The 139,933-nt window shown below is 53.1% G+C and overlaps 5 protein-coding genes and 4 pseudogenes across 5 annotated transcripts; 2 read left to right on the top strand and 7 right to left on the bottom strand.

Annotated features, from left to right (window-relative positions):
- Window positions 1–13,792: 13,792 nt before the first annotated feature.
- On the bottom strand, window positions 13,793–16,787 carry LY6K (lymphocyte antigen 6 family member K). The gene is made up of 3 exons (XM_075550521.1): window positions 16,679–16,787; window positions 15,726–15,824; window positions 13,793–14,088 (listed from the first exon to the last, which is right to left on the bottom strand). The coding sequence occupies exons 1-3, from the start codon at window positions 16,785–16,787 to the stop codon at window positions 13,793–13,795; spliced, it is 504 nt and encodes a 167-aa protein (XP_075406636.1).
- A 16,062-nt stretch (window positions 16,788–32,849) lies between these two features.
- LOC142448629 (glycosyl-phosphatidylinositol-anchored molecule-like protein) lies at window positions 32,850–37,911 on the top strand. The gene is made up of 3 exons (XM_075550562.1): window positions 32,850–33,171; window positions 33,587–33,694; window positions 37,486–37,911. Exons 1-3 carry the CDS (start codon window positions 32,865–32,867, stop codon window positions 37,779–37,781), a joined length of 711 nt encoding a protein of 236 aa, XP_075406677.1. The 5' UTR covers window positions 32,850–32,864; the 3' UTR covers window positions 37,782–37,911.
- A 3,160-nt stretch (window positions 37,912–41,071) lies between these two features.
- LOC142448628 (mitotic spindle assembly checkpoint protein MAD2A pseudogene) lies at window positions 41,072–41,641 on the bottom strand (annotated as a pseudogene).
- Window positions 41,642–54,976: 13,335 nt separating this feature from the next.
- LOC142448565 (cytochrome P450 11B2, mitochondrial-like) lies at window positions 54,977–59,636 on the bottom strand. The gene is made up of 9 exons (XM_075550520.1): window positions 59,308–59,636; window positions 58,857–59,012; window positions 57,406–57,605; window positions 57,116–57,319; window positions 56,850–57,004; window positions 55,799–55,965; window positions 55,493–55,571; window positions 55,201–55,395; window positions 54,977–55,105 (listed from the first exon to the last, which is right to left on the bottom strand). Exons 1-9 carry the CDS (start codon window positions 59,634–59,636, stop codon window positions 54,977–54,979), a joined length of 1,614 nt encoding a protein of 537 aa, XP_075406635.1.
- Window positions 59,637–65,817: 6,181 nt separating this feature from the next.
- Window positions 65,818–70,827, bottom strand: LOC142448627 (glycosyl-phosphatidylinositol-anchored molecule-like protein). The gene is made up of 3 exons (XM_075550561.1): window positions 70,506–70,827; window positions 69,982–70,089; window positions 65,818–66,215 (listed from the first exon to the last, which is right to left on the bottom strand). Exons 1-3 carry the CDS (start codon window positions 70,810–70,812, stop codon window positions 65,920–65,922), a joined length of 711 nt encoding a protein of 236 aa, XP_075406676.1. The 5' UTR covers window positions 70,813–70,827; the 3' UTR covers window positions 65,818–65,919.
- Window positions 70,828–116,650: 45,823 nt separating this feature from the next.
- LOC142448564 (cyclin-dependent kinases regulatory subunit 1 pseudogene) lies at window positions 116,651–118,007 on the bottom strand (annotated as a pseudogene).
- Window positions 118,008–122,197: 4,190 nt separating this feature from the next.
- Window positions 122,198–122,980, bottom strand: LOC142448563 (eukaryotic translation initiation factor 4 gamma 2 pseudogene; annotated as a pseudogene).
- Window positions 122,981–122,989: 9 nt separating this feature from the next.
- Window positions 122,990–123,624, bottom strand: LOC142448562 (eukaryotic translation initiation factor 4 gamma 2-like; annotated as a pseudogene).
- A 6,573-nt stretch (window positions 123,625–130,197) lies between these two features.
- Window positions 130,198–131,100, top strand: LOC142448561 (interferon-induced transmembrane protein 3-like). The gene is made up of 3 exons (XM_075550519.1): window positions 130,198–130,248; window positions 130,769–130,900; window positions 130,957–131,100. Exons 1-3 carry the CDS (start codon window positions 130,198–130,200, stop codon window positions 131,098–131,100), a joined length of 327 nt encoding a protein of 108 aa, XP_075406634.1.
- The last annotated feature ends 8,833 nt before the right edge of the window (window positions 131,101–139,933 follow it).

Below are 139,933 nucleotides of genomic sequence, written 5' to 3'. Positions count from 1 at the left end.
GTGGATGGATAGATAGGGGGATGGCTATATAGATGAGTGGATAGATAGAGGGATGGAAGATGAAGGAGTACAGGGGTGGAGGGGTGGGAGGGTAGAGGGGTAAGTGAGTGAGTAAATGGATGAATGAACAGGTGGATAGATGAGTGGATGAATGGGTGGTGTGACTGAGTGAATGGGCTGATGGACTGATGGATGGGTGGGTGGAAGATGGAGGATGGAGGCAGGGGTGGAGAGAGAAATGTGTGGGTGGGTGGAAGATGGAGGATGGAGGCAGGGGTGGAGAGGGAAATGGGTAGGTGGGTGGGTGGGTGGAAGATGGAGGATGGAGGCAGGGGTGAAGAGGGAAATGGGTGGGTGGGTGGGTGGAAGATGGAGGATGGAGGCAGGGGTGAAGAGGGAAATGGGTGGGTGGGTGGAAGATGGAGGATGGAGGCAGGGGTGGAGAGGGAAATGGGTGCCGGAGAAGAGAGGACTGTGCATCATGGGAGACCATGGACTGCAAGTCTCACCCTCCTGCCAGCTGGCAGCCCTGTCCTTCTCTGAGCTGCAGTGGGTGCTCTGGGCCTTGTGGCAGGGTGGAGGGATGTACTGGATAAAGTGCCTGAGCCTCACCTATTCCTGCAGGAGGCCCAGAGCCAGCCTGTTTCCTAGAGAGCAATGACAGCCAGCTCCTGCCCCAGGATGGGCAGGCTGAGGGCAGGGATGGAGGGGATGGGGGAGAAGTGGGGTGGGGCTGGCCCAGTGAGGAGGTTGGGCTGTTTAGGGAAAGGGAAGGAGCAGCCTGGGGAGCTCTCCCGTAGGCCTGTGAGGGGCTGCAGGTGAGGGCTCTATGCCAGGGGGAGCAGGGATCTGGCCCAAGACGGCCTTGCTGCCTCTCTCTGGCTCAGGTTCCAACATCTGGGAGGACTTGGTGAGGTTCTGTCCAGAGGGGAATGGACCCACCACAGTGACCCTGAGCAGAGGAGTGGCAGCACCTGGCCACAGTGGGACAGGGGGCAATCTTGGAAGGCTTCCTGGAGTGAGTGACCCTGGAGCTGAGGCTGACAGGTTCCTATTTGCAGTTTGGGCAGAAGGGGTTGGAGGAACAGAAGCCAGGCCCAAGGGCACAGAGTGTCAGGGCCCAGAGAGTGTGGGGACACACAGGGTGGGGGGAAACCGGAGGCCCCAGGCCTGGGTGGGGGTCCAGAGGCTCTCTCTGTGTAGTGCAGGGCTGGGCTACTGGGCAGGGGCAACTGTATAAGGGGGGCACAGCACTCTGAACACGTGGACCACGTGGACATCCTCAAACACCGCTCCACAACCTATCCCCTACCCGTGAGCTGACCCAGAGTCAGTTGGGGGTGGCTCAGAACCTCCTCATGGCCCACCCCTCTGGCTCAGGGGTCATGCTTCCTGGTAGGCACCTCAGTTTGGGGGTTCCACAGCTAGGCTTGGCTGTGGCTGAGCCAAGCCCCTTGGAACAAGGGGTGGGGGCAGAGGCAGGGAAACCCACCCAGGCACCCCAAATGAGCACCCCAAATCACCCCCTCCCTGGTCCTTGGGTTGCGTGGAGAATTAGTAGGTGATGCTCTGGGGTTCTTTGGGGCAGGGCGGCCCTTGGTGGGTGTGGTAAGTGTTGGCGGTACACAGTTCACCTCAGGGATGCTAGGTATAAGGGGCAAAGATGGGGTGCCACCTCTCAACCCCACCCTGGCCAGGCCCTGCTCCTCACACAGGGCTGGAGAGGTGGAGAAGGTGCCTTTGCCTGGGGCCCCCAGCACTGGACTCCTCTTGCTGCTCTGTCTCCAAGTGGCAGCCCCAGACCCAGCCTCCCATCTGACCCATCTCCTGCACCAGCCCTGACTCTGGGTCCCCTGGGGTGGCGGTGGGGTGTCCAGCAGCTCCCTCCCTGAGACCCAGGAAGTGCCCGTCCTGAGACTCCCCAGATGGCAGAGGCTCCAAACTCGCTCCACCCGACGCTCAGGGCAAGCTAACGGGCTAATTACTGGGGTGGCCGTGACCCCGCTGATAATCATGGGCTGCAGCACCCACTGACCCAGTTTCCAGCCCCAAGAGCAGAGTCACTGAGTCTGAGGTGTGGGGCTGGGGCTGGCAAGAGGGGACTGACGTGTCCTGGGTTAGCACTGACTGTCCCTCACCCTGGCACGGCCTCTGGCCTCAGGAGAGAGGTCAGGTTAACTGGACTGCGGATGCACTGCCAAGCCCAGAGGCACTGAGGGCTCCAGAGAGGCAGACCTCCCAGAAACGGAGTCACAGGGCTTAGGCTCCTTGTCTGACCCCAGGGAGGAGCAACAAGAGGTGTCCTCTGAACTTGCGGCCAAGTCCGCACATCCTGGGCCCTGGGGCCCTGTCCCCTCTATCCCCAGCTAGGTATCCTCACCCAGGTCAGTACCCAGTGCAGCCAGGTGCCAGCTGACCCCTGACCTGTCCTCGCAGTCCACGCAGGTTCCAGGCAGGTCAGCGCACAGAGCCTCCAGGCACAGTCTGGCCCCTGTGACCCTTCCCCCAGTCCCTGCCCAGCACCTTCACCCAGGTGAGTGCGCCCACAGTGGCCTGATCCCCGACCTGTCCCCTGAGACCCCACCAACACCTTACCCAGGTCAGCACACAGGGCGGCCAGGAGCAGCAGCAGGATGGGCCTCATTGTGGGGTGCCGTGCTGGGGGACTGGGGTGCTTCCAGCTCTGTGGCCTTTATAGGGTCGCTGCCACCTCCATCAGGGTAGACCCATAATTTAGCTTGGACAGCAGGGCTACCCTATTAACCCCCTGGCCTCAGCTCTGCCCCGCCCACAAGGGGCTCTCAGAGTTGGGGCGTGCATCTGCCCCCACTCTTTCCTGTCTCTCCTCCCACACCCCACCCCCACACCCTGACCTGTCCTGGTACCTGGAGCTCCCCCTGACCCGGGTTTTGTCTAAAAGCCTCCCAGACCTGGTCCCTGATGACCCTCTGACCCTGCTCTGGGAGCTATCCCCAGCCTGTGGGGATGAGGAGCGGGGTGCAAAAGCTGGGAGCGCAGAGGGCTCTTGGGTGCAGCCAGAGCAGGCTTCCGCCCAGCCTGACCAGGGCCAGGTCTGAGGACCCTGCGCTGACCTGCCTCGTGTGCCAGACGTGCCAACAAGCATTTACTGTGACTGGCCTTTGCTTATTGTAGAACTCCCCCGTTTCAGACACACGATGTGTTGGATCCACGGGACACGACTTTGACCCCTGAGACGACAGAAGCGGGGCCCCCGTTCTCCTTCCAGAACCTCTTGCGGGGCTCCATCCTGGGCAGCAATGAGCGCCGAGTTCCCCTCTTTCACTTGTGGTGGATGCATTTACTTTCCCCAAATTTTGTGTCCACTAGGCTGGGGCGTGATTCTCAGTAGTAGGTCATTACCCTCCATGCCGTGGTCTGATGTGATTTCCTGTGGTTGTAAATCCTCACCTCTATGAGTTAATGAGGCAGGATACAATTTACAGAATTAAGCTACATCTGGGGTTAATGTCTTTTGTGATATAAAATAGATTACGCAATTGAGCAGATGTCAAAGGGACCTTGTACCACCAAGAAAGAGGATTTGAGAGTGCAGCATGTCCTTTGGACCCAGCGTCTGTGTGTCACATTCCCCCACCCACACCACACCTCCACACCCCCACACCCAGGGTAAGACGGATGCCAAGACTTGGAATGTCAGGCTCAGACGTTGACAGGACACAAGGACCTTCCTCCCGAGCCGACAGCGAGAGAAAGCTTCCCATTGGAGCTAGCGCCCTGCATTGGGTTCCGCACAGGCCCCCACATGCAAGGGAAGGAATTTGTTTGTCAAACCATCCACTTGTGGTGTTTCTGTAAAGAGCGCTTCCACTCTGTGTGGTATGTCGTCTCCTCCCTCCACTGTGTCCGCTCCATCAGCCCCTTCCTCTGAACCCACCCCACTCTAGTTCTTCTACTCCACCCATGCACCCCACCCACTTCACTCCAGTTCCTGACCCCTGGCTTGAACAAGGCTGGTTTGGGACCACTCACTCATTCACTCACTCACTCCCTCACTCTTCACCCTGACTCCCTCTCCTGGAGCCAGTTCAGTGTAGGACTCTAGATGGGGTCCCACAGAGGATCAGAGACACATTCTGCTCCTGCAAGGAGATCAACTCCAGTGGGCGCTGGGTCCTGCCTGCAAGGTTCACTCACCTGCCAGCCCAGGTTTCCCTAGTAGCCACTGGGTGGTCCCAGTGGGTGGTCTCTGGGAACTGTGACCCGCCAGAGGGCCCCTGGGCACGACCTGGGGCTAGTGCCCCCTGCCAACATGGCCTTGTACACTTGCCCTTGCTCCCAGTTTGCCTGTCAGTGAGGTGGCAGGCTCTGCTTACTTCCCAGGATGAGGTGGGGGGGCAGGGGGACAGCTTCTGGGAGGTCTAGTCCACACCCAGCCCACCCTTGGCAGGAAGCCCTGACCATCCTCTTTCCCAAGGCCACTGCTGGGTGAGGACTGTACACCCTCCATGTGGGACAACTGCCTGTGTGCCATGGGCCCTCAAAGCCGCTCATCTCCAGTCTCCTAGCATGACCCTGCACTTCCAGAAACTGTCCCACCCTGCCCTGCCCCTGGCCATGGGCGCTCAGGCTGTGGGAGGAGAGACTGGGGGTACGTCCGTACCTATATGTATCTGAAGTGTTCGTGCCTGTGTGTGCACATGTGTGTAAAACGTGAGTGCACCTGTGTGTAAATGTGTGTGTGCATGCGTGCTCAAATAGTGGCTACACTAGCTGCTAACTACACTCAGCAGCTGCTCCATGAGACAAAGATGAGGCTTTCTCCTCCAGTCAAGAGGGACAGTCTGGTCACTTCCTCTCAAGGTCAGCATTGGGTCCACATGCGTATAGGGAGGTGTTTTCTGTGTCCCGGTGCACGAAGGCTGCCAGGTGTTCCGAGTGTGTACATGCAAACGGCATAAAACGCTACAAAGACGCTCAGTCCTCGCCAGGTCAGGCAGAACAGGGCATTCAGAAAAGCAGCTGGTCCAGAGCTCACCGTGGATAATTCATTTGGATTCAAAACACGTAGACATGGATCCGGCAAGTACCAGCTAGAGCGACGAGTAAAGCTATCGATGCAGCCAAGAAAGCAGACAAGATCGACCAGAAACGTCAAGCCACGTTCCTAATGGACAGGTCGGAGACACAGGAAGCGCTGCAGATGGGTCCGGCCATCATCTAAGTAGACCCAACACCCGCCTCATCTGGGCACGTCTTGCGGGCAACGGAACGCTGCTGGAGTGCACATGACATGGACATTATACTAGATGTGGACGTGCAAGAGGCTTCTTGCACCCTGCTGCCTGGAACCCATGCGCGGGCGCTCTCTCTGTACCTCCGACAACCTGGGAGACTTGGACCTGCTCCATGACTGCTTTATTTTTCACATAAGGCTGCTCAGATGAAGGTGATTAAATGACATCTCTCCTGCATTGCTCTCTGTAAATCATCAGCTATCATGGATGGTCAAGGGCGTCTTAGGGTTGCCTTCACTTATGTAATCACGAAAATTCTCTGTGTTACTCGGGAGGTAAATGCCGGATAGAAACGGTCCGTGTTTGGATAACGGCACGAAGCAGCATTCTTTTGATGACAAAAGTCAAGGCTGGTGGTAGATACAATAAAATCTCCTTTGCAGTGAAAAAACAAAAAGTTAGGGTCTGGGAAAACCAAGGGGCAGTTCTACCCTGCCCTACAGGCAAGACTGACATCCACCCCCACCTCCTGCGGGCGGCGCTGAGCACCGGTGCAGACACAGGCGGCTTCCCAGCAGTTGAGGGTCTGAGGAACCCCACGCTGGGGGTCCTCGGGCAGAGGCCCCCTCAAGAGGCCGGGGAACAGGAGCTGCAGAGTGCTGATGGACTCACAACTTGGCTTGGCAGCAGTGGGCGGAGGAATGCTGTTGACTAGGTGAGTCCCAGGCCACCACACCCCACCCCACCACCGGGTGGCTAATCAAGCATCTCACAGTTTTATGAGAGGATGCCCCCCAATTACTGCCCTGGCCCCCTCCCGGGGCCTCAATTACACACGGCTGGATCTGGGCTTTCCTATGACCTGAGCCCTTCGGAAGGGAACCCGCAGGGCACCCGAAATTCCAGGTGCAGGTCAGCTGCTGTGGAGGGGGCTACCAGAAGCGCTGGGCGGGATTTGGATTAAGTGCACTCCCCCCACCGTAAGATATCCAAGAGAAGGGATCTTAATCCAGGCCCTGTCCCCACCCCCCTGCACTCCCGGCAGCCCCCATCTCACCCTCTGCTGCTTTAGGGCTTATGACCAAGGCCATACTGGGGGCTCCCTGCCACCCTACCCCCAGCAGCTCAGGGGCATCCACCCTGGATTGGTCGACAGGCAGGGGACATGGCTCTCACCACACAGAGGAGCAGAAAGGAACCCCCACAGCAGACCCCGCCCGCTGGCCTGGATCCCTCTCATTGCCCCTCTCCGGGATAGAGTAGATGGCCTCCCAAAGCGCCAGGAGCCTCCTGGCTTCCCCCACAGGGGTTTGTGGATGGGTCTGAATGGCCCACCTTTCCTGCACCACTTCACTCCTTCCATAGAACCACAGCTGAGGGGGCTGCTGCCTGCTGTCCACTCAGCCCACCTGGGAGCCCTGCTCTCCACTGTATTAGGGGTGACCTTGGGTCCCCTCCCAGTCTTGGACCTAGAGTTGAGGACACTGGGCGCCCAGCAGTAACCAGGGCAACTCCCCTCCCTGAGTCCCTCAGGGGAAGTGAGCCTGAGGGCTGGAGAGAGCAGAAATCCAGCACAGGCTGCTCGGCTGGCCATCAGGTGCTGGCGAAGGTCTACACTTGACCTTAGAGCTGGACTTGGGTCCCTCCTCGGTCTCCAGAGACCCATGGAGAAAACACCTGTCGCAGGTGTGCGTTGGCTAGCCACAGAGTTCAGAGCCTGACTTGGGGGTCACTGAGAGGCCAGGTGATTCTCAGCTCCTCCTGAGGAAGGTATGTGACAGAGTTCTACACATGAGCCCTCCCCAGAGCACCCACACTCACCTTCACGGGCTGCTGGGCCCTGAGAAAGTCCCCCAAGTCCTCCAGTCACCCTGTGATCACTGAGGGGCAACAAGGACCCCAGTCTGGACCTCAGCCAGAGGGAGGGGCGGTGGGCAGGACCACCATGGACTGCCTTCGTCCGTGAAAGACTGCACTGAGCATGATTGGAAGGGCCAGCCAATGTCCACGCCGTGGCTTCCCATACTAAAGCCTCTGACTTGCAGTGGGTTCTGCCCCAGGGTGACCTTCTGGACCTGAGCCGAGCGGCTGCTTCCGGCTCCTGAGCCTGTGCATCTTGCCAGGAGCAGACGACCCCATGTTCCCCTTCTGAGCGACTGGACTCAAATCTGAAGCTGGACTGTGTCGTTAGCGGCCCAGTGCTCCACCCGCTGTCCCCAGCTCGTCTCCCTGGGCTGGTCTTCGTAAAGAGAGCCAGGGACTTGAGGAGGCCCGAAAGAACAAGCTGAGCCAGGAGCATTTTTCAAGTCTCTTCATTCAGACTGGCTCACATACTGTAAACCCCCCATATAAAGCACAGCCCAGTCCAGGCCAGTCTCAGAGATGTGGATGCCTAGCCCCAGTCTAGTTGCTGTTCTTGGGGGCCGCTGAGTCGCTCGGGGCTCATAGCGACCCTTTGGCCAGCAGAACCAAACGCTGCCCGGTGCTGCGCTGTGCTCACCGTTGCTCCCGTGCCTGAGGACCTTATTGACACCACCGTGTCCATCTGTCCTGTTGGGGTCTTCCTCATTGTCGCTGCCCCTCCACTTTACCAAATACGGTGTCCTTCTCCAGGGACTGGCCTCTCCTGACAACGTGCCCAGTGTATGGGAGACGGAGTCTTCTGCCTGTCTCTGAGGAGCGTTCCAAGTGTACTTCTCTCAACTCAGATCTGGTTGCTCTTTTCCACCTTCCCGCTCCCTGCAGTCCCCGAACCTACGTCCTGCCTTGTCTGGACGGTCCTGACCAGTGGAATCAGAGGAGGTGTGGCCCCTGTGTCTGCCTTAGCCCACTCAGTGTGGGCTCCCCAGGGCTCCCCAGGCTCCAGCACTCAGCAGACACCAGTCCTTTAGTGGCTGAATCAGACCGCCGTCCACTGAATGCCCTTTTCTTTATCTGTTCCTCAGGGGCTGGACACTGGGGCGTGTGAGGTGTCTTGGCGTGACAGGAAATAATAAGGGGCTCAAAGGCAAAATCAAACCCACCCACCCAACCAACTGAACCCAAACCCCTGGCAGAAGTGTTGGGGCAATGCCCAAGGAAGCCAGGAGCCCCTGGCAGGAGCCCCGAAGCCAGAGTGAGGCCAGTTGGAGCAGGAAACAGAGAGAGACTGCTGCATGGAATGCCAACCCAGGCAAGGTCTGTGACACATAAGCTCCCAGCGCCATCACACAGTCAACAAGTCTGAACAAATAAACAGGACGCCGGGACTAAGGCACAAACGCTCTGCCGAGAACAATTCCAAATAATCCACGGAGAGGCCCCACCCTTCTGGAAGTGGGGCATCACACTCCCCTTCCTAATTGTGGCCTATGCTTACTAACTTCCTGCCAGAGAGGACAGGAAGTGGTGGGGAGATACAGGGGACACTGAGGGGGGAGAAATTGGCAAACACTCCACCAGCTAGGTGGGCAAGGTCAGCACCCGCAGCCATAAGTCATGGGGACAGACACTTGGTGGGACCTGAGGAGGGAGGTGCCCCTCTGTGGGCTTCTTCCCAGAGGCCGTCCACCCAGTCTGGGGATGAAAACACTAGACTAGCGGTCCTCAACCTTCCTAATGCCACGACTCTTTAACACAGTTCCTCCTGTGGTGACCCCAACAATCAAAGGATTTTCGTGGCTACTTCATCACTGTGATTTGCTGCTGTTCTGAATCAGGCGACCCCTGGGAAAGGGTCGAGACCCACAGGTTGGGAACGGCTGCACTAGACGAACCCAAACCAAAGGACCTTCTCCAATAGCCCATCTGGTACTCCTGGACAATGTCGGAAACAATCCGACCCAAATTCACTGCCATGGACTCAATTCCAGCTCAGGGGCCCCTGCAGGACAGGGCAGGCTGGCCCTTGGGGGGTCTCTGGGCTGCCACTCTGATAGGGGCAGACAGTCCCTGGTCTTGCCCCCACAGTGGCTGGCAGTGATGAAGTGCTAATCAGCCCAGTGGGGCTCACTGGGTCACCTAAGGCACTTTCCCAACCACGAGGGGCCTGGGGAGAGGGGGTTACTGAGTGCCACGTGATGACCTAGGTGGGATCCTGCATGAGGGAAAATCCCATGAAACCTGAGTCGAGTATGGAGTTCCGTTCAAGTCTGTGAGTCGATTATGGTTCTGGGGCAGAGAATGAAGACCTGTGTCAGGTAAGCAGCCAACACAGCATGCAGAGGGCGCCGGGTAGAAGTGCCCGGAGAAGGCCGGATAGTTCAGGAGCTCAGCAAGGCCTGCAAACATGGCTGATGGCCACAGGGTGCTCAGGTGAGTTGGCAGAGCTTTGTCCCTGCACCATCTCTAGCCTCCCAACCCCCAGGGCCAACAGAGCCAGCCTTACTTGGCACTCCGGGCTGGGGGTGGGAGGGACGGGCATCCTGATCCTGTGCCCACAGACATTAGCTCTGCGCAGTTTGAAGCAGGGCTGGAAGCAGGCTGATCTCTGAGGATAAAATGCCAAAATCATGAGTCTGGAGCCACAGCCGCTGTCCACCCACATCCATCATCACTGCAGAAGAGAAGTTGTGCTCGTAGTACTTGGGACCTGGTCACACATTCTGACCCAGGTCCCGTGTCATCGAGGGTCCCCGAGTCCATTCTGACTCCTGGCACCCCTGTATTTCAGCGGGAGATGCCGCCCCGTCAGAGACGCCCTCATGGCTGACCCATTGGGGCAGTTCCTTGCCCAGGGTCTTCCTTCTTTCACTGACCCAAGCATGGTGTCCACCTCCGGCCCGGCTCCTTCTGACAACAGGGCCAAATGCACGCGATGAGCTCGGGCAGTCTCACCTCTAACATGCTTCCCGCCGTGTGCCTGCAACATGGGTGTGCTTTCTTGGTACGTTTCTCCTTCGCCAGCTTGATCATGCAGAGCATGAGGTCCTCTGCCGGCCTCCTCACTCCCTGTCCATCCCGAGTCCACGCAGGAGGCCACGGAGCCCTGGCCCTTGTCCTGGGAATGGGGGGTGACGGCACCCTACTCTTAGGACCCGGGACCAAAGTCTCAGGGAGGTGACAGAATGCCACCTTGCACCTCCTCCTGTGGAGGGAGTCTCACAGGATCCGCAGGGTCCAGGGCAGGAGCATGAGGAGGGAAAGCAGGACCTTCCTGGAGCCTGGCTCCTGCCCTGCACCGCTGCCTCTCTCCTCCACAGAGCAGAGGCTGCCCCTCTGGGCAGGTCATAGGAGCTGGACCGAGCCCATCATGGGCAGGAGTGGTGTGACCCTGAGCCCAGTGCTAGAGCCCCGCACCCCACCCCCCGCCCCGTCTAGATGTATGTGGGACGGAAATCTTGGTTTGCCATACTAGTCCCCAGAGGTGCCCTTCACCACTTGGAATGAGGGTTCGAATTGGAGGAGGAGAGGATGGGTGGCTGGAGATGGGGATCTGCCTGCCTTGCCCAGGAAAATCTTCCTGATCCCTACGCAGATACCTTGTTCCCAGGACCCTGGTTCTCCTGGCATGCGTGGGCACAGTACCTGAGTTAGAATAGCTGTTACTGGCTACCACTCAGCGGGTTCATGCATGTCTTCCACTGTGTACCCCGGCCCAAGCCCGGGGGCCGGCTCCCAGGACCCCCTGTCCAAGGGGAGGTGCTAGGGACATGGGGACAGGGAGCAGGAGCAGCTGGCAAGGGCTCCCACGAAGCTCCTGGGGCTAGAAAATCCTCTCCCTCCTCAGTGGGGTGCTGGGGAAGGCCATGCTGACACGTCCCCTAAGGGCACCGGAGGGTCCTGAGTGGTGCCAGATCCTGCCCTATCCTTCTATAGCCTCACACCTGGCCTCCACCCTAGTGCCACGTAGGGAAAAGATTGGGCCCTAATGGCCCAGTGTGGGCAGGGAAGGAGCAGGCCCTTGTCCTGCCAACAGGGTGCTGTGGAGAGGGACTCACGCCCGTCTTCCGTGCCCACAGCTCCGTCCCAGTCTAGGTGCCTGTAGCCCAGCTACTCCCAAATCAAGGTGGATGGAGGCATAAGAGCCTCTACAGAGAACCCTCTGCCCCCCCCCGTGCCCCCTTCCCCCGCAGATAGCCTGGTGCTGCTGCTCTTCAGAGGGGAGCACACATCCAGCGGGTGCCTCAAGTGGGTCGGCCAGGGAGGCCCAGTGTGGGTGGGGACGTGCTGTTGGGCGGGGACTAGAAGGCCACTGGGTTCCCACCTGCTGAAGTCGTTGATTTATAAATAGATGTTTGTTGCCTCCTGAGCAGGCAAAGACAGGTCTTGTGCTCTCTCTCTCTCTCTCTCTCTCTCTCTCTCTCTCTCTCTCTCTCTCTCTCTCTCTCTCTCTCTCTCTCTCACACACACACTTGCTCGCTCTCAAGACATGTGACACCCGAGAGGACTGAACTTCAGTCTCATGGTGGCAGCAGGGAAGGCTGCTCTGGTTTTCAATGGAAATATTTTTAGTGTGTCACCAAGAAGTATGTGCTGCTTTAGGTTTCTGCTTGAGAACTTGGATGAAATTCCAGCATTTCCATCTATTCCTAGCTATCCTTCTCAAAAAAAGGGCCGAGTTCGCTGGCGGTGATGTGTGTGGACTGCTGGCCGCATGGTCGGCAGTTGGAACCCAGCAGCCGCTCCGAAAGAGAAAGATGAGGTTTCGACTCCCAAAAGAGGCAGCTCGACTCCGTCCTCCGGGGTCACTGCTCACACCTGGCTGAACACGCTGCCAGCAATTCCTTCCACGCGGCCAGCATCTGCCTGCTCATTCTCAGGGTGGGTGTCCCCACATTCTGCCCCCAGAAGAGGGGCCACTGCTGGGGAGCCGTTCACCCAGACCCTGGCCCCTGCCCACGGCCATCTCTCAGCAACTCCTGTCAGAAGGCCCACCCCAGGCCTGGGCGCCCCCTCCACTGGAAGGAGGTCTTTGTCACTGCAAGCCCTAACTCTTGGTCACTCCTGGTGCACTCCCACGCACACACACGCACACACCCACACCACACCCAGGAACAGTGCCAACACTGCCCCTTCCACGAACCCCGCGTGCTTTCTCAGGACTGCCGGCACCTGCCACCTGCCAGCCAGCTGGGCTGATGCTCCTCAGAAAACCATCCGAGCCCACGCTGAGGAAGCAATGTGTCCACGTTCACGGTCTGGGCTCACTGGTGTTCTTTACCCTCTGGCCATGACCTCTTTGGGAAAAGCCAGGGCACCGTGCTTCCCTGCAAACTCCCACTCCTGGGACTGACCTCTGCCCTCCCACTGCCCAGTGACAGGTGACGGCCAACAGGAGTGGCTTGAACCTCAGGAAAAGGAACACCTGTAGACACAGGAACACACTGGGGGCGCAGGAGCCCCTGGGGACCGAGAACATCTGGGGGCAGGAACACTGGGGACGCAGGATCCCTGGGGTTACGGGAACACCTGGGGTCACAGGAGCTAAAGGATACCAGGAGGGGCCTTGCCCTGTCCCCTTCTCAGCCCCTGACTCTGGCCTCCAAAAGGGCCCATCTTGACAGCCAGCCCTCAGTGCAAGCCTGAGCACCAGGGTCTGAGCAGGGCCACCGAGCACAGGCTCAGAAAACAACAGGTCCCCACAACCTTCTGTGAGGAACTTCCAGGGGGCAGTCTCACCCACCCCACCCCCACCCCCACTCCAAGGAGCAGCACTGAGCACATGCTAGTCCCAGATGGGCCCCTCTCCCTCCAACAACGCCACCCTCTGAGGGGGCAGTGACTGCTAGCTGCCAGTGGGGGCCCATCTCATGGAAGCCCCAAGCCCTGCCCCCTCCCACAATCCATCCCTGATCTCACGACAGGGTCCTTAGTTGGGCCCGGCTTTTCCTCCCAGTGTGTCTCAGGCCAGGAGCTCTGCTGAATCCTTAGCACATTGGGCGCACTCGAGCGCCAGGGCCACACAGGGGTAGCTGTGCATGCAGTGCCCTGGCCAGGAACTGAACCGGGGCCTCCTGTAGGGAAGGCAGGAAGCTCCTGCTGCCTCCTCCAGAGACAGAGCAGGGTTGCCTGCAGTCCCTCTGTGGCTCCAGAGTCTGAGACCCTCCCCTCCCTTGGCCTCCCAGCAGAAGGGACTGCCCATGTCCCTCATGCCCAAGAGCTCCCCCACACCCACCCCACCCGCCTGGAGAAAGCCAGGCTCCCGCAGCTGTGGGCGCCCCTCTGAGCTCTCTTTCTGTGAGGACTTCTCTGAAACCTTTATGCTGACCCGAGAGATTTCCATCCGCAGAGCCAGCAGACCCCACTCTCTGGCCACAGGCAGGCTTCCACCACTCGGGCCTCTGGCCTCGGGCCTCTGGCCTCAGGCTGCTGTTTAAGGCCCCTGCATTAGGGTGTGTAGGCCTAGCTGAGTCACCCCCCCTACACACTCCTTTGGCTCCATCTGGAGGACAGTGATGCCCAGCTCCACAGCACCCTCAGGCAGGCCCTGTAGGGCTAGGAGGACATGGGAATCTCTGCAGATGAGGGCACAGCTGAGTCTCTGGGATTGACCCCTTGTTCTCGGCCCCTACAAGGTCAGACCGAACACTGGGCTGTGGAAGCAACTTTATTGAATCCCGTCTGCAGGCCAAACTCCCGGCGGCTGCGAGGACATGTCACACAAGGCTCGGGCCCAGGACAACGAAGGCCAGCGTCAGGGGCCTGGTGAACCAGGCCAGACTGGCTGGCGCCTCACTGATGCTCTCCTCTATTTCCCGGAAGGTGCTCTCGTTGACCTTATGTGCATCGTCGTTGCACAAGGAGTGGTCGCAGCAGCGGATGTAGGGGAAGGGTGTGGGCTTCTCCAAGATGAAGGTCTTGGGGGGCGGGGGCGGGGGTGGAGGCGGCAGAGGGATCACTGGGCAATACTGGGAACACTGCTTTGACACTATGTAGAACCGTGGGAAGATTTCTAAAGACAAAGAGAGCGGGGAGCCGTGAGCGCGGCCCGTTCCTGCTTGCCCTGCCCTCTCTGCCCCACTCTCCAAGGCACTGCTTCATAGGTGCACGCAGCGGCCGTGGGCACGCGTGGGCAGTGAGGGTGTCCCCGCTGTCCAGGCTGCTCTGGGCCTGGGGGGTTAGTTGGCAAAGACAGGGGACTTCCTGAGAATCAATGACCCACAGACAGACCCCCGGGCAGAAACCGAATTTGCAGCCAGAGACGCTCTGGTTGATGCTGCTGGGACCAGAGGCCAAGCCACTCGGGCAAGTGCGTGGGCTGCTGGCTGCTGCCCCGGGGGATGATGTGCTCCACCCCACCCCCACCAAGGCAGGTTGGCATCTTAACTCTTCTATGTGCAGATGCAAGCTCATTTGGGAAGACTGTCTTTGCTATGTTCTTGAGACCCTGTCGGTGTGGGGTGTGTCTTGAACCCAAGGTAAGCAGACACAGCGACTTGGGAAACCTCCAGGCTCCCTGCCGCCTGGCCGCTGCCAGTGCACAGGGAGCGTGCAGGTCAGGGGCGAGCTGTCTCTGTGGGCTGCCCAAACCACGCTCCCTGCGTCCCTATCAGTGGATGCTGCCAGGACAGGGATAGCTGTCCCTGTGGGTTCCCAGACCATCTCTCTCTACGGGAGTAGAAAGCCTTGTCTTTCTCCCTCTAAGTACTGCGTGGTTTCAAACTGCCGACCTTGGGTCAGCAGCCCATCTCTAGCCGACGACACCACCAGGGCTCCTTCAGACACGGAGAAAGAGGGACAAAGAGGAAGGAAGACAGACTCCAGCCAAGGACCTCCACGTCAGGAGGGCAGCCTGGGCCAGCAGGGTGGAGAGAAAGCACTCAAAGGGGATGGGAAGAATTCTTTATCTTGTTTGCAGTAAACCAACTGCCGCCCCGGCTCCCCCTGCAGGTCAGAGTAGAACTGCACGCCACAGGGGTTTCTGGAGTTGGTTTATTTTGGAAGGCCTTGCTTTGCAGGTGGTACTTGACCTTCCAACCTACCTGTCAGCACCTGAGTGTGTGCCCACCCCCAGAGACTCCCTTTTCTCCCACACCCACTGTGCCTTCCCGAGCCGCTGGGGTGAGCCACTGCTGCCAGGCAGGTTCTCTGCAGGGGCAGCCGGGCTGGCTTTCCAGGGCAAGGCCCCCATTGGTGGGAAGAGGTCCTGTGGTGGTGGCCTGAGGCTAGCAGTCTTCAGGTAGAGCTCTCTCCACTGGCCTCCTGGGCCAGGTGGTGCCCAGGACAGGGACCTCCCTGGGTGCAAGGGGGAGAGCCCCTCCCAGCTCTGCATTCCAGGTGGCAGCAGATCGCTCTCGTCACTGCCATCTTGGTAACTTCCTGGTTATGTTTCAAAAGAGACCGACTCACGCTGCAGGTGAACGCTGCCTGCCTCCTTCACCCCTGCCTCTCACAGAGACAAGCGTGCGCACAACACCTGAGTTAGTCCACGCGGCCACAACCCGGAGGACGATTGTGCCAAACTCAGACTCAGGCCGACATGTAATGTGACCCATCAACATGTGGCTTTCCTTGGGTGGGGCCACCTACACAGACTCAGGCTCCTGATTGATCCGCCCAGGAGACGGGAACAAGGTGTGACCGACTTACTGGTGACAGCGATGACACAGAACTTCTCCTTCACGGTACAGGTCACTGAGGTTTTACAGCCGAAGCTATTCTCTGCCTCACAGGAGTAGCACTGCAGAGCTGAAGGGGGGGCAAGGACCAAAGTAGGTTGATGGCTGCCTCCCCTCTGCCGCCACCTGCCTGCCAGCCCCAGGAAGCTCCGAGGCCTCCCAGCATTCCCTCTCCCCACCTGACAGAAAGAGCTCCTCGTCCACTCCGGGGGCTCACCTCCTTCATTCAGTGTCTAATCAGGAGCCTGTGCCACCTCCACTGGCCACACTCACACCACGACACCCAGCCCCACAATCCACACCGATACACCCTAACTATGCAAACCACACCCAGATACCCACCCAGATATACTCTCACAGCTACGGCCATATCTGCACCCACACACACAGTACACCCCCCACCCCAGCCCACACACATACAGCCCTCGCCTGGATATGCCCATCCCCTCCCGTCCTACATCCAGACACATGTGCAGATGCACACGTGCACACACAACCCACACTGCATACACCACCCCAAGCCCACGCACATACAGCCTGCAACAGAGACTGGCACACGCTTCCAGGCACTCCTACGCTCAGACACACACGCAGGCACGCAACCAACTCGGAACTGGTTCAGACCCGTAAGTCACACGGAGGGACATGCTCACCGAGCCAAATACACACACGCAGCAGCCACACCTAGACACCCACGCAGACACAGGGCACCATGAAGCTCAACCCGGTCACACTCGGCCCTGGCTTCTGCCCTTTGTCACCCTCGGAAGGAACGGTCAGCGTTGAACCCACGGCTCATGTCTGGTGGCCGCACACCCCGCACCAGCTGTGCAGATGGAGGACCTGCTTGAGGGGTGTGGTGGTGCGCGCCCAGCAGACCGGGAGCAGGCTCTCCTGGCGGGCCGTCGGGAGGGAGGCACTGACCTTTCACGCCTTGCCGCTCAGAGATGTTGACCTTGCCCTCCGCCTCTGCCTCCACCTCCGCTTCGGCCAGAACCAGGCCCAGGCTCAGCAGCAGCAGGAGGAGTGCCATGTCCTCAGGGTGCCGACCTGACCGTCAGGAGGGGGTGTCAGCTCAGTGCCCGGCCTGGCCCCTGCCCGCAGGACAGCGCCCCTAGCCCCAACCCGCTGCGGCCCGCGCACCCAGGGCCCTTGTACCAGCGGTCTCCACGCGCCCACTCGCGCCCCACCCCCCACTCCCCCATCGACGAGGCCTAGAGGACCCCAGCAGGTCCCGCGGACAGGGGTGGGGGCACAGACCCAGGGCTTTGTCACGCGCTGCTCCTCCACGCGGCCTTCTGGAACCTTCTCCGTGCGAGCGGGTGCGCATGCGGGTTGGCGGGGGAGGTCACGTGGTGCATTTCCTCCCACAGGCTCACATGGGCTTAGGTCCAGACGCTCCGCCCCTGTCCCTTGACCCTGAGTCCCTTCCCCAGCCCCGCCCTGCACCCCACCTCCTCCCGCAGCCCCTCTCCCCTTTCCCCACTCCCAGCCATTTACCTGCCCCTTTCCCAAACCAAGACTGCAGCCCCCCACCGTGTCTCCCCGCCCCTGACCCTTTCCTCCTGCCAACATGGTCCACGGGAGAGGGATGGTAGCATCCAGTCCAGGGGTGCATGTTACCCGCTTCCTGGGAGCGCTAGTGTAGATTTTGTTTGCAGACCCCGGTTTAGCCTGATCATCCTGTGAGAGCGCTTCAGCAGCTGAGACACCATCCCGCACTGCCCATTCTTAGACTCCGTGATGTCTGAGCCCTTCCACGCAGCCACCGTGTCACTCCATCCTGCTGAGTGTCAGAGAAGCATCCTGCTTTCTTCAGCAGGGCAGGCCTTCCTGAGGGGCCCCTGCTGCGCCACCCCACACAGCCCTCTCCAGCACACTCACGCCAGGCTCCGCGGCTGGCCAACAACCAGCTGGCCCAGGCTGCAAGTGACCGGTTGGTTGTGCGTGTTTTACCAATGGTGTAGCAGTCCATTAAGGGATTCTGGTGACATCGTTGGTTATGTGCCCCACTGCTAAGCCTGGGTTGTCAAGTTTGAACCCGCCAACTGTCCGCCGTAGGATCCACAGGGTTTCAGCTAACCAGCACGCCCCCTTCCCCCAAGGGACAGGAAGAGCCTGTGGGACAGGCCAGCCGGCTATATACACTTGGCCCTGCTTAAAGGCTGAGCCTGTGCTGGGCTGTGCGGGGTGGGACTAGTGCACCGGCTGGCACGCCCACTCCCTGTCAGGACACCTACATGTACTTCCCAATGGAGACAGTCATGCATCGCCTGGTGCCATAGTCACAAGCAGAGGTGTTCCCTGCTGGACATTCGGCCTGCCATATCAAACGCGCCTGAGGGAGTGAGCAGCGGGGTGAGGACGTCTCCAGAACGCAGCCCTGCATGCCCTGACTCTGTGAGGGGGGCCCCAGAGCCCTGGGCAGGCTGGGATGGTGGGCCCCCCCCTCACAGCACTTGTGGGACCCTGCCAGAGCACATTCCCGTGGGCTTTGGGGCTGACCAGCTTCCTAGCAAATGCTGGTGGCACCACCCTGACTCTGAGGCTCCCACAATGGCGTTCGTCGGAGATTTTGCTCATCCGTGTTCAGCAAAGGCAAATAACCTGGGGACCCAGCTGCGCTGACCATGGTCCCTGAGAACTCCAGGTGACCTTGACTAAGACTGAGACTTAAATCCCCGAGAGCTGGTCTGCAGGGTGTTCTTGCCAGTGGGAAAAGGTGCCAGAGTGGGTAAGATGTGAAGAAGGGGGACTGGGTGTTCGCTGCATGGGGATGTGCGCCGTCCCTGAAGCTTTTCTACAAACCGAAATGTGTCCCCAAAGGAAATGCACACATGTGGACGCCCCGTCACCCCCGGGGGAGGGAATCACAGAAGTGTCGGGGTGTCTTAGGAGTTCAAGTGCACCCGATTATCCTCCACGTTGACAGAGAAAGGAAGAGAGAGCACAGGGATGTGGTCACACACTGAAAGCTCTCTGATGAGATTCACACCCGTTCCCAATTGGGGGGCTCCGTAAGTCAGTGGGAGCAGACGGGTACCACCCCACGAGCTATGGCAATTCTGAAGGACGGTTCTTTGTTTGTTCTTTCGCATCTGCAAACCTTGCGTACCTTTCTTATTTGTCTGCCTGTTTTTACCTCATTCCCCTCCTGTGTGTGTAGGATTGGGGAGATAGGCCAGCTGGCCCGCCTCCCCTCTCCTTCCTTGTTCTTGATGACTGAAGCCCACGTGTAGGTCACAGGGCATCCAAGTCTGTTCCCATGTTACTTTTTCTGTGTGGACAACCACTCGGGCCAATGCTTCCTTAGCTCTCAGGGGAAAGGACTCTGTGGGGTTTTGACACTGGGACGCTTTCTCTGTCTTTGGAGGAGGTTTTTAATCGTTTTATTAGGGGCTGATATAGCTCTTATTACAATCCATAAAAACATCAGTTGTGGAAAGCGCATTTGTACCTTCATTTCCCTCACCATTCTCAAAACATTTGCCTCCACTTACGCCCCTGGCATCAGGTCATTTTCCCCTTCCCTCCCTGCTCCCCCTTCCCCCATGAACCCTTGATAATTTATAAATTATTATTTTGTCATATCTTGCCGTGTTCGGCGTCTCCCTTCACCTACTTTTCTTTTGTCCGTCCTTCAGGGAGGAGGTCACATGTAGATCCTTGTAATTGGTTCCCCCTTTCCAACCCACCCTCTCTCTACCCTCCCAGTATCGCCACTCTCACCACTGGTCCTGAAAGGATCACCTGCCCTGGATTCCCTGTGTTTCCGGTTCCTATCAGTACCAGTGTACATCCTCTGGTCTAGCCAGCCTTTCAAGGAAGAATTGAGATCATGATAGTGGGAGGCGGGGGGTGGGGGTGGGGGGAGGAGGAGGAAGCAACTAGAGGAAAGTTGTGTTTCATCTGTGCTACACTGCACTCTGACTGGTTCATCTCCTCTCTGACACCCTTGTGTAAAGAGATGTCCAGTGACCTACAAACAGACTTTGGGTGTCCACTCTGCACTCCCCACCCCTCATTCACTATGGTTAAGATTTTTATTCTGATGATACCTGATCCCTTTGACACCTCATGATCACACGGACTGGTGTGCTTCTTCCATGTGGGCTTTGTTGCTTCTGAGCTAGATGACTGCTTGTTTATCTTCAAGCCTTCAAGACCCCAGACACTGTATCTTTTGACAGCCGGGCACCATCAGCTTTCTTCTCCACAATTGCTTATTCACCCGCTTTTTCATCAGCGGTTGTGACTGGAAGGTGAGCATCATAGAATGTCGGGAAGAGGAAGAGGTGGGGGGAAAGGTAGTGGTGTTAACAAACCCAGGGACAAGGGCACAAGTGATGCAAATCAGTGGTGAGCAGGGTGTGGGAGGCCTGGTAGGGCATGATCAAGAGTAATGTAACCAAGAGGAATTGCTGAAAACCTGGTGGGGACTGAGCATGAGAGTGGGACAGGAGGAAAGTCAAAGGAAATAGAGGAAAGAGCTGGGAGGCAAAGGGCATTTATAGAGGTCTAGATAAAGACATGCACATATGTAAATAGAATGAGGCTGGGGAAACAGATCTATGTACATATATTTATAGGTTTAGTATTAAGGTAGCAGAAGGACATTGGGCCTCCCCTCAAGGATTCGCTCAATGCAAGAATACTTTCTTCTTTTGAAGTTCTATCTTTGTCCATTTCATGTTATTCTTCTTCTCATTTTGTTGTGGAAGATCTCACGTATAAAGAACATACGTCCCGTGTATTTGCACAGTTCTTCTTTCAAATCACTCACCGTGTCCCATTAGAGCAGAGAAGGCTCCTTTTGGGGGGATCCACCCTCCCTCCTTCCGTACCTTCTGTTCCTTCCCGGCCCCGCCCAACCCCCTCCTGGCCTGCGCGCACCCTTTGATGTGGAAACCATTCTCCAGTCTTTCCTCTATGACACTGGTGCTGTACAACATTCCTCCTCCTCGGGGACTGCATGATGTCTACTTGGTCCACGTCAAGGGTGGGGCACACTCATGAGGGATGTTTAAGGACGCATGCCATTCCAGAGACGAATGTTCCAGAGTGCGTGCGGTCCTCCAAAGCACGGTAGTTCCTGTGCGCATCTTTCTGCTGTTGGAGAAATTGCTGCAACAAACACAGGGTGGCTCATGTCCGCTCGCTCGAGCTTTGCTCCTCACTGATGTGGGCTCGCGCCGCGGCCGGACCACGAGGGATTCCGTCTGCATGTGTCCCAGGAAGCCAGCCTGACTTCCATGCGCCGCACCACCTGCAGCCCACGGGCGCCGTCCGCGTGGCCACGTCGCGTCCAGCGCCGCCTTCCGTTGAATGAAAGGAAGCACCATCGTGGGAGGCGGTCTCTCGGCGCTCGGATTGGCCGGCCGCGCCTCGCCGCGGTGGACGCTTCCAGCGAGGGGCCGGGGTGCGCGCGGCGCGGGACCGCGAGGGGGCGGGGGAGTGGGGGGTCAAGCCTCAGGGACTGCTTCCGGAGCAGGGGTCAGCCTGTGCGCACGGCACGCCGGGCAGCCGCTCCCCGACCAACGGCCTTCGCCAGCGCGGCCTCCACTGCGGCTGCGCACAGGCGCTTCTAGAACCTTCCCGGGCGACCACGCGAGCACTCAGGCAAGGAGGGGCGGGCGGGAGCCCCTGAAGGTTCCAGAAGGAGCGCGAGGGGGAGCGGCGGGCGATGGGGGTGGGGGCAGGCTCCGCTCCAAGCCCGCGGTCCTGAGGGCCCCCCCCCACCGTCCCAGCCCTGCTACACCCCGTTTTTCTTGTGGGGTGCCCAGCACCGTCCTCCCCTCCCATCCCCCCCTGCTGCCCTCGGGGTCCCAGCAAATGCCTCTGCGGGGGCCCCACGCCGCCGGCGCTAGTTGACTAAACGCCCCCACCTCGTGGCTCAGACGGCCCGCCCAGAGGTGGCCTCCGGTGACCACGGCGGTCATGGGGACGAGAAGGAGGAGACGGACAGACGCACGGTCGTGCTACACTTAGAGCACCCTGTGCAGTGCGAACTTTTGAAAAGGAATCTTGTTAAACGTGAGGGGTGATTTGCAGGTGCGGACGGTTGGTGCCCAGGAGAGACTAGCTTTGGGACTGGGGAGTGAGGTATGGCGGGAACGAAGCCAGTACATGAGCAGGAGACAGTCGTCCGCGCGGAAGCACTGATGGTGAAACAGGTGACGTTGGGTGGCCCTGACGGCAATAAGACGTGAAGGTGATAAGAGTCTGCTCCTTGCTTTCATTTGGAGTTGCACCGATTTTTTTTGGCCCGACGCCCAAAGGATTCCCACTTTGCCCTAAAAGTCAGAAAGCCTTTTCAGAAGTTTGGGGATGAAGAATGAGCACTTCTTGTGTCTTCCTTGACAAACAAGGAGCGATCTTCTATCACTAAATTCACACTCTGTTTTTAAAACTATATTTGCAGCATGTAAATCCGATCATGATTTGGTGGCCGATGAATAGAAGGGGGTGGAATAAATGTATTGCTGTTAGATTGGTTTCTGCAGTAAATGAGGGGGAAATTGTATTAATATGCTATGCAAAATTACTTCGCTGGGTGAGGATAAGTGCATATAAAGAAAAGAGCAGCGATGAAGATGTTTAAAATATAAGTAGTATGGTGAAAAGACATCGTGGAAATGAAGATAAGCGTGCAAATAGTCCCCAATCAATTGGTTGTGGGGCGTGGCATGCACGAAGGAAGGCGAGCGAGAATTCTTCCGGCTGCCCTGCAAGGTGGAAGGCTCTGTGGCCCTCTGCCAGAATGCTAGTTGGGCTGTGGGTACGTTTCTGGTTGGTCTTCATTAGCCAGGCCAAGCCGCGTGGAGGCAGTTCATCTGGGGCAATGACAGGATCCGTAGTTCCTCTGATACTTGGTGTGGTTTGCATCACAGTAGCTGTAAGTACTGGAGCTCCACGACCATCAGGTGGACGTGCCTGGAGGAAACCTGGGGTCTGGCACAAGCAGACAGTGCTAGTTCCAGTGATTCCTCGCAGGGCGGGCGCTGTGACAGGGCGCGGGGTAAACGTGTCCCGGGCAGAGGGAGCAAAGTGATGGGGTATTCAGGAGCCCCCTCATTGTAGGAGAACAGCAGCAAGGGCCATGGGGCCTGTGACAGAGGTGAAGTCCACCTCGTGGGGTTTTGACCCACCTATGCGAGCCTTCCAGCTGGTCACAGAATTCAAGGGTCAGAGTATGGTCCCAGGTGAGCTACTACTAGATTGAGTGAGCCAAGCGAGCTTCGATGTGCATCGTTGCCACCAAGAAGGGGGGAGAGGCTACATGTGTGTCAAAGAACAAGCATGTAAACCGGTATTGAATCGCCCACTTCGTTTCCTCGAAGAGCAATAATGGTTGATGTTGGAATTCTGTCTGCTTCCAATAACATGTGAACTAAGGGAATTCGGTGGCTGAAAGTGTTAAGGGTAAAAGATGGTCGGGGAACTAGCACAGAAATGCATGTTTTGCTTTGTTGTTCATGTGAAGGATGCTTCCAGAAGGTGAAATTGCCTAGTGATAACTGTGAGTGGGAGGAGTCACGGTGAGAATTGCCTAGTGATAACTATCAGTGGGAGGAGTCACGTGGTGAGAATTACCAAGGATGCCCATAGAGGTTCAGAGAAAAAGAAGATAGATACATCTAAATTTGGATCAAAGGAGTAAATGCAAATAAGCTGATTAAACTGTACTATTGATTCATGTTATATTATGTTCAAAATATCATGTTAGATGAAGAAGTCTAATTATGGGAAACATAACTAAGCACTAAAAAAGCTTTAAGTGTTGTCCATAATCTAACCTATATGAGTTAGCTTCTATCGCTAGAAGAGAGGATTCGTGCAGCGTAACATGCAGCTAAAGCGTAGAGGAGAGTTGGCCTAGTGAGAGATGTCGGTTTAGAGCTGAGTGGTGCTGCAGAGCGTGGTGAGTATATGACACCTTGAAGACATAAAAGGGGTGGCATGAAGTGTGCGTGGCAGATTCAAAGACCTAACAAAGATATAAGGTATGTTCAAATTACATCACTATCAGTGGGGGACATATTGGTAATTAGGGTCTATTCATAATCTGATGAGTGTGTCATTTTTTATGAAACTAATTACCATATTCAATACATTCTAGAACTTTGGAATATATTCACATGTAAAGGCTAGAGCTAAATGTGAAATTGGGAAAGAAGTAACAATTAGGACACTGTCGGTGAGAGGGGAGTTGAGCTGAACCCATAGCAACACACACATGTGTGTGGGGGGGTGACTGTCTCTGTCCCAATGTTTAGTTGGAGTCAAACTGCAGCCAGCTGCCAATAAGGAATTAATACAAAGTAATTGTTAGATGAAGTTTTTGATTCTTGGCGAAATCTAGAGCTAGCTGATTGGAATTCAGTTGTACTGGTTATCCTACAAGAATGCGACCTTCATCCCTAAATCGGGACATAAGGGAATAATCTGTCTCCATATGGGAAGCGACCGTAGGAGACAGCAGCTTCAAAGCCACAGTGTAGTTAGAAGTAGACACAGCAGTTGCCGTGAAACAAATAAAGCATTTGGGCAGTAATTACACGAGGCCTGGCACCCCTGGTGCTATAAAGAAAGTTGAACTGCAAGCTCATCAGAGATTGGAAATGAGGCTTCAGAGTCACAGGAGGCTTGGAGAAGAGAGGAGACAGACCTAGAAAAATAGGACTCGGTAGTGCGTGAATGAGTCACTTGTAACTTCCTTCTCTGAGTTCGTGATGAAGTCAAGGACGAAGTATTGAATGTTGGAGGTCAGCAGTCGATGGGCCGGGGCTAAGCCAGCGTGACCATGTGCTCCGAAAAAGCCCGGGGTGGGGAGCCTTCTGAAGTGACGCAGAAGGTGGTGCCACAGTGTAAACAGACGCTTTTGGACAAGAGGTGCGTTACCTTCTCATATAATATCACCTTGTCACTGGGATGTAGTGAAGGTCTCAGAAGTTACTCCTACTTAGCAGAAGTGTTAAGAAGCTAGAGGCGTAGTACTAGGCCCGAACCCGTAAAGAGTCGGTGATTGTGGGGAAGGGTCGATGGGGCATGCCCCTGAGGTGAGAGTTACACTCTAATTCTAGAAGGCTGCTGCTAGCTTAGTTTCTCGTGGCTTTAGAGTATAGAGGCCAAACAGGTTTCAGAGTGTTTGAGTGGTACTGTTTGCAGTACAAGTCGTATACGGCAGTGGTTTGACCCCCACGTGGTGGAGCATTGACACACAGTCAGTAAGCCTGGTCGCGTCGAGGAGCAGCGCCTCCATGCAGGGGACCAGGGAGAGAGTCGGTTTTAAACCCTGTGATGCGATGGCTCATGAGCATCGAGCACCTTCTGGTGACATTCCTGTAGATCTCTGCTTCTCAGAGGTGACGATCTTCAGGTTTGAGAAGCTCACTTGATGGACTTCTATGAGTGGAACTTTAGGCTAGGAAATTCGGGATAGTGGTAATTCCCCTATCACGGAAGGCTCCTTCAGCTCAGTATATAAAGAGTGCGCAGTGACGGAAGGAGAACGAGAGCCATCGTGTTCAGTAAGCTCGTTCAGTGTTTCCGTGTCTTGGGCATCTATTGTGCTAGTGTAAGTGAGTGAGCTGTAAGTATAAGTGAAGTAATATCTCCAACTAGAGAGCTCAGAAAACACTACTAAAGAAGTGCCATCATTGAAGACAAGACATTCTAGGGGGATGAGGTCTTTTGTAATCCCCATCGAAAGGCTAGTCCCGTGGATAGGAAGGATTTTAGCCTGTACTTCAACTCTGACAATGTTGAGCAGTGATTCTACTAATGTCTCAGGTCAAGAAAGTCCTGGTGCTTATGGGGTGGATGGAAACTAACTTGAGGGGGATCCGTACACCCTTTCTTGGGGCTTAAGCTTTGACTAAATCGATTCCTCAGATGTTTGATACAGTCGAGGGCGGCATTTGGTTCCTGCACTGTTAATTACAGTTCATTCTACTGTTGTGACTTCACATTGCAAGCAAAAGCTGCTCAGTTGGTAAGGTCATTCAGATGACTGCTGTGTGAGAGAGAAAGGAGCCTATGGGAGATCAGGTGTTTCCCCCAGTCGGCGTGCAGAGTCTGAAGAACCGTGTGGCCTCCCTGGACGCCCAGGACACGGTGCAGGCAAAAGTGTCCGTGCCTGCAGATGTAACAGGGCCGTGGGTTTGGGCTCAGGTGGAGCTTCATAGAGAACCTGCGACTAGCGGAGCTGTAATCAGCGATGAGGCCTCTGTCATAGTGAGGACAGCCGCTCTTGCTAAAACGTAGTCTCATAGAAATCGACGTCTAAGGATGAGTCAGCTCATGTAATGCCCCAGAGTCCCAGAGTGAAACCTAAAGCCCGTCATATAGCAGGTGCTCATTTACTATTTGCTGTATGCAAGGCAGTGAATCTGCTCACCATGGTGACTCCCGTGGGAATGGCAGTCGTTGGTGCGGCAGATGTGAAATGGTCGAGGGTCTCCATCCCCTCCGCCTGTAAAGACGTGAGGGCTGGTAGGAGTAAGCCAAGGAACCCGACTGATGTTGCATGCCATTGAGGTCACTGGGACCCCAGCGAACAGGCCCTTGCCCGGTCCTGTGCCATCTGGACAAGCATTCCTGAGCTGGAGCGCGTGGCTGCAGCCACGGGGCCAGTCCAGCTCAGACAGGGCCTTCCTCTACGACGCTGGCCCTCCGCCTTCCTAAACAAGATGTCCTTCCCCAGGGACTGGACCCTCCTGACCCCATGCCCAAGGGTGAAGTCTTCCCACCCTTACCTCTCAGGAGCACTCTGGCCTCACTTAAAAAAAAAAATCATTTTATTAGGGCTCATACAACTCCTATCACCATCCATCCATCCATCCATTGTGTAAAGCACATTTGTACATTCGTTGGCCTCATCATCCTCAAAACGTTTGCTCTCCACTTATGCCCCTGGCATCACCTCCTCTTTTTCTCCCTCCCTCCCCACTCCCCCCTCCTCATGAACCCTTGATAATTTATAAATTATTAGTTTGTCATACCTTACACTGTCCGATGTCTCCCTTCACCCACTTTTCTGTTGTCCGTCCACCAGGCAGGAGGTCCATGTAGATCCTTGTCATTGGTTCCCCCTTTCTAACCCGCCCTCTCTCCACCCTCCCAGCATCGCCACTCACACCACTGGTCCTGAAGGGACCATCCGTCCGGGATTCCCTGTGTTTCCAGTTCTGATCTGTACCAGTGTACATCCTCTAGTCTAGCCAGATTTGTAAGGTAGAATTGGGATCATGATTGTGGGGGTGGGGGTATGGAGGGCAGAGGAAGCATTTAGGAACTAGAGGAAAACTTTTATGTTTCATCGTTGCTACACTGTACCCTGACTGGCTCGTCTTCACCCCGCGACCCTTCTGTGACGGGATGTCCAATTCAGCTCTCACTTTTTTTTATTATAATCATTTTATTGGGGCCTTGTACAATTTTTGTCACAATCCATACATCCATCCATTGTGTCAGGAACATACGTACACTTGTTGCCATCATCATTCTGAAAACATTTGCCTTCTGCTTGAGCCCTTAATACCTGCTGCTCATGTTCCCCTTCCCTCCACACTCCCCCTACCTCATGAACCCTTCATCATTCATAAATTATTATTATTTTCTCATAGATTACTCTGCCCGACGTCTCCCTCCGCCGCCTTCTCTGCTGTCCCTCCCCCAGGGAGGAGGCTATACATAGATTCTTGTAATCAGTTCCCCATTTCTGCCCCCACATTCGCTCCACCCTCCAGGCATCGCCACTCTCACCACTGGTCCTGGAAGAGTCATCTGTCCTGGATTCCCTGTGTTTCCAGTTGCTATCTGTACCTATGTATATCCTCTGGTCTAGCCAGATTTGTAAGGTAGAAGTGGGATCACGATAGTGGGAGGAGGAAGCATTTCAGAACTAGAGGAAAGTTATATGTTTCATGGTTACTACCCTGCACCCTAACTGGCTCATCTCCTCCCCTCAAACTTTCAGTAAGGGGTGTCTGGTTGGCTACCCATGGGCTTTGAGTCTCCACTCTGCACTCACTCCCATTTTCAATGATAGTATTTTTTTGTTCCTTGATGCTTGATACCTTATCCCTCCGACAGTTCGTGGTCACACAGGCTGGTGTGTATCTTCCATGTTGGCTTTGTTACTTCTGAGCTAGATGGCCACTTTTTTATCTGTGAGCCTTTGAGACCCCAGATGCTATATCTTTTCATAGTTGGGTACCATCAGCTTTCTTCTCGACATTTGCTTGTGCAGACATTTGTCTTCATTGGTCATATCAGGGAGGTGGGCATCCACTGATATGATTTTCGGTTCTTTGATGTCTGATAACTGGTCCCTTCTACACCTCATGGTCAGCCAAGCTGGTGGCCTTGTTCCACGTGGGCTTTGATACTTCTCAGCTAGATTGCAGCATGGGGTCTTCAAGCCTTTAAGACCCCCAGACCTATATCTTTTGATAGCCTGGCACCGTCAGTTTTCTTCACCACATTTGCTTATGCACACATTTTTCTTCAGCAATGCTGTCGGGAAGGTGTGCATCCTGGAATGCCAATTTAATAGAACAACGTATTCTTGCATTGAGTAAGTGCTTGAGTGGAGGCCCAATGTCCATCTGCTGCCTTAATACTAAACCTATGAATATATGCACATAGATCTGTTTCCTCACACTCATACATATTTACATGTGCATTCCAGTCTTTAGGCCTCTACCTAGTTCTTTCCTCTATTTCCTTTCACTTTCCTCTTGTCCACTATCATGCTCAGCCTTCATTTGGGTTTCAGTAATTTCTCTCGGTTACCTTGCCCTTGCTGAATCCCTACCAGGCCACTCACACCTTCCTTGCTACTGATTTTGGATCACATATTGCTCCCCTGTCCCTGGGTTGGTCGGCACCACCTCCTTGCCCCCTCCTCCCTCTCTCCTGTGTCCACCCGGAACCATTGGTCCCATTGGTTTCTCCTCCAGACTATTCATCCAGTCTGTCTTATCTAGATAGATCTGTAGAGAGAATAATATGCACCAAAAAGCAAGTCATAGCTAGATAGGCAATGAGTGAGAACACAGCTATGACAATAAAAAAGGAAACCAATTACCCATAGAAGAATAAATTCATTAAAAGAAAAAAAATTTTTAAAGAAAGAAAAACCTGTAAATAGATCAAGATCTGATTTAATCTCTAGGTGTGTCATTCAGTCAGGTCCAGTAAGAGTATGTTCAGATCTAGCCGTAGAAACGATGAAGAGGAGGAGGGAATGGAGTAACATATTCAAAAAATTGAAGGAAAACAACACAAACACAAGAATACTTTACCCAGCCTAATTATCTGTTAAGATAGATGGAGAAGTAAGAGTCTTCCCAGACAGGGACAACCTCAAAGAATACATAAAACGAACCCCAGCCCTACAAAAGATTCTTGCGGATCCAGTATGGGAAGACGATCAACACTCACCGAGGGCAAATAAGAGACCATCACACAGAACAACTCCACCCATAGGGAGACAAAGAGGAAACAGCCCCCAGGATAGCATCAGCTCAGTAGTGGAATGAAGGCAAACATAAACCACACACAATACAAGCAGAGAAGATAGGTAGACAGGAAAATATCAAACACAAAAGGTACAAGATGACATCACAGTGTCTACAGATAGATATAATAACACTGAACATCAATGGCCTGAACTCAGGCATTAAAAGGAAGAGGCTAACAGACTGGCTCAGGAAACATAACCCATCGATCTGCTGCCTCCAGGAGACTCATCTCAAGCTCTCAGACAAAAACAGGTTGATAATTAAAGACTGGAGAAAAAGATACCAAGCAAACAGTAATGCAAAAAAGGCAGGGGTAGCGATCTTAATATCTGACCAAACTGGCCTCAAGATACAGGCCATACCAAGAGACAAGGAGGGGCACTCGAGAATGCCCAAGGGAACAATAGACCAAGAACCAGTGAGTATAATAAACATACATGCACCTAAGGAGAGACCTGCGAAACTCGTAAATCAAATAGATACTCCAAAAAATGAAAAAATAGATCACAGGCTCAACAATTATAGTTGGTGACTTTAATAAACCACTCTCTGATAAAGACAGATCATTGGGAAAGAAACTCAACAAGGAGGCTCCAGATCTAAATAGCACAATTAGACAACTTGACTTGATAGGTATTTTCAGAGCTTTCCACCCACATGCAAATTAATTCACATTATTTTCAAACCCACATAGGACATATTCAAAAAATAGACCACCTGCTGGGACACAAGTTGAACTTGAGTAAATTCAAGCACATAGAGATCATACAGATCTCTCTCTCTGATCATTGTGTGTCATAAAGCTGGAAATCAACAGAAGGACGGTGAAGAAAACAATGGTCAACAACTGCAGGAGGAACAGTCTCCTATTACTAAAGGAGTGGGTATTGACCCAGATCAGAGAAGAACTCAGGAAGTTTCTAGAAACCAGTGAGAACGAAAATACGAAGTACCAAAACCTGTGGGATGCAGCAAAGGCATTTATCAGAGGAAGGCTGCTAGCGAGAAACGCACACATGAAAAAGAAGAGACTCATAGATGATATGCTGACACAAAACTTACATCAATTAGAGCAGAGTCAACAGCTCTCCCTTTTTCCAGAAGGATTGGTCCGCCCTTTTAGCAGTGTGTGGTCCTTTCCGTCGCCGTCTCCAGTACCACAATCCAAATGCATCCATGTTGTTCGGGCTTCTTTATTCAGGGTTCAACTTTCACAGGCAAAAGAGGCCTTTGAAAATGTCATGACTTAGGTCCTGTGTACCGTAGCCCGCCACGTCACATCTTTGCTTCAAGACGTCTGGTGCGGCAGAGTGACCCAATGCCTTTGGATTCCCTGACTGCTGCTTCCGTGAGACCTGATTGTGGATGCAAGCCAGATGAAATCCTTGAGAACCTGAGCTTTGACTCCATTTGGCTTGGTGTTCCTGATGGGGCCGGTGGGAGGACTTGGGTCTTGTTGACAGCACATTCAGGTGCACACTGAGGGCGGCGGCGCTGCTGCTACCAGCAAGTGCTTCATGGCCCCGCACTCGCAGCGAGCTTGGCCGTGTCATGTGCCTAGCGCACGTTAGGAGTCAGCCTTCCTCCAATCCTGAGGACACACTCTTCTCCACATAAGCCGCTCCGCTGATGGTTTGCTCCGCACACAGATGAAGGACGTGCGGGAGGACACAGCCGGGTGGCACCTTTCCCTGATGTCAAAGCATGCAGCAGTCCCCTTTTCTCTCTGGACACCTGTCTCTGGATCCGTGTACAACATCCACATGAGCACAATGGAATGTTAGGATGGTGTTCCTGTTCCTCTCAAGGCTATCCATACTTTGTGATGATCCACACCTCCAAGTTCCTTGGCATAGTCAACGAAACGCAAGTAAGTACTCTTTGGCATCCTCTGCTCAGAGCCAAGACCCACGTGACAGCTGCAGTGGTCTGACTTGTCCCATGTCGTCTTCGGTGCCAGCAGGAGCCTCTGGCTGTTCCCCGTCAGGGGGCTGCTGCAGCCCTTGTTGGATGCTCTGTAGCTGACTTTGCCGTGGACTTCAGGCCAGTGATCTTGTCCCGTACCTTGAGCCTTCCGTTGAGTCACCTTTCTTGGGAACTGCTGACGAACCTGGGTCTCTTTCAGTCTTAGCTGTCTTCCACATGTTCCGGCAGAGAGAGTCAGTGCTGCCTTCCAGTGCGTCCTCAGCCTCTTGAGAGACTCCCCTGGTGCTCCATCAGTTCCCGGAGCTGTGTTGTGGCTAAGGATGTCAGTGCCCGTGAACTTCTTCCTTGAGGCCCATTGCTTCTTGCTCATGTTCTAACTCCGGACATGGCAGAATATGGACTAGCACGTTTGCTGAGGAGACACTGTAGTCTTTCCATCTTCTCTTGGTATTGCCCGTACCAGTCAGTGTTTTGGCCACAGCATCTTGCCATCAAGTCATGGATTTGTTGTTGTTGTTCGGCGTACAATATGCTGCAGACGTGTTTCCATTTTGGTTTTCTAACTCTGGGTCATTAGAAGAGATCCCTTTGTCTTCCAGCTCTGCCTTTGAAAGGTTCTCATAAAGGCTCATGAGGGAGGGGGGAGCAGGGAGGGAGGGGGCAAAAAAAGAGGAACTGATGCGGAGGGCTTGAGTGGAGAGAAAATGCTTTGAGAGTGATTAGGACAAAGAATGTACGGATGTGCTTTATACAATTGATGTATGTATATGTGTGGATTGTGATAAGAGTTGTATGAGCCCCTAATAAAATGTAAAAAAAGTAAAGTAAAAAAAATGATTAGGGCAGGGAATGTACAGATGTGCTTTGTACAATTGATGTGTATATATATGTATATATATATATACATATAAATGTATGGATTGTGATAAGAGTTGTATGAGCCCCTAATAAAACGTTTTAAAAAAAAAAAGAAATGTTCACGGCTGCTCTCTGCCTTCATCCGTTCTTCTGAGAGTATGAGCGGGAACTGTGCAGTGCGGGGGTCCACTGTTAGACCGGAGGGTTCCATGACTGGCACAGCTACAGAGTCTGAGGAGCCCCAGAGTTTCAGCAGGATCCCAGGCAGTAGGCTGCACGAGGTGGGACTCTGAGGTCAGCCTGCCACCGTGTCTGTGGTCAGCCTGCCTCTCTGCTGGCTCCTGGCTGAAGCGTTTCTCCCAGAAGGTTGTGGCCCAGCGACCCGAGACCCCTGAGGAGGAGTACTGGCTTTGCCCCTACTGGCCCTGCCTGAGCGGCGCCCTTCACCTGGGAGGATACGCCTTTGCTGCACAGACACCTGGGGCTGGGAGGTTGAGTTGCTATGCTGGAAGCAGCTCTGGGAGACTGCAGAGGGGCACCCATGGGCCTGTAAGGAAGGTGATACAGGCCCTTCCAGCACGCTGGCATGAGCGTGGAGAAGGGTCACAGGTGCTGGCAACACAGCCAACGCCACCCCTGGCCCTGAAAGTGTCCTGGATCAGGGAAGGACTGTTGGAAGGGGAGACATGTGGCGTGGCTGGGCTGCCAGAGAAGGCATCTGACTGACCCCAGGAGGCAGGCCCCCACTAATGGGACACTGGTTTCCTCTCTTGCAGCAGAAGCTCCATCTGGACACGATGACCCTCTTGGTCTTGCTTATGGTCGTGGGACTTCCTCTGGGAGAGTCCAGTCTTACCAGGTCCACGGTTGAAGCCAACGTCACAGAGCCACCAGTGGAGACCAACTTCAGCCAGGCACTGATGAAGACCATCCTCGCCCAGCCCCTGGTGGAGAACAAGCTCACGCTGTCCCTGATGGAGACCAGCGTCAACCAGTCCCCAGTGGAGACCAGCGTCAACCAGTCCCTGGTGGAGACCAGCCTGAACCAGTCCTTGGTGGAGCCTAGGCTCCTGGTGACGTTTACCCCAGGCGGTCCCTCTCGTTGTAAGTCTCAGCCTCGGGCTGCCCAGACAGGGAGGAGAATGTTCCCGGAATTCTCATAGATTGTGGCCATGATCATGGGATTCTCCTGTCCGTGCAGTCGGGCTTTCCAGGCCATGTTTGGGGGGTTTTGCTGAGCAGAGAGTCCCCACAAAATGCCAGGCCAGGAGGTCAGAGCCAAGGTACACTGAGCAGGGCCCGGGCCTGTCAGGAGCAGCCCCACTCCCCTTGGTGAGCAGATCAGAACAGATCTGGACCAGGTGGTGGCATTGTGCCCTGAGACTGCCCCAGCAGCAGGGTGAGGGGGGTGTCCATTCACCTAGCCTGCCATCGGCATACGGGGGACGCCTCCCTGAGGGGAGCTCTCCAGGGGCTGGTTTCCCGAGACTTGACCACATTGCTCCTCTCTCCCCCCTAGGGTCCTTCAATGTGTCCTGCCATGCGTGTACCAGTATGAACAACTTTGCTTGCCCACGAATCATTGAATGCCCGTATCACACACGGCGATGCATGATTGTCTCCATTCGTAAGTACCTATAGGTAGGGCTCTGTAGGGAGTGTGGTGGCCCAGGCCTGTTTACCCAGCACAGGCTCCGTCTTTACACAGCCAGGCGTACTGCCGGCAGTACATGTCGCACAGGGTCTGACCTGTGTCCTGGCAGAGCCGGAAGCCTGGGCATGGCTCCTCAGGCTGTCTGTCCCTGTCGGGGGGTCACGCCGGTTCCACCAAAGGACTCCATCCTGACCTTTCCAGAGAGCTCCACGGAGGCAGGCCAAGGACAGGGCCCAGCACCAGCCCCGAGAGATCCTAGCCCCGGCCGGGCGTGGCGGGGTCAGGACACAGCCTGACCTTGCTTCTCTGAGGGCTCTTCCTCTGTGAGAAGGAAGTCATGGGACCGGAGATTGTGTGCCACGGGACCAGGGGGCACGGTGGCCAGGCCCAGGGCAGTTGTTGCAGATAACCTAGACAGGGGCTCTTGGGGCCTGTGCTCTAGTGTCTGTGACCGTTTACTGGTCATCTGTGCCCTGTTCTGAAGTGACAGGTGCTGCGCACAGGGCCCTGGGTGGGAACCATCCTCTGATGGGGCCTCGTCAGGGCACCAGCTGCGTTTTGGACCCTGGCACTTGTGTGGGTTTGGGGGAGCGGCAGGAGGGCTTGCAGGCCAGGGTCTGATGCTGGCCCAGGGGGTGCGGTGTGGTTCCATTTAGGGCTGCTTGAGATCAATCCTGGAACTGTGTCCCCGAGACTCCCCGGCCTAGAGTCCTCTGGGATGTGGTTGACAGAGGTAGTGCTGAGTGAGATCTACACAGTTGGCATACATCAATGACCCTCATCTGGACGGACAGGGAGGCCACGTGGGGGTCACTGGAAGTCCTGGCCTCCCCCAGGCTCAGCACTCTGCTCCATGCCTATCTTTCCTCCCCACTGCCCACCACCCTTCCTAGACCTCCTAGAGAGTCACAGAGGCCTGGTGGAGAAGCTGAAACACATCTGTACAAGAGGTCCCTTCCCAGAGTCCAAGCCAGACAGGCCTCCTGTACGTGACATTCCTGCAGATTGGACGTCTGCCCCCAGTGGACCGCACTGGAGTTCCTCTCTGACCTCAGAGATGGCTCTCCTGCTCAGTGGCCCCTGTATGGATGAGGCCCCTCCTGCCACGGTGTCTGGCCTGAGTGTGCCTGGAGGGACCCCAACAGCACCGGGTTCATTCGGAACCGCAGGCTCTCAGACCCGGGAACCTATGCTTTGTGTTGACTCCTGGGCTCCTGCAGGATGGGTCCCTAAAAGCTCTATGGAAACAGTGAGAAACCGGGGACCAGTGGCTGTGCCACCCAAGCTCCGCTTCCTCTGACCTTGCTCTCATGAGCAAGGTGACAGCCAGGACAAATGAAATTGCCTTCTACCCACCATCAAGGTGGCTTCTGGGAAGCTGACCTTCCTCATTCTCAGCGCCCTCCTCCACACGGGCGCTGCCGTGTGTGCGAACACAAGCCCCAGAGACCCAAAGCACGCATACCCACAGTGTCCAGCATGCAGCACATGAGCAATGGTCACTCTCCAACCCGAGCCTGTCCGCATGGACAAAGGAGAGACTAGCAGAAGCCAATGCTGAGCTAAAGCGCGTTTTGTCGTCCTCTGGGAACTGTTGTCAACAGGGCATTACAAAGAAGCTGTAGGAGCAGATACGGAAGAACTGGACACTCGTAAAGGGCCACAAAGGACCACTCGGAAAGTGTGCCGTGAAAGCTGACCCAGCATGTGGACTCGCTGTCAGAGCCACGTGAAGGCACGAGGAGCTCAATGAAGTCAGAGCTCCAATGAGATGTCGCCCTCGGCAAGCAGAGGCACGAGGGAGGCTTCGGGGGTAAAGGGAGTAGGTGAGAGCCCGTGTCCACTGTGCCGACTGCTCCACCTCCCACGGTTTCTGACGTGAAACTCTCTGGTGGAGGTAAGCTGTCGCCGCGTTGGCTGGGCCGGGCCTTTCAGTGGATGAGCATGCAGAGACCGACTGCTCAGGTGGCAGCTCTGGGCCGGAATGCAAGTGCTCGTTCTGCCTGGCTGGGCAGTGCGGTCAGATGCCAGTACCCCGGACGGGGTGAAGAGACTGCAGTACCTAGCGCAGCAGCAGCAGCGCAGCTGGCAAAGGGCAGCGGCAGTCAATGCAGAAGTCATGATGGAGGCCATGATCGTGTTCACGAGACTCGGGAGAAGGCCCGGAGGTAGAGGAGGAAGAGCAATTGGCCAGAAAAGGAGGCATCCCCCCGCGGGCTTCAGTTCTAGAAGAGGCCACACTGGCCCCTTTGCGCAGCCTTCCTGTGGTGGCACGCCAGGAACACCACTCTCCGCGTGCTGTCCAGGAAGCTTCCCCCGGAGTGGACTGCCGAGCCTGCCTCTGTGGGTGACGGGTCTGGGGAAGCGTCCACCACGTGTGCCGGGAGGCTTCTTGGATCAGGGGCTCAGCCTGCTTTGTGATTGTTGGCAGCTTGCAGGCTCTGGTCAACAGACTCGGCAGATGACCCATTGCTGTGGCTCAGTGTTGACCCATAAGTGCCCCACGGGGGTGCCCAGGCCGTCAGCCTTTACAGAAGCAGAACTGCCTTATTTCTCCTGCAGAGAGGCTGCGGGGCTGGCTCCATGCCTGCTGCCTGGCCACCGCACCATGGGGGCGGGCTCTCTGCAGTGAGTCTAGCCTGTGCCAGTGAAGTGTCTGCAGCCCGCAGTGCAAGTGAAGGCTGTGTCCTCCTGAGAGGGGACCGGCTGCTTTGTGACCCCTCTGGAGGGACTGCACCTTGGAATCGACAAGGCAGGGAACCCTCTGCCCCCAGCCCTGCAGAATCAGGGAGAGCAGCAGAGGGAGGCCACAGCCTGAGGAGAGCTGTGGCCCTGGCCAGTGGCTGAAAGCCCAAGACACGGAGAGGCTACGTCTGGGGCCTGTGAGCAGCCAGACAGAGCCCATCCCGGGGGTGCGAGGGGTGGTAGGTGGTGGTGGGGGGGGTGGAGTCCATCATGGTGGGAAGGGGCTGAGAGCAGAAGGGAGACTTGTCCACATGTGTCTGGATCCTTATTTGTACGTGTCCCCTACTGATTCCCACCCCGGGATGTGCCCTGATACTTGCTAAGCCACTGAATTGCCAGTCTGGGGGGTTGCTGGTGTGAGCCCTGGTTTGAAGGTTTAGTACAGGGGCCAGGTCTGACCTCTACCTCACAGGAACCAGCCTGATCTCCCCTGACAAGAGACAGGTTCCAATCCTGCCCTTTGACACTAGGGCTTCCTCAGAACACTCCAAGAATGGACACTGGAAGGAAGAGCGATTGATCTCCCACCAGGTGTCTGGGCTCAACGTGTTGGGAAGACTGAACTCAATCGAAGGCCCAAGGGGAGGACCCATCCCAAGCCCCTCTCTCAGCACCGAGTGACTTCCCGCACGCCTCATCCTTCCCCCACTGGGAGGCACATCACGCCCACCCGAGCCTGTGTTTTCTCGTCCCCTGATTCTCCGTGGCTCCTACGAGACCCACGTGGGTCTGGCTGGAGCCCATCCTACCCGGACACTTTTCAGGGTTCTGAGGTGGAGGTAAATGTGGCGGGCTGGATGGGACATATGTCCAGCAGAGGCTGTGCTTGGAGCAGGCAGACCCCCCAGTGGGCTTCACCATGATCTCTAAGTCAAGAATCGCGGGCAATGTTGTCCATTTGGGACTCGCATGTGTGTGCAGCTGGGCCCTGGCTGGCTGGGCGGGGTGTACTAGGGGGTTGGTGGGGGGCGCGGCACATTGCCAAATCCAGGCATGACCATCTCTCGTCTCTTCTGTAGGTTTGAACCGTCGTCAGCTCCTCGTCTGGAAGAACTGTGCTTTCAACTGCTCGTTTGTATACCCAAGTGAACAGCCCCCTGAGACACCAAGAAAAATCGCCACAGACACCAGCCTGTATTTTGTGCAGTGCTGCCAAGGTTCACAGTGCAACCACGGAGGACCTACTAATTTTGAGCGGGACATGATTCCCTATGAACCAATTGAGGAGGAGCTTCCTGAAGGCGCCGTGTGTTTGGGGCCATCTGCCTTTGCCCTGAGCCTGGTCTCCATCATCATCAGCGACACACTGACTTGAGGACCTGTTCCTCTTCAGCACTGCCTCAGACTCTGGTCTTGTGTGACCAGAGGCACACCTCTGAGCCTGGCCCTGCTGTGCCACTTCCCCTATCATGGTTCAAGTCTAACCAGGGAATAAAGACGGGCCTGTGAACCACTTGTGTGAGCATTGTCTGCCTGCTCAGACCTGGTCTCTCTGGGCTTACCTTGAGCTTCAGTGTGGGCCTGCTGCTCCTCCTTCCTTCAGAGATGCCGAGCCTTTGTTTTACAAATGGCCCTTCAGCTAAATGCATGCAGTCAGCCCTGCAGGGGTGCTCTCTGTGGGCTGGAGGGGAGCTCAGGGTCACTCTGGTGTCCCAGCTCTGCTCTCCAGTCTCCTGGGTCAGGCCGGGTGCTCAGGGACACCCGGAGCAATAGGGCCTGTCCTGTAGCCAGGTCCTGTGGCCCCGTGGGGTCAGTCTGGGTCTGCAGGAGGAGTTTCTCCCACCCCCCACCCCACCCTGAATGCCTGGCTGCACACACAGCTGAGGGTGAAGGGTCCTGACTCACCTGGTGCTGCAATGGTGTTGCAGGGGGAGTGGGTGGGAGTTGCTGCTGCTGCTCTGCTTGCAGCCTTGCTCAGGACTGCAGCCTGGGCAGGGGGGTTGGGGGGGGGGGCTGAGACTTCAGACCCTCCTGTTTCCTGTTGCTACTGCAGCAATCCCACTCCTGACCGTTCCTCTATGGAGACGAAATGCCTACTCTTTTAACTAGTTTAAAGACTAATCATTTGGAGGGAGGGATTGGTAGGTTCTCTTTCAGTGGTTTCATGATTTCAGAGTGTCACCACTGGCTTAGCAAGAACATTGACACCTTATGCACAGAAACCTTTGCCTGACACAGTCCCACACCACCACTCACCCTCCCAGCTCCCCCTGGCCACCGCTCACTGCCATTGGTCTTCATTAATGGTCCATGTCCACAGGTCCTTGGACATAGGATTGAAGTTTTTTCACATTGCTCCTGACTTCTTTTTTCATGTTTTCAAAGTTTGTCCATATTGTATTATGCATCAGTACTTTAATTCTTTGTGTGTGTGTGTGTGTGTGTGTGTGTGTGTGTGTGTGTGTGTGTGTAGAAAGAAGGAAGTAGTCTCCTCCCCATCATCAGTACTTTAATTCTTTGTGTGTGTGTGTGTGTGTGTGTGTGTATGTAGAAAGAAGGAAGTAGTCTCCTCCCCAAAGATAATATCTCATAAACTCAGAGGGAATATTCACACTGTCCTAGAGGGTCACTATGGATTAGAAATAGCTCAATGGCATTGAGTGTCTGTGTTTATATAGGCACATTTTTTGAAATATAATTTGAATACCATGATTCACTCTACTGAAGTGTGTATTATAATAATATACCCTCAGATGTGGTGGAATAGACAAGTTCACAGGAAATGGATTTAAGGATAAAATATGCTGTCATTTTCACAGTCCATTTTTTGAGTTTTCTAATCCAGTAAATAATCATGTACACCTATATTACCTGAGCTTTTAAAATTGTAGCCATTCTATCAAGTGTGAACTGATATTTCTTTGTACTTTGTACTTGAATTTTTTCATGACTAAAGAGATGTGTCATCTTTTATGCCCTTGATGGCCATTTATCTGTCTTCTTTCCGATGACATCTTTTCAAGTCCTTTGACCATTTTAAAATTGTGTTGTCCCTATTGTCTTTGTTTTTGAGTCATGAGAATTTTTTCTTTCTTTTTTAGCCATGAGAATTCTTTCTCTTGGATGTTAAACTCATCAGAGCGGCGGCTGGTGAATAGTGTGTCCAGTTCTTAGATGGTTTCCACATGGTCGGTGATGCCCGTGGTTTTGACAATGCTTCCTATCTCTCTCAGACACAAGTTTACTTCTATCTCACTGTCGCTTGTAGTGCGATTTTAGCAAACATGGAAACATTTTTAAAGAGTTTTCTCACCACAGATAATTAAAGAGAAACCTCCCTAATTTCATACGTTATACAAATTAAGATCAAATAATTGGAAAATGCTTCGACATAGGAAGTACACATCCAAATAAGTGGCAGAAGGAAATGAAAATGTTTGATCACTCATGGATTATATTAGTTATTTTCAGAATCTAAACAAAGATTCTGAATATTCATACTTTTTTGCTGTAATTTTAACTAAACATCATCCTACTTATATTCTGACTCAAAATGTCTGTTGCAGGAAGTGTTTTTTTTTTTAGCTTTATTGAAAATGTTTTCCCCACTACAGTTGATAACGTTAAAGGAATTCACATTACAGTGCTGATGAAATCTGCTAGCTCCCTTAACACAGCGGTTCTCAATCTATGGGTCGCGACCCCTTTGGGGGTTGAATGACGCTCTCACAGGGGTCGCCTAAGGCCATTGGAAAACGTGCCCCGACCCGCAGGACTCAGTTATTCGAGGGGTTTCCGAGGGGGACTCAGCCTGAAAGAAATGGGCGAGAGAGAGAGAGAGAGAGAGAGGAGCGAGACCAAGCAGATTCTTGTCAAGGTCTCAGTTTATTGCTACACAAGCCTCTTTTTAAAGGGTGAGGCAAACAAAGGAATTCCAAGGGAAGGTTAAAAAAAAGGAAGGGTGGGGGTGTAGAGCACACAGGGCAGGCAGACACAAATCTACAGTTGGAATGTCTGGTGCTGGAGCAGACAAGGGTGGGCCATCTGGTGTTTGTCAGGATAAGATAAGGTTGAGGTGACGTGGCTTTAGCCCTGCCGGGCAGACAGTATGGAGTCGGTTTTGTCAGGCTGATTATGTCCGGTTCCCAACAAAAACGCATGAATATTTCACAATATATAATTACATATTGTTTCGTGATTAATCACTATACTTTATGTTTAATTATGTTCAATATGTAACAATGAAAATACATTGTGCATATAAGATATTTGAATTATGATTCATAACAGCAGGAAAATGACAGCGATGAAGTAGCAACGAAAATAATTTGATGGTTGGGGGGGGGGTCACCACAACATGAGGAAATGTCTGAAAGGGTTGAGGAATTAGGGAGGTTAAGAGCCACTGCTCTGGAATAATGTGCAATGTTCTTTTGTGCTAACCTATTTCACCAAATACACTAACGAGGGACTAGCATACTCAGCATCAATTCAACATGTCAATCTCATGTAATGGTTAACTGTTAAAAATGATTATGTAATTCAGTATAGTTTTTCCACCTTAAAAGTCAACCAATGAAATAAAACACATAAACTTACAGTTGATTTAGTTTCAGGAAAGCACATTTGCTAATGGCAAATGCATTAGTTTTCTCATCTCTTCCCTCAGTCATTGACAGGAATTTTGTAGGCCACCATGTTATTGACTTTGTGGATTGTAGTAGTGAAGGAAGGAAGATGAATCCCAGAATTGATAATGAACTGTGATCCTGATTCTTCCTATTTTTGAGGTACAACCAAATCTTTATCTGTATAAATCAGTGGAGTAGAGGAACAAGAAACTTCCAGCGGTGACAACAATGTTACTGTGGCTGTGCTTTGTCTTGTCACTGAAGGAATTTCATCCTGGACAGCCTTCTGGGATCTTCTCTGTGTATACTGTCATCCTCTGCAGTCGTGTCACACTCAACATCAACTCATCCTAGTTTAAGGACCTCCCCACTGTCAAGATTGAACATGACCACCACAAGCCAATCTTTCAGCTGCTGCACCACATGATGAAGGTATTTCATGAGCTCACGATCAGTAGTCACAATCCATGTGCGTCCATATTTTTGCACTCGAAAGGTTTTAAGTGGATTAAATGCTCTTCATGCCAAATGAGAAGAACTGAGCTACAACTTCAGCGCTTCCATGGAAGGTGATGTCCTGCTCCCTGGCGAGCTGCAATACCATGGCTCAGCCCACAGACAGGGTGCGTGCTTGCACCGGGTAGATAGGTACTGCGGTGTCTGTGGCAGCAGTTCTTTACTACTCCTACAAAAGCTATTCATTTTGAAATATCATTTACTTATTTTTTCATTGATATTTTTCTTTTTAGTCTCATAGGTAAGAATCCAAAGCCAAACCTGAAGTCATGAAGATTTACTCAAATGTTTTCTTTTTAAGAGTCTTAGACTTTTCAGCTCTTACATTTAGGTCTTGAGCTATTTGAGTTAAGTTTTATACATGGCGAGAAAAAGGGAGTCAAGATAGCATCCAGGTAGGATCATCTGCCTGGTTCTCCTGCTGTTAGACCAGAACATTAAGAGGTAAGGAGGCCAATGCTGGAAGGCTGGTTGCTAAAATAGGATCTGGTTCAGACCTCCCCCATTTATTGTCACCCATGAAGCAATTTGAGAACTGACTGAAATACTCCAAGTTCACTGCATCTACTTAACTCTTTGCCAGCTCCAGCAGGACAGCATCAGCCACCCCTTCCTGCATCCTAGACCCAGAGCAAGAAGTAATTTCCCCGGCTGCTGTCTAAAAGTGGTCATAATCCCAGGCTCACAGAGAGCCTCAGAGAGCTAGCCACAAGACCTCACACTGGAGTTCCCCCTGCTGCTATATGTCCTGCCCCTGCAGTCTAGAGCTTTGCAGCCTCCATCTCCAGCCAGGAATGGAGTGATATCAACCACCCCCTTTCCACCTCTCCCCAGCTTCATGCCTGGCAGTGTGGGTAGCAATGGATAATTAGACAATAATTTGCAGCAATTGAAGAGCTGCTGGGATATTTTCCTGTGACAGAACTCAGTCCCCATAGCACAACGGGATAGAGCCAGGAGTGACAGGAGTGCAGCCTGGGGTGAGTTCAGATCCATTTAGCTCCAAACCCACTCTGCTAAACTGATCTCCCTTCCCTGGGGGACAGCATAGCACAGCTCCAATACCAGGGTACCCCACAAGTCCGTTAGAAAAAGGAAACAAAAATTTTTAAACACTTCCAATTCCAGGCTGTGGTTCTCTGGGTAACTTGGAATGTAAGCCTACAGAACTCTGTCCATTAGCATTACATTAACATAACAAAGTGGCTAAAACACTAATCTTTAGAGCACTACTTAGGATTTTAACATAGCAAAACAAGAAAAGCCAACAGGTGCTGATAGCCACAGCCCAAGGCAAAAGCTGGGTCTACCAGTTTGGGACTCCACAGAATGTTTTTAAAAGACTGCAAATCTATCTACATATTACCCCCTCCCTGGGGGATGGACAACAGAAAAGTGGGTGAAGGGAGATGTGGGACAGTGTAAGACATGACAAAATAATAATTTATAAATTATTAAGGGTTCATGAGGGAGGGAGGGAGGGGAAAATGAGCGGATACCAAGGGTTCAAGAAGAAAGCAAATGTTTTGAGAATGATGATGGCAACAAATGTACAAATGTGCTTGATACAATGGATGGATCTATGGATTGTGATATGAGTTGTACAGGCCCACAATAAAATGATTTTTTAAATAATGAAACAAAACAAAAAAATTACAAATTGTGGCCTGGCAGACCAGACAAGGCCCCTTAATGTGCTGCAGTCCCGTCCCAAGTGGCCCGTGGCATACCTACAGTCACCTGCCTCAGCCTAGACTCTGAGACCCCCCACTGCCAGCAGCCACTGAGTCACATAGGCCCCCTGCCTACAAAGCAGTCCAACCCACCACCATAGTAGGCCACAGGTAGTCCTCAGAAACACTCTTACCAGCCACACAGAGAAAGAACTCAGGGATCCTTGGTCTCCCAGAAACATGATGCCCAGTTTTCCCAAAATGAAACGCTATCAGCAACATACCTACACACCCTCACCAAGAGAAACACACAACAGCAGAGGGAGTCATAACCCTAACAATGCTAACAGCAGAAGCAGACGTGGGTCTGCACAGAAATCCTCAAAGTGCTGCTTGGAGCAGTACAGGATATGAAGGAAGCAACACAGAATAAGGATGCAATGATAGGGGAGATGAAGTCCATACACCAAAGGCAAATAATACAAGAGCTAATGGATGAGGTAACAGACGTAAAACACAAGATCACAGACCTCACCAACAGACTAGAAGACGTGGATGGACTTCAACAAACAGAAAGACAAACAAGATAATCAAAGAGACGGATCAAGGACAGATGCTATGAAGAGGAACAATAATCGAACAATTGGTCTACCAGAACAAAATACACTGAAGAAATCAATAACTTATTTAGTGAGGGAATTTGTGAAAGCCAACTTCCCCACCTTAATGAATGAGAATCAGACACTTGTACAGGAAGCAGAGAGGACACCAATTAGATGAAATCCCAGGAAGAACTCACCAACGCACATAATAGTTAAATTATCCAACTTTGAGGAAAAAGAAAAATTTAAGAGCAGCAAAGGGGAAAATAGCAGTCACATATAATGGTGATCAGGTAAGAAACTGCTCAGAAATATCAGCAAATACCATGAAGAGGAGGAGAGAGTGGAGTAACATCTAAAAGCTGAAGGAAAAACACATCAGCCTGAGAATCATCTACCCTGCCAAACTATTAAGCTAGATGGTAAGGTAAGACTTTTCCAAGACAAGGAAAAAACTCAAAGAATACACCTTAACCTCCCTGGTGGTCATCGCAAGTGTGGCTCGGGTAAATGTTAAATGTCAGAAGCGGTAACCCCGAGTCAGACTCAGGATTACACTGCAGAGAAGTCCCTTAAGGAACCTCAAATTACAGCAACACAGTCCATGGGTTAGGTGTCCCACAGGTAGTGTAGCTTGCAAATTGAGTCACAGAACAAGCAAGGCCGCCTCACACTGGTCCAATGATCAAAGAGCAAGAGACAAGAAAGGCGAGGCTTGCCAAGCCATTTATCTCTCCACAATTCAATTAACAAAATTATTGACATAATTAGACTGCCGGGTAGGTTAAGACACCCAACTCTGTGGAAAACCTTGCCAACTCACTATGGTCAGAAGAACAACATCCACCAAGCACAAGCTGGAGACCACATACAGCCCAACTCCATGCAGAAGCCAATGTGCCAAAAACAACTACCATGATGACATGGCCTCAGAGGGGAAAGAATGAAGCCCTATGCACAAACACAGCACACTGATATGCACTGATACGACGGGAGATAGGAAAACATCCAACGTTAAAGGGATAAGATGACAGCAATGAATCCACAGATGGTGAAAATAACTCAGAACGTTAAAGGCCTCAACTCGCCCATTAAAAGACAAAGGTTAGCAGACTGCTCTGAAAACATAACCCATTAATCCAAGAGACACGTCTTAACTTCAGAGACAAAAATATAGTAAAAATAAAAGGCTGGTGGAAAATATACCAGGAAAATGGCAACTTAAAAAATCAGACATTGCTATCCTAATCTCTGACAAAAGTGACCTCAAGGTGCAAATCATAAAAAGAGACAAGGATTGGCACCCTATAATGCTCCAAGGATCAGTAGACCAGGAACCAGTAAGTGTAATGAATATATATGCACCTAATGAGATACCCGTGGAATTTGTCAGATTATTTAAAAGATTAAAAAAAGAAATCACAGATTCAACAATCATAGTAGGTGACTTTAATACACAGCTATCAGAGAAAGATAGATCACTGGGAAAGAAGCTCAGCAAGGAGGCTACAGAGTTAAACACCAGAATTAGGCAACTGTACCTGATAGACATTTATAGAACTTACCATCCAAACGCAAAAATAAATTCACATTATTTTCAAATGTGCATGACTCATTTTCTAAAATTAACCACATGCTGGGACACAGGTAGAGCCTGAGTAAATTCAAACACATAGAGATTACTCAAATGTCCCTCTCAGATTACCACTCCATAAAGCTGGAGAACAATAAAAGGAAGACCAGAAAACTAAGGGCAAACAATTGGAGGATGAATAATGATCTTCTGTGACATGAATGGGTACAGGCCCAGAGTAGAGAGGAAATTAGAAAGCTTCTAAAAACTAATGAGAATGAGAATACACCATACCTAAACGTATGGGATACAGCAAAAGGAGTTATCGGAGGAAGCTTGATGGCAATAAATGCATATATGAAAAGGGAAGAGAGACTTATGACTGATGTGGTATCACAAAACCTCCAACAACTAGAATAGAATCAACAGAACAACCCCTCTAATAGCAGAAGAAAAGAAATAATAAAAATCAGGGAAGAGAGGGAAAAATCACGGCAGAGTTAAATGAGTGGTAAAACAAGAAAACAATGCAAGAAATTAATGCAGGAAAAAGCTGGTCCTTTGAAAGGATCAACAGAATGGACAGACCACTGGCAAGCCTAACCAAGAAAAGGAAGAAGCAAAAAATCAATAGCCAGGATGAGGGATGCGATGAGACCCCCAACAAGATTAAAGGGATAATCACAAAGTAAGTCTGTACTCCAATGAATTCAGCAGTGTAGAAGACATGGACCAATACTTGGAGAAACAATTTCTCCCTAGATTATCCCAGATAAAATTCCAGAACCTCAACAGACCCAGAGAAAAAGAACTAGATACGGTTATCAAGAAACTACCAACGAAAAAACTCCTGGACCAGATGGCTTCACAGGAGAATTCTACCAAGCATCCAGGAAGAACTGACACTGCTCCTCCTCCACAAATTATTCCAGAACATAGAAAAAGATGGCCAACTCCCAAACTCATTCTACGAAACCAGTATAACTTTGATACCCATACAGGACAAGGCTCCCACAGGAATAGAGAACTACAGACCGATATCTAATGAACACAGATGCAAAAATCCTTAACAAGATATTGGCTAATATAATATAAAAGTAATAAAACATGTAAACCATCATAATCAGGTGGGATTAGTCCAATGATTCAGGAATGGTTTAACATTTGAAAATTATTCACCACGTTGATAAGAAAAAGTATAAGAATCACATGATAATATTGAGAGTTGTAGGAAAGGCATCTGACAACATCCAACACCCATTCCTAATTAAGACACTCAAGAAGATAAGACTGGTAGGAAAATACCTCAAGTTAATACAAGCTATCTACGAAAAGCCAACAGCCAACATCATACTCAATGGAGAAAAGATTAAAACAATCCCACTGGAAAAGGGGACCAGACAAGGATGCCCTTGTCCCCTTTTCTATTCAACATCGTACTGGAGGTCCTAGCTAACAACATAAGGCAGCGGAAGGATATTAAAAGTATCCAATTGGGAGATGGGGAGGTGAAACTATCTCTATTTGCAGATGACTTGATTCTATGCATTAAAAATTCCTCAAGCTCCACAACAGGAATACTGACAGTGATCGAGAATATGGAAGAGGGGCAGATAAAAGATCAACAAACAGAAGTCTATATAATCGCTACATACATCAGACAAGGCCATAGAAGAGGAGATCAAGAAGGCAGTACCCTCCAAAATAGCCAAGAATAAATTGAAATATCTAGGGATATATTTAATAAAAAAAACAAAAGACTTACACAGGAAAATTACAGGACCCTTTTACAGGCAATCAAATATGACCTCCACAAATGGAACACTATCCCATGCTTGTGGATCAGAAAACTCAATATAGTAAAGTTGTACATCTTACCCAAGGCACTATATAAGTTTAAAGCTATCCCAATTCAAATACTAACAACCTTCTTCAAATAATTGGAAAAATTGACCACCAATTTCATATGGAGAGAGAAGAAACCCAGAATTAGCAGAGAACTCCTCAAGAAGAAGGACAAAGTCGAGGACTTGCTTTACCTGACTTTAGCACCTACTACACAGCCACAGTGGTCAAAACAGTGTGCTCCCAGTACAATGACAGATACACAGACCAATGGAAAAGAACAGAAAAATCACAAATAAAACCATCAGCATACAGACAACTGATCTTCAATAAAGGCCCCAAAAACATCAAGTGGGAAGCGGATGCCCTCTTTAACAAGTGGTGCTGGAAACAATGGATATCCACTTGTAGAAAAAGGAAACAAAAGGCTTACATGCCCAGGTTGATCACAGACCTAAAAGTAAAACCCCAACCTACCAGGACCATCAACGAAGGAATCAGGACAAACCTAAGAACGTTGGCTCAGAGTATACATAGGCTAACTGCAATAGGGAAGGGTACATACACAGGTGAACCTGACATCAACAAGTGGGATATACTAAAGATAAAACACCCATGTGCATTGAAAGAGTTCACCAAGAGAGTAACAATGGAACCCACAGGCTGGGAGAGGATTCTTAGCAATGACACAGCAGACAAAGGGCTTATTACTAAAATCTACAATACCCTCCGAGCCTGCAAAAAGAAGAAAGAAAACAGTTAGCCCCCTGAGGAAGTGGGCAAAAGACCTGAAAGGAAGTTTCACTTGGGAGGAGACCCGAATGGCCAGTAAACATATAAGAAAATATTCCCGATCATTATCCATCGGAGAAATACAGATGAAAACAACCATGAGATGTCACTTAACTCGCTTGACGATAGCCCAAATTAGAAAACCAGAGAGCAACAAATGTTGGAGGGGATGTGGAGAGCTATCTCCTCCACTGCTGGTGGTCGTGTAGATATGTACAGCCTCTGTGGAAAGTGATCAGGTGATACTTAAAGCAAATAGAAATTGAGCTACTCTATGACCCAGCAATCCTGCTATGGGGCATATACCTAGAAGAGGTAAGAAATAGACCACTAGCAGTAGTCTGCCCTCTAATGTTTATTGTGGCACAATTCATAACTTCAAAGACTTGGAAAAAAAAACTAAATTCCCATCAATAGACGAGTGGATTAGAAAACTCTGGCATATACACTCAATGGAGTACTACGGATCACTAAAACGCACAGGTGATCACATGACGCACATCATCTTGTGGGAAGAGTTGGAGGAAATTATGCTAGGCAAAGATCGCTAATCACAAAAGGACAAGTACGGCATGAGTACCTGAGGTAAGTATAACCAGCACAGTAGGTATAGAAGAAAAGCCACCAATCTCACACTACACAGGTTGAGGTACAGGCAGTCGGGTGGGGGGACAGAACAAACCCAAAGATGTACATGTTATTCCAGCACAAAGAAGGGGAAAGGGGGGAGGTGGAGAGAGAAAAGAGGGGGAAATGGCACTGGGAGAGCAGGGCTCTAACCCACCCAGGGGGAGAGTACTGGCTATGTCTCCACAATATTGGGAGTGTGCAAGCATACACCCCCACGGCGCACCAACCATTGAGAGCAATGTAACCACATGGAGCAACTCATGAGCAGAGTGGGCTACAGGGCTGCCCCAATCAAAGCCAAAGTGATCCCTCCCTAGAAGTCTGTGCTACAGAGGACAACACTGAACCTACAGGTTGGGGAGAGGGGCCAGCCTGACATGCCCACGTGGAAACAAACCAAGAAGGAAAAAGAGAGTGAGGGACTAGACCCCATATCGGCACACCACGTCCAGAGGATGACGTCCCTGCATGGCACTGCTAAGGCACAGAGAGGACCGTAGGGTCTACAACAGCTAAAGACAGGATGTCCCCTCACTGGAGCATGCCTCGACAGAAGTCAATGCTGGGGACGCATGGCAGGGAGTGAGTCCGGTCTGAATGCCACAGTGGGGCAAACCAAGAATGGAACATAACAGATCAGCAAAGGGAGCCAAGCCAAGCCACAAAGCCCCCAAGAAGCCCTTCCGGCGAGGAGGGGCAGTTCCCAGAACCCCCCAGGACCAGTGGGGAGATAGTCATGAAGGTCAGCGGACAGACCTGGAATGATGTCTGCTTCTTTTTCCTAGTTATTCTCTTTCTGTCTTTTTATTCAAGCTTTCATTTCTTTTTGGTTTGTCTCCATTAACTGTTGTTTTGCCTACCTATATAAGATAGGCATCGGGCGCAAGCTCGAGGAGAAGCAATGAGATCGACGGTTTCGGAGGGACTTGGGGGAAGGAGGAGGCGGGGAAAGGGAGTGGTGAGCAAACAACACCATAGTTAGGGGAACAACTAGGGAATTAAAACCAACAATGAGGAGGATGTAGAGACCCCGGTGGTGTTGGAGCAACAGCAATCTAGCTGAGAGGAATTGCTAGGAGGCAGAAGAAGGGTGGGGAAGGTACAGTAAACAGGAAAGATCTAAAAAGCAAAGCTATGGATAGAGGCATAAACATAGGTGTGTGCATATGTGTGACAGCTACATAATCTGGTGTCAACTTGAAAAGGGGGGTGGAGTCTAGGCTGTCATTCAGGTTGCAGCGTGGTGACCTCAATTAGAGGTGACATGGGACAAATAGCTCACTGGAGACCAGATACACAGACTCTCTGCTTCGTCTTCCTGCTGACAAGACACATGGAGCTACACTAGAGCCCTGGAGCTGGAGGAACCACGTGGAAACCCATGCCAGCAGTGATGTGTTTCCACCACCACTGGATCCACAAGGCTTTCCACCGACTGGCCTGTGATTTTCCTGCATTTGGCATCATTTCATGTGTTGCATTGGTCTGAAGTAGGCTTTATAGATGGGTATTGGACATATGGGCTAATATCAGACTTAAAGACTTGATCTGGACTGGGCTGGGATGTTTTTTCAATATTCAGTTGCTCTTTTATATAAAGCCCTTTCTTATACACATATGAATGTCTATGAATTTGTTTTTCTAGTCAACCCAGACTAACACAATATGTAGATATATTAATTCATAAAAATAGAGGTATTGGCCTAGGTACATATATTTATATGGAACTACACTGAGGTAGTGGACAGACTTTGGGACTCTGCTCAAGCCCTGTCTCAATGCAAGAACACTTTGTTCTAACAACCTGGCATTCTGTGATGCTCGCCCTCCCAGCATGATTGTTGAAGGTAAAATGGGGTCATAAGCAAATGTGGGGAAGAAAGCAAATGGTGCCAGGCTATCAAAAGATATAGTGTCTGGGATCTTAGAGGACTGAAGTTAGACAAGTGACCATCTAGCAGAGAAGCAACAAGCCCACATGGAAGAAGCACAGTAGCCTGTGAGATCATGAGGTGTTGACAGGATTGGCTAACATACATCAGAAGACACAAAACAAACAGTTGAAACAAACAATCATATTGTTGAGAATGAGGGGGCACAGAGCAGAGACCCAAAGCCCATCTGTAGACAATGGCACATCCCCTCACAGAAGGCTCACAGGGAAGGGGTGAGTCAATCAGGACGCAGTATAGCACCAATGAAACACACAATGTTCCTCGGGTTCTTTGAGGCGTCCTCACCCCACCCCAACTATCATGACCTCAGTCCTGGCTGTCACTTTGGGCTAGATTGGAGCATGTGCACAGGTACAGATAAGAGCTCACGACACGGAATCTAGGAACAGGAATGGGAGTAGCAATACCAGAAGGGTAGGGGGAAGGTGGGGAGAGGTGGGGTGGAAGGGGAACCAATTGCAATGATTGACACATAAATACACACATACACACACACTGGAGGAAGAACCACAGAAACTGTGTGAGACAAGGTCAGTATAATATATGAAAATAATAATAATTTATCATTTATCAAGGGGCCCTGAGGGTGGGAGTGGGGAGGGAGGTGAAAAAGAGGTGCTGATACAAGGGCTCAAATGGAAAGTAAATGTTTAGAAAACAATGATGGCAACATATGTATAAATATGCTTGATACAATTGAGGCATGGATTGTTATAAGAGCTGTCAGAGCCCCCAATGAAAGGATTTTTAAAAATTTAAATACATAGCTTTGAAAAAAGAATTCCAGTTTTGAGGGGTACCCCCTCGTATGTATAAGAAACAGCTTTATATCAAGAAATAATTATGTATCAAGAAGGCCTCCAAGCCCAGTCTAACTCGAGTCCCTAGGTCCAGTCCTAGTCCACAAGCCCCTCTTCAGACTCATGTAGCTGACAGCTGCCGAGGCAGGCAAGAAGTGAAGCACAGGGAGCGGAGGCTGGTGGACATGCGGCGGGGCTCACAGCTTTCAAGGCTGGCCAGCCTACCTGGGACCTCCCCTGGAGGTAGGCAGGTGAAAGGGCAGAGAGGAAAAAATGGCTAACCACAGTCATTCCATTTCGTTGGCTGCTAGGTGACCTGCCTCCCCTCTCCTCCCCTCTGGGAAAACCCTGCGGACAGTTTCCCCAGAAATGCATCTTGTGTGCGGGAAGCAGGACGTGGTTCCGAACGTTAACATGCATCCTGCTGTTCTGGCTTCGGTAACCTTTGCCGCCTCAGTGGAAAGTTCTCGTGTGGGCTTTGCCTTTATAAACTCGCTTGTGACTGCTTCTTGGTGCTGCTGTCCAGGAGATTAGCTCGCTGCAGTTGGCTAGCCTAATAAAAACTCTTCTAAATTTCTTGGAAATTATAGTGGTCATCATTTACTTGAATCTACAACAATGAGAAGGCCACACCCCAAGGAGGCTGGAGCCCTTCCCTCCACTGCTGGGCATCTGTACGCTGACGTGAAACTACTGGCCGCGCTGCTTCATCTTTGGGGGCTATTTCAATGGCTGGTGTTCTCTGTGCTAGTACAAAAGACCCCAACTCATTTTTGTGTGCTGATCCCACACCTGGCCATTTTTCTGAATCTTTGTTAGTTCCAACTATTTTCTTGCTGATTCTTAGAGATTTTCTATGTGTAGGCTGCTACCATCTGAGAATAGAGAGGGTTTTACTATTTTTTGCCAATTTGGATGCCTTCAATTTAGGATTTTTTAACTCTGTGAATTGGGTGAAGGTGCACAGAGCAAACCATCAGTCTCACACTCAACAATTCACACACATTTTGCTTCAACTCAGCCACTGTGATCTTCCCACTGAATCCTCGCTTAGTTTGATTTCTCCTGGTATTTCCTCTTTCTGTTCACTTTTAAAAATAACCCCCTCTGGCCTCAGATCAATGGTGCCCTTCATCGTAGATGATGAACTCTGTTCCAAACGTGAGGGCGAATAAGGACACCAGTCTCCGGGCCCCACAGGCCTCTGTTATGGGTCTGAATTCTGCTTCTTATTTTTGCTCCCCCTCTGTCCAGGGCGTGGCCCTTTCAGAGCAGCTGCCGACCGTCGAGTTCTAGGCTCGGGCGTGTGGAAACTGGTGTTTGCGTGGTCCCCTGGTCCACATGTCTATCCCTCTTTTCCTCCTGATGAGGACAGACCAATGGGTGCACCTCAGATGGCTGCTCCTGAGGTTGTAAGACGCCAGCTGCCACTCACCCAAGTCAGATGCAGGACACTGTCTATGTGGATGGCACACCAGCACCTTGTCCCCGAGACTGTGGTCCTGATCCCCTAGGCCCAGTGGCTAATTCGCTCGAGAAGTCTGGTTTTGTCTAAGAAAGATTCATAATCTTGTTATCTAACTAAGGATCTACTCATCCACCCCCTGATTGCAGGACGGCATCCAGCAGTATTTGACATCCCACGGTCTTCCTCCAGCCCCATCACTCTTCCTAACTGAGAGGCGCCCTGGCAGCCCACAGGGCCATATGTTGGGCTGCTAACCACAAGGTCAGCAGTGTGCGTCCACCAGCTGTTCTGTGGGAGAAAGACAAGGCTTTCTACGTCTGTGACTATCAGAGCGTCAGAAATCTACTCTGTCCTGTAAGGTCACTATGAATCAGAATCCCCGCCCCCACTTGACCCCCTTTCATCCAAGTTAACACTTTCTACTCCAGCCCGTGCCCCTCCTTCTCTTCCCACCCTCGGGAACTACCCAAGAAGGTTCCCTTAAGGCAAGGGTGTCAGACTGGCCACCCTCAAGCTGCATGTGGGCCCCGAGGTAATTTTTTGTGGCCCACTATGCTCTGAAATAAAATGTAACAAGGGAATTGTGTGCACGGTATTGCCTCAATGTCCCCAAAGCGCTGTTTTCTTATAACACTTTTTCTATTTTCATTTTATTTCAGGGCATCTTGGCCTACAAAAAGTTACGTCAGGGCCGCATGCGGCCTTTGGGCCGCCAGTTTGACACCCTTGCTTTAAGGGAAGCAAAATGAGCGCTCTCTCTATACCTGTTTCCTCACCTGTGTCATGAGACGGCACTCGTGCATCTTACACCAGGGTGCTGGGAAGACTGGTTAGCACATTGCCTGGCTTATCAGAGGACCTGTCCCTTGCCTGGCCCAAGATGGCCCAAGGGGTCATTAGTACGGGAATGTCCACAGTTGCTACCCAGGTGAAGCCAAGACATCGCAGACAGGTTGGGGGTAGGAGAAGCATTTATTCCCGGAGCTCCTACGGGGCCGAGGGCTGTACAGACACCAGTCTTGTCCAGTCGTCCATGAGTCCAGACCCACGACAGCCCTCTGTTGGAGTTCCCAGAGGAAGGCATGGGTCAGAGGAGGTCCAGGGGTGGGCTCATGTGGATTCACCCCGTCATCGAGTCTGGAATCTTCCCCAAGCCGTCTCTGATTTGGCAGATGGGGACCCACCCCCGGCCAGCTTCCTGTGCAGTGGTGTGCTGCATCATGGTGAGGGTGGGGGAGATGGGGAACCTCTTGCCAACTCTTGCCCCGGCCTGGAGTTATGCGGACCAAGAGGACCACATCCGGGGAGAGGCCCAGGGAGGCGACAAAGCTGGTGCTGCCACAGTAGGGTAGCCCCTCACTTCCTGCTGGGGGCAAGCTCAGAGCTGGTGTCACAGTAGGTGGGCTGGGCCGGGTGAAGCTGCTGTCCCCTAGCATCCCCTTCTAGGTACTTTCCTGCTTGGGAGGGCTCCGTACCACACAGCATATAGCAGACATGCCCCATCACCAGCTAGCTTGTTCACACCCTTTCTGCTCCCACTGACCATCATCCACCCAGCTGTCCACCTCTGTGCCCCTGGGGCTGATGTTCTAGCAGGAACCCACTGGCCACCGTCTCACCCAGGCCCCAGTTGACACCCTATCACAGGGAGGGTGCCAGAGTCAGTTGAGCGGGACAAAAGGCAGACAGGTGACACCAGCACCACCCTGGAGTCCAGGCTTCCCAGAGCAGGTCAGGTCCAGTGCAGGCTGCTCTCCAGTAAGGGGCAGCCCAGGGGGCTCCATGGGGCCAGTGTGGCATGAGGAAGGGTCAGAGTAAAGGATGGAGTGATACTGCGCAGGTGAGCAGGGTCTGGGGGCCCTGGGGAGGCCACCTGATGAACCTGGAGCACTGGCAAGGTCAAGGCACATGGGTGTCCAGGAGGCGGTGCTGCCCCCTCCCACGGCCCCCAAACTCAGCCATTTCATTCTATCCCATCAGTCACTCTGCCCTAGGCTGCTGGACCAGCCCGCGACTCTAGGTCTCCTTTGCTGCAAGAGGCTTGCAGGATGAGGGGCTGGGGAGACGAGGGGTGGTCGGCGTGAGTCACAGGGCGGTGAGCTCGGGGAGGGCTTGGAACGTGAGCAGTGGGTAGGCGGATGGGACCAGCACGAAGCGGAAGGCCAGCTCCAAGTCCTCTGCGGAGGCGGTGCTCACCTGGAACGTTTTCAGCACCTAGGACCAGAGCAAGGGCAGTCCATGCTGGGCGCAGCCTCAAGGGGCTGCCCTCCGCCTCCGCGCCCGCCCCTGCTCCACTCCCCTCTGCTCACGTGGTGCAGGAAGAGGAGCATCTCCGCCTCTGCCAGCCGGCGCCCCAGGCACTGGCGCACCCCGAACCCGAAAGCCACGTGGCGGAAGTTGTCGCTGGAGGCCTTGGTCAGCCAGCGCTGAGGGTCGTAGCGCTCGGGCCGCGGGAACACGCCAGGGTTGCGGCCCAGAGAGTACAGGTACAAGTAGACCAAGGTCTGAGGACCAGGCACAGAGTGGTCAGTGGCCTCCTGGGGTGGGGATGGGGGCCCAAGCCCACGACCTCTGACCTTTGGGCTGTGGGGCTACACTCACCCCAGCCGGGATATAGTAGTTCTGTAGCACCAGGTCCGACTGCACGCGCCGGTGCACAGTGAGGCCCACCGGATACAGCCTGGGGGCGGGGCCGAGGGTCCTCAGCTGTGCCTTTGCTCCTCCCCACCCTTTCGCTGGTCCCACCCGACGTCCCACTGCCCGCAGCACCCTAGCTCAGCCCGCAGAGACCAGGGAAGGCCACAACGGCAGGAAGCTGGGCGAGGGGGCCCCTGGGGACTGTGGGATGCTTGGAGCTGCCAGGGCTAGGCGACTTCTCCGCTGGGGTCCTCAGAGCCAGGCACCTACCGAAGGGTCTCCTTGAGGGCTGCCCGCAACAGGGGTAGCTGGGATATCACCCTGTGAGGACTCTGGGCAACTGCGGCCTCCGCCTCCAGACTCTCCTTCCGCAGGGCCTCCTGCACCTTGGGGGTGCGGGCCAGCTCAAAGAGGGTCATCAGCAGGGAGTAGGAGGTCTGCAGGTGGGGGTGGGTAGGGAAGGGGTAGGTCTGTAGGCTTGAGCCCTAGGCTGGGTCCTTCCCTGAAAAGCCTTTTCTCTCCGCCCACAGCCACGCCCCCCACCTGCAAGCTCATGAAGGTGTGTCAACCCTGTTCCTCTACTCCTGGGACTCGGGAAGGTGCATCTGCCCAGTTGGCCCCTTCCCTCCCCAGACTGGGTACCCTGACCGAAGTCTAGATCCCATGTGGATTCTTCAAGCCAGCCCCTGAGTCATTCCCAGGGCAGCTGGGGCCTGAGCAAGCCATGTCCACAAACAGCCTCCTCCCGTCAAGCTGAGGGCCCGTCCAGCTCTGCCCTGGGGACAGAGTCTCAGGGAAAGCAACTGTGAGCCCGCTGGTTCCTGGGTCCAAAGGCCTAGTGCAGGGCATGGTGGGCCCTCCCTTGGCCCTTTGCCCTCCCCATCTCCTCTGCTGCGGGCTTCCTTCCATGGCCGATGCCCTGGCCCTGTCACAGCCTGGCTAATCTCCATGGGCCTCTGCTGCAGCCAGTGAAGGTCGGTCCTCCTGGAAGCCCTCAGACCCCTGCCCATTGTGACCACAGTTCCACCCAGAAGGGGCTTCAGGCAAGTGAGTCCGCTGAGGGGCTCAGCAGGGGTTGGAAGCATCTGCTTCCTTTGCTGGCCATCCCCTGTTCTCCGGCCATCACCCCACCAGAAGGAAGGGAGGGGTCCCAGGAAGCTCTACTGGCATCTCTGTATCACCAGGGCCCAGGCTTGCGGGGTCAGAGGACTTTGATGGCCCCTCACTGTGGAACAGAGGCCTGGATTGAAGCCGGGCCTGGTGGCTGGACCGGGGCCCTGTGTCTGGCGGGCAGCAGGGGAGGCAGCTGGGTGGGGCAGACCGTGTCCACGCTCCCTGCAGTGAGGTCCACCGCATTGCTCTTGATGGCGTCCAGAGACAGGTCGGACTTCAGCAGCAGCTCCGCCATGATGCCGCTGTAGTGCCGTGGGCCGCTGAGAGTCAACTCCTGGTGGATGCTCTGCATGGCCTTGTTGGCTGTGAGGGACAGAGCGAGCCCAGGCTGGGGGCAGGGCAGGGACCGGCCTCCTCCTCCTCCTTGGCTCACTGCGGGCCCCTCTCCCTGGTGAGCACAGGGCTAGGCCTCACCAAACTGGAAGATGGTGTCCCAGGCTTGGAAGTGCCGTGCCCACACCCCGGAGCTGACCCAGCGCGAAAGGCTCGGCGGCAGGAAGGCAAGCTGTGTGGTGGACGTCAGCATGACTTCCATGGCCTCCTGGAAGTCCACACTGGCAGGGCTGGGGGTGGGGCCCAGGAGGCCCAGCCGCTCTCCATACAGGGCAAAGTTGCTGGCTGTGGGGCACAGGTGCCAGGCTTCAGGCTATGCCCGGCCTTGCGGACACTGAAGCCCAGTGCCCAAGCCCTGAGCTGAAGCCCACCTTCCATGGTGTAGAGAAAGACACTGGGCTGGATGTCCAGGGTCAGGCTTCTGCGAGCGTTCTGCAGCACCCTCCGCCTCAGGGCCTGGGCAAAGTCCCGGGCCACCGTGTCCACCATGGGCATGAAACTCCTGGTGCTCCTGGGCTCCAGCAGGTCTGGGTTAAGCCGCAGTCGAATGCGGCGCCACTCTGGCCCATTCCTGCCGAGCAGAGAGAGCAGGTGCTGGGGCCGGCAGCTGTAGCAACCTTGGGCAGGATGGATTGGGCCTGTTTCTGCAGCCCAGGGACTCAGGGGTCAGAGGAGTGCCCTGTTATGCAGACCCCACAGCCCCAAACCCCTGGGAAGTGCCTGCAATGTCTGCCCACAGGAAGTCTTCCCTCACAACGCCCCCCCCCACACACACACCCGACGACCCACATGACCCCCGCACAGGGGCATGCAGGAAGAGACGTGCCTGGATGTCTGCTCTGCGAAGGACGGGAGGACTGAGCAGTGACGGGAACAAACGCGTGGTATGCAAACCCTGTGTGCTCATGCACACACAGGCACACGCCTGTACGGGCAGACATGCCCTTGCATAACAATGTGCACACACAGATACACATGCATGCAGGTGCACTCACTAGCACACAAGCACCCACTCCTATACACAGTTGCAGGCTACACAGGTACACACACACAATCTTCATGCAGGCATACGTGCGCGTGTCCACATACCACACTCACACACATGAGCACAGGTACACGCACATACACATAATATAGACACACCGTGAAACGCATGCACAGTCCCATACATACTGACACACGTATGTATGCACACATGCTTGGGTAGGCATACACTCAGGTGCACACACATGCAAGGTCCTTGTTGCTTGTACACATGTGAACACATTTAGGCACACCCTGCAGATGCCCACAGGGATGCAGACCCACCATCACACCTGCACACTCACCTTCCCCGAAATCTGATTCGGACCATCCTCCAGTCCTTACATTCTGGGATGCTAACCCCTCCAGATGCCCACAGACAAGGCCCCACTCAGGGCTGTCTGGCTCCCAGCACCCTCTTTGTGTCGGGTCTGTTCCTTCAAGAGACAGTGCCACCAGTCTGGGGCCAGTGCCCTTGTCTCCTCAGATGTGTCCCAGTCCTCCTGGGGCCCTGATTGACCCGGAACAAGCATGGGTTTTGCCATAACTCTAGCACCCAAGTGCCCTGAGGAGGGAAGGCCAAAGCCCAGGGGTGATGCCCAGGCAGGGGAGCATGCTGGCATTGACTGAGGGCTGAGGGCTCCCTGCTTTGTCTACCCTGCAGACTCATCAGTCACTGTCCTTGTGCCTGCCCCAGAGGATGTCCACTCATGTGCCCTTCTGCCAGTGTCCCCTCTTCAGCCCTGAGGAGACAGCACCAAGTGTGAGACACCCCCACCCCACCCGAGCTGCCCCTCACATCAAGAACACGCCAAGGGTGAGCCCATGGTGGTGTCGGTAGGCCAGCCAGGGCTCCACGGGCACCCGGTAGGGGTGCAGACCATCCACCCGTTGCAGCTGCTCGGCATGCTGGGGCAGCATCACGTTCACCATGGGCACACTTCCCACGTTGTACCTGCGTAGGACAGAGGAGTCTGGTGGGCATGTCCTCTCTTGACCTCTAGTCTGCAGGGGCTCCCTCCAGTCCAACTTTGCCCTCCTTCCAAATTCATGACTTGGCAGCTAGGAAGTCCTTCTTGTAGTCTGACTGAAATCCCTCTAGCTTTAGTCCTATCTGCTTAGCAGCCAGCGGTCAGTGGCTCGCCTCCCGAGATGAAGGGTCAGGGTCTCCACGGTTAAAGACACAGCCCTGCAGCCCTTGGTGTCACTGCTTGCCCCCTCCCAGGGATGCAGAGTGCTGGCCCATGTACCTGAAGATGGGTCCCAGCTCCTGAAAGTGCTTCTGCATCTCCAGGTGCAGACTCTCCTGGCCCCGCTCCTTCCAGATGCGCAGCATCCTAGTCCACTGGTTGCCAGGACACTGGGGGATTGCTTCAAAGGGCAGCACCGCCTGGCGGGCCGGAGACGCACCAGTGCCCAGTGCCCGGACCCAGCGCAGGGCCACTGGGGGCCCCATGGCCCACGCGCCTGCCTGCATCCTGAGCTTTGTCCCCAGGTGCCCCCCAACCGTGTCCCAGCCCCGACCTTTTATCCCCTTACAGGACCGAGCCTGGCTGTTCTTGCTGGCGTCATGGGACATCGCCCCGGCCCTGGCCAAGGACCTGAGTCAGCCCCCCCCCCCTGTGGCCCAACAGCCAGGGGTGGAGGGTGGTGTCGCTCATTTCACAAGGGATCAGCATAGAGCAGGGCTGCTTAGGGCCCCAAAGCCCTGCCAGGCAGGGTGGGGTGCAGGGGGGTCTAGCAGGATGCTCAATCCTTATCTTATCTGTGTGCCAGGGCCTTGGCTTCTCTCATCTCTGCTTCAAGGACACAGCTGGGGGTGGGGGTGGGGGGCCAATGATGAGTCCCATGCCTTCCGTGGGCTCTCCCAGGCCCCGTGCTGGGGGCACGCCTTACTGGCAGGTTCAGGGGACAGCTTAGGGGTCTGTCCAGCTCAACTGTCTCACTAGCCAGCTGTGCCCCAGTTGTGCTTGCCACCCAACTCAGGCCACAGCTGTTCCAGGGGCAGCTTCACGGCCAGAGCCCCGAGGGGCGGCAGCAGGCTCAGGGCTCCATGCTCTGGCAGGGATGCAGTTGTGTAGCAGCCCCTGCAGAGTGGACAGGACTTGTGTCCCGGGGTCTCCCCAGAGCCCTGCAGTGGTCCTGCCAGATGGTCTTACTGGCAGCCTCTGGAGTGCAGAAGGGGGTGCCCCTTCCCCAGATCTCCTCGAACATCAGGGACCCCAGAGCCCATTCCTCAGTCTCTAAGGGGCCATGCCCTCCTGACGGGTCCAGCCACTTCTGAGAGATGTCTGTGCCCCTTCACGGTTTTGAAGGGTTTTTCCTAATTGCCTTAATTCTTTCAGGCAGGTGTAAGTTTACCCGTCATGCAGGGGAGATCTGTCTTTTACACACGCACAGACACACGTGCACACTCGCCTCACACATACACACACACACACACACACACACACCTCATTCTCAGTCACCCCTCACACACACTTCTCTCTCTCTCTCTCTCTCTCTCTCTCTCTCTCTCTCTCAGTCACATGTGCACCTGCCCACACTTTCCTCTATTAATAGCACCTGGCCTTGACACGGACGATTGCCACAGTGGATGGCCCGACGTAGCTACAAAGTCACCACAAAATGTCACGGTGTCCGGTTCTCCTGTGTCACACCCAGTGCCCTGTGCCCCGTGTCTGTTGCACTGCCCCCGCCCACTTCTGCAAGGCCGCCTCTGATCTTCAAAGGCTTGTTTGATGCTCGGCAATTCTGGGGTCTGTTCTTGTCATCCTCACCCCAAACCCAGCGCCTGCGCTCGGCATGGGGAAGAAGCTCCCATGGGGCCAGACCAGTGTCCCTGGGGACCTGCCAGGGCCCCTACGATGAGCCCCTGCCCGCTGCCCTGCACCCCGACACTTGCATCGCCCTCCTGCTTCCCTCCAGGTGGCATTGCACATGGTGACTTGGAGGCGGCCGTGCCCTGGCAGATGTGGGGCCCGTGCGGGGGGTTGTGTCCTTCAGAATGAAGCCACTGGCAGCCCCCTCCAGCATGCCATGATTGTCAGACCCCCGTTACTCCAGGGAAGGGTGCCTGCCCACTGGGCCTGGGGCTGTGTGGCTCTGGATTAGCTCTGACCATTCCTTTAAGGGCCAGCCTGGCTAGGCCGGTGGCCGGGATTGGGTGGTATCTGAGGTAATTATCCTCCATTTCTGTGTGGGAAACCTATTCTCTGCATGTGAATGAAACAGGATCCATGTGGGCTGTGTCTTAGGTCCTAGCTTTCCAAGAGGGCATGCCCCAAGCCCTGCATGCACTCAGCCCCACCCACACTCAGGACTCTGCCATTTCCCTGGAGCTGGCACGCTCCACATGCATGTGGCTTGTAGGGCCACACGTACATGCAGCAGCAGTCAGCCAGACGTCGTGCCGTGGGGTCCCTTCCAAAGACAGGAAGGACCTTAGCGAGAGGTAATGGTACATCTTCAGCAGCTAAGGGAACAAAAGGCTGAGAAGTGACCAAGAGGCCAGAGCACAAGCTGGTGGCTGATGTGGGGACTGGCATGCTGTGCTGTGAAGGGAATCTGCCCCAGGTAGAAGCTGCAGATTAAGGACGCAGGCCTACCAGGGAAAGGTTGTTGGCCCTGTAGAACTCAGCCAGGGAGGGACCGGGCAGGGACTGGTGACCTTGGGACTGTGTGATGCTCGTGAAACCATTGCTGGGCTCGCCTGCCCAGTGTGTGGTATGAGGTGTGGGCCCTTCTTTTTTCAAAACCAACTAATAAAGCCTCTCTCACAAGAGTGGGTATAGGTTGGATTTCTTGCGCATCTGTCAATAAACATTTGTGATGGCCCCTCGGTTGCTTCATCTGGGATCAGGTCTCCCTCTGGAGACCCTTCGAGAGAAGCCCACGTCGGGGGCTGGAACTGACCTGTCTGTCACTGAGAGTAGCTGTGATATGGGGGTGTCTACATTGCCGCTCACACATTTTAAGCATAGATATGGGGATGCTTCCCTCCAAGAGCGGAGAGTGAAGCTGGCCCCTGATGTGAGGTGAGAAAGTGGGCAGATGTTGGTTCAGGGAGGGTTTCTGGTTTTTAAAGGGAACTTTCAAACATGAGTCAGGGGCAGAGCACGTCCCTGGGACCCGGTGTCCCTGTGTGGAGCAGCTCAAAGGTCAAAGGGAAGACTGATGTCAGGACACGGGCACCATCAAGGGCTGCTAAGCCCCCAAGGGTGGAACAGAACAAGGTCTTTCTGCAGAGGAGAGAACACTGGTGCTCAGCATGCAGATTCCCTGCCGCCATAGCTGGGAGGGATCGGATTCTGTGGGTTAAAACCATCACGTGTGGTTCCTGCTATAGCAGCACTAGAGGCGGGAGCTCAGCCCAGGTTCAGACTGTGGGAGAGCCTGGGACCACGGCCCTGGTTCAGAATGTGGGAGAACCCGGGACCACGGCCCCGGTTCAGACTGTGGGCGAGCCTGGGACCTCAGCCCCGGTTCAGAATATGGGAGAGTCTGGGACTTCGGCCCCAGTTCAGAATGTGGGAGAGCCCGGGACAGCGTCCACGGCTCACAGACTGTGGGCGAGCCTGGGACCTCACCCCAGGTTCAGACTGTGGGAGAGTCTGGGCCCTCACCCCCAGCTCACAGACTGTGGGAGAGCCTGGGCCCTCATCCCTGGCTCACAGACTGTGGGAGAGCCCGGGAGCTCGGTCCCGGCTCACAGACTGTGGGAGAGTCCGGGACCTGGGCCCCGGCTCAGAGACTGTGTGAACCCACTTGCTACTCTCTGGTATCCCTTTACTACCCCCCAAGAACCATTGTTCAGTTACAGTGTCTATAGATCCACCCATCCTAGATTCCATATACCCAAAACAAAAAAATAAAAAACGTGAAATCTAACTGCATGTACATGTAGTAGTTGGCTCAGTCCAGTGAGGTGGGAGAGGTCCAAGGGAGGGTGGGCACTACACCTGTGCTGTGCTGGAGATGGGGCAGGTGGGAGAGGAAAGTACCAGAGAACAAAGAGAGAAGGGGAAAATGGTGAAAAGTGAAGCCTGAGTATTGATGATGTCTTTGTCTGTCTGCCCACCATTAGTTACTCACGACGGACTCCAGGCTGTCTCAGGGGCTGGGGATAAAGTGGCTGTGCTGAGGAGTGGCGCCCACAGATGTGACCCATCCCGCTGCTCAGTGGCAAAGGGGAGGCTGTCAGTAGAAGTTGCTGCTTTTCCACTTTAAGAACCTTGGGACTGCTTAGCTTTTAAGTCGACTTTCTCGCTGCCAGTTAACTGCCCCTCTCGTGGGAGTCTGCAGTAGTTGCTGAGCAGGAGACCCTGTGCTTGTTAGCGACGGCATGTTCCGGGTTCCCTTCTGAGACATTATCATTTTAGGCTAGAGAACATTATAAATCATCCTCCAAGAAAATAAGGTGATTCTATTGATATGCCATTAATTTAGCCAATGGTGTAGAATTAAAACATTGGTGAGAAAAGGGAATTACATGGGCTGGTTTCAGACTGCAATATATTAATTGTTGCCTTGTACAGATTAAATTCTTAAGTGACTGGATATTATTTACAAGAACAAGGGGGGTTGGAAACAGGGCAAAACTTTCAAGAACACATTCACAAAGGCAGAATGGTGTCTACAAGACTAGCCCGTGTCATAAGAAAGTAAGGAGACATTACAATAGTAAACATATGATCACCCAGGGCCACAACTCATCTGGCACCCTCCAGACACAAGATCCGAAATGAAGTCCAATGACCACCAACGCCGTAACCTTGGGAGGGCAGTCATCCGCTTCTCCCACTGGGCAGTCAGTGTTACGTCCTAGGGTGGCGGTAAAGCACATCAGAACAGCCGGGTGTGGCCTGTGAAGGGTGTTGTGCAGTCTGTAGTCCAGAGTCTGGGTCATCAAGGGCTGGATGGAAACAAGGACCGGAGTGTCAATTAGGAACACAGGAGCGAGTGTACCCTCCCCTTGGGTTCTGAGTGAGGATTGTTAGCGATTTTGTTTGTTTTGGTCTCTGATGGGAGGTTGCTCCTCCACCAGAAGTGTAATGACATTCTCAGAGACATCTAAGTTCCTCTGTCCCCATCGTGACTGGAATTTCCAGTAAGGTTCACTTGTCACTTTGGTGGGAGTGACCTTAGCCCTGGTGACATAGTGGTGATGTGTGGGCTGCAATCTACCAGGTCAGCAGATTGAAATCACGAGTTACTCTGCAGGAGATAAAGCAGGCTCCGCACTGCTGAAAAGGGTTCTAGTCTCAGAAGCTGAGCCATCAGCGACCCTCCCCCACGTGGTCTCTAGGGGTCACATAGCATGGCGTTTGTTCTTTTTGTTTTTTGGCAGGGGGAGAATCTCAATATTGTTTGGTAGCAACTGAGTGGTGGTCTCCTGCTCCCCTCGTCGCGAGAAGCTGACCTCGCTGAGGGAGGCTCTCCTCTGTCAAAGGGGCATTAAGAAGTCCACATAAGCACAAACTCCAATGCCCTTCGGTCCAGTCAGGGCCATGGCACACAGCTCGTGGGCACAGCACTGGCTCGCCACCTCGTTTCGTGGAGACGACAGGGTGAAAGGAGTACACAGCCCAGGGCAGAAGCCGCCACCTCCTTGGGTGTTTCCACGCGGAGCAGTGTGCAGGCCACCGTGTCCAGGGGCTTCAGACGTCACACTGTGTGCAGGGCTGGGTGGGAGCCCACTGTGCCTGTGTGCCGGGCTTTCTTTATACATTCTGCCCGATAGAACTTGGGCTTCCTCCAGCTCCAGGTGTTTACTGCGCCTCGTTGAGCAATGTCTACGAAAGGGCAAGCATAAGGTTGTGCTCTGTCTCTTATTTCACAGTGGACCTGTCGAACACAGCTAGTGTGAAGTGGTATGCTCTCTGTACCCCAGTATTTAAAGCTAGCGCCATGTAGCTCCCCACAATGGTCAACAATTATGAGCCCTATCTAAGAGTTCTAACCCCAACACACCCTCTCCAGTTCTTGCAGGGATATACATACATATGTTTTTTAATTCGCCTATCATTAGCAGTCCTTAGAGTAGTTAAATTGTTGAACTATAATGCAAGTAACCGTGGGTGATCCTGCGGGTTTGATTCACCTTTGATAGCTTCACAGTATGACAAACAGAGTGTGGGCATTTTGTCTCCATAGAGGAACCGTCAGGAGCAGGATTGCTGCAGTAGCAACAGGAAACAGGAAGGTCTGAAGTCTCAGCCCCCCCACCCCCAACCCACGCCCAGGGATGCAGTGCTGAGCAGGGCTGCAAGCAGAGCTGCAGCAGCAACAACCACCTACTCCCCCTGCAACACCATTGCAGCACCAGTGAGTCAGGACCCTTCACTTTCAGCTCTGTGTGCAGCCAGGCATTCGGGGTAGGGTGGGGGGTGGGGGGTGGGAGAAACTCCTCCTGCAGACCCAGACACGCCCACGGGGCCACAGGACTTGGCTACAGGACAGGCCCTATTGCTCCGGGTGTCCCTGAGCACCCGGCCTGACCCAGGAGACTGGAGAGCAGAGCTGGGACACCAGAGTGACCCTGAGCTCCCCTCCAGCCCACAGAGAGCACCCCTGCAGGGCTGACTGCATGCATTTAGCTGAAGGGCCATTTGTAAAACAAAGGCTCGGCATCTCTGAAGGAAGGAGGAGCAGCAGGCCCACACTGAAGCTCAAGGTAAGCCCAGAGAGACCAGGTCTGAGCAGGCAGACAATGCTCACACGAGTGGTTCACAGGCCCGCCTTTATTCCCCGGTTAGACTTGAACCATGATAGGGGAAGTGGCACAGCAGGGCCAGGCTCAGAGGTGTGCCTCTGGTCACACAAGACCAGAGTCTGAGGCAGTGCTGAAGAGGAACAGGTCCTCAAGTCAGTGTGTCGCTGATGATGATGGAGACCAGGCTCAGGGCAAAGGCAGATGGCCCCAAACACACGGCGCCTTCAGGAAGCTCCTCCTCAATTGGTTCATAGGGAATCATGTCCCGCTCAAAATTAGTAGGTCCTCCGCGGTTGCACTGTGAACCTTGGCAGCACTGCACAAAATACAGGCTGGTGTCTGTGGTGATTTTTCTTGGTGTCTCAGGGGGCTGTTCACTTGGGTATACAAACGAGCAGTTGAAAGCACAGTCCTTCCAGACGAGGAGCTGACGACGGTTCAAACCTACAGAAGAGACGAGAGATGGTCATGCCTGGATTTGGCAATGTGCCGCGCCCCCCACCAACCCCCTAGTACACCCCGCCCAGCCAGCCAGGGCCCAGCTGCACACACATGCGAGTCCCAAATGGACAACACTGCCTGCGATTCTTGACTGAGAGATCATGGTGAAGCCCACTGGGGGGTCTGCCTGCTCCAAGCACAGCCTCTGCTGGACGCATGTCCCATCCAGCCCGCCACATTTACCTCCACCTCAGAACCCTGAAAAGTGTCCGGGTAGGATGGGCTCCAGCCAGACCCACGTGGGTCTCGTAGGAGCCACGGAGAAGCAGGGGATGAGAAGACACGGGCTCGGGTGGGCGTGATGTGCCTCCCAGTGGGGGAAGGATGAGGCGTGCGGGAAGTCACTCGGTGCTGAGAGAGGGGCTTGGGATGGGTCCTCCCCTTGGGCCTTCGATTGAGTTCAGTCTTCCCAACACGTTGAGCCCAGACACCTGGTGGGAGATCAATCGCTCTTCCTTCCAGTGTCCATTCTTGGAGTGTTCTGAGGAAGCCCTAGTGTCAAAGGGCAGGATTGGAACCTGTCTCTTGTCAGGGGAGATCAGGCTGGTTCCTGTGAGGTAGAGGTCAGACCTGGCCCCTGTACTAAACCTTCAAACCAGGGCTCACACCAGCAACCCCCCAGACTGGCAGTTCAGTGGCTTAGCAAGTACCAGGGCACATCCCGGGGTGGGAATCAGTAGGGGACACGTACAAATAAGGATCCAGACACATGTGGACAAGTCTCCCTTCTGCTCTCAGCCCCTGCCCACCATGATGGACTCCACCCCCCCCACCACCTACCACCCCTCGCACCCCCGGGACGGGCTCTGTCTGGCTGCTCACAGGCCCCAGACGTAGCCTCTCCGTGTCTTGGGCTTTCAGCCACTGGCCAGGGCCACAGCTCTCCTCGGGCTGTGGCCTCGCTCTGCTGCTCTCCCTGATTCTGCAGGGCTGGGGGCAGAGGGTTCCCTGCCTTGTCGATTCCAAGGTGCAGTCCCTCCAGAGGGGTCACAAAGCAGCCGGTCCCCTCTCAGGAGGACACAGCCTTCACTTGCACTGCGGGCTGCAGACACTTCACTGGCACAGGCTAGACTCACTGCAGAGAGCCCTCCCCCATGGTGCGGTGGCCAGGCAGCAGGCATGGAGCCAGCCCCGCAGCCTCTCTGCAGGAGAAATAGGGCAGTTCTGCTTCTGTAAAGGCTGACGGCCTGCGCACCCCCGTGGGGCACTTATGGGTCAACACTGAGCCACAGCAATGGGTCATCTGCCGAGTCTGTTGACCAGAGCCTGCAAGCTGCCAACAATCACAAAGCAGGCTGAGCCCCTGATCCAAGAAGCCTCCCGGCACACGTGGTGGACGCTTCCCCAGACCCGTCACCCACAGAGGCAGGCTCGGCAGTCCACTCCGGTGGAAGCTTCCTGGACAGCACGCGGAGAGTGGTGTTCCTGGCGTGCTACCACAGGAAGGCTGCGCAAAGGGGCCAGTGTGGCCTCTTCTAGAACTGAAGCCCGCAGGGGGATGCCTCCTTTTCTGGCCAATTGCTCTTCCTCCTCTACCTCCGGGCCTTCTCCCGAGTCTCGTGAACACGATCATGGCCTCCATCATGACTTCTGCATTGACTGCCGCTGCCCTTTGCCGGCTGCGCTGCTGCTGCTGCGCTAGGTACTGCAGTCTCTTCTCCCCGTCCGGGGTACTGGCATCTGACCGCACTGCCCAGCCAGGCATTCCGGCCCAGAGCTGCCAACTGAGCAGTCGGTCTCTGCATGCTCATCCACTGAAAGGCCCGGCCCAGCCAACGTGGCGACAGCTTACCTCCACCAGAGAGTTTCACGTCAGAAACCGTGGGAGGTGGAGCAGTCGGCGCAGTGGACACGGGCTCTCACCTACTCCCTTTACCCCCGAAGCCTCCCTCGTGCCTCTGCTTGCCGAGGGCGACATCTCATTGGAGCTCTGACTTCATTGAGCTCCTCGTGCCTTCACGTGGCTCTGACAGCAAGTCCACACACTGGGTCAGGTTTCACGGCACACTTTCCAAGTGGTCCTTTGTGGCCCTTTACGAGTGTCCAGTTCTTCCGTATCTGCTCCTACAGCTTCTTTGTAATGCCCAGTTGACAACAGTTCCCAGAGGATGACGAAACGCGCTTTAGATCAGCATTGGCTTCTGCTAGTCTCTCCTTTGTCCATGCGGACAGGCTCGGGTTGGAGAGTGACCATTGCTCATGTGCTGCATGCTGGACACTGTGGGTATGCGTTTTTGGGTCTCTGGGGCTTGTGTTCGCACACACGGCGGCGCCCGTGTGGAGGAGGATGCTGAGAGTGAGGAAGGTCAGCTTCCCAGAAGCTACCTTGATGGCGGATAGAAGGCAATTTCATTTGTCCTGGCTGTCACCTTGCTCATGAGAGCAAGGTCAGAGGAAGCGGAGCTTGGGTGGCACAGCCACGGGTCCCTGGTTTCACACTGTTTCCATAGAGGCTTTTAGGGACCCATCCTGCAGGAGCCAAGGAGTCAACACAAAGCAGACGTTCCCGGGTCTGAGAGCCTGCGGTTCCGATTGAGCCCGGTGCTGTTGGGGTCCCTCCAGGCACTCTCAGGCCAGACACCGTGGCAGGAGGGGCCTCATCCATACAGGGGCCACTGAGCAGGAGAGCCGTCTCTGAGGTCAGAGAGGAACTCCAGTGCGGTCCACTGGGGGCAGACGTCCACTCTGCAGGAATGTCCCGTACAGGAGGCCTGTCTGGCTTGGACTCTGGGAAGGGACCTCTTGTACAGATGTGTTTCAGCTTCACCACCAGGCCTCTGTGACTCTCTAGGAGGTCTAGGAAGGGTGGTGGGCAGTGGGGAGGAAAGGTAGGCATGGAGCAGAGTGCTGAGCCTGGGGGAGGCCAGGACTTCCAGTGACCCCAACGTGGTCTCCCTGCCTGTCCAGAGGAGAGTCATGGATGCATGCCAACTGTGTAGATTTTACTCAGCACTACCTCTGTCAACCACATCCCAGAGGACTCTAGGCCGGGGAGTCTCGGGGACACAGTTCCAAGATTGATCTCAAGCAGCCCTAAATGGAACCACACAGCACCCCCTGGGCCACCATCAGACCCTGGCCTGCAAGCCCTCCCGCTGCTCCCCCAAACCCACACAAGTGCCAGGGTCCAAAACGCAGCTGGTGCCCTGAGGAGGCCCCATCAGAGGATGGCTCCCACCCAGGGCCCTGTGCGCAGCACCTGTCACTTCAGAACAGAGCACAGATGACCAGTAAACGGTCACAGACACTAGAGCACAAGAGCCCCCATCCAGGTCATCTGCAACTCCTGCCCTGGGCTCGGCCACTTTGCCCCCGGGTCCCGTGGCGCACAATATCCGGTCCCATGGCTTCCTTCTCACAGAGGAAGAGCCCTCAGAGAAGCAAGGTCAGGCTGTGTCCTGACCCCGCCACGCCCGGCCTGGGCTAGGATCTCCCGGGGCTGGTGCTGGGCCCTGTCCTTGGCCTGCCTCCGTGGAGCTCTCTGGAAAGGTCAGGATGGAGTCCTTTGGTGGAACCGGCGTGACCCCCCGAGAGGGACAGACAGCCTGAGGAGCCATGCCCAGACTTCCGGCTCTGCCAGGACACAGGTCAGGCCCTGTGCGACACGCACTGCCGGCAGGACGCCTGGCTGTGTAAAGACGGAGCCTGTGCTGGGTAAACAGGCCTGGGCCACCACACTCCCTACAGAGCCCTCCCTACAGGTACTTACGAATGGAGACAATCATGCATCGCCTGGTGTGATAGGGGCATTCAATGATTCGTGGGCAAGCAAAGTTGTTCATACTGGTACACGCATGGCAGGACACATTGAAGGACCCTAGGGGGGAGAGAGGAGCAATGTGGTCAAGTCTCGGGAAACCAGCCCCTGGAGAGCTCCCCTCAGGGATGCGTCCCCCGGATGCCGATGGCAGGCTGAGGTGAATGGACACCCCCCTCACCCTGCTGCTGGGGCAGTCTCAGGGCACAATGCCACCACCTGGTCCAGATCTGTTCTGATTTGCTCACCAAGGGGAGTGGGGCTGCTCCTGACAGGCCCGGGCCCTGCTCAGTGTCCCTTGGCTCTGACCTCCTGGCCTGGCATTTTGTGGGGACTCTCTGCTCAGCAAAATCCCCCAAACATGGCCTGCAAAGCCCGACTGCACGGACAGGAGAATCCCATGATCATGGCCACAATCTATGAGAATTCCGGGAACATTCTCCTCCCTGTCTGGGCAGCCCGAAGCTGAGACTTACAACGAGAGGGACCGCCTGGGGTAAACGTCACCAGGAGCCTAGGCTCCACCAAGGACTGGTTCAGGCTGGTCTCCACCAGGGACTGGTTGACGCTGGTCTCCACTGGGGACTGGTTGACGCTGGTCTCCATCAGGGACAGCGTGAGCTTGTTCTCCACCAGGGGCTGGGCGAGGATGGTCTTCATCAGTGCCTGGCTGAAGTTGGTCTCCACTGGTGGCTCTGTGACGTTGGCTTCAACCATGGACCTGGTGAGACTGGACTCTCCCAGAGGAAGTCCCACGACCATAAGCAAGACCAAGAGGGTCATCGTGTCCAGATGGAGCTTCTGCTGCAAGAGAGGAAACCAGTGTCCCATTAGTGGGGGCCTGCCTCCTGGGGTCAGTCAGATGCCTCTCTGGCAGCCCAGCCACGCCACATGTCTCCCCTTCCAACAGTCCTTCCCTGATCCAGGACACTTTCAGCGCCAGGGGTGGCGTTGGCTGTGTTGCCAGCACCTGTGACCCTTCTCCACGCTCATGCCAGCGTGCTGGAAGGGCCAGTATCACCTTCCTTACAGGCCCATGGATGCCCCTCTGCAGTCTCCCAGAGCTGCTTCCAGCGTAGCAACTCAACCTCCCAGCCCCAGGTGTCTGTGCAGCAAAGGCGTATCCTCCCAGGTGAAGGGCGCCGCTCAGGCAGGGCCAGTAGGGGCAAAGCCAGTACTCCTCCTCAGGGGTCTCGGGTCGCTGGGCCACAACTTTCTGGGAGAAACGCTTCAGCCAGGAGCCAGCAGAGAGGCAGGCTGACCACAGACACGGTGGCAGGCTGACCTCAGAGTCCCACCTCGTGCAGCCTACTGCCTGGGATCCTGCTGAAACTCTGGGGCTCCTCAGACTCTGTAGCTGTGCCAGTCATGGAACCCTCCGGTCTAACAGTGGACCCCCGCACTGGACAGTTCCCGCTCATACTCTCAGAAGAACGGATGAAGGCAGAGAGCAGCCGAGAACATTTCTTTTTTTTTTTAAAACGTTTTATTAGGGGCTCATACAACTCTTATCACAATCCATACATTTATATGTATATATATACATATATATACACATCAATTGTACAAAGCACATCTGTACATTCCCTGCCCTAATCATTTTTTTTACTTTACTTTTTTTACATTTTATTAGGGGCTCATACAACTCTTATCACAATCCACACATATACATACATCAATTGTATAAAACACATCCGTACATTCTTTGCCCTAATCACTCTCAAAGCATTTTCTCTCCACTCAAGCCCTCCGCATCAGTTCCTCTTTTTTTGCCCCCTCCCTCCCTGCTCCCCCCTCCCTCATGAGCCTTTATGAGAACCTTTCAAAGGCAGAGCTGGAAGACAAAGGGATCTCTTCTAATGACCCAGAGTTAGAAAACCAAAATGGAAACACGTCTGCAGCATATTGTACGCCGAACAACAACAACAAATCCATGACTTGATGGCAAGATGCTGTGGCCAAAACACTGACTGGTACGGGCAATACCAAGAGAAGATGGAAAGACTACAGTGTCTCCTCAGCAAACGTGCTAGTCCATATTCTGCCGTGTCCGGAGTTAGAATATGAGCAAGAAGCAATGGGCCTCAAGGAAGAAGTTCACGGGCACTGACATCCTTAGCCACAACACAGCTCCGGGAACTGATGGAGCACCAGGGGAGTCTCTCAAGAGGCTGAGGACGCACTGGAAGGCAGCACTGACTCTCTCTGCCGGAACATGTGGAAGACAGCTAAGACTGGAAGAGACCCAGGTTCGTCAGCAGTTCCCAAGAAAGGTGACTCAACGGAAGGCTCAAGGTACTGGACAAGATCACTGGCCTGAAGTCCACGGCAAAGTCAGCTACAGAGCATCCAACAAGGGCTGCAGCAGCCCCCTGACGGGGAACAGCCAGAGGCTCCTGCTGGCACCGAAGACGACATGGGACAAGTCAGACCACTGCAGCTGTCACGTGGGTCTTGGCTCTGAGCAGAGGATGCCAAAGAGTACTTACTTGCGTTTCGTTGACTATGCCAAGGAACTTGGAGGTGTGGATCATCACAAAGTATGGATAGCCTTGAGAGGAACCGGAACACCATCCTAACATTCCATTGTGCTCATGTGGATGTTGTACACGGATCCAGAGACAGGTGTCCAGAGAGAAAAGGGGACTGCTGCATGCTTTGACATCAGGGAAAGGTGCCACCCGGCTGTGTCCTCCCGCACGTCCTTCATCTGTGTGCGGAGCAAACCATCAGCGGAGCGGCTTACGTGGAGAAGAGTGTGTCCTCAGGATTGGAGGAAGGCTGACTCCGAACGTGCGCTAGGCACATGACACGGCCAAGCTCGCTGCGAGTGCGGGGCCATGAAGCACTTGCTGGTAGCAGCAGCGCCGCCGCCCTCAGTGTGCACCTGAATGTGCTGTCAACAAGACCCAAGTCCTCCCACCGGCCCCATCAGGAACACCAAGCCAAATGGAGTCAAAGCTCAGGTTCTCAAGGATTTCATCTGGCTTGCATCCACAATCAGGTCTCACGGAAGCAGCAGTCAGGGAATCCAAAGGCATTGGGTCACTCTGCCGCACCAGACGTCTTGAAGCAAAGATGTGACGTGGCGGGCTACGGTACACAGGACCTAACTCATGACATTTTCAATGGCCTCTTTTGCCTGTGAAAGTTGAACCCTGAATAAAGAAGCCTGAAAAACATGGATGCATTTGGATTGTGGTACTGGAGAAGATGACGGAAAGGACCACACACTGCTAAAAGGGCGGACCAATCCTTCTGGAAAAAGGGAGAGCTGTTGACTCTGCTCTAATTGATGTAAGTTTTGTGTCAGCATATCATCTATGAGTCTCTTCTTTTTCATGTGTGCGTTTCTCGCTAGCAGCCTTCCTCTGATAAATGCCTTTGCTGCATCCCACAGGTTTTGGTACTTCGTATTTTCGTTCTCACTGGTTTCTAGAAACTTCCTGAGTTCTTCTCTGATCTGGGTCAATACCCACTCCTTTAGTAATAGGAGACTGTTCCTCCTGCAGTTGTTGACCATTGTTTTCTTCACCGTCCTTCTGTTGATTTCCAGCTTTATGACACACAATGATCAGAGAGAGAGATCTGTATGATCTCTATGTGCTTGAATTTACTCAAGTTCAACTTGTGTCCCAGCAGGTGGTCTATTTTTGAATATGTCCTATGTGGGTTTGAAAATAATGTGAATTAATTTGCATGTGGGTGGAAAGCTCTGAAAATACCTATCAAGTCAAGTTGTCTAATTGTGCTATTTAGATCTGGAGCCTCCTTGTTGAGTTTCTTTCCCAATGATCTGTCTTTATCAGAGAGTGGTTTATTAAAGTCACCAACTATAATTGTTGAGCCTGTGATCTATTTTTTCATTTTTTGGAGTATCTATTTGATTTACGAGTTTCGCAGGTCTCTCCTTAGGTGCATGCATGTTTATTATACTCACTGGTTCTTGGTCTATTGTTCCCTTGGGCATTCTCGAGTGCCCCTCCTTGTCTCTTGGTATGGCCTGTATCTTGAGGCCAGTTTGGTCAGATATTAAGATCGCTACCCCTGCCTTTTTTGCATTACTGTTTGCTTGGTATCTTTTTCTCCAGTCTTTAATTATCAACCTGTTTTTGTCTGAGAGCTTGAGATGAGTCTCCTGGAGGCAGCAGATCGATGGGTTATGTTTCCTGAGCCAGTCTGTTAGCCTCTTCCTTTTAATGCTTGAGTTCAGGCCATTGATGTTCAGTGTTATTATATCTATCTGTAGACACTGTGATGTCATCTTGTACCTTTTGTGTTTGATATTTTCCTGTCTACCTATCTTCTCTGCTTGTATTGTGTGTGGTTTATGTTTGCCTTCATTCCACTACTGAGCTGATGCTATCCTGGGGGCTGTTTCCTCTTTGTCTCCCTATGGGTGGAGTTGTTCTGTGTGATGGTCTCTTATTTGCCCTCGGTGAGTGTTGATCGTCTTCCCATACTGGATCCGCAAGAATCTTTTGTAGGGCTGGGGTTCGTTTTATGTATTCTTTGAGGTTGTCCCTGTCTGGGAAGACTCTTACTTCTCCATCTATCTTAACAGATAATTTGGCTGGGTAAAGTATTCTTGTGTTTGTGTTGTTTTCCTTCAATTTTTTGAATATGTTACTCCATTCCCTCCTCCTCTTCATCGTTTCTACGGCTAGATCTGAACATACTCTTACTGGACCTGACTGAATGACACACCTAGAGATTAAATCAGATCTTGATCTATTTACAGGTTTTTCTTTCTTTAAAAATTTTTTTTTCTTTTAATGAATTTATTCTTCTATGGGTAATTGGTTTCCTTTTTTATTGTCATAGCTGTGTTCTCACTCATTGCCTATCTAGCTATGACTTGCTTTTTGGTGCATATTATTCTCTCTACAGATCTATCTAGATAAGACAGACTGGATGAATAGTCTGGAGGAGAAACCAATGGGACCAATGGTTCTGGGTGGACACAGGAGAGAGGGAGGAGGGGGCAAGGAGGTGGTGCCGACCAACCCAGGGACAGGGGAGCAATATGTGATCCAAAATCAGTAGCAAGGAAGGTGTGAGTGGCCTGGTAGGGATTCAGCAAGGGCAAGGTAACCGAGAGAAATTACTGAAACCCAAATGAAGGCTGAGCATGATAGTGGACAAGAGGAAAGTGAAAGGAAATAGAGGAAAGAACTAGGTAGAGGCCTAAAGACTGGAATGCACATGTAAATATGTATGAGTGTGAGGAAACAGATCTATGTGCATATATTCATAGGTTTAGTATTAAGGCAGCAGATGGACATTGGGCCTCCACTCAAGCACTTACTCAATGCAAGAATACGTTGTTCTATTAAATTGGCATTCCAGGATGCACACCTTCCCGACAGCATTGCTGAAGAAAAATGTGTGCATAAGCAAATGTGGTGAAGAAAACTGACGGTGCCAGGCTATCAAAAGATATAGGTCTGGGGGTCTTAAAGGCTTGAAGACCCCATGCTGCAATCTAGCTGAGAAGTATCAAAGCCCACGTGGAACAAGGCCACCAGCTTGGCTGACCATGAGGTGTAGAAGGGACCAGTTATCAGACATCAAAGAACCGAAAATCCTATCAGTGGGTGCCCACCTCCCTGATATGACCAATGAAGACAAATGTCTGCACAAGCAAATGTCGAGAAGAAAGCTGATGGTACCCAACTATGAAAAGATATAGCATCTGGGGTCTCAAAGGCTCACAGATAAAAAAGTGGCCATCTAGCTCAGAAGTAACAAAGCCAACATGGAAGATACACACCAGCCTGTGTGACCACGAACTGTCGAAGGGATAAGGTATCAAGCATCAAGGAACAAAAAAATACTATCATTGAAAATGGGAGTGAGTGCAGAGTGGAGACTCAAAGCCCATGGGTAGCCAACCAGACACCCCTTACTGAAAGTTTGAGGGGAGGAGATGAGCCAGTTAGGGTGCAGGGTGGTAACCATGAAACATATAACTTTCCTCTAGTTCTGAAATGCTTCCTCCCCCCACTATCGTGATCCCACTTCTACCTTACAAATCTGGCTAGACCAGAGGATATACATAGGTACAGATAGCAACTGGAAACACAGGGAATCCAGGACAGATGACTTCCAGGACCAGTGGTGAGAGTGGCGATGCCTGGAGGGTGGAGCGAATGTGGGGGCAGAAATGGGGAACTGATTACAAGAATCTATGTATAGCCTCCTCCCTGGGGGAGGGACAGCAGAGAAGGCGGTGGAGGGAGACGTCGGACAGAGTAATCTATGAGAAAATAATAATAATTTATGAATGATGAAGGGTTCATGAGGTAGGGGGAGTGTGGAGGGAAGGGGAACATGAGCAGCAGGTATTAAGGGCTCAAGCAGAAGGCAAATGTTTTCAGAATGATGATGGCAACAAGTGTACGTATGTTCCTGACACAATGGATGGATGTATGGATTGTGACAAAAATTGTACAAGGCCCCAATAAAATGATTATAATAAAAAAAAGTGAGAGCTGAATTGGACATCCCGTCACAGAAGGGTCGCGGGGTGAAGACGAGCCAGTCAGGGTGCAGTGTAGCAACGATGAAACATAAAAGTTTTCCTCTAGTTCCTAAATGCTTCCTCTGCCCTCCATACCCCCACCCCCACAATCATGATCCCAATTCTACCTTACAAATCTGGCTAGACTAGAGGATGTACACTGGTACAGATCAGAACTGGAAACACAGGGAATCCCGGACGGATGGTCCCTTCAGGACCAGTGGTGTGAGTGGCGATGCTGGGAGGGTGGAGAGAGGGCGGGTTAGAAAGGGGGAACCAATGACAAGGATCTACATGGACCTCCTGCCTGGTGGACGGACAACAGAAAAGTGGGTGAAGGGAGACATCGGACAGTGTAAGGTATGACAAACTAATAATTTATAAATTATCAAGGGTTCATGAGGAGGGGGGAGTGGGGAGGGAGGGAGAAAAAGAGGAGGTGATGCCAGGGGCATAAGTGGAGAGCAAACGTTTTGAGGATGATGAGGCCAACGAATGTACAAATGTGCTTTACACAATGGATGGATGGATGGATGGTGATAGGAGTTGTATGAGCCCTAATAAAATGATTTTTTTTAAGTGAGGCCAGAGTGCTCCTGAGAGGTAAGGGTGGGAAGACTTCACCCTTGGGCATGGGGTCAGGAGGGTCCAGTCCCTGGGGAAGGACATCTTGTTTAGGAAGGCGGAGGGCCAGCGTCGTAGAGGAAGGCCCTGTCTGAGCTGGACTGGCCCTGTGGCTGCAGCCACGCGCTCCAGCTCAGGAATGCTTGTCCAGATGGCACAGGACCGGGCAAGGGCCTGTTCGCTGGGGTCCCAGTGACCTCAATGGCATGCAACATCAGTCGGGTTCCTTGGCTTACTCCTACCAGCCCTCACGTCTTTACAGGTGGAGGGGATGGAGACCCTCGACCATTTCACATCTGCCGCACCAACGACTGCCATTCCCACGGGAGTCACCATGGTGAGCAGATTCACTGCCTCGCATACAGCAAATAGTAAATGAGCACCTGCTATATGACGGGCTTTAGGTTTCACTCTGGGACTCTGGGGCATTACATGAGCTGACTCATCCTTAGACGTCGATTTCTATGAGACTACGTTTTAGCAAGAGCGGCTGTCCTCACTATGACAGAGGCCTCATCCCTGATTACAGCTCCGCTAGTCGCAGGTTCTCTATGAAGCTCCACCTGAGCCCAAACCCACGGCCCTGTTACATCTGCAGGCACGGACACTTTTGCCTGCACCGTGTCCTGGGCGTCCAGGGAGGCCACACGGTTCTTCAGACTCTGCACGCCGACAGGGGGGAAACACCTGATCTCCCATAGGCTCCTTTCTCTCTCACACAGCAGTCATCTGAATGACCTTACCAACTGAGCAGCTTTTGCTTGCAATGTGAAGTCACAACAGTAGAATGAACTGTAATTAACAGTGCAGGAACCAAATGCCGCCCTCGACTGTATCAAACATCTGAGGAATTTATTTAGTCAAAGCTTAAGCCCCAAGAAAGGGTGTACGGATCCCCCTCAAGTTAGTTTCCATCCACCCCATAAGCACCAGGACTTTCTTGACCTGAGACATTAGTAGAATCACTGCTCAACATTGTCAGAGTTGAAGTACAGGCTAAAATCCTTCCTATCCACGGGACTAGCCTTTCGATGGGGATTACAAAAGACCTCATCCCCCTAGAATGTCTTGTCTTCAATGATGGCACTTCTTTAGTAGTGTTTTCTGAGCTCTCTAGTTGGAGATATTACTTCACTTATACTTACAGCTCACTCACTTACACTAGCACAATAGATGCCCAAGACACGGAAACACTGAACGAGCTTACTGAACACGATGGCTCTCGTTCTCCTTCCGTCACTGCGCACTCTTTATATACTAAGCTGAAGGAGCCACCCGTGATAGGGGAATTACCACTATCCCGAATTCCCTAGCCTAAAGTTCCACTCATAGAAGTCCATCAAGTGAGCTTCTCAAACCTGAAGATCGTCACCTCTGAGAAGCAGAGATCTACAGGAATGTCACCAGAAGGTGCTCGATGCTCATGAGCCATCGCATCACAGGGTTTAAAACCGACTCTCTCCCTGGTCCCCTGCATGGAGGCGCTGCTCCTCGACGCGACCAGGCTTACTGACTGTGTGTCAATGCTCCACCACGTGGGGGTCAAACCACTGCCGTATACGACTTGTACTGCAAACAGTACCACTCAAACACTCTGAAACCTGTTTGGCCTCTATACTCTAAAGCCACGAGAAACTAAGCTAGCAGCAGCCTTCTAGAATTAGAGTGTAACTCTCACCTCAGGGGCATGCCCCATCGACCCTTCCCCACAATCACCGACTCTTTACGGGTTCGGGCCTAGTACTACGCCTCTAGCTTCTTAACACTTCTGCTAAGTAGGAGTAACTTCTGAGACCTTCACTACATCCCAGTGACAAGGTGATATTATATGAGAAGGTAACGCACCTCTTGTCCAAAAGCGTCTGTTTACACTGTGGCACCACCTTCTGCGTCACTTCAGAAGGCTCCCCACCCCGGGCTTTTTCGGAGCACATGGTCACGCTGGCTTAGCCCCGGCCCATCGACTGCTGACCTCCAACATTCAATACTTCGTCCTTGACTTCATCACGAACTCAGAGAAGGAAGTTACAAGTGACTCATTCACGCACTACCGAGTCCTATTTTTCTAGGTCCGTCTCCTCTCTTCTCCAAGCCTCCTGTGACTCTGAAGCCTCATTTCCAATCTCTGATGAGCTTGCAGTTCAACTTTCTTTATAGCACCAGGGGTGCCAGGCCTCGTGTAATTACTGCCCAAATGCTTTATTTGTTTCACGGCAACTGCTGTGTCTACTTCTAACTACACTGTGGCTTTGAAGCTGCTGTCTCCTACGGTCGCTTCCCATATGGAGACTGATTATTCCCTTATGTCCCGATTTAGGGATGAAGGTCGCATTCTTGTAGGATAACCAGTACAACTGAATTCCAATCAGCTAGCTCTAGATTTCGCCAAGAATCAAAAACTTCATCTAACAATTACTTTGTATTAATTCCTTATTGGCAGCTGGCTGCAGTTTGACTCCAACTAAACATTGGGACAGAGACAGTCACCCCCCACCCACATGTGTGTGTTGCTATGGGTTCAGCTCAACTCCCCTCTCACCAACAGTGTCCTAATTGTTACTTCTTTCCCAATTTCACATTTAGCTCCAGCCTTTACATGTGAATATATTCCAAAGTTCTAGAATGTATTGAATATGGTAATTAGTTTCATAAAAAATGACACACTCATCAGATTATGAATAGACCCTAATTACCAATATGTCCCCCACTGATAGTGATGTAATTTGAACATACCTGATATCTTTGTTAGGTCTTTGAATCTGCCACGCACACTTCATGCCACCCCTTTTATGTCTTCAAGGTGTCATATACTCACCACGCTCTGCAGCACCACTCAGCTCTAAACCGACATCTCTCACTAGAAGGCCAACTCTCCTCTACGCTTTAGCTGCATGTTACGCTGCACGAGTCCTCTCTTCTAGCGATAGAAGCTAACTCATATAGGTTAGATTATGGACAACACTTAAAGCTTTTTTAGTGCTTAGTTATGTTTCCTATAATTAGACTTCTTCATCTAACATGATATTCTGAACATAATATAACATGAATCAATAGTACAGTTTAATCAGCTTATTTGCATTTACTCCTTTGATCCAAATTTAGCTGTATCTATCTTTTTCTCTGAACCTCTATGGGCATCCTTGGTAATTCTCACCACGTGACTCCTCCCACTGATAGTTATCACTAGGCAATTCTCACCGTGACTCCTCCCACTCACAGTTATCACTAGGCAATTTCACCTTCTGGAAGCATCCTTCACATGAACAACAAAGCAAAACATGCATTTCTGTGCTAGTTCCCCGACCATCTTTTACCCTTAACACTTTCAGCCACCGAATTCCCTTAGTTCACATGTTATTGGAAGCAGACAGAATTCCAACATCAACCATTATTGCTCTTCAAGGAAACGAAGTGGGCGATTCAATACCGGTTTACATGCTTGTTCTTTGACACACATGTAGCCTCTCCCCCCTTCTTGGTGGCAACGATGCACATCGAAGCTCGCTTGGCTCACTCAATCTAGTAGTAGCTCACCTGGGACCATACTCTGACCCTTGAATTCTGTGACCAGCTGGAAGGCTCGCATAGGTGGGTCAAAACCCCACGAGGTGGACTTCACCTCTGTCACAGGCCCCATGGCCCTTGCTGCTCTTCTCCTACAATGAGGGGGCTCCTGAATACCCCATCACTTTGCTCCCTCTGCCCGGGACACGTTAACCCCGCGCCCTGTCACAGCGCCTGCCCTGCGAGGAATCACTGGAACTAGCACTGTCTGCTTGTGCCAAACAGACCCCAGGTTTCCTCCAGGCACGTCCACCTGATGGTCGTGGAGCTCCAGTACTTACAGCTACTGTGATGCAAACCACACCAAGTATCAGAGGAACTACGGATCCTGTCATTGCCCCAGATGAACTGTCTCCACGCGGCTTGGCCTGGCTAATGAAGACCAACCAGAAACGTACCCACAGCCCAACTAGCATTCTGGCAGAGGGCCACAGAGCCTTCCACCTTGCAGGGCAGCCGGAAGAATTCTCGCTCGCCTTCCTTCGTGCATGCCACGCCCCACAACCAATTGATTGGGGACTATTTGCACGCTTATCTTCATTTCCACGATGTCTTTTCACCATACTACTTATATTTTAAACATCTTCATCGCTGCTCTTTTCTTTATATGCACTTATCCTCACCCAGCGAAGTAATTTTGCATAGCATATTAATACAATTTCCCCCTCATTTACTGCAGAAACCAATCTAACAGCAATACATTTATTCCACCCCCTTCTATTCATCGGCCACCAAATCATGATCGGATTTACATGCTGCAAATATAGTTTTAAAAACAGAGTGTGAATTTAGTGATAGAAGATCGCTCCTTGTTTGTCAAGGAAGACACAAGAAGTGCTCATTCTTCATCCCCAAACTTCTGAAAAGGCTTTCTGACTTTTAGGGCAAAGTGGGACTCCTTTGGGCGTCGGGGCCCAAAAAAATCGGTGCAACTCCAAATGAAAGCAAGGAGCAGACTCTTATCACCTTCACGTCTTATTGCCGTCAGGGCCACCCAACGTCACCTGTTTCACCATCAGTGCTTCCGCGCGCGGACGACTGTCTCCTGCTCATGTACTGGCTTCGTTCCCGCCATACCTCTCCCCAGTCCCAAAGCTAGTCTCTCCTGGGCACCAACCGTCCGCACCTGCAAATCACCCCTCACGTTTAACAAGATTCCTTTTCAAAAGTTCTCACTGCACGGGGTGCTTTAAGTGTAGCACGACCGTGCGTCTGTCCGTCTCCTCCTTCTCGTCCCCATGACCACCGTGGTCACCGGAGGCCACCTCTGGGCGGGCCGTCTGAGCCACGAGGTGGGGGCGTTTAGTCAACTAGCGCCGGCGGCGTGGGGCCCCCGCAGAGGCATTTGCTGGGACACCGAGGGCAGCAGGGGGGGATGGGAGGGGAGGACGGTGCTGGGCACCCCACAAGAAAAACGGGGTGTAGCAGGGCTGGGACGGTGCGGGGGGCCCTCAGGACCGCGGGCTTGGAGCGGAGCCTGCCCCCACCCCCATCGCCCGCCGCTCCCCCTCGCGCTCCTTCTGGAACCTTCAGGGGCTCCCGCCCGCCCCTCCTTGCCTGAGTGCTCGCGTGGTCGCCCGGGAAGGTTCTAGAAGCGCCTGTGCGCAGCCGCAGTGGAGGCCGCGCTGGCGAAGGCCGTTGGTCGGGGAGCGGCTGCCCGGCGTGCCGTGCGCACAGGCTGACCCCTGCTCCGGAAGCAGTCCCTGAGGCTTGACCCCCCCACTCCCCCGCCCCCTCGCGGTCCCGCGCCGCGCGCACCCCGGCCCCTCGCTGGAAGCGTCCACCGCGGCGAGGCGCGGCCGGCCAATCCGAGCGCCGAGAGACCGCCTCCCACGATGGTGCTTCCTTTCATTCAACGGAAGGCGGCGCTGGACGCGACGTGGCCACTCGGACGGCGCCCGTGGGCTGCAGGTGGTGCGGCGCATGGAAGTCAGGCTGGCTTCCTGGGACACATGCAGACGGAATCCCTCGTGGTCCGGCCGCGGCGCGAGCCCACATCAGTGAGGAGCAAAGCTCGAGCGAGCGGACATGAGCCACCCTGTGTTTGTTGCAGCAATTTCTCCAACAGCAGAAAGATGCGCACAGGAACTACCGTGCTTTGGAGGACCGCACGCACTCTGGAACATTCGTCTCTGGAATGGCATGCGTCCTTAAACATCCCTCATGAGTGTGCCCCACCCTTGACGTGGACCAAGTAGACATCATGCAGTCCCCGAGGAGGAGGAATGTTGTACAGCACCAGTGTCATAGAGGAAAGACTGGAGAATGGTTTCCACATCAAAGGGTGCGCGCAGGCCTGGAGGGGGTTGGGCGGGGCCGGGAAGGAACAGAAGGTACGGGAGGAGGGAGGGTGGATCCCCCCAAAAGGAGCCTTCTCTGCTCTAATGGGACACGGTGAGTGATTTGAAAGAAGAACTGTGCAAATACACGGGACGTATGTTCTTTATACGTGAGATCTTCCACAACAAAATGAGAAGAAGAATAACATGAAATGGACAAAGATAGAACTTCAAAAGAAGAAAGTATTCTTGCATTGAGCGAATCCTTGAGGGGAGGCCCAATGTCCTTCTGCTACCTTAATACTAAACCTATAAATATATGTACATAGATCTGTTTCCCCAGCCTCATTCTATTTACATATGTGCATGTCTTTATCTAGACCTCTATAAATGCCCTTTGCCTCCCAGCTCTTTCCTCTATTTCCTTTGACGTTCCTCCTGTCCCACTCTCATGCTCAGTCCCCACCAGGTTTTTAGCAATTCCTCTTGGTTACATTACTCTTGATCATGCCCCACCAGGCCTCCCACACCCTGCTCACCACTGATTTGCATCACTTGTGCCCTTGTCCCTGGGTTTGTTAACACCACTACCTTTCCCCCCACCTCTTCCTCTTCCCGACATTCTATGATGCTCACCTTCCAGTCACAACCGCTGATGAAAAAGCGGGTGAATAAGCAATTGTGGAGAAGAAAGCTGATGGTGCCCGGCTATCAAAAGATACAGCGTCTGGGGTCTTAAAGGCTTGAAAGTAAACAAGCGGCCATGTAGCTCAGAAGTAACCAAGCCCAAATGGAAGAAGCATACCTGCCCGTGTGATCACGAGGTGCCTAAGGGATCACTTATCAGGCATCAAAGAACAAAAAATCAGATCCTTGTGTGCCTCACCTCCATGATAGGGTCACTGAAGACAAATGGGTGCATAAGCAAATGTGGAGAAGAAAGCTGATGGTGCCCGGCTGTCAAAAGATACAGTGTCTGGGGTCTTGAAGGCTTGAAGATAAACAAGCGGTCATCTAGCTCAGAAGCAACAAAGCCCACGTGTAAGAAGCACACCAGTCCGTGTGATCATGAGGTGTCAAAGGGATCAGGTATCATCAGAATAAAAATCTTAACCATAGTGAATGAGGGGTGGGGAGTGCAGAGTGGACACCCAAAGTCTGTTTGTAGGTCACTGGACATCTCTTTACACAAGGGTGTCAGAGAGGAGATGAACCAGTCAGAGTGCAGTGTAGCACAGATGAAACACAACTTTCCTCTAGTTCCTAATTGCTTCCTCCTCCTCGCCCCCCCTCCCACTATCATGATCTCAATTCTTCCTTGAAAGGCTGGCTAGACCAGAGGATGTACACTGGTACTGATAGGAACCGGAAACACAGGGAATCCAGGGCAGGTGATCCCTTCAGTGCCAGTGGTGAGAGTGGCGATACTGGGAGGGTAGAGGGAGGGTGGGTTGGAAAGGGGGAACCAATTACAAGGATCTACATGTGACCTCCTCCCTGAAGGACGGACAAAAGAAAAGTAGGTGAAGGGAGACGCCGAACACGGCAAGATATGACAAAATAATAATTTATAAATTATCAAGGGTTCATGGGGGAAGGGGGAGCAGGGAGGGAAGGGGAAAATGACCTGATGCCAGGGGCGTAAGTGGAGGCAAATGTTTTGAGAATGGTGAGGGAAATGAAGGTACAAATGCGCTTTCCACAACTGATGTTTGTATGGATTGTAATAAGAGCTATATCAGCCCCTAATAAAACGATTAAAAACCTCCTCCAAAGACAGAGAAAGCGTCCCAGTGTCAAAACCCCACAGAGTCCTTTCCCCTGAGAGCTAAGGAAGCATTGGCCCGAGTGGTTGTCCACACAGAAAAAGTAACATGGGAACAGACTTGGATGCCCTGTGACCTACACGTGGGCTTCAGTCATCAAGAACAAGGAAGGAGAGGGGAGGCGGGCCAGCTGGCCCATCTCCCCAATCCTACACACACAGAAGGGGAATGAGGTAAAAACAGGCAGACAAATAAGAAAAGTACGCAAGGTTTGCAGATGCGAAAGAACAAACAAAGAACCGTCCTTCAGAATTGCCATAGCTCGTGGGGTGGTACCCGTCTGCTCCCACTGACTTACGGAGCCCCCCAATTGGGAACGGGTGTGAATCTCATCAGAGAGCTTTCAGTGTGTGACCACATCCCTGTGCTCTCTCTTCCTTTCTCTGTCAACGTGGAGGATAATCGGGTGCACTTGAACTCCTAAGACACCCCGACACTTCTGTGATTCCCTCCCCCGGGGGTGACGGGGCGTCCACATGTGTGCATTTCCTTTGGGGACACATTTCGGTTTGTAGAAAAGCTTCAGGGACGGCGCACAATCCCCATGCAGCGAACACCCAGTCCCCCTTCTTCACATCTTACCCACTCTGGCACCTTTTCCCACTGGCAAGAACACCCTGCAGACCAGCTCTCGGGGATTTAAGTCTCAGTCTTAGTCAAGGTCACCTGGAGTTCTCAGGGACCATGGTCAGCGCAGCTGGGTCCCCAGGTTATTTGCCTTTGCTGAACACGGATGAGCAAAATCTCCGACGAACGCCATTGTGGGAGCCTCAGAGTCAGGGTGGTGCCACCAGCATTTGCTAGGAAGCTGGTCAGCCCCAAAGCCCACGGGAATGTGCTCTGGCAGGGTCCCACAAGTGCTGTGAGGGGGGGGGCCCACCATCCCAGCCTGCCCAGGGCTCTGGGGCCCCCCTCACAGAGTCAGGGCATGCAGGGCTGCGTTCTGGAGACGTCCTCACCCCGCTGCTCACTCCCTCAGGCGCGTTTGATATGGCAGGCCGAATGTCCAGCAGGGAACACCTCTGCTTGTGACTATGGCACCAGGCGATGCATGACTGTCTCCATTGGGAAGTACATGTAGGTGTCCTGACAGGGAGTGGGCGTGCCAGCCGGTGCACTAGTCCCACCCCGCACAGCCCAGCACAGGCTCAGCCTTTAAGCAGGGCCAAGTGTATATAGCCGGCTGGCCTGTCCCACAGGCTCTTCCTGTCCCTTGGGGGAAGGGGGCGTGCTGGTTAGCTGAAACCCTGTGGATCCAACGGCGGACAGTTGGCGGGTTCAAACTTGACAACCCAGGCTTAGCAGTGGGGCACATAACCAACGATGTCACCAGAATCCCTTAATGGACTGCTACACCATTGGTAAAACACGCACAACCAACCGGCCACTCGCAGCCTGGGCCAGCCGCGGAGCCTGGCGTGAGTGTGCTGGAGAGGGCTGTGTGGGGTGGCGCAGCAGGGGCCCCTCAGGAAGGCCTGCCCTGCTGCAGAAAGCAGGATGCTTCTCTGACACTCAGCAGGATGGAGTGACACGGTGGCTGCGTGGAAGGGCTCAGACATCACGGAGTCTAAGAATGGGCAGTGCGGGATGGTGTCTCAGCTGCTGAAGCGCTCTCACAGGATGATCAGGCTAAACCGGGGTCTGCAAACAAAATCTACACTAGCGCTCCCAGGAAGCGGGTAACACGCACCCCTGGACTGGATGCTACCATCCCTCTCCCGTGGACCATGTTGGCAGGAGGAAAGGGTCAGGGGCGGGGAGACACGGTGGGGGGCTGCAGTCTTGGTTTGGGAAAGGGGCAGGTAAATGGCTGGGAGTGGGGAAAGGGGAGAGGGGCTGCGGGAGGAGGTGGGGTGCAGGGCGGGGCTGGGGAAGGGACTCAGGGTCAAGGGACAGGGGCGGAGCGTCTGGACCTAAGCCCATGTGAGCCTGTGGGAGGAAATGCACCACGTGACCTCCCCCGCCAACCCGCATGCGCACCCGCTCGCACGGAGAAGGTTCCAGAAGGCCGCGTGGAGGAGCAGCGCGTGACAAAGCCCTGGGTCTGTGCCCCCACCCCTGTCCGCGGGACCTGCTGGGGTCCTCTAGGCCTCGTCGATGGGGGAGTGGGGGGTGGGGCGCGAGTGGGCGCGTGGAGACCGCTGGTACAAGGGCCCTGGGTGCGCGGGCCGCAGCGGGTTGGGGCTAGGGGCGCTGTCCTGCGGGCAGGGGCCAGGCCGGGCACTGAGCTGACCCCCCCTCCTGACGGTCAGGTCGGCACCCTGAGGACATGGCACTCCTCCTGCTGCTGCTGAGCCTGGGCCTGGTTCTGGCCGAAGCGGAGGTGGAGGCAGAGGCGGAGGGCAAGGTCAACATCTCTGAGCGGCAAGGCGTGAAAGGTCAGTGCCTCCCTCCCGACGGCATGCCAGGAGAGCCTGATCCCGGGCGGAGGGGGCAATGCTGCCTGTTCCTTCCGAGGGTGACAAAGGGCAGAAGCCAGGGCCAAGTGTGACTGGGGTGGGCTTCATGGTGCCCTGTGTCTGCGTTGGTGTCTAGGTGTGGCTGCTGCGTGTGTGTGTCTGGCTTGGTGAGCATGTTCCTCCTTGTGACTTAAGGGTCTGAACCAGTTCCGAGTTGGTTGCGTGCCTGCGTGCGTGGTGTCTGAGCGTAGGAGTGCCTGGATGCGTGTGCCAGTCTCTGGTGCAGGCTGTATGTGTGTGGGCTTGGTAGGGTGTATGCAGTGTGGGTTGTGTGTGCACGTGTGCATCTGCACGAGTATGTCTGGGTGTAGGACGGGCGGGGATGGGCATATCCAGGCGAGGGCTGTATGTGTGTGGGCTGGGGTGGGGGGCGTACTGTGTGTGTGGGTGCAGATATGGCCGTAGCTGTGAGAGTATATCTGGGTGGGTATCTGGGTGTGGTTTGCATAGTTAGGGTGTATCGGTGTGGATTGTGGGGCTGGGTGTCGTGGTGTGAGTTTGGCCAGTGGAGGTGGCACAGGCTCCTGATTAGACACTGAATCATCGATGAGGTGAGCCCCCGGAGTGGACGGGGAGCTCTTTCTGTCAGGTGGGGAGAGGGAATGCTGGGAGGCCTCGGAGCTTCCTGGGGCTGGCAGGCAGGTGGCGGCAGAGGGGAGGCAGCCATCAACCTACTTTGGTCCTTGCCCCCCCTTCAGCTCTGCAGTGCTACTCCTGTGAGGCAGAGAATAGCTTCGGCTGTAAAACCTCGGTGACCTGTACCGTGAAGGAGAAGTTCTGTGTCATCGCTGTCACCAGTAAGTCGGTCACACCTTGTTCCCGTCTCCTGGGCGGATCAATCAGGAGCCTGAGTCTGTGTAGGTGGCCCCACCCAAGGAAAGCCACATGTTGATGGGTCACATTACATGTCGGCCTGAGTCTGAGTTTGGCACAATCGTCCTCCGGGTTGTGGCCGCGTGGACTAACTCAGGTGTTGTGCGCACGCTTGTCTCTGTGAGAGGCAGGGGTGAAGGAGGCAGGCAGCGTTCACCTGCAGCGTGAGTCGGTCTCTTTTGAAACATAACCAGGAAGTTACCAAGATGGCAGTGACGAGAGCGATCTGCTGCCACCTGGAATGCAGAGCTGGGAGGGGCTCTCCCCCTTGCACCCAGGGAGGTCCCTGTCCTGGGCACCACCTGGCCCAGGAGGCCAGTGGAGAGAGCTCTACCTGAAGACTGCTAGCCTCAGGCCACCACCACAGGACCTCTTCCCACCAATGGGGGCCTTGCCCTGGAAAGCCAGCCCGGCTGGCCCTGCAGAGAACCTGCCTGGCAGCAGTGGCTCACCCCAGCGGCTCGGGAAGGCACAGTGGGTGTTGGAGAAAAAGGTAGTTTCTGGGGGCGGCCACACACTCAGGTGCTGACAGGTAGGTTGGAAGTTCAAGTACCACCTGCAAAGCAAGGCCTTCCAAAATAAACCAACTCCAGAAACCCCTGTGGCGTGCAGTTCTACTCTGACCTGCAGGGGGAGCCGGGGCGGCAGTTGGTTTACTGCAAACAAGATAAAGAATTCTTCCCATCCCCTTTGAGTGCTTTCTCTCCACCCTGCTGGCCCAGGCTGCCCTCCTGACGTGGAGGTCCTTGGCTGGAGTCTGTCTTCCTTCCTCTTTGTCCCTCTTTCTCCGTGTCTGAAGGAGCCCTGGTGGTGTCGTGGGCTAGAGATGGGCTGCTGACCTCAAGGTCGGCAGTTTGAAACCACGCAGTACTTAGAGGGAGAAAGACAAGGCTTTCTACTCCCGTAGAGAGAGATGGTCTGGGAACCCACAGGGACAGCTATCCCTGTCCTGGCAGCATCCACTGATAGGGACGCAGGGAGCGTGGTTTGGGCAGCCCACAGAGACAGCTCGCCCCTGACCTGCATGCTCCCTGTGCACTGGCAGCGGCCGGGCGGCAGGGAGCCTGGAGGTTTCCCAAGTCGCTGTGTCTGCTTACCTTGGGTTTCAAGACACACCCCACACCGACAGGGTCTCAAGAACATAGCAAAGACAGTCTTCCCAAATGAACTTGCATCTGCACATAGAAGAGTTAAGATGCCAACCTGCCTTGGTGGGGGTGGGGTGGAGCACATCATCCCCCGGGGCAGCAGCCAGCAGCCCACCCACTTGCCCGAGTGGCTTGGCCTCTGGTCCCAGCAGCATCAACCAGAGCGTCTCTGGCTGCAAATTCGGTTTCTGCCCTGGGGTCTGTCTGTGGGTCCTTGATTCTCAGGAAGTCCCCTGTCTTCCCCAACTAACCCCCCAGGCCCAGAGCAGCCTGGACAGCAGGGACACCCTCACTGCCCACGCGTGCCCACGGCCGCTGCGTGCACCTATGAAGCAGTGCCTTGGAGAGTGGGGCGGAGAGGGCAGGGCAAGCAGGCACAGGCCGCGCTCACGGCTCCCCGCTCTCTTTGTCTTTAGAAATCTTCCCACGGTTCTACATAGTGTCGAAGTAGTGTTCCCAGTACTGCCCAGTGATCCCTCTGCCGCCTCCACCCCCGCCCCCCAAGACCTTCATCTTGGAGAAGCCCACACCCTTCCCCTACATCCGCTGCTGCGACCACTCCTTGTGCAACGACGATGCACATAAGGTCAACTAGAGCACTTTCCGGGAAGTAGAGGAGAGCATCAGTGAGGCGCCAGCCAGCCTGGCCTGGCTCACCAGGCCCCTGACGCTGGCCTTCGTTGTCCTGGGCCCGAGCCTTGTGTGACATGTCCTCGCAGCCGCCGGGAGATCGGCCTGCAGACGGGGTTCAATAAAGTTGCTTCCACAGCCCAGTGTGCGGTCTGACCTTGTAGGGGCCGAGAACAAGGGGTCAATCCCAGAGACTCAGCTGTGCCCTCACCTGCAGTGCTTCCCATGTCCTCCTAGCCCCTCAGGGCCTGCCTGAGGGTGCTGTGGAGCTGGGCATCACTGTCCTCCAGATGGAGCCTAAGGAGTGTGTCCGGGGTGACTCAGCTAGGCCTACACACCCTAATGCAGGGGCCACAAACAGCAGCCCGAGGCCCAAGGCCAGAGGCCAGAGGCCCGAGTGGTGGAAGCCTGCCTGTGGCCAGGGAGTGGGGTCTGCTGGTTCTGGGGATGGAAATCTCTCGGGTCAGCGTAAAGTTTTCAGAGAAGTCCTCACAGAAAGAGAGCTCAGAGGGGCGCCCACAGCTGCGGGAGCCTGGCTTTCTCCAGGCGGGTGGGGTGGGTGTTGGGGAGCTCTTGGGCATGAGGGGCATGGGCAGTCCCTTCTGCTGGGAGACCAAGGGAGGGGAGGGTCTCAGACTCTGAAGCCACAGAGGGACTGCAGGCAACCCTGCTCTGTCTCTGGAGGAGGCAGCAGGAGCTTCCTGCCTTCCCTACAGGAGGCCCCGGTTCAGTTCCTGGCCAGGGCACTGCATGCACAGCTACCCCTGTGTGGCCCTGGCGCTCGAGTGCGCCCAGCTTGCTAAGGATTCAGCAGAGCTCCTGGCCTGAGACACACTGGGAGGAAAAGCCAGGCCCAACTAAGGACCCTGTCGTGAGATCAGGGATGGATTGTGGGAGGGGGCAGGGCTTGGGGCTTCCATGAGATGGGCCCCCACTGGCAGCTAGCAGTCACTGCCCCCTCAGAGGGTGGTGTTGTTGAAGGTAGAGGGGCCCATCTGGGACTAGCATGTGCTCAGTGCTGCTCCTTGGAGTGGGGGTGGGGGTGGGGTGGGTGAGACTGCCCCCTGGAAGTTCCTCACAGAAGGTTGTGGGGACCTGTTGTTTTCTGAGCCTGTGCTCGGTGGCCCTGCTCAGACCCTGGTGCTCAGGCTTGCACTGAGGGCTGGCTGTCAAGATGGGCCCTTTTGGAGGCCAGAGTCAGGGGCTGAGAAGGGGACAGGGCAAGGCCCCTCCTGGTATCCTTTAGCTCCTGTGACCCCAGGTGTTCCCGTAACCCCAGGGATCCTGCGTCCCCAGTGTTCCTGCCCCCAGATGTTCTCGGTTCCCAGGGGCTCCTGTGCCCCCAGTGTGTTCCTGTGTCTACAGGTGTTCCTTGGCCTGAGGATCGAGCCATTCCTGTTGGCCGTCACCTGTCACTGGGCAGTGGGAGGGCAGAGGTCAGTCCCAGGAGAGGGAGTTTGCAGGGAAGCACCATACCCTGGCTTTTCCCAAAGAGGCCATGAACTGGGGGGAAAGAACACCAGTGAGCCCAGACCTTGAACGTGGACACATTGCTTCCTCAGCGTGGGCTCGGATGGTTTTCTGAGGAGCATCAGCCCGGCTGGCTGGCAGGTGGCAGGTGCCGGCAGTCCAGAGCAAAGCACACGGGGTTCGTGGAAGGGGCCGTGTTGGCTCTGTTCCTGGGTGTAGTGTGGGTGTGTGCATGGGAGTGCACCAGGAGTGACCAAGAGTTAGGGCTTGCAGTGACAAAGACCTCCTTCCAGTGGAGGGGGCGCCCAGGCCTGGGGTGGGCCTTCTGACAGGAGTTGCTGAGAGATGGCCGTGGGCAGGGGCCAGGGTCTGGGTGAACGGCTCCCCAGCAGTGGCCCCTCTTCTGGGAGCAGAATGTGGGGACACCCGCCCTGAGAATGAGCAGGCAGATGCTGGCCGCGTGGAAGGAAATTCTGGCAGCGTGTTCAGCCAGGTGTGAGCAGTGACCCCGGAGGACGGAGTCGAGCTGCCTCTTTTGGGAGTCGAAACCTCATCTTTCTCTTTCGGAGCGGCTGCTGGGTTCCAACTGCCGACCGTGCGGCCAGCAGTCCACACACATCACCGCCAGCCAACTCGGCCCTTTTTTTGAGAAGGATAGCTAGAAATAGACGGAAATGCTGGAATTTCATCCAAGTTCTCAACCTAAATCAGTTCATACTTCTTGGTGACGCACTAAAAATATTTCCATTGAAAACCAGAGCAGCCTTCCCTGCTGCCACCATGAGACTGAAGTGCAGTCCTCTTGGGTGTCATATGACTTGAGAGAGAGGGAGAGAGGGAGAGAGAGAGAGAGAGAGAGAGAGAGAGAGAGAGAGAGAGAGAGAGAGAGAGAGAGAGAGAGAGAGAGAGAGAGAGAGAGAGAGAGAGAGAACAAGACCTGCCTTTGCCTGCTCAGGAAGCAACAAACATCTATTTATAAATCAACGACTTCAGCAGGTGGGAGCCCAGTGGCCTTCTAGTCAGAGCAGTCCCTGGGGCCGGTCCCCGCCCCACAGCACGTCCCCACTCACACTGGGCCTCCTGGGCCGACCCACTTGAGGCACCCGCTGGATGTGTGCTCCCCTCTGAAGAGCAGCAGCACCAGGCTATCTGCGGGGGGAGGGGGCAGCTGGGGGCGGGGGCAGAGGGTTCTCTGTAAAGGCTCATATGCCTCCATCCGCCTGGACTTGGGAGTAGCTGGGCTACAGGCACCTGGACAGGCACCGAGCTTTGGGCACGGAAGACAGGCGTGAGTCCCTCTCCACAGCACCCTGTTGGCAGGACAAGGGCCTGCTCCTGTCCTGCCCACACTGGGCCATTAGGGCCCAATCTTTTCCCTACCTGGCACTCTGGTGGATGCCAGGTGTGAGGCTATAGAAGGACAGGGCAGCATCTGGCATCAACTAGTATCCTCCCAGTGCCCGCAGGGGACGTGTCAGCATGGCCCTCCCCAGAACCCCACTGAGGAGGGAGAGGATTTTCTAGCCCCAGGAGCTTCGTGGGAGCCCTTGCCAGCTGCTCCTGCTCCCTGTCCCCATGGCCCTAGCACCTCACCTTGGACAGGGGGTCCTGAGAGCCGGCCCCCGCCCTGGGCGGAGTGCACAGGGGGAGACATGCATGAACCCGCTGTATGGTAGCCAGTAACAGCTATTCTAACTCAGGTACTGTGCCCACGCATGCCAGAAGAACCCGGGTCCCGGGAACAAGGTATTTGTGTAGGGATCAGGAAGATTTTCCTGGGCAAGGCAGGCAGATCCCCATCTCCAGCCACCCATCCTCTCCTCCTCCAAGTCTAACCCTCATCCCATGCGGTGTGGGTCACCCCTGGGGACTAGTATGGCAAACCAAGATTTCTGTCCCACATGCATCTAGACGGGGGGTAAGGAAGGGTGCGGGGCTCTGACCCTGGGCTCAGGGTCACACCACTCCTGCCCATGATGGGCTCGGTCCAACTCCTATGACCTGCCCAGAGGGGCAGCCTCTGCTCTGTGGAGGGGAGAGGCAGTGGTGCAGGGCAGGAACCAGGCTCCGGGAAGGTCCTGCTTTCCCTCCTCATGCTCCTGCCCTGGACCCTGCGGATCCTGTGAGACTCCCTCCGCAGGAGGAGGAGCAAGGTGGCATTCTGTCACCTCCCTGAGACTTTGTTCCCGGGGCCTAAGAGTAGGGTGCCGTCACCCCCCCTTTCCAGGACAAGGGCCAGAGCTCCGTGGCCTCCTGCGTGGATTTGCGATGGACAGGGAGTGAGGAGGCCGGCAGAGGACCTCTTGCTCTGCATGATCAAGCTGGCGAAGGAGACACGTACCAAAAAAGCATACCGTGTTGCAGGCACACGGCAAGCATGTTAGAGGTGACACTGCCCGAGCTCATTGCGTGCATTTGGACGTGTGGTCAGAAGGAGCCGGGTCGGAGGTGGACACCATGCTTGGGTCAGTGAAAGAAGGAAGACCCTGGGCAAGGAACTGCCCCAATGGGTCAGCCATGAGGGCATCTCTGATGGGGCGGCATCTCCCGCTGAAATACAGAGGTGCCAGGAGTCAGAATGGACTCGGGGACCCTCAATGACACGGGACCAGGGTGAGAACGTGTAACCAGGTCCTGAGGTCTACGAGCACAACATCTCTTCTGCAGTGATGATGGATGTGGGCGGGCAGCGGCTGTGGCTCTAGCCTCGTGATCTTGGCATTTTATCCTCAGAGATCAGCCTGCTTCCAGCCCTGCTTCAAACTGTGCAGAGATAATGTCTGTGGACACAGGACCAGGATGCCCGTCCCTCCCACCCCCAGCCCGCAGTGACAAGTAAGGCTGGCTCTGTTGGCCCTGGGGGTTGGGAGGCTAGAGATGGTGCAGGGACAAAGCTCTGCCAACTCACCTGAGCACCCTGTGGCCATCAGCCATGTTTGCAGGCCTTGCTGAGCTCCTGAACTATCCGGCCCTCTCCGGGCACTTCTACCCGGCGCCATCCGCGTGCTGTGTTGGCTGCTTACCTGACACGCATTACCTGTCTTCATTCTCTGCCCCAGAACCATAATCGACTCACAGACTTGAAAGGAACTCCATACTCGACTCAGGTTTCATGGGATTTTCCCTCATGCAGGATCCCACCTAGGTCATCACGTGGCACTCAGTAACCCCCTCTCTCCAGGCCCCTCGTGGCTGGGAAAGTGCCTTAGGTGACCCAGTGAGCCCCACTGGGCTGATTAGCACTTCATCACTGCCAGCCGCTGTGGGGGCAAGACCAGGGACTGTCTGCCCCTGTCAGAGTGGCAGCCCAGAGACCCCCAAGGACCAGCCTGCCCTGTCCTGCAGGGGCCCCTGAGCTGGAATTGAGTCCATGGCAGTGAATTTGGGTCAGATTGTTTCCGACGTTGTCCAGGAGTACCGGATGGGCTATTGGAGAAGGTCCTTTGGTTTGGGTTCGTCTAGTGCAGCCGTTCCCAACCTGTGGGTCTCGACCCTTTCCCAGGGGTCGCCTGATTCAGAACAGCAGCAAATCACAGTGATGAAGTAGCCACGAAAATCCTTTGATTGTTGGGGTCACCACAGGAGGAACTGTGTTAAAGGGTCGTGGCATTAGGAAGGTTGAGGACCTCTAGTCTAGTGTTTTCATCCCCAGACTGGGTGGACGGCCTCTGGGAAGAAGCCCACAGAGGGGCACCTCCCTCCTCAGGTCCCACCAAGTGTCTGTCCCCATGACTTATGGCTGCGGGTGCTGACCTTGCCAATTTCTCCCCCCACAGTGTCCCCTGTATCTCCCCACCACTTCCTGTCCTCTCTGGCGGGAAGTTAGTAAGCATAGGCCACAATTAGGAAGGGGAGAGTGGTGCCCCACTTCCCGAAGGGTGGGGCTTCACCGTGGATTACTTGGAATTGTTCTCGGCAGAGTGTTTGTGCCTTAGTCCCGGCGTCCTGTTTATTGGTTCAGACTTGTTGACTGTGTGATGGCGCTGGGAGCGTATGTGTCAAAGACCTTGCCTGGGTTGGCATTCCATGCAGCAGTCTCTCTCTGTTTCCTGCTCCAACTGGCCCCACTCTGGCTTCGGGGCTCCTGCCGGCGGCTCCTGGCTTCCTTGAACATTGCCCCAACACTTCTGCCAGGGGTTTGGGTTCAGTTGATTGGGTGGGTGGGTTTGGTTTTGTCTTTGAGCCCCTTATTATTTCCTGTCACGCCAAGACACCTCACACGCCCCAGTGTCCAGCCCCTGAGGAACAGATAAAGAAAAGGGCATTCAGTGGACGGCGGTCTGATTCAGCCACTAAAGGACTGGTGTCTGCTGAGTGCTGGAACCTGGGGAGCCCTGGGGAGCCCACACTGAGTGGGCTAAGGCAGACACAGGGGCCACACCTCCTCTGATTCCACTGGTCAGGACCGTCCAGAAAAGGCAGGACGTAGGTTCAGGGACTGCAGGCAGCGGGAAGGTGGAAAAGAGCAACCAGATCTGAGTTGAGAGAAGTACACCTGGAACGCTCCTCAGAGACAGGTGGAAGACTCCGTCTCCCATACTCTGGGCACGTTGTCAGGAGAGGCCAGTCCCTGGAGAAGGACACCGTATTTGGTAAAGTGGAGGGGCAGCGACAATGAGGAAGACCCCAACAGGACAGATGGACACGGTGGTGTCAATAAGGTCCTCAGGCACGGGAGCAACGGTGAGCACAGCGCAGCACCGGGCAGTGTTTGGTTCTGCTGGCCAAAGGGTCGCTACGAGCCCCGAGCGACTCAGCGGCCCCCAAGAACAACAACTAGACTGGGGCTAGGCATCCACATCTCTGAGACTGGCCTGGACTGGGCTGTGCTTTATATGGGGGGTTTACAGTATGTGAACCAGTCTGAATGAAGAGACTTGAAAAATGCTCCTGGCTCAGCTTGTTCTTTCGGGCCTCCTCAAGTCCCTGGCTCTCTTTACGAAGACCAGCCCAGGGAGACGAGCTGGGGACAGCGGGTGGAGCACTGGGCCGCTAACGACACAGTCCAGCTTCAGATTTGAGTCCAGTCGCTCAGAAGGGGAACATGGGGTCGTCTGCTCCTGGCAAGATGCACAGGCTCAGGAGCCGGAAGCAGCCGCTCGGCTCAGGTCCAGAAGGTCACCCTGGGGCAGAACCCACTGCAAGTCAGAGGCTTTAGTATGGGAAGCCACGGCGTGGACATTGGCTGGCCCTTCCGATCATTCTCAGTCCAGCCTTTCAAGGACGAATGCAGTCCATGGTGGTCCTGCCCACCGCCCCTCCCTCTGGCTGAGGTCCAGACTGGGGTCCTTGTTGCCCCTCAGTGATCACAGGGTGCCTTGGGGGCTTGGGGGACTTTCTCAGGGCCCAGCAGCCCGTGAAGGTGAGTGTGGGTGCTCTGGGGCGGGCTCGTGTGTAGAACTCTGTCACACACCTTCCTCAGGAGGAGCTGAGAATCACCTGGCCTCTCAGTGACCCCCAAGTCAGACTCTGAACTCTGTGGCTAACCTACGCACACCTGCGACAGGTGTTCTCCATGGGGCTCTGGAGACCGAGGAGGGACCCAAGTCCAGCTCTAAGGTCAAGTGCAGACCTTCGCCAGCACCTGATGGCCAGCCGAGCAGCCTGTGCTGGATTTCTGCTCTCTCCAGCCCTCAGGCTCACTTCCCCTGAGGGACTCAGGGAGGGGAGTTGCCCTGGTTACTCATCCACTGCTGGGCGCCCAGTGTCCTCAACTCTAGGTCCAAGACTGGGAGGGGACCCAAGGTCACCCCTACTACAGTGGAGAGCAGGGATCCCAGGTGGGCTGAGTGGACAGCAGGCAGCAGCCCCCTCAGCTGTGGTTCTATGGAAGGAGTGAAGTGGTTCAGGAAAGGTGGGCCATTCAGACCCATCCACAGACCCCTGTGGGGGAAGCCAGGAGGCTCCTGGCGCTTTGGGCGGCCATCTACTCTATCCTGGAGAGGGGCAATGAGAGGGATCCAGGCCAGCGGGCGGGGTCTGCTGTGGGGGTTCCTTTCCGCTCCTCTGTGTGGTGAGGGCCATGTCCCCTGCCTGTCGACCAATCTAGGGTGGATGCCCCTGAGCTGCTGGGGGTAGGGCGGCAGGGAGCCCCCAGTATGGCCTGGGTCATAAGCCCTAGAGCCACACAGGGAGAGATGGGGGGCTGCTGGGGGTACAGTGGGGTGGGGACATGGCCAGGATTAAGATCCCTTATCTTGGAAACCTTGATGTGTGTGTAAGTGCTGGGGTGGGGATGGGGGTTCACCTGACCCAAGTCCTGCTCAGGGCTTCTGGTAACCCCCTGCCCAGCAGCTGACCTACACCTGGAATTTGGCACTCTCCTAAAGCAGTGAGATACCTCATTAGCTACCCAGGCTGGGTGGCTACCCTGGACCCAACCAGCTGACCTCATTCCTCCACCAAGTCCAGGCCACCGTAGCTGGGGCGGTGGGGGTCTCCTGCTCTCCGCCTCTCGCAGGCTCTCATGCCCCAGGCCCCCCAGCATGAGGTTCCAGGCCCTAACCTGAGTGAAAGAGGGGATGAATTGGATACGTTGGAGGGCGTGCATGGAGAAAAGGAATCCAAGGCGTGAATGCGGTGGCAGAAGTGGAACTGAGGAAGCACAAGGGGAGGATGCTTGGGGTGAATTAAGGGAATAGAGGAGAAGGGATTGACTGGGTGGATGGAATGAATGGAGTGGAAGCAGTGGTAGGAGTGGATGAAAGAGTGTTAGGAGCGGGTGGAGGGACTGAAGTAGGAGTGGGTGTGTTGGAAGGAGTCAAGTGTTATGGAGTGGATGAAGGAGAAGGATCTAGATTGGATGGGAGGAGAGTACCTTGGAGAGGATGGAGGATTAGGAGTGGGTGGAGTGCATTGCCTGGATGGAAAGGGTGGGCAGAGTGTCGGAGGGGAGTGGGTGCAGGGGACCAGAGTGGGAGACGGGAGGAAAGACGTGAGGGGCCTCCAGAAGTGTCCTCAGAGTGCAGGCCCGCCTCAGCGGACAGCAGTGCCGGAGAGACCGGAACTCGACGCTCATTGCTGCCCAGGATGGAGCCCCGCAAGAGGTTCTGGAAGGAGAACGGTGGCCCCGCTTCTGTCGTCTCAGGCATCAAAGTCGTGTCCCGTGGATCCAACACATCGTGTGTCTGAAACGGGGGAGTTCTCCAATAAGCAAAGGCCAGTCACAGTAAATGCTTGTTGGCACGTCTGGCGCACGAGGCAGGTCAGCACAGGGTCCTCAGACCTGGCCCTGGTCAGGCTGGACGGAAGCCTGCTCTGGCTGCACCCAAGAGCCCTCTGCTCTCCCAGCTTTTGCACCCCGCTCCCCATCCCCACAGGCTGGGGATAGCTCCCAGAGCAGGGGCAGAGGGTCATCAGGGACCAGGTCTAGGGGGCTTTTAGACAAAACCCAGGTCAGGGGGAGCTCCAGGTACCAGGACAGGTCAGGGCGTGTGTGGGTGGGATGGGGTATGGGAGGAGAGACAGGATCTCAAGAAAGGGAGGGGCCAGAGGCACAACTGACTCAGAGAGCTCCTTGGGGTCAGGGTGGAGCAGGCCAGGGGTTAATCAGCTGGCCCTGCTGTCCAAGCTAAATTATGGGTCTGCCCTGATGGTGGTGGCAGTGGCCCTATAAAGGCCTCAGAGCTGGCAGTGCCCAGTCTCCCAGCATGGCGCCCCACAATGAGGCCCATCCTGCTGCTCGTGGCCGACCTGTGTACTGACCTGCGTAAGGTGTTGGTGGGGCCTCAGGGGACAGGTCAGAGATCAAACCACTCTGGGCACACTCACCTGGGTGAAGGTGCTGGGCAGGAACTGGGGGCTCTGTGCGCTGACCTGCCTGGGACCTGGGTGGACTGCGAGGACAGGTCAGGGGTCAACTTGCACCTGGCTGCACTGGGTACTGACCTGGGTGAGGATACCTAGCTGGGGATAGAGGGGACAGGGCCCCAGGGCCCAGGATGCGCTGACTTGGGCGCAAGTTCAGAGGACAGCTCTTGTTGCGCCTCCCTGGGGTCAGACAAGGAGCCTAAGCCCTGTGACTCCGTTTCTGGGAGGTCTGCCTCTCAGGGACCCTCAGTGCCTCTGAGCTTGGCAGTGCATCCGCAGTCCAGTTAAACCTGACCTCTCTCCTGAGGCCAGAGGCCGTGCCAGGGTGAGGGACAGTCAATGCTAACCCAGGACACATCAGTCCCCTCCTGCCAGCCCCAGCCCCACACCTCAGACTCAGTGACTCTGCTCTTGGGGCTGGAAACTGGGTCAGTGGGTGCTGCAGCCCATGATTATCAGCGGGGTCACGGCCACCCCAGTAATTAGCCCCAGTTAGCTTGCCCTGAGTGTCGGGTGGAGTGAGTTTGGAGCCTCTGCCATCTGGGGAGTCGCAGGACGGGCACCTCCTGGGTCTCAGGGAGGGAGCTGCTGGATACCCCACCCCCACCCCAGGGGACCCAGAGTCAGGGCTGATGCAGGAGATGGGTCAGATGGGAGACTGGGTCTGGGGCTGCCACTTGGAGACAGAGCAGCAAGAGGAGCCCAGTGCTGGGGACCCCAGGCAAAGGCACCTTCTCCACCTCTCCAGCCCTGTGTGAGGAGCAGGGCCTGGCCAGGGTGGGGTTGAGAGGTGGCACCCCATCTTTGTCCCTTCTACCTAGCATCCCTGAGGTGAACTGTGTACCGCCAACACATACCACACCCACCAAGGGCCGCCCTGCCCCAAAGAACCCCAGAGCATCACCTACTAATTCTCCACGCAACCCAAGGACCAGGGAGGGGGTGATTTGGGGTGCTCATTTGGGGTGCCTGGGTGGGTTTCCCTGCCTCTGCCCCCACCCCTTGTTCCAAGGGGCTTGGCTCAGCCACGGCCAAGCCTAGCTGTGGAACCCCCAAACTGAGGTGCCTACCAGGAAGCATGACCCCTGAGCCAGAGGGGTGGGCCATGAGGAGGTTCTGAGCCACCCCCAACTGACTCTGGGTCAGCTCACGGGTAGGGTATAGGTTGTGGAGCGGTGTTTGAGGATGTCCACGTGGTCCACGTGTTCAGAGTGCTGTGCCCCCATTATACAGTTGACCCTGCCCAGTAGCCCAGCCCTGCACCACACAGAGAGAGCCTCTGGACCCCCACCCAGGCCTGGGGCCTCGGGTTTCCCCCCACCCTGTGTGTCCCCACACTCTCTGGGCCCTGACACTCTGTGCCCTTGGGCCTGGCTTCTGTTCCTCCAACCCCTTCTGCCCAAACTGCAAATAGGAACCTGTCAGCCTTAGCTCAGGATCACTCACTCCAGGAAGCCTTCCAAGATTGCCCCTGTCCCACTGTGGCCAGGTGCTGCCACTCCTCTGCTCAGGGTCACTGTGGTGGGTCCATTCCCCTATGGACAGAACCTCACCAAGTCCTCCTAGATGTTGGAACCTGAGCCAGAGAGAGGCAGCAAGGCAGTCTTGGGCCAGATCCCTGCTCCCCCTGGCATAGAGCCCTCACCTGCAGCCCCTCACAGGCCTACGGGAGAGCTCCCCAGGCTGCTCCTTCCCTTTCCCTAAACAGCCCAACCTCCTCACTGGGCCAGCCCCACCCCACTTCTCTCCCCCATCCCCTCCATCCCTGCCCTCAGCCTGCCCATCCTGGGGCAGGAGCTGGCTGTCATTGCTCTCTAGGAAACAGGCTGGCTCTGGGCCTCCTGCAGGAATGGGTGAGACTCAGGCACTTTATCCAGTACATCCCTCCACCCTGCCACAAGGCCCAGAGCACCCACTGCAGCTCAGAGAAGGACAGGGCTGCCAGCTGGCAGGAGGGTGAGACTTGCAGTCCATGGTCTCCCATGATGCACAGTCCTCTCTTCTCCGGCACCCATTTCCCTCTCCACCCCTGCCTCCATCCTCCATCTTCCACCCACCCATCCATCAGTCTATCAGCCCATTCACTCAGTCACACCACCCATTCATCCACTCATCTATCCACTTGTTCATTCATCCATTTACTCACCCACTTACCCCTCTACTCTCCCACCCCTCCACCCCTGTACTCCTTCATCTTCCATCCCTCTATCTATCCACTCATCTATATAGCCATCCCCCTATCTATCCATCCACCCACCCACTTAGCCATCTGCCCCTCTACCCCTTCATCCTTCATCTTCCATCAATCCCCCATCTATCCATCTAGTCACACACCCATCTATCTATTCATTCATTCATGTAGTAACCCACTCACCCATCTGTTTACCCAACTACCTAACCATCCATCCACCCTCCCACTCACCCATCTATAAACCCACCCATCCGCTCATCCACACCCCCATCCATCTAGCCCGCCACCCATCTACCCATTCACTGATGCATCTACCCTCCATCCTTCCATTTCTCCAACTTCCATCCGTCCACCTAGCTATCCATAGTCATTTATCTGTGTATACATACATCTATCCATGAATCATTCATCCACTCACCCCACCCCCACTCTCTGCTCCTGGGGGAGGTGGGAAGATGGGGGCGGGGCTCAGAGCAGTCTGACGACATCCTTGCACTCTCTTCCTCCTGGCATCCATGTCCACACACCTCGGGGCTCCCCCCGTCCGGCCAGCCCTCCAGTTGGGACCTTGCCACGCCACGCAGCCTCTGTCCGCCCTGCCTGGCAGCGGGAAAGCCCTGCACAAGACCGGAAGCCTGCTGGGCACAAGGGACCGGAGGAGGAGCCTCTTGGGCTTCATCAGAGCCTCGACCACACCCCCGCTGACCACCCACCCTGGGTTGACAGCTTCCACTCTGGGCTGGGCCAGGCCTGAAATCCTAACTGTGATGCCAGCACACCGACACCCAACCCCCTTGGGCATAAACAAGTGAATGACTGACTGCTGGGGAGGACATGGGCAGATTGGGGCGCTCACACCCTGCAGGCGCATGGCCGCTATGGAACTCAGAATGGCATGTCAGTAAAGACATGCACATCCAAATAGCCTAGGAGCCTGCCTCTCTGCAAGGTATATCCCCTAAAGAAGGTGGGGAGAGAGGGCACACGCAGAGATATATGTCTACCTAGGCTTACTGCAGCAATGTCTGCAACCCAAAGAAGAGGGACGCAATCAAAACTGTCGAGGAATGGATACACGCTGGAACGTCCCACAGCGGAATTCATGCATCCTTGAAAACATGATGAAGGAGACTAAAAGATAAAAGCACACTGAACCTGTCGTACACTTTAAGGCACGGACCCAATAGAGAACTTTATGCTCAGCAAAAATAGCCAGTCTCATAAAGATCCACACCATAAATATAAAGCAATGAAAGAAAAATGTTTTCTCATCAAAGGCTAAGAGCAGGCCAGGGGTGGTGAGTGGGCAAGGAGCAGCAGGTGGGGGGTGCGGAAAGAGAACCTCTATGGGGCGTGGGGGTGGGGTTTGATGAGACACTGCACTGTCACTGATTGGATGATGGATAAAACCACGCCCCATCTAAGCAGGTCCTTTGGTCTCTTGCTTTGACTTTAGGCTTTGTGCTCTGCATTTGACTGGCCTCTGCCTGACCTTTGGCTCTCTCCTCTGACCTGGTTTCTCCAGTGTCCCCAGTCTTCTGCACAAGGACCCTTCCCCAGGAAATGGCTGAGCTTCGGAATGGCACCCACAACCATGTGAGTCAGCTCCTGGAAGTTCTGTTAGTTCTGTGAGATGTGCCAGCACAACGCAGAGCCCGGGGCTGGGAGGGAATAGACGGAGGGGAAGAGAGAGTGTGTGTGTACACCTTTGGAGTGGGATGTGTAACACCCAATGGAAAACTTGGACATTTGAGCCATCCTCAATCTCCATCTCCTGGTGTCTGGTATTCACTGTTCTGAATAAATTACCACTTGCTTTCTTGAAATTTCATTCAATCTAAAAAAAAGAAATTTCATTCACGCTGAGTTGAATTCTGAGCTTCCCTTTAGCTGAAAGGAAAGTTTTTTCAGACATCCAGTTCACATCAGGTCCACAGTGGGCTTCGGGCGGAGCAAGGACTTCCATCGTCTCTGGGCAGTTGTGTAACCTAACTAATGAGCGCTGAAGACTGATTAGCATCCGAGACGGAGGTATTACATTCTAATGTTTTTTAATATTAAGACGTGTGTGGATTGTCTTGTCTTTGCTCCTTTGATATCCAGTATGGATTCATTCACAGTCGTATTGGAGCAAATGCTGCCTGCAGGCACACTGTAGGAACATGTGGAGATTCCGGCTCGGTCTGGTCAGGGAGTAGAGCCCCCAGAAAGCCTCTCCTTGCACGAGGACAATGGCACAGTCAAGGCTGCAGCTCCCCCAGGACATCGGAGCCTACGGCACAGCGAGGAGGCGCAGGGAGCCTTCATCAGAGTGGTCCAGCAAGTCGCCAAACCGATAACGAGGAGGCTAACCACCAAAGGAGCTCCAAGCCAAAGGAAACCCACACGGCAAGAACACAACTTCCAACAGTCTATGAGCAGTTGCCCTGGTTTTTAAAAGGCTAGGTTTATAAATACAACTTGGAAGAACGATTTCTAATGCTTTCCCCTGTTGCACATTCTAAAACACACAGAATAGTCCTCCAACAGGGGCTGCATCCCAAACGCCTCCGGGAAGTGCTGGCCCGTGCGTAAAACTGGTCATCAAGAGCTCGTAGGAATCAGAACGCTGCCCCTGAAAAGCATACCTATTCCATTCAACTGTGTCTGAAAGATGTAAGTATCTAAGACACTAACTTGCAAGGCTTGTTCTATGAACAGAAAATGCCAGCACTCATTTAAAAAGGCTTATTGAGTCCACACAAAAAATACTTGGGACTGTGGTAGCAATTGGAGAAGTTGCTTGACATGACTGAACTAGGGAATGATACATGTCTTAACTCCTGATTAATAATACATTTTCTTAAGAGGAAAGAAAGATGGCAGTAGCTATTCTTGCTGTGAGGAGAAGCTACCGTATCTTTTTCCCACATGGCCCCTGGATACATTGACAGCCACAGGCAACAGCAACAACAAAAAACTGGACCCTTACCCCACCCCATGTACAAAATGTAACTCAAAATGGACCTAGATGTGAGAGCAAGAAGTCTAAGACGCTTAACAGAAAGCATGGGGGGAAATCTTCATGACTTTGAGTTTAGCTCTGGATTCTTACGTATACACGGAAAAAAAACAGACAAAAGGGAGCTAACTTAACCTTTAAAATAAAAGGCTTTTGTGGATCAATGGACATTATTGAGACTAAGATAAAGAAATATACAGAATTGGAGGAAATATTCACCTGCCATTCCTCTGATAAGAGTTTAATATCCAAAATAAAGAATTCTCCCGAGTTAAAACAAAGATAAAAAGGACAACACAATGGACATAAAAATGGTCAAAGGCACAATGTATGTATAGATGAATTATGATAAGAGCTGTAAAAGCCCCTAATAAAATAATTTTTTTAATGGCCAAAGGGCTTGAAAAGATGTCATCAACTGACCCATAACCCTATAGGGGGCAACACTGGAGACACACTGTGGGAATCGCGCCAGATCTGATCCCACCACACCAAGACAAAACACTGAGGGGGGCAATAGAACAGCAAGAGCAACAGAGCAAGGAAGTCCCCAGGGAATACAAAATAAACTTTGGGACCAGGGCTTGGCACCCCATCAGACTCAACCAGAAAAGGGCCAACAAACCGCCCTTGAACTTAAAAAGAAAAGATGTCATCAGAAGTAAAAGACAAACGCCCATAAAGACCTAAACGGCGACCCATATCATTCGTCGTGAGGAAAATGCAAGAAAGGCAGTACAGAGAAGTATCTGCTCACACAGAGTAAGACGCCTGGAACTTTCCAAAGTCAGGTAATAAGAGTATGTGGCTATGTACTGAGGTGATTAGCACATTCTAAAATTGACTGTGGTCATGACTGCATATTTTATGTTTGAATTCCATTTTCCATGAACTTTTGGCTCCTCCCCACACCTGTGAATATATTAAAAATCATTGAAATGTACACTTTAGTAGAGTGAATCATATGGTATCCGAATTATAGTTCAATAAATGTGCCTAAAATATACATATGTCATAGTGGCCCTAGAGCACAGCGTAGAATTCCCCTTCTGGGTTTATGAGATATTACCTATGGGGAGGAGACAGCGCCACCCTTCCCGCCATACACGCCCAGTCACACACAGGAGTGAAAGCACGGGGGAATGATGTCATACGAATGAGCCAAGACAACATTGTGACGAGAGGCCGGAAGCAGTGTGACAAACACTGCGTGACTCAGTGTCTACGGACCCTGTCCATGGGAAACCCACCGTTGAAGGCAGACAGCAATGAGTGGTGAGCAGGCTGTGTTGGGAGGGACCGCCTCAGGGGCGGGGTTCCGTGTGACACGAAGACAGTGCTCTTGCTTAGACAGAGGTGGTGCTTGCAGATCATGAATACACTGACACAGAAACCCCCCCCCCGCCCATCCCCCCTAAGACCAGGTCTGAGCAGGCAAACAATGCTCACACACGTGGTTCACCAGGACTGTCTTTATTTCCCACTGACATGAACATCAGTGGGAACTCTCACAGCGGTGCCGTGCTCAAAGAGGTGCCTCTGGTCACACAGGCCCGAGTCTGAGGCAATGCTGACGAGGAACGGGGAGCACAGACCTGCCCCTCAAGGACCCTCAAGTCAGTGTGTTGTTGATGATGATGGAGATCAGACTCAGGACAAAGGCTGATGGCCCCACACACGCAGTGTCTCGTGGAAGCTCCTCCTCAATTGTCCCGTAGGGAAGGATGTCCTGCTCGAGCTCAGCCGGCCCTCCCCCGTTGCAGAGCATACCTGGACAACACTGAACGTAATAGAAACGGGTGGAGGTGGTGATTTTCCTAAATGTTGCAGGGGGCTGTTCACTTGGGTAGACAAAGGAGCAGTTGAAGGTACAGTTCTTCCAGACAAAGAGCTCACGACTGTTCAAACCTAGACAAGAGATGAGAGATGACAATCCTCAATTTCTGAATATCTGCCCCCACACAGTACACCCCGCCCAGCCAGCCAGGGCCCAGCTGCACACACATGCGAGTCCCAAATGGACAACACTGCCCACGATTCTTGACTGAGAGATCATGGTCAAGCCCACTGGGGGGGTCTGCCTGCTCCAAGCACAGTCTCTGCTGGACCATGGCCCATCCAGCCCGCCACATTTACCTCCACCTCAGAACCCTGAAAAGTGTCTGGGTAGGATGGGCTCCAGCCAGACCCACGTGGGTCTTGTAGGAGCCACGGAGAAACAGGGGACGAGAAGACAAAGTATGATGATGCGTTTTTTTATTGAATCCTGGACCTTTGGAATAGCACACATTGAGCCTGGGTCTTAGCCTGGTTCACAGAGAAGCACCCTGGGGAAGCGTTGCCATGATTAAGTTCAGCTTCCCAGTCAGCTCTTGCCAATGCACACCACTGACACAGTGTCCATCTTCATGAGCAGGTGGAACATAATATCCTCTTTGCTCCTGCTGACAACTTCCTGGTGATGGCAAGGGCCCAAGGGAAAAGGAGGTTGGGTGGCGATGGAGAATGGTCCCTGTTTTCCCTGTGTTCCCACAGGTCCCTGTTTTCCAGTGATGCCGGGGCCCAGGAGTCAACAGCAAACAACCATTCACATTTTCCAGACTCAGGAGTTTGGGCAGAGACGCTGATATTGTGGGTGCCCCTCTCTCTCAGGATGCAGTCAGGGACACTAAGCCCTGGGGACATTATGGGTAGACTCTTCCGTGGAGGAGTCACCAAAGCGGTGACTTGAAACTGCCTACCAGCAGTGTCTGAGGTCAGAGCAGGACTCCAGAGTCGGGTCCTGTGCCGCAGAGGCAGGGCAGAGGAGGCCACCGCGCAGGACCCTATCCAAAGCCTTGCGGCGCATCTGCCTCTGGCTTGGCCTCTGAGAAGGGATCCCTTGTGTCTGAGCTGCTCCCCAGGGGCCCCTGTGACTCCAGTAGGTCTAGGACGGGTGGTGGGCAGTGGGGAGGAAAGGTAGGCATGGAGCAGAGTGCTGAGCCTGGGGGAGGCCAGGGCTTCCAGTGACCCCCACGTGTTCCCATGTCTGTCCAGAGGAGGGTCATTGATGCATGCCAACTGTGTAGATCTCACTCAGCACTACCTCTGTCAACCACATCCCAGAGGACTCTAGGCCGGGGAGTCTCAGGGACACAGTTCCAGGATTGATCTCAAGCAGCCCTAAATGGAACCACACCGCACCCCCTGGGACCCTGGCCTGCAAGCCCTTCCACCGCTCCCCCAAACACACACAAATGCCAGGGTCCAAAACGCAGCTGGTACCCTGAAGAGGCCCCATCAGAGGATGGTTCCCACCCAGGGCCCTGTGCGCAGCACCTGTCACTCCAGCACAAGGCACAGATGACCAGTAAACCGTCACACACACTAGAGCAACGGGGACTAGAGGACAGGCCCCAAGAGCCCCCGTCCAGGCTGCCTGCAACTCCAGCCCTGGGCCCGGCAGCTTTGCCCCCTGGTGCCTGTAGTTCACAGTCTCTGGTCACATGGCTTCCTACTGATTTGGACCCTGGGGAAAGGGATGCCTTGCTAGGAGCGGGAGGGTCATTGGAGGATAAAGGTCAGGCTCTGCCCTGACCCCTCCCAGCATGGTCTATGTCCCCTAGGGGTTGGTTCTGGGCCCTGTCCTTGGCCCTGCCTCCCTGGAAGCCTGAACAGGACAGGAGCTCAAAGTACAGAAGGGAGTCTCCCAGTTGTAAGAGTGTGACCCGCCCCCTCAGGGACAGACAACCAGAGGACCCACTGGGTTTCAGCTATGCAGCCTCTCCCTCTCCTGCCCCGCCCCCCCCCCCCAAGGGACAGGCCAGTGGGACAGGCTGGCAGGCTATATACCTGGCCTTGCTTAAAGGCTGCGCCTGTGCTGGGCTGTGTGGGGGACGCTCCCTGTGTGGACAACACCCTGTACTTACGCATGGAGACTGTCATGCACCGCTGGGTCTCATAAGCACAAGTGCGCGTGGCTGGGCAAGTGAAGTTGTTCACTCTCGAACACTCGTGGCATCTCAGATTGCGCCGCCCTGGAGGAACAAGCAGCAGTGTGGTGACATCTCTAGAAGGCAGGCCCCGCCCACCCCGTGTGTGATGGGAATCTGCCACTGCCGGGCAGGCTGAGCTGATGGAGTCCCTCATCCAGGGCACCACGCCTGCATCTGGTGCAGATTTGACCTGGTTACTCACCAAGGCAGTGGGACCACTCCTAAGAGTGGCCACAACCACCTGACTCGACACTGTGGGGGAAACCTTCTTCTATGAGCTCTGCCAAAGCCCCACCGAATCTCCTGGGACCCCCAACTAACCTAGCAGGAGAAGCCCGCTAAGATGACCACATTGTAGAACTCCAGGTGATCTCTACTCTCTCGAGAAGGTGACAAGGACGGAGACTTACATCCAGCACAAATCTTTGTCTTATTCTGCAGCACCCTGGAGGGCCGGGTGCCCATCAGCAGCTGGGTAAGGTCGGTCTCCAAAAGTGCCTGGGTGAGATTGGTCTCGACGACCGATTGGCTGAGGGTGGTCTCCAGCAAAGGCTGTGTGGGAGTGGGCTCCACCAATGACCGGATGAGGTTAGTTTCCACCACTGACTGGGTAAGGTTGGGCTCCATCAGCGGCAGGGGGATGTTGGCTTCAGGCATGGACCAGGTTAAACTGGTCACTGCCAGGGGAAGCCACAGGCCCATGAGCAAGAACAAGGGCAGCATACTGTCCAGGGGAGCTTGCCCTGTAAGGGAGGAAGGCAGTGTCCCATCAATGGGAGTCTGTCTCCCGGTGGCCTCGCAAGCACCCCAGCCACACAGCATGCCTCCCCTTCCCAGGCGTCCTTCCCTGACCTGGGAGATCCTCAAGGGGCGGTGTGGTGCTGGCTGAGTTCTCCATGCTCACACCACCATCTTGGTGTGACCTTGATCAACTTCCTCAATGACCTCCTGACGTGCCTCCGGCAGTCTCACCTCACCTCCCCCCGTGTTTCTGTTCATCAACAGGTGGGCTCTGGGCCTGGTGAGGAGCACGTGCCCATCCTACGTGAACAAGCAGCTCTGGCAGGAACAGGAGAACATGTGCCCTTCCTCAGGAGTCTAGGGTGGCTGGGTCATGGCTTCTCAGGGACACTGGGCAGCTTGGAGCCAGCAGAGGAGCAGGTTGGCCACAGGTACAGTGACTAGTGCAGGAAACTGGCTCCAGGAGCACTGTCCGGGCTGCTGACTGCCCGGGGACTTGAACCCCCAGGAGCCTGAAGACAGTATTCTCCGAATTCAGCTGCTGAGGGCTCGGTGGGACCCTAAGAAGACCCCTGCATCCTGGTCAGTGTGAGCCGACAAGGTGCTTCTGGACAAGAAGCCCACCTCAAACGCACCCCTGTGCTCCGCCACAGCGCACGCGCAGGTGTGGTGGGAATGTTCATGTCAATGAGTGTAGGCCAAGATTTTTGGGGGCTTGCCATGTCACAGCTAGTCACCTTCAGGACTGGACAGAACAACATCATCACAGCTGGTAGGCAGGCTGGCGGGTGGGGGGGGGGGGGAGAACACCTGCTCTCAGGTCACAGTCACTTTTACATTTTTGTAAAGGTTTTTAAGGCTGTGGGACATCACTTGTCTTTTTAAAGCTACTTTTGACAGTTTTTAAAGAAAAACATCATGTAGTTTTCACAGCCCACCCCATGAAAATCAAATCAATAATCGTATTCCAGTTAAGCCCCCAAGTGGGTGGGTTTTCCCCCTCCCAGGCTTCATCCCACCATAAGTCCCTGTCTCTACCTGCTCTGTCCTCGCCAACAACCTCTTCCTCGGCACAGGCTTCAAAGATTTACCCTTTGGCATGAAACCACCTTTCTTCGTCTTTACCTATAATAATGGTGTCGTTAAGTATTTAGAAATTGACTTTGCTCAGCATAATGTGGTGTTTAATGGCGGCTGCGTTGCTTTGTCTTCATGCATAGCAGTCCCTTCTATGAGTGCCCCAGTGTTTGTTTCTCCTGTTCGTTCCTCACACTGAGAGACTGCTTGTTTCATCCTTTCCATATTGTGGAATCTGCTACACTAAACCTGTGTGCACATATGTGTTCCTGCTGGGTTCTTTGTGTCTCCAGGGTACGTGCCCAGTAGAGGAATTGCAGGACCATAAGGTAATGGTGTTTGCTTTTGTCTAAGCAAGTGCCATACGGATCTCCAGAGTGGCTGGACCATTCTGGAGCAGCATGACAGAAACTCCGTGTCCTCTCCAGCATGTATTATTTCCTTTTCAACAACGTATCTCTGAGCGTGCTGGTGTGAGGTAGTATATTTAACTGTTCTCATTTGTATTTCTCTTGTTGCTAATGAACATGAGCATTTGTCATATACTGGTTGACTGTCTGGGTGTCATATTTAGTAAATTTTGTATTCACTTCTTGCACCGATTTTCTATTAAATACTTTTATTGGGGGTGCTTACATCTCTTATAATCCATACATTCATCCATTGTGTCAAGCACATTTGTTCATAGACTGCCATCAACATTTTCAAAGCATTTTCTTTCTACTTGAGCTCTTGGTATCAGCTCCTCATTTTCACCCTCCCTCCCTCATGAACCCTGGATAAGTTATAGATTATTATTTTCATATCTTATATCATCCCCTGTCACCCATTTCTGTTGTTCATCACCCTGGGAGGGGGTTATATGTCGATCCCCCCTTTCTCCCTGCACCTTCCCCTTCTCATTGCCTGGTCTTGGCAAAAGGGACTCCATTTTGAATCCGGTGCCTTCAGCTTGGTTCTCAGAAGAATTCACCTCTCATAGACCTCCCTCTGCCTGATCTCCCCCTCCCCTGCTCAACCTTCAAATTCCTGGAACCGGCTCGCCCAGGAGCCACAATGTTTTCCGAAGATAAGTACACTCCACTCTACCCTTCGTTGACATATAGATAAGGTTAAAGACCTTCTCCCTTCTGAAGCACCTGTGTGCACACATGCTCCCCAGCTTGGACCCTTCCCAGCTGTGCCTGCCAGCAGGGGTATAAAAACGCAGCCTAAATTCCCCAAGGCACGGTTTCAAAGGCTCAATTCCCTGAGTTGCTGAATCCGCCTGCAAGCATCCCAATAAACCCTGCTTCTAAACTTTGTCAATTGGATCTTTGGCTCTGTTTCACTCCCCAGAATTCCTTACACTCATTGTGGGCCCAGGGGTGGAAATGGAGAAACCAGGGTGGATGAGGTATGATGAGCAGAGGGCAATGAGGGGGCAGCCCTGGTGATGTTTCCCTGAGAACAGCAAGACATGAAGGGAAGGGGGTGATCCTGAGACCCCAGAGGTAGCAGGGTCTGTGTAGTGTGTGTGTGTGTGTGTGTGTGTGTGTGTGTGTGCGCGCGCGTGTGTGCTGGGTCCCTGAAGGCATCCAGGTATGAGATGGGGGTGCAGTGCTGACCCCCTTCCAGGGCAGCGAGGTTTGAGAGGGAAGAGGTGGGGGGATAGTGTAACATCCCCCTCCCCCCGCCCAGAGCAATGGGATATGAGTGGGGGTGGGGCGTGCCGCCCCTGCACGATTGCCCAGGACAGTGGGGTGTAGAAGGGGGGCGGGCGGATCCAGCCCCCCCCCCCTCCCATCGCCCGCCGCTCCCCCTCGTGCTCCTTCTGGAACCTTCAGGGGCTCCCGCCCGCCCCCTCCTTGCCTGAACTCTCCGCACCGCCCGGAAGGTTCTAGAAGCGCCCTGTGCGCAGCCGCAGTGGGAGGCCGCCCTCGGGAAGAAAGGCCATTGGTTGAGGAGCGGCGTGCCGTGCGCCCAGGCTGACCCCTGCTCCGGAAGCAGTCACTGAGGCTGGACCCCCCCCCCGCCCGCCCCCCATCGCTCCCAGGGCAGATGGGGGAGGGGGCCCTCGCTGGAAGCGTCCACCTGGCCATGCGTGGCCAGCCAATCAGAGCGACGAGAGACCGCCTCCCCGACACTCAACGAAAATTTAAAAATAAAACAAAATGGCCGACGCTGGCGAGGCTGTGGGGACGCTGCCGGTGAGAAGGCGGAATGTGCCCTCCGTGGAAATCCGTGTGCGCTTCCTGGAACAAAGGCACCCACCGCATGACCTTGCAAGGTGGGCCCTCCGGAAACTAACGGGCTCTCGGCTGCCTTTAGGGGAACAGCAACACGGACGACCGCCTGACCGAGCATCGCTGTCGAAGAGGGCTGACACTTACCCTTGCACCTGAACGCAGGTGATCGTTTCTCACGGAGAGGAGAAGCCAAGGGCACGCCCCACTCGGTTCGGCCTGCTTCCAGACTATTCTAATCCAGTGGCACAATTCAGATGCATTGATTCCTTCCCGTCCTCCTTGTTCAAAGTCCAGCCACTGGAAATACGTGGTTTGGGCAGCCTGGTTTTCCAGACCCTGAAGAGGTCTGTGCAGCAGATTTACCAGTGCATAGTAATCTGTCTTCCAATTTCTTGACTCCAGCTTCCGCGAGCATTGATTGTGGGTCCAAGCCAGATAAAACCCTTGACAACTTCACCCTTTTCTACATTTATGATGTTACCTATTACGTCATCCTGGTGTGGCGATTTTGGTCTTTTTAACGTTGAATCATAATCCAACTGAAAGTTGCGACTCTGGATCTTCATCAGCAAGTGCCTAAATCCTCCTCGCTCTCAGCAAGCAAGGTTGTGCCATCTACTTGTTGCAGGTGAACAAGCCATTCTCCGACCCTGATGCTACATTCTTCTTCATACACACCGGCTTCTCGGACTATTTGCTCAGCATACAGATTGAACCAGCATTGGGAAAGGATACAATACCGATGCACAACTTTTCTGACTTTCAAGCAGATCGTATCCCCTGGTTCTGTTCGAATTACTGACTCGATCTGTGCACAAGTTCCACACGAACATAAAGAGGTGTTCTAAAATCCCCGTTCTTTATCCATACTTTGGTATGGTCCACCGTCAACTGCTTTGGCATACTCCATAAACATAAGTAAACATCTTTCTGGTAGTCTATGCTTTGATCTATGCCAAGATCCATCTGACATCAGCAATGACATCTTTGTTTCACGTTCTCTTCTGAATCTGACCTGGGCCTCTGGCAGCTCCCTGTTCATGTCCTGCATCAACTGCTACCGGATGATTCTTCACCAAAAGCTTGCTTGCATGTGATGTGAATGAAATTGTTCTAGAGTCTGAGCTTTCTGTTGGGTCTCCTTTCTTTGGAATGGGAACAAATGTGGATCTCTTCCGGTCAGTTGGCCAAGTCGCTGTCATGCGTATTTCCTGGCACAGACAAGCGACTGCTTCCAGTGCTTCATCAGCCTGCTGAAGCATTCCAATCAGTGTTTCATCCATTCCTGGGACCTTGTTTTTGGCTAGGGCCTTCAGTGCCATGGGAACTTCTTCCTGCCACCGCACTGGTTCTTGCTCATCTGCTGTCTCCTGAAATGGTAGAATGTTGACTAGTTCTTTTGGTACCGTGACTCTATTCTTTCCATCGTCCCTGCGTGCTTCCTGCGACGGTCAATGCTTTGTACGTAGACTCTTACAAGATCGCAACTCCAGGCCCAAATTTTGCCTTCCGTTCTTTCAGTCGACGATATGCTGAGCCCGCGCTTCCCTTTGGGTGTTCTACCTGAAGGTCCTTGCGCGCTTCGTTACGGCGTTTTACTTAGGCTTCTCGGGCAGCCCTTCGGCATTTTCTGGTTATGATGAGAGCACGATAGAACTGCCTTGCAAGACGTTGCGCCACATGACAAAAAGCAACACAAGAAACTCCATTTTTCAAGAAGAAATAAAATGATACTCAGGCCTAACCTAAGTATGGACCATCGCCTAGAACCAGCAGATGGTCAGGAGAGCCACCCCCAAAAGTATGGGGAACCCCAATAACACTTGGCTGAACTTGGCTGACGCCAAAGAGCTAGCCAAGCTGCCTATATATAATGTGGGGAACCCCGATAATACTTGGCTGGACTTGGACATTGATGTCAAAGATCCAGCCAAGCTGCCCATTTAAACCCGAGTAGAGACACTGACGTTTCAGAGAGCCAGGAACGCAGGAGACATCAGCTCCTGCTCGCTCCCGCTCTACCCGGGGCGAGTCCACAGACGAAGGCAATGCTTGTTGGGACTACGATGCTGGAGTGATACGTGTGAAGAGTGCTGTTTCTATGCCCTTATGCTCACACTTGCCCTGATACTCTTATACTTAATAGCTTGAGTTAATTTTAAGATTATTAGATGGTTTGATGTGTGTTTGCAGTGAATAAACAGAGCGTTCAAAAATGTCTAAGAGCGTTAAGTAATATTTGATCGCGTCGCTTATGACAGGTTAGCCCTTTGACGTCCTCATTTCTTCCATTCCATTAAGCTGCTCTGTGAATGGGAGCAAGTTTTAGTCTCTTATGACACTTTGATCTTGTCGTTCTTCCTTGTCTTTTTAATGACCGTTTGCTTTCTCCATGAATGACCGTCTTGAGGCTTACCTACAGTCATTGATCTTCTGTCATCAGTGTTCAATGCATCAAAGCTGTTCTCAAAATTCAGACAGGATGGATTCAAGGCCATATTGTGGCTCTCCCAGGCTTGTTTCGATTTTCTTACCCTTCAGTATGAACTTATATATGCGCAGCTGACGGTCTGTTCCTCGGGCAGCCCCTGGTCTGGGTTGAGTTTCTCCATCGTCTCGTTCCACAGATGTGGTCAGTTTGATTTCTGTGTCTTCCATCCGGAGAAACCCATGCGTATAGTCACCTTTTGCAGTGCTGAAAAAGTTTCATTTGCTCTGAACAAGTTGGTCTTGCAAAATTCAATCACATAAGATCTCCAGCTTTGTTCCTATCACCAAGTGCATATTTTCTGATCCTATCACCAAGTGCATATTTTCTGATCCTATCACCAAGTGCATATTTTCTGTTCCTATCACCAAGTGCATATTTTCTGATCCTATCACCAAGTGCATATTTTCCGACCACTGTTCCTTCCGCTTTGCTTCCAACTTCCGCATTCTAATCACCAATAATTATCAATGCATCTTGATTGTATGTTTGATTAATTTCAGACTGAAGTCTTGGGTAGAATTCTTCAATTTCTTCATCCCTTGCATTGACGTTGGTACATAAATTTGCATAATTTCATTGTGTTGGTTGGACTTACTTGAAGGCGGATATAATTTATCACAGATAACATTGTACTTCAAGGTTGATTTTGAAATGTCCTTTTTGATGATGAATGCAAAGCCAGTCCTTAGGCTACCGATCTTTATGCGAGACAGACTGGCACTAGCCACTGTAACCTTGTTCACTGCTACATGACCTGCCTCCTTTCACCTCCCATCTCAGAAAGTCCCACTAGTGATTGATATAGAATGTACTCTTATGTCTCGAGATCAGAACGTTGTGATTAATAATATTGTTCCTTTTGATGTTGTATCCAGAATATTATTACTCTTATTTTATTAACCAGGATGTTATAATCAATGCTGTACCCTGTCGTGCACACTGACTCTAAAGAATAAGAACATTAATTTTGCTTTCTGCTTCTGTCCACGCTTGCTTAAGTCCTAGACAAATGATAAATGAGTTTTTGCCTTTAAAGATGGACTGAAATGTCCACTCGGGACTGCAATCCGTCCCTTTTAGATTCTAGCAGTCCAGTTATAACACAAGGAAGACTCTTCTAAATTATCGAGACAGCATAGTGGCTGTCACTGATTTGAACCCACAGCATATGCTTTCCATGTCAGTTTTGGCTAGCTCCAATTTTCCTAAATTCTTTTTTTTTTTTTAATAAAAATGTCTTCTTTAATCAAGGGCTTTTTTTTAAAACACGGAACAGAGTTCTTGAATAAAATGGAAAGTTTCCAATACATCAAAACACACACCAGCAGTCGCCATACACACGGTACTCAACAGGGAAAATGAAAAACAGAAACACAAACACCAACAACGGCAAGTTTACACAAATGCCTGTAACTGAGCCCTGTGGTCTTCTCTTCCCAGGTGCTTTCTCTGCCTGCCAGGGGTGCTCTGCTGGACACAGCCCACCATGGCTGCTGGGGACAAGGGCAGCTGAGACCGGGGCCCACAGAGCACAGCTGGCAGGGCGGTGTGGCTCTGCACACGCGGCAAAGCACGCACCAGCACATTCAAACAGTGCAGGGAACATCCTTTAAATATCAGAGTGAGAAACGGCAGAGAAGGCAACATTATTAAAAGATGTTAGCAAGAAAGGAAGGCTGGAACAGCTCGAGGCTGCAAAGTGGCTGGCTAGCTTCATTCCTTTGGCTTCTTGGGAAGCGGCCGCCGGAACAGCAAGATGTGAGGTTCTGGTTCATGGATCATATAATGGACCCATCCCTGATGCTGCTGGATGCCAAGATTCCTCCATTCAGATTCAGACAACAAATGGGTTTTCGGGACCAGCTTGGCTATATCCTTGGGCAACATGACGTGCCTGTACTTGAATTCCTCGTCGTTGTATTTATCCGAATAGTAAATTTGCTGTGCGACACACTCATTCTGAGGGACTTCGGACCCTCGCCGCCAACCTCCAAACAACTCCCAGCAGCACCTTTCCTAAATTCTTAGCTCCCACGTTCCAAGTTCTGATCACTAGTAGATTGTTTCACCTGTCTCTTCGTGCCTTCAGTCCTACCTCATTAGCAAACGAACATCCCAAAGGGTCCATGGCACAGGATTTACCCGCCTTGCATCGCCATGGTCGACTCCGCTCCCAGAAAGCACCTCCTCCTCAGTCACATTTTGGGTGCCCTCCGGCCCAGGGACCCATCCTTCAGCACTACGACGTTCCCTGTTCGCTAGTCCTTCCGTATCTGACACTATTTCCAAGCTATGCATAAGGTTTTCAGTGGCTACTTGCTCCAAAGTGGGCAGCTGAGTCCTTCTCCCTCGCCTGACCTAATCTGGAAGCTCCACTGAAACCTGTTCGCTTTGGGCGACCCTGCTGGCACTTGAAATGCCAGCGGCATGCCTCCAGGCATCACATAACACACAAGCCACCAGGGTCTGCCAGACTGACAGAGCGCTCTCCCCAGGTGCAGGCCGCTCCTGCCTGGCTAATCCACTAGCAGAAGTGAAACAGGACGCTTCCCAAGACATGCATCTGCCCCCACCTCTGATCCTGAGGTTCAAGGAGTGTCTATTCAACAGGGATGGCCGAGGGACAATGCTATTTGACCAGAACTATTTAGTCCTCTCCCAGTCCCCACGAAATGAGAAAGTTACCTCAGCTGAGGTGGCACCACCTTTGCAGAAGTGGCTTTTGAGCTGTACAAATGAAGAAATGATGAATGGCTTATGAGCGCCAGGCGAATATACCACAACGTCGTTTGGGAAGCCAGATTATATGATCCGATGGCCTGAGAAGCCATGCAAGGCTTCACCTTGCTGTTCACCCTTACAGTAGTGGTGTTGCTCGTCGACTGAGTAGACTCCATAAAGAAGTCAGGCCTGCCTGAACGGAGGTGCAGGAGAACGATGCTGACAGAGCCGTGGCCTAACAGAAGAGCAAACAGAGCCGTCGTGGAAGAAGTGCCAGCAGAATGCTCGGCAGACGCAAGGCTGGTGAGGCTTCTCCCTGACCTTTGCCCTGTGGTCGAGGGAGGGCCATTCCGGGAGCAGGACATCATGCTGGCTGAGATAGTGGGGCAGCGAAAGAGAGGAAGTCGAAAGAGAGGAAGTCGTCTGATAAGACAGACTGACACTAGGGTTTCACAGACGGGCTCGGCCTCCGTGAGAGCCATGTGAGGACGGCATGGGTGTCGCAGGGTTTGTTCTGCGGCGCACAGGGTCGCCATGAGCGGGGGGAGGCTCGATAGCACCAGCCACAGCACTGGTCACTTGGTTTCTCTTGTTGGTGGAGGGTTTCTGTTGTTGCTCTTGTGTAAGCTGTGGAGGGTGCTGTGTTAAGATCCTGGTTTTTATTTCCTCTCTCTGTTTTATGTTGCCCTCTGATGACTCCTTTTGCTGTGTGATTTTTTTCTCATTTGTTTCAAGGAATATTAGAATCCATCCCTTTACTACATCTAGGGAGTGGTATAGCACTGATCAAACACATAACTACCCTCTAGTTCTTTAATAGTTCCTCCCCTTACTATTGCAGTCTTTGCTTTACCTCATTAACCTTGTTAGGCCTGTGCGTGTTCACTTGTATAATTAAGAGTGTTCAATACATGCATGCCAAGAGAAATGACCCTTCAGAAACAGTAACGGGAGCTATGATTCCATGAGGGTATGGGAAAGGACGTGAAGGGGGAAGGGGGAGCTGATCGCAAGGATGACTGTATAACCCGGTTAGGTAGTTCTAGCGTAGGGATGGGGAAAGCCCGTTAACTTGCCTGCCCAGAGAGCCAACATGGGAACAAGGAGTGGCGCACTGCACATGCTCAGAGGCTCAGGTTTCCCACCGGTAGACATGGGTGGGCGCTAAACTTGGATTGGCCCACCTAGGCCACCTGGATTGGACCACCTAGGGCCAGGTGAATTCAATTCAGCCAATGGGGTCCATCAGGGTCGTCCACCACGCCTCCCTGTGGAATCCTTGAAAAGGCAGGAGCCCAGAGTCAAGAGTGAAAAAGAGAGAACTTTGTCTGCGTGACGCTGGGCAGCCCCGCCAGGCTGCACGGTCGGGAGGAGTCCTATGGGTGCCGTGTAAACCTGAAACTTCTTCTAACTCTCATAAAACTCACTTGATCACGAACCAGGTTTTGGCGTTAATTCTTTCTTGCGCGGAGCCAAGCACCGAAGTACAACTCTATCTCCAGAGAGATCTAACAACCCCACTCAAGGGAAATGAATAACATAATTCCAAGTGAACGGACTCATTGGATGGTATAAGATATGGCAAAATAGGAATAATAATATATAATATAATAATAAGAGTTCCTGGGGTGCAGGGTGGGGGAGGAGTGAATAAAGGGGAGCCGATATCAAAGAGTTCAAGAACAAAGAAAATGTTTTCAAACTGATGGTGGTAGCAATTGTAAAATTTGCTTCATCTTACTGAATTAAGGATTATTACAATATCTGTAAGAGCTCCCAATAAAATGATTACTAAAAATTAAAAGGGGGAATAACAACAACAAAGAGAGCTACACTGGGGAGATTGACAATAGTAGACAAACTATTGGAGAAATTAACTTTTAAATGAAGACTCAATAAAAGATTGTATGGATAGGAAAAAATCCATCCCTTATTTGATCTATTGCCCACTCATATGTAAATAGTATGTTGCTCAATTTCCATGTATTTAGTTTTTGCTCTTTCTATTGTTGACTTCAACTTTTACAGTGTTGTTGTGGGATAAAAAGACTATTCCCCAGCTTCATCTCCAGAAAAGATATGCCAAACATTAGAGGCTGTTTGCCAGCACTTGGTGGGAGGTCAGATGCATTCAGCCTTCAGATTATTGTCTGGTCCCACTGCAGGTGGTGCCCACTTCCTGCTGTTAAGGACAATGGATTACTTCTCCCTGAAGGCTTTCAGCCATCAGTCTGGTCCACGCTGTAGGTGCGTTCACACGCTACTGATAATAGTTTCTATGGAGAGCCAGAGACCAGGTCAAACCTGCTCAGTGACATCCAAAATTAGGCTGCTCCCTGAATCTAAGATCCGCCCATCTTGTCACATGTGGACCCCCAATCTCTCCCTTTCTTTTGCCTGTATACCCCTAGATCATCCCCCTCCCATTACTGAATTACCTATAGTTCAACCCTTTCCTGTGATGTATGCCTTTACCTGTAATTAGGGGGCTTGCATGTCCCCCCAAAAATATATAAGCCTTGGCTGGGAATAAACCTCTCTCGCTCGCTCCTGCAATTCCCACCTTTCACACTCTCACGTGGACCACCGAGCAGGGCTGAGGTGAGCATGCTACCATGAAATGTGTCTGACTCCATTATTTCAATCTCTCTTCTATCACGCTTATTTTCTATGACTTTGCTGTAATCTTTACTTCTTATCGCTGTACAATTGTGCCTGCCGGACCCGTGGTGAATCGTTATGGGCTGACATGTTATGGTTTGAGAAAATGAGTGGGAGAATCTCAATATTTAAAAATTTATGACAACTTATTTTGTGTAACATGAGGCCTCCTCTAGAGAATGTACCAAGTGTGCTAGAGAACAATGCATGCCGTGTTGTTGTTGAGTGGGGAGTTGTGTTTTTGTGTAGGAGCTTGAGTTGCTAGACTTTGTTGTTTACTTTTTCTGGGTCTTTATTGTGATGGTCTGGCTTTCTTTAAGAGTGGTGTATTGAAATTATACTGCCTATTTCTCGTTTCTGTTCTCTGGGAGTGTGGTTAATGTATTTCAAGTGTCTTTCATTGGGAGCATATATGTTTAATATGGTTATGTCTTCTTGTGTTATGATTCTTTTAATCACTATGCAGTGTCGTTTTACACAAGTATCACAATGTTGATTGATAGATACAAGTATATAAAATTGGGGCAAGAACATGACTTGATAAAATAAGTAGACTTAATTTAAATACTATAATAAGAGGGATCAATTAAAATTCTCACCATTTGTTTCACGATCCCAAAGACCACTTCAAGTGCATTAATCATCTCACAAAATGGATGATCCATTGTGTGCAAGTAAACTATGTTTATTTTCAAAAGACTTGTGCACTTGTCTAGGCTCAAGGATATTAAAATCTAGCACATACAGCCCATGACCAGAGGTAGCAATATAGACAATGAGCTATTACAGAAACAACCATCCACTACAGTTTAGATTTTTTTTCTCTTTTTTTAGACTTTTTTCTGTAACAATCAAATGGATAATCAAATTTTGCAACAACAAATTGTTTTTGAGAAGAGTACATTTCTACAGTGCTCAATGTTGCTGTTCAGTTTCCTAACTTAAATCACCCTATGACAATGGGCAGCAGAAGAGGTCTTTGCAATAGATTGCTTCTGCTTGAGAACTTAGGGTGAAATTACTGCATGCTCTTCATATAATATCTACAAAATAAAACATACCCCTAAAACAGTTGATGTTAGACTCTGGTTAAGAAATAGCACGGCAACAACACGCACGGAGAAGAAATGCCTACTGGCGTGCAGCTGCTTTAAGCATGGTGAGAACATTCCAACACAACGGATTTTCCCAGTAGTCAGACAAATGCAGTCCCATCAGGGCAGTGGTACGTTTGGCACAATATGTTAGGCAGTGGCTCGTCTCTGTTAGGCAATGGCTGGTCTCTGTTAGGCAGTGGCTGGTCTCTGTTAGGCAGTGGCTGGTCTGTGTTAGGCAGTGGCTGGTCTCTGTTAGGCAGTGGCTGGTCTCCGTTAGGCAGTGGCTGGTCTCCGTTAGGCAGTGGCTGGTCTGTGTTAGGCAGTGGCTGGTCTGTGTTAGGCAGTGGCTGGTGTGTGTTAGGCAGTGGCTGGTCTGTGTTAGTCAGTGGCTGGTCTGTGTTAGGCAGTGGCTGGTCTGTGTTAGGCAGTGGCTGGTCTGTGTTAGGCAGTGGCTGGTCTGTGTTAGGCAGTGGCTGGTCTGTGTTAGGCAGTGGCTGGTCTCCGTTAGGCAGTGCCTTGTCTGTGTTAGGCAGTGCCTTGTCTGTGTTAGGCAGTGGCTCATCTGTGTTAGGCAATGGCTGGTCTCTGTTAGGCAGTGGCTGGTCTCTGTTAGGCAGTGGCTGGTCTCTGTTAGGCAATGGCTGGTCTCTGTTAGGCAGTGGATGGTCTCTGTTAGGCAGTGGCTGGTCTGTGTTAGGCAGTGGCTGGTCTCTGTTAGGCAGTGGCTGGTCTCCGTTAGGCAGTGGCTGGTGTGTGTTAGGCAGTGGCTGGTCTGTGTTAGTCAGTGGCTGGTCTGTGTTAGGCAGTGGCTGGTCTCTGTTAGGCAGTGGCTGGTCTGTGAGTCAACTTCTTCCTCTGACTTTTCTTCAGCAGTTTCCAGCCACGTTAACCGGTGATCCACCTGGAACAAAACCTTGCCTTTTCCGGGCAGCTCTAGGGTTATATCTTCTCCCCAAGCCAGGAAAGCTTCATCTTCAGCAATTTCCATTTCGAAGAAATGGACACAAAAGCAAAGCGCCCTGCCTTTCGGAAAGTTGCTGCTGTCGCGCTGCGTCCGAGCACGCACGGGGGAGCAGCACGATCCCGGGTTTCTGGCTACAAAGAAAGAAGCCACTGTGTCCCACTTTACTTGTTCTTTGGAGGCAGCAGAGGCAGAATCTGCCTCATTGTCGGGTGTCTTGACTCCACTAGAAACATGCTGTAAGAAGCCGATCATTGAAATGTGCACAGATTCTTTGTGCACCTGAAGTCCGGGCGAGCTCGTAGATTTCACCCACTGCACATGTTTCGAGGGCGTGGATCCAACTTTATCTGCTCTAACAGCGCTTTCTCTAGTCGGAGGAGGGGAAGGAACGCCGTGTCCCTGCCTTTAGCTTGGAAATGCTCCCCAGCTCTGAGATGATGATGGCAGGAGCTGAGCCTGTGCTGCTGGGACCTCACTGAGGGGGGTCGACCTCCGGTCTGACCAGGCCCCAGCCAGTCGGGAAAGCCCTCACGAAGGGGCCGCCTGAGGTGATGGCTTCCTGTTTGCGTCAACTGTTCAAATAAGCTACTTGGTCTTCATCACGTCTGTCTAGTGACCAGACGCCCACTCTACCGCACGCCTCAGGAAGAAAGGAGCCGTCGCTTCTCTGACACCGATGACAGCCTCACTCGGAGGTCCACGGTTCCGATACTCCGTCACAAGCGTCCAGGTGATTTCAGCAGCTCTTCTTTAGATGGTGGCCTTTGGCTGGTCTTGGCAGGCTTCTCCGGGATAAGTGGTAGATTCGCTTTGAGACGGCGCTTCGATGTCTCTCCCAGAGGTGGCGTTTCAATCTGGGGGGCCGAGCCCTGGAAGGACTGCTGATTATCTTGGCTGAAGCTTTGACACTTGGTTTTTATTCATTAGGAAAGACTAGGAAAACCTGAGTCTAATCTTGTTTGCATTAAGCTGTGCTTTCTCAGGAAACCGAGGTGGCATGGCCCTTGGCCGTCCTTGCTGCCTGGGTAAGAGTCCCCGAGTCTGATTACGGCAGAGCTGGACTGGCTCCGAGCTTTCCGGGAACTCGCCTCCCATCTCTCCAATGTGCGATTATGTGGGAGATGTGATGTGTCCCCCATGGCCCTGGAGCATGTGTCCCCCATGGCTTGAGCGAGGACATCCCACGGTAGGGGGAATAGGTTTGAAATGACTCCATGATCGGTTCCAATTTCACTCCCTGGCATGTGTGCAGATATATCCCCAAGTTCTCCAAGTGGGCCCCCCTCGCTTTTATGCGGGGCGGCATGGACAGTCTGAGTCTCTTCGCACCCTTCGAGCTGTGGGGGTAGGAGAAAACGCGCCTGGATCTTTTATGGTTCTTGGCAGACTTGATGGATGGTCATTGGCTTTTGTAAGAAGAGTGTCTGGATTCTTATGGAGGACAGATTCCTGAGAAAGATCAAGCTTGCCAAGTTCTCCAATGAATGGGATGTTCCCAACATCTTGATCTCAGCAATCGCTTGCGCCCCTCTCCCTCCAGGAAGAGGGAACTCTCAAGCTTAGCACAGACACCCACATTTCGGTTCCAGTTTCAACTTCACCTTGAAACTTTGAAAGGCGGAGGCGTCTGAATGCTGTGCTTTGCTTCCGTCCTGGTTGACCCTTTGCGGCCGGGCCATCAAAGCTCAGTGCATCTTCCGCCAATCGCAGACATAGCTGAGCATGCAGTGAGCTGTGCGTTGGCTCTTCTAGGTCTTTGCCCACAGTCAACAGTATACGCCTTTCAAGGATGAGTTTAAACTGCACCCTCACCGAGGCGCTCCAGGGAAAGCTTGCCACGCTTCAGGCGTAAGGAGCGCGTGTAGAACGCATGCCTCTTACTTTCCTGCAGACGGCAGCGGGTTGCTCTTTCCGTTTTGGGGGTTGCTTGTGGTGCAGTGGGGATCTCACCTAGCACTTTGCTTTTGCGTCTGCCCCGGCAGGGGGTGGGGATCAGGGGGGGGGGGGAAAGGTTCTAAGTGTTTGCCCTGGGTTTCTCCAGGAACCCTCTGTTGCCAGCGCTGAAAGGAGAAGCACCCCGTTCGGCAATCAAACTCTCCACTTTGGCTGCTTAACAAGAAGAATCTTCATAAGGGGTGGGAAGGGAAGGGAAGGGAGAAATGGAAACCCTCACTGGGTTGGTTGGTTTGTTTGTTTGTTTGTTTTACTGGTTTCTTTTTCTGTATTGTTGTGTGTGTGTGTGTGTGTGTGTGTGTGTGTGTGTGTGTGTGTGTGTGTGTGTGTGTGTGTGTGTTTTAAGTGTATTATTTTCTGGGAGTTGTTGACCTGTGTTTCTCTCAGATTTGTCTACTGTGATTGATGATTCTCTGTACAAAATGCTCCCATTGGTGTTTTTTTTCTAATGGTGGCCGTGATTTTAAACTCCTCTAATTTTTCCATATCTGGAAATGCCCTTATCCCTCCCTCATATCTGGGGGATATTTTGCTGGATATAAAATACATTGGTTGGCAGAGTCAGAAAGTTTTTCTTCTTCTCCTTCTCCTCCTCTTCCTCCTCCTCCTCCTCCTCCTTCTTCACAGGATTTTATGTACGTCACTCCATTTTTTTCTTGCCTGCATGGTTTCTGTTGAGAAATCTGAGCATATTCTGACTGGTTTTCTTCAGAGATAATTGTCCCTTTTTTCCCCCATAGTCAGTCTCAGGATTTTCTTTGATCCTGGAAATTCAGACAGTGATAGGTGATGATATTCCTGTTTGGGGGTCTGCCCTCTTTGCAGTTCCCTGGGCTTCTTGAACAGTTACATTTCCTCATTTGGGTGTTAGGAAAGTTCTGGTCCATGACTTCTTGCACAGTTTTCTCTGTAGATTTTTTTGTTCTTGCTACAGTATCCCAATGAGACACAGATTTTTCCTCTTCACCAGTGTCCCACATAATTTTTAGGCTTTCTTCAGGATTCATTGTTTAGTTGTCATTTCTCGTGTCAGCTGCTTTTGAGCCCACTAATTGGGTTTTCCTGTGCTCAATTCTGTTACACAATCCCCAACACCTCCATGTGTTTGAAATAAACTCATCTATCGCTAAAGAATCCAAGTTGAGTGGACAGGGAGGGGAATTGGGGAGCAATCAGTGGGTGAGAAAGGAGGGAGGGAGCATGACAGGTGATTTCGATGAGGTGGCAACAACTCCTTTCAGAAGCAGTTTAACTTTGGAAGTGTATGATGTGTGAATAGTATATCAAGAAAACTACTAAAACAAGGAAAAGAAAAGGAGCCACGCTTGACCAATGATCACCCTGGGTGAGGAGGAAAAGGCTTTGCTTAGCGGGCGTGAAGCCCCTCTCAGTGGTGGTGGCTGCACAGCGTGAAGAGTGCAATCAGCAGCCCTGTAGGACAGCGGTGAAAGTTGCTGAATCAGTGAGTGCTTTTGCTGTGTGCGTTTTCGCCAAAACTGAGGGACAAATGACATGGGTAACAATAAGTGTGGGGGGAAAAGGAAATGTTCTAAAATTGATGGTGGTAAAAATTATACAACTCTTCTCGATACAGTTGAACTATTGGATTATATAACATGCGGACAAATTGCCAATGAAACTGTTTTTAAAAATAAATAAAAGTTGTGTTCAAACTAAAAACAAGAGAAGAGAAGAAACCACGTCCACTTCCTTTTAACTTCCCTTCCTTTGATAAGCACTCAGACCAGAGTTTAGATCTGGGGGATAAGAGATTTTTTTTCCAAAAATTTTTACTTAATTTACTTATTTACCTTGATTTTTACAGTAAACCATGTTCTGTGGAGTTCCATGCTCCATCTCACCAAATCAAATGAGTAATGGTGTCATCTTGCAACCTGCATAAATGGGGTCATTTTCCCCCTCCCTCTCGCTCTGTAATTTTCCCTGTCTACCTTCTCCCTGCCTCAGAAACTCCTCCAGGTGACCCTCCAGCTTCCTCTTTGTCCAGTGTGATGGAATGTGGTGGATGCTCAATATGGATGAAGCTGAGCATGAAAGGGCGGGCGCTCGCTCTTTAGGACAAGGGCGGGTTCACATTCAGGAGCACACCAGGAGCAAACACATCCGCTGGAAGGCTAAGAAGCAGTCTTGTGGTGTCCACAACTGTTCCCACAAAGGCCGTTCCCTCCCTTTGGGGTTGAGACACTTGGAGTCAGTCTCGAGCACTGGGCCAATGTTCCCCTGAAGTTCAGTGGCACACAGGACACTCCTTTCCTTTATGCTTGAATTCGAGTTCAATTTGGTGAGTTAGTTGTTTTATTGTGCCAACCTGGCTGATAAACACATGTGGGGTTAATTGAAGGGTGGAGGGATAAATGGCTCCGTGAGCCTTGCCTTTCTAGTTCTCAGGTCTCTTGCTTTCCGATGGTCGCACCAGGGTGTAGCTGCCTTAGCAGTTCCCTGCTTTAGCTTGCAAGGCTGACTTCCTGCAAGACATCCCCAAGGAGAAGCCACATGGACCTACGCTGATGCAGCCTGGGTGCTGGAGCACCCACGTGAAGACCCTGCCAGCGCCGAGATGTTTACACGTTCTCTGACTCGGCTTTCCTCCTGCAGTCGGCATCACTGGTCCGTTTTGTGAGATGGAGGAGGACTTTTTGGATTGGTGTTGGACATATGGGTTAATGGGTTAACGGGTTAACGTTGGACTTGTGGGCTTGGGCAGCATTGGGTTGGGATGTTGTCTTGATGTGCACTTAATCTTTACATGAAACTCTCTCTTATACATGAGTTGCTGTGGATTTGTTTTTCTAAATTACCCAGACTAACACACTTGGGTACAGGATTTTTGTCTACTGGGTACTCTCTCTTCGGCTCTTTGAAGAAATTGACACTTGACTCAGGACCTCTGTCATTACTAATGAGAAGTCTGTTGTCAATGTCGATATTGTTTTGTAGATAATCTATTTGGCATGGCTTCTTTTAAGGTTTTAGGAAAATAATCTTTGTGGTGTAAAATTCCAGCATAATCCATTGAGTCGTGGGTTTTAGGTCATCGTCCTTGGAGACTGCAACCTTCAGTATAGATGACAGCTCAATGTCAAGAAGAACCAAATCCTCATAGCTGACCCGCTGGTAACGCATCGTAAATGGAGAAAAGGTTGGTTGAGGTTGTCAAGGAATTCATCTTCTTGGATCATGGAAGCAGCAGTCCAACGATCAAAGGATGAGCTGCATTGGGTAAATCTGCTCCACAAGAGCTCTTTAGAGTATTGAAAAGCAGGAGAGTCACTTAGAGGAATAAGGTGGACCCAACCAAACCCTGGCTTCATATCCTTGTGAAGTTGGACGTCGAACAAAGGAGACTGAAGAAGAATCACTGTATTTGAATTGTGGTGCTGGAGAAGACTACTGAAAGCACCACAGACTGCTCCAAGAACAGCGGATCTGTCTGGGAAGAAGTGCGGCAGAGTGCTCCTTGGAGTCAAGGAGGGCGAGACTTTGTCTGGCATGCTTTGGACTTGTCGTCAGGAGAGACCAGTCTGTGGGGAAGGACACTGTGCTTGATGACATGGAGGAGCAGCGACGAAGAGAACGGCCCTCAGGAGATGCACTGACACAGTGGCTGTCACAATGGGCTCAGACATAGACATCGTTGCGAGGTGGCTCAGGACCAGATGGCGTTTCATCCCGTTGTGCATAACGCTGCCACGGTCGGAAGTGACTCGACAGCACCAAACAACGACAACAATGATTAATTATTGTTTTTGAAAAGGAGTATGCTGCCAAGTTTCCCCTAATTGGACAAATCCCAAATGCATGGATCCATCTTTCATACAAGAATCGCTGATCACATGACAGGTAAGCATCTGAGAGTTAACTGAAAGACTAGGGATCCAGACTTTCCCAGAGTTCTATGGAAAACCAGTTTCCCTAAGATTGTAGCCCATCTAACCATATGGGGTAGATATTTGCTCTACATGGTGCACTGTGCTAGTTATACAATCATTTGTCAGTTTGAGAGGATTAATAGTGAAGGGGTGGAGTCTAGCCTGTCAAACGGGTCATAGCCAATGAGGTCTCTGTGTGGGCATGGCCTTCCCCTGAGGATTCTGGGAACTCCGGAAATCCTCCTTGAAGGTGGGAGACACTCTCTCGCTGCTCACTCCCTGGGAGACATTGCAGCTGACAAGACACATGGAACTACTCTAGTGCCCTGAGCTGGAGGGACCACATGGAGACCCCTGCCAGCTCTGAGATGCCTCCACCAACACTGGATCCATAAGACTTTTCACCCACTGGCCTGTGATCTTCCTGCATTCGGCATCGTTGCATGTGTTTCATGAGTCTGAAGAAGAATTTATAGATTGGTATCGGACATATGGGCTCATGTTGGACTTATGGACTTGATCTGGACTGGGCTGGGTTTTCTCGATATTCAATTGCTCTTGTACATAAACCTCTTTCTTATACACAGATGAGTGTGTATGGATTTGTTCCTCTACTTTACCCAGACTGACACAGGCTCTGTGGGTCAGAATGAACTTGATGTAAGCCAACCACAACAAAAGAACCAATCTTTCACAGTGTCTCTCTCTGAAATGTTTTCCTTCTCCTACACTTTGCATTTAGTTCAGGTCTTACTGCCAATCCAATCACTTGCTCAATGCAAATTCTGGCCAATATTTCCCATGCAAAGCAAATAGTAAACTTTGTGGCTTTTGAGCAGTAGAGTGTCTGATGCAAGCACTTGATATGGTCATCTGGGGTGGAGCCTGTAAGCGCTCACAGTGAAGTGAGGTTTTATGAATGTAGGCAGTGTGGGAAACTCTTTATTCGTAGCTCACGTCTCACAATACGTTTAAGGACTCAGAGTGGAGAGAAGCCTTAAGAATGTAGGCAGTGTGGGAGACTCTTCAGTCGTAACTCACGCCTCACGATACGTTTAAGGACTCAGAGTGGAGAGAGGCCTGTGGGAGAGCCTTTAGTCAGCACAGCTCCTCACCGCACCACAAGATCGCACAGTGCAGTGAGGCCTTATGGGTACAGGGCAGGTGGGGACGCATTCTGAAAATCTTCCACTCACTTCTCATAAAAAACACAACTCCTAGTGGAGAGAGGCCTTTCGGATGGAAGGAATGTGGGAGACGATTTTGGAAGTTTCACTAACCATGAAAGAAATCTCACCAGAGAGACCCTCCGTTTTAGTCTGGGTAGACCAGATAAATAAATCCATAGACACTCGTGTGTATGTAAGAGAGAACTTTATATCAAAGAATAGTTGAATATTGAGAAAACATCCCAGCCCAGTCATAGCGGGGTAGGGAGGGGGGCAGGGAGAGATAAAAAGGTGTATAACATCTTAGAAAACTTGGACATTTAGGACATCTTCAATCTCCACCTCCTTGAAACTAGTCTGGTATTGCTTCTTGTAAACTAAATTTTTACCACACTAGGTTTTTGAAAATTCAGTGACTGTAAGTTGAATTTTCTTAGCTTAGCTCTACTTGAAGGGGAAGTTCTTGAAGATGTCCCGTTTCCTGTGACCAAGGACCTCTCTCCTTTCTTTGAGGGGCCTGGCAAGCCAACAGATGAACACTCGGCACTGCTCACCATTCCTCCCCCCAGAGAGAGGTGTTACATTCTAGTTGGGGTTTGTGTGGCTGGCTGTTTTAAATATTAGATACGTGTGGATTGTCTTGTCTTTTCTCCTTTGATGCCCAGTATGGATTCATCCACAGTCATGTTGGAGCAGTCTCTGGAGCAAATGCTGCCTGCAGGCACACTGTAGGAACATGTGGAGATTCCGGCTCGGTCTGATCAGGGAGTAGAGCCCCCAGAAAGCCTCTCCTTGCACGAGGACAATGGCACAGTCAAGGCTGCAGCTCCCCCAGGACATCGGAGCCTACGGCACAGTGAGGAGGCGCAGGGAGCCTTCATCAGAGTGGTCCAGCAAGTCGCCAAACCGATAACGAGGAGGCTAACAAGAACAATTCTTAGTGTGTGTGGGATGAATAGCTAGAGTTGCTACAACATGTAATCTTTCAAACAAGACAAGTTGACAGTCATGGGCAAAAGAATGAAGTTGGATCCTTAGCTCACACCACGTGCAAAATTTAACTCAAAATGGATCAACCTGAACGGAGGAGCTCAAAGCCAACAGGCATGATTGAGACGTAGACAAGAAATACAAACAACTGGAGAAAGTATTCAGCCAGCCACCTCTCTGATAAGAGTTTAATATCCAAAATAAAAAGTTCTGTGAGTCAAAAACAGAGACATAAAGGACAACACAGAGGCCCAGGATGACAGTACCTGGGGAGCCCTTCTAGCAGGCCACACTGAGTTATAAGACACCCACCTAAAGCATGGCCTCCCGCTCCAGGCATTTCCAGGCCTCACTCATTCTGCAGGTGCCTGTGTCCTCACTCCCAGGAGATGGCTCAAGAGGAGCTCAAGATGGGTGAGCTGCAGGCCCCATACCACGCTGCCCCCATGCAGTCCACCGTGATCAACATCCGGAGTGAACCCCACATGCCCGACCACGTCGTCTGGTCCCTCTTCAATGTATTCTTCCTCCACTGCTGCTGCCTGGGCTTCGTGACCTGTGCCTACTCCTGAAGTCTAGGGACCGGAAGATGGTGGATGACATGATTGGGGACCAGAGCCACGCGACCACCGCCAAGTGCCTGAACATCTTCTCTATGGTCCTCGCCCTGCTGGGAATCCTTGTCTCCGTCATTCTTCTCACCACGGCACAGGGATGAGCTTCCAAGCCTGTCACACACGATGGGCCAGCAAGGCCACTAGTCACTGCACCATGCTGTGTCCTGAACCCTCCGGCCCTGCCCTGCTGGATGACCTGACCCCTGGCCTGCCCCGGCTCCTGTCTGCAGCCGTTTGCTCATGTATCTCCATCTATCAGCAAGTTCAATAAAGCACCTGGTGTGTAAGAAAATAAAAAGGGACAACACAATTTAAAAATGGTCAAAGGACTTGAAAAGATGTCACCAGGAAGAAGATAGACAAATGCCCAGTAAAGGTATAAAAGATGACCCATCTCATTGGTCATTACAAAACTGCAAGCCAAAAGTACAAAGAAGTACCACTTAGCCCCAAACAGGATGACTCAAGTTGAAAAACTCAGGTAATAATAAGACTGTGTGATTATTTATTGAGGTGATAAACACATTCTAAAATAGACTGTTCGTGATTGCATATTTTATCTCTGAATTCCATTTTCCCGTGAACTTTTGAATCCTCCCCACATCTGTGAATATATTAAAAAATCATTGAAGTATACACTTCAGTAGAGTGAATCATATGGTATCCGATTTATAGTTCAATAAATCTCCCTAAATATGCAGTGGACTCAGTTCCATTGAGTCCCTTCTAATTCACAGCGACACTATAGGACAGGCTAGAACAGCCCTGCTGGGTTTATGAGACAGTATCTTTCCAGGAATAAGCAGCTTCAACCCTGTGCACAGAGAGAGAGTCACACACAGGAGTGAAAGCACGGGTGCATGATGTCATACGAATGAGCCGGGACGACATTGTGACGAGAAGCCCGAAGCAGTGTGCCAAACACTGCGTGACTCAGTGTCTACAGACCGTGTCCATGGGAAACCCACCGTTGAAGGCAGACAGCAATGAGTGGTGAGCAGGCTGTGTTGGGAGGATGGGTGGGGAGGGACCGCCTCAGGGGCGCCGGAGTTTCTGTGGAGTCTAGTCTGCCAATCAGGTCTGAGCTTGATGACCTCATTTGGAGGCTACAGGTATACACAGACAAGCCACATGGAGACCCCTGATGGAACCAGAGCCCTGGAGCTGGAGGAATCACGTGGAGACCCACACCAGAGCTGAGATCTTTCCACCGACAGTGGATCCACAAGACTTTCCACCCACTGGCCTGTGGTCTTCCTGCATGCAGCAACATTGCAGGGCTGCATGACTCTAAAGAGGAATCTACGGACGAGTATTGACATGTGGGGTGCTAGCTGACTCATCAACTTGATCTGAAATGGGCTGGGAGGTTTTCTGAATGGACAGTTGCTCTTTGATATAAAGTTCTCTCTGACACGTTTACGAGTGTCCTGCATTTGGTTCTCTAGTCCACCCGGACTCACACAGGTGCCATCGAGTCAGTTCCGACCCACAGCGACCCTACGCACAACAGAGCGAGACTCTGCAGTCCTGCTCCATCCTCACCATCGTTCCTGGGCCTGGGCGTCGTTGCAGCCTCTGGGATGATCTGTGTTCTTGGTCCGAGCCCCCCACTTTGCCAAGCATCATGTTCGTCTCCAGGGACTGGTCTCTCCTGTAAACAGGTCCAAAGTATGGAAGACAACTTCTCGCCATCCTTGCCTCTGAAGAGCACTCTGGCCATACATCTTCCAAGACAAATCGGTCTGTCCTTTTAGCCGTCCACGGTCTCTCGATGGTCTTCTCCAGCCCCCCGATTCAGATGCGTCGGTTCTCCTTCGGGCGTCCTTGTTCAGTGCCCAGCTCTCACCCGCATATGAGGGCGTTGAAAAGACCATGGCTTGGTCAGGCGCACCTTGGTCCTCAAAGTAGCACCCTGGCTTTTCAACACCCAAAGAGGTCTCGTGCAGCAGATGGACCTGATGCAACGCATCTTTCGATCTCTGACTGCTGCTTCTGTGAGCACTGACTGTGGGGCCAAGCAGTAGACCGCCGTATGATCTGCTGGCCTGCTCGTGGTAACTTTAGGCCATGTCAAGTGTGCGACTGCAATGCTTTGATCTCACTGCCCTTGTGCTTGAACGTCTTGTTTGGCAAAAAAGCACTTCAGCATGACATTTCCAGCACCAAGGTTGTGCAGGCTCTCACTACCACCCAGTCGATTCTCCCTGGGAGACCCTGTAGGGCAGAATGTAACTGCCCCTAGGTTTCCAAGACTGTCACTCTGTCTGGGCGTAGACAGCCCCCCACACACACACACACAGAGAAGCTAGTGGTTTGGAAGCTCTGTCCTCAAGTAGTGGTTATGTGTTGGGCTGTTATCTCATGGTTGGCAGTTCAAAACCACCAGCCACTCTGAGGGAGGAGACTCGGCTCGCCACTCCTGGGTCAGCATTGACTCCCCGCAAGGAGTTTGCGTTGTGGTCCTTCCAGGTAGAGCCCCTGCAGTGCCCCCCACGAGGTGGCTCCCCATGCACAATCTGTCAGAGAAAATAATCTTCTGAAGGGAGCTGCATTGGCAGGTCATGCGATTTAACGATTTAATCGTATTAGGAAGAGTTGTGCAAGCATCCCACAGCTGGTTTCAGAACATTTTCTTCTCATCCTCATGGTTGTTGCACACACACACACCCCTCGTTTTGTGAGAGAGAACATTATAAGTCATCCACCTGGGGCACAGGATAATTCCATTGATCATATTGGACATTGAGTCCACGGAATAGAATTTAAAGCAGCGTTGAGGGAAGGAAGTTACGCGAGTACAAGCCGGTTTCAGACCATAATACTCGAATTGCTGACTTAACCAGATGAAGCTCGGGACGCCCGGACGCTATTGACGAGAACAGTGGAGGCTGGTGACCCCCTCCCCGAGCCAGGACCGTGCCCACCAGGAAACACGTGTCACCAGAAAGGAAGGGGGCACTGAACAGTCTGTGCACGCCCGTCCAGGCAAGACATCTGAACCAAAGTCCAACCCCCACCGTTCCGTGACGATAGGAACAGAGTAGGGGTCAGTGGAACAGGAAGACCGTCCAGGGGCAGACTGACAGACAGATGCCGTGACGGGTTCAAACCTAACAATTGTGAGGATGGCCAGGCTACACGGTGTTTGCTTCCGTTGGGTAACCAAGCTGCCAGAGCCCACACAACAGTGTTCCAGTGTTTAACCTCCCACAGCACAGTCTTACAGGGGTGTGTGTGTGTGTGTCTGTCTGTCTGTCTGTGTCTATGTGTGTATCTGTCTGTGTGTGTGTCTGTGTCTGTGTGTGTCGGTGTCTGTCTGTGTGTGTGTCTGTGTCTGTGTGTGTCTCTGTCTGTGTGTGTGTCTGTGTGTGTCTGTCTGTGTGTGTCTATGTGTGTCTGTGTGTCTCTCTGTGTGTCTCTGTGTGTGTCTGTGTGTATCTGTGTGTGTCTGTCTGTGTGTATCTGTCTGTATGTGTGCCTGTGTGTGTCTGTGTGTGTGCCTGTGTGTGTCTGTGTGTGTGTCTGTCTGTGTGTTTGTGTCTGTGTGTTTCTGTGTGTGTGTATCTGTGTGTTTGTGTCTGTGTGTGTCTGTGTGTGTCTCTGTCTGTGTGTGTGTCTGTGTGTGTGTTTGTGTGTGTCTGTGTGTGTCTGTCTGTGTGTGTCTATGTCTGTCTGTGTGTCTCTCTGTGTGTGTCTGTGTGTGTCTGTGTGTCTGTGTGTCTGTGCTTGTGTGTCCATGTGTCTGTGTGTGTGTCTGTGTGTGTGTCCATGTGTCTGTGTGTGTGTCTGTGTGTGTGTCTGTGTGTCTGTGTGTGTGTCTCTGTGTGTCTTTGTGTGTGTGTCTGTGTGTGTGTCTTTCTGTGTGTGTCTGTGTGTGTGTGTCTTTCTGTGTGTGTCTGTGTCTGTGTGTGTGTGTCTGTGTGTGTGTGTCTGTGTGTCTGTGTGTGTGTCTTTGTGTGCGTGTGTGTGTGTGTGTGTGTGTGTGTGTGTGTGGTGAAAGTTGACAGGGCAGCGCGATTCCTGCTCAGGAAGTCTCCCTCTTCGTCCTGAAGGCTTACGCCCTGCTTGTTCTCTTCTTTGCTCGCCCTCCAGAGCGCGTCTCTGCGCTTTCTCCGGGGTCCTTTTCCTGCTTCCCAAAGGGCCTGTGTCAAAGTGTCTTCTCCTCAGACCTACTGGTCCTTCTCTGACAATGAATTCTTTTTGCCCGTATCCCTAAAAGACATCTTTATTGCATCTAGAACACACAGTGGACAGCGACGTGCTCTCTCCTGCGCATGTCCACAGTGCCTTTCCGCCTGTTGATTGTGGCGCACAGCGGTGTGGTTCAGGGCTGGGGAGACCTCCTTCGGTTGGCCAGCAGATATGGGGGACCCCAGCATGGCGAAACCTCAGTGTTTGGTTGGTGAATGATGGCCAGAACCAAAGTTCACTGAGGGGGGGGGGCAGGGGGAGTCCCCTTCCTCCAAGCAGGTGGCCATCAAGGCAGCCCAGAAGAGTGTCCCTCGACTGGTGGAGTGAAGGTACCTCCCAGGTACAGGTGGGCGGTAGGGGCATGGGCCATGGTCAGGCTGGGGCTGACAGGCCACCTACTCCCTGAAGCCCTGGTACGGTGACCGGGAGCAGCCCGAGGCCCATTGAGCCGTGCATCCCTGAGGCTGGTGCTGGGGTTCACGCAGGACCTCAAGTTGTTCTTGAGATGCCACCGCTCGGCCACGGGCACCCTGCAAGCTTAGTGGGTGGGCTCGCTCCAAGATGCCGGTCTATGTCGCACGCATACCCAGAGAGTCACCATCATGCCCAAAGACATCCAGTTGGCTGGCCGGAGGAAGGGCGCGAGCTTAAGCGCAGGGCCGTTTTTACAGTGTTTCTTAGTCTGTAAAATTCTTTGGTTTCATTTGGGGTGAGAGCTTGTTTTCAGTGGGTTGCATTTGCCCCAGGCCGACCGTCCCCAGCCCTCAGGGGTGGCTTGTTTCATCTGAGCCTGTTTTGCGTTTCGGGGATCGGTGACTTTCATTGCCTGTGGTCTCGCGCAGTCGCCGGTCACTGCCACGCACAGCGCTCCTGCCCTCTCAGATTGTCCGCTCAGCTATAAAAATGCATGGAGATTTTCAAACTAGCTACTCCGCTTCTTCAAATGCTCCATCCCTGCTGCCGCGTTTGGCTTTGCTTTTATGTCTTTACAGATAGTATATGTCCCTGTCCCAATTCCCACCCCACCCCCTTTCAAAATCCCAGTGCTCAGTTCTCTGAGGGTCTGTTTCTGCCCACTACCATTGCTGTTGTCTGCCCGCATGGCGGCTCATGACCTCCGGAGCCCGGCTGTCTCTGGCTATGCCTGGGGCCTGGCCCTTGAAAGACTATGTTCAGAATCACGTTGTATTGCTTCCTGAGACGATGCCCTTGACCACCTGCTGTGAACTCAGCCGTCTGTGTTCATGGTCAGGGACTCTATGTTGGCGGGAACTCCGACTTGCATTTGGGCAGAAACTGTCTGCCGCGCTCCTCGTGGGCGGGCTGGGCGCCTCAGGTCTCCTCAGGTGCCCCCCCACCCCCCGCCCCCTGCGTGGTTCGACTCAGCAGCCCTACAGACAGAGAACAGAGTGCTGCCGGCCTGCGCCAAATCACCGTTATTTCTGTGCCCACTGGCTCCGCCCCTGATGGAGGACCTCCCTCTTTGTTTGCTGTTGCGTCCCAGGCTACGAACAGGCAGTTCAACCCGCGAAATCACCAGCCTCTCTTATGGAGAAAGAGGAGTCTGTCCATTCCTGTAAAGGTTCCTGTCTGGGGCACCCGCAGAGGCAGCTCGACCCTGTGGTACAGGGTCCCTGAGTCAGAATCCACTCGGTGGCAGCGGTGGAAGGGCTTGGATTACGGGAAGTCTGATGAAAGCATGCTGTCTTAGGGGGTGCTGTCTCAGCTCTTGGCGGCAGGTGCCCTAGACGGGCCCCAGTCCTGACACCGCCCTGGACAACATCTTCCTGCCCCTGGCCCCAGAGGAGCTGCAAACCATCCACTCCAAGTCAGCAACACCCTCCGACCCCCAGTTAGCAGCTCTCTGTCCTTGGGGTGGCATAGACTAGGACTGGGCTCCCAGACGGTGAGCATCCAGTGGCTCTGGCACCGTGCTCGGTGGGGAAAACAAGGAGGTCTTTGGCGCCTGAAGGGGACTGAGAAATGGCCAGACTGGCATGGGAGTACCCCACCCCCACCTTGTCCATCTGATGTAAGAAGTGGGGGAGTTAGCCTGCGGTTGGTTCATCAGTGCTAGAAATACACAAAGCTTCATCAAAGATTCCATTTCTTCAAAATCCCAAAGGGAGCAGGCCCTGCCTTGCAGTCCAGATTCCTTATGAGCTTAATGGGCAGCAGTGTCCCAATGAAGGCTGGGAGGCTAGCTAGGACATTAAGATAAACAGCAGCCAGGAAGCCTGGGGGGAAGAGTGGGTGAAGCCAGACCGGAGGCATCATCTCAATTAGATAAACCTGTGCAGATGAGGCTTCAAGGATGCTGGTCGAATAGAGAAACGTGGGCGTCATTTCCCGAGCATTGCCAATCTGGCCTTGTTAGAGTTCAAGTGCATCCTGTGACTTTGCAAAGAATCTGCGAAGCTCTACCTGTGAACACTGTTGACAACAAGACAAGACAACAGCAGAACCCTGAACTTGTCACTCTGTACTGCCACCCAGCCCCCCAGGCTCCTCGTGACCCACCTGCAGGACAGGGTCCTGAGACTCACCGCTCACCGGAGGAGAAAACACATCTTTCCCCAGAGGTGCAGCGGATGGGTTCGAATGGCTGGCCTCCTGGCTATCAGCTGCGTGTGACCCACTGTGCCACCAGGGCTTTGTTTAAGGGACTTGCGGAGTCCGACTATGCGCTGGACCAGCTCTGCGGAGAGACCAGGCTGGTTTTCCGCCGCACGCGCTTGCAGGACCGGCCTAGAGTTTCGGCAGCCCGCCTGCTCTCTGTTCTCAGCAAACACAGGCTTCCTGGCAACAGCCTCACTCCCACACTGCCCCATGTCCACCCGCACCTATGCCAGGACACCCTCAGCCCTGGGTGGGAGGCAGGAGGCCAGGATGGTGACTTGGCTGAGGGGTGGGGAGATGAGGGCTGGACCACGTACAGACACCTACCTCTGCTGAGGCCCCTGCCCACCGCGTCCTCGTGGGTCCAATGAGTCCAATGAGGCTAGGGGCCAGTCAGTGCTGGCCAGCAAGGGGACAGGGGACACCCCACCACCCCACAACCCCCACCCAAGTCACCTTTGGACCAAGCTCTGGTGGCCCGGGCTTTAGTTTCCCCAATGCGGAGAACAGGAGGCCTGGGATGGGAGACAGTGAGTGAGGGGCTCAGGAATGGGCTCATGCAGAAGGCCTGGGAGGGGTCGGGGAGGGGCTCAGTCAGGGCTTTGGTGCTAGGAGTGGGCAGACTAGCTGGAAGCCCTTTGGTCTCTGTTGGCAGCCCTGCTGCCTGGCCTGGTGTGACCTCCCTCAGACTTCAGGAAATGGAAACTCAGAGCCCTTCTGACTGCCCTGCCCCAGGCACTTCGGGGCACACCTACCTCCGCTTGCTCCCCCTCCCCCAGCTTCCTCTCCCCAGCAAGCAGGCAGGACCACGAGGCACCCCAGGAAGATTGGGCTGCTCCTGCCCCAGAAAGGAAAGGAGAGGGGCCCCAAGTGAACTGCCCAGCCCCGCTTCCCTTTGTGGGAAGTGGGAGTAACCTGTGGCCTAGTGGTCCGAGGAGTGAGCAGCTAGCTGACCCTCCCTCCTGGCTCTCTGGGAAACTCCTAAGAGCTGAGCTTCCTCTCTCATTTACACACATGAGCAGCACTTCCCAGCTCCCTCCCATCCCACCCCCACATAGAGGACCCATCCCCAGAGAGCAAGGCTTGGAAAGATCACACCCAAGAAGACCCAGGGGCTTGGCGAGCTCAGAGGAAAGTCAGAGTTTCCTTAAGGACATTGACTGAAGAATCAAGACCTGCAGGAAAGAGGCCTGAGGCAACAGCAGGGTCCCCCCAGAGCAACAACCCCAAACCAAGCTCAGTGTGTCCAGTGAGTTAGAACAGCTCGGTGGGGTCCCCGGCCTCTAGCTCTGCTGTCCTTGATCCACAGAGCGGCTAGTGGTCTCCAACTGCTGACCTGTGGTGAGCACCCCAGCCCATAACCACCACGCAGCCCTGGTTTTATGGGGTCTTCCCAGGTCCCCACTTTCCGTGGCTGCTGTGAGCAGCACTGTCCACCGTGGGGTCTGGACTCTAACTCGGCTCTGTAGCGAGGGCATGCGGGTGCTCACGAGCAGACTAGCAAAAGAAACTCCCGTTTTGTTAGATGCTACTTGACTTGCCCGTTTCTCCCTCCCGTCTTGGAAATCTGACTGCTGGTTGACCTGCCCGCCCCCACCCCTCGCCTCATAGGAAAGTCTCTGCTGGTGATAGCATGGACTCTCATGTCCCCAGGTTCCAGACACATGGCAAGTCGTTCAGCCTGTTCTGCAATCTATCATTTCTTTTGATTATGTTCTACTATTGTTCCTTTTGATGTTGTAATCTGACTAGCGTAGTTAATCTTATTGGGATAACTGGGATGTCATAATCAATTTTGGTGGTATTATGTTAGATTTGGGAAGGGAACGCGAGCTCACCTTGGGCGCACGGAATAATCACGGCCAGTTGAGATGCAAAAGGAGTTTATTTTCTAGCTCGAGCTAGGGCTTCTCTCCCTCCACTGCCTGGCGCAGCGGGGACCCAGCGTCCAACAGGGAATCAGCCCCGAGTTCTTTGTTCCCTGGGCTTTTATGGGACCAGGGCCAGGGGCAGTCCAGTGTTGCTGTTCTTTAAACTTATTGGAGAAAATTTCTGGCATCAGCGTTGTCCAGTGGTGGCTGGTGAGCAGTTTCTCGCGTACCTCCTCGACCGGTCGACCAG

Source organism: Tenrec ecaudatus, chromosome 5 (assembly GCF_050624435.1).
Source record: "Tenrec ecaudatus isolate mTenEca1 chromosome 5, mTenEca1.hap1, whole genome shotgun sequence".
Taxonomy (NCBI): Eukaryota; Metazoa; Chordata; class Mammalia; order Afrosoricida; family Tenrecidae; genus Tenrec; species Tenrec ecaudatus.
This window is presented reverse-complemented; position numbering and strand designations above follow the sequence as displayed.

What these genes read in the sequence shown, in the direction of transcription:
- LY6K (XM_075550521.1), bottom strand. Translation starts at nt 16,787, where the DNA reads ATGGCACTCCTCCTGCTGCTGCTGAGCCTGGGCCTGGTTCTGGCCGAA. An exon ending in TGAGCGGCAAGGCGTGAAAG is followed by an intron (nt 15,825 to 16,678) that starts GTCAGTGCCTCC and finishes CCCCCCCTTCAG; the next exon opens with CTCTGCAGTGCTACTCCTGT. An exon ending in CTGTGTCATCGCTGTCACCA is followed by an intron (nt 14,089 to 15,725) that starts GTAAGTCGGTCA and finishes CTTTGTCTTTAG; the next exon opens with AAATCTTCCCACGGTTCTAC.
- LOC142448629 (XM_075550562.1), top strand. Translation starts at nt 32,865, where the DNA reads ATGACCCTCTTGGTCTTGCTTATGGTCGTGGGACTTCCTCTGGGAGAG. An exon ending in CCCAGGCGGTCCCTCTCGTT is followed by an intron (nt 33,172 to 33,586) that starts GTAAGTCTCAGC and finishes TCTCCCCCCTAG; the next exon opens with GGTCCTTCAATGTGTCCTGC. An exon ending in ATGCATGATTGTCTCCATTC is followed by an intron (nt 33,695 to 37,485) that starts GTAAGTACCTAT and finishes TCTCTTCTGTAG; the next exon opens with GTTTGAACCGTCGTCAGCTC.
- LOC142448565 (XM_075550520.1), bottom strand. Translation starts at nt 59,636, where the DNA reads ATGTCCCATGACGCCAGCAAGAACAGCCAGGCTCGGTCCTGTAAGGGG. An exon ending in GGACACCATCTTCCAGTTTG is followed by an intron (nt 57,005 to 57,115) that starts GTGAGGCCTAGC and finishes TGTCCCTCACAG; the next exon opens with CCAACAAGGCCATGCAGAGC. An exon ending in GCCCTCAAGGAGACCCTTCG is followed by an intron (nt 55,572 to 55,798) that starts GTAGGTGCCTGG and finishes CCCCGCCCCCAG; the next exon opens with GCTGTATCCGGTGGGCCTCA.
- LOC142448627 (XM_075550561.1), bottom strand. Translation starts at nt 70,812, where the DNA reads ATGACCCTCTTGGTCTTGCTTATGGTCGTGGGACTTCCTCTGGGAGAG. An exon ending in CCCAGGCGGTCCCTCTCGTT is followed by an intron (nt 70,090 to 70,505) that starts GTAAGTCTCAGC and finishes TCTCCCCCCTAG; the next exon opens with GGTCCTTCAATGTGTCCTGC. An exon ending in ATGCATGATTGTCTCCATTC is followed by an intron (nt 66,216 to 69,981) that starts GTAAGTACCTGT and finishes TCTCTTCTGTAG; the next exon opens with GTTTGAACCGTCGTCAGCTC.
- LOC142448561 (XM_075550519.1), top strand. Translation starts at nt 130,198, where the DNA reads ATGGCACAGTCAAGGCTGCAGCTCCCCCAGGACATCGGAGCCTACGGC. An exon ending in ACATCGGAGCCTACGGCACA is followed by an intron (nt 130,249 to 130,768) that starts GTGAGGAGGCGC and finishes CCTCACTCCCAG; the next exon opens with GAGATGGCTCAAGAGGAGCT. An exon ending in TCGTCTGGTCCCTCTTCAAT is followed by an intron (nt 130,901 to 130,956) that starts GTATTCTTCCTC and finishes CTACTCCTGAAG; the next exon opens with TCTAGGGACCGGAAGATGGT.